Genomic DNA, 142,498 nt, shown 5'->3' on the forward strand with positions numbered 1-142,498 from the left:
GATGGCCCTTCTGAAAACTTATTAAAGTAAGCATTGAAATGGTTATGGAAAGTGAACTTGCCAGCTTGGGAAAAATGTCTCATTCCCATGGAGGTATTGGTAGCTTTCTATGCACAGCAAATGGCTACTATGCATCCTTGTCACAAAGGCTTATGAGGCAAAGATGCTCAAGTTAATATTGATATTTTTGGTATCCAATCCTATGTATAAATCATAGGGGCCACGTGTTGGGGTTTGAGGTCAGCTCCATTTCAGTAGCCAGGCCAGCTGCAGGTGCATGCTCTGGACCTTGGACTCTGCGTGTTGCAACCCAGATGCTCAGCAAAGGTGATGAGCTCGGGTCAGTGACGGGATGGGGGAGAGATCATGTGTGTGCTGCTCTTTTCCAGCATTTTCCGTGGGGAGCCCTGGACAGAGGACCTGGCCCCAAGCCCACTCTCCCCATCAGAGTGGAGAAACAGTAGCAGCTGCAATGGTTGCTAGGGGTGAGGAATCATCCACTTGGGAGATGAGATAGCCACCATGGGGAAGTGGGTAACAGGAAGGAGGTCGTGAAATTGACCGTGCTTATCCGCTGCCCATGTTTGCATTACTCAGCCACTGTGCAATGGGAAAAATATTAGGCTTCTCCTGACAGCCCCGACAAACACGATCTGTATGACCAGATCAATCTCAAAAGCAACTGCTCTCATTTATTAAAGGAGGATTTACCAAATCGCGTGCGTCGTCTGGAGTTCTCTAGCCTGTGCTTCGCTTTCAAGCAGGCATACACAGCAAGGGGTTTGAACTTTTTGGGTTTAATGTAAAAGCACATATGTTGTTTGGGGTTTTATTTTGTTTGCTCGTTTTTATTTTTTGCAAAAAGATGTTACACACACAAAAAAACAACCACATAGGCACTAAAACGGCAACATCAACACACACCCTCCCAAAGGATGGCACATATTTCTAAATGCAACAGTCACCTTTGTGTTATCTGCAAAAACACGAAAAAAAAAAAAGATGAAGAGAGCTGTTTCATCCGCAGATTGCACGGTCCTGCTGTTTATTGCTCTCCAAATGAGTGCTTCTGAGGCACGGCCTCAAAGTGAGTCCTCTGAAATCAGGAAGGGGCATCTCTGTCCCCGTTGGAGCTGAAGCGATTTGCCAGCAAGGAGCCCTTTCGTGCCGTGCCCCCCATGCTCCGCCACAGTCACAGGGTTCCTCCCTCCTAGCATCCCCCCCATCCCTTCCCATCCCACCCAGAGACCTACATGGGCATGCAATCCCTTTACCTATGTCACACACAATCAAAAATAAATAGAGTTTTAAAAATCAAATAAACAAAAGGGAGTCCTCAAGGCAGAACAGCTCCTGCTTTGGGAAAAGACCGCCCCTGTGACATCCAGAGGACTTGGATCCTGGCTTAGCCTGTTCACCCCTGCTTCCTGGCTCCCAGCCCCAGCACTCCACTCCAAGCACTCTTGTCAAGGGTACCATGACCTTCTAATTGCTAAGTCCAAAGGGCATTTTGCAGTCCTCTTCTGGCCTGACCGCTCTCCAGCAGACGACCTAATTGCCCACTCTCTGCTCCTTGAAATCCTCTCCCCCATGGCCTCTGTGACCCCCTCCCTTCCTGGTCAGTCCCAGCTTTGCCGTCGCCCTTCTGAAGACATTTGTTGAAGATTGTCTTCTTCGTCCTCAGCAGCCGTGAGTGGCTGCAATGTGCGGCTAAAGCAGGTGCAGAAATGCTGCATGAATTATTACTGTTGTTGTAATATTTATTTCTTTATTTGAAAGGCAGAGAGAAAGAGAGATCTTTCGTTGGCTCACTCACTCCTCAAATGGCCTCAACGGCCAGTGCCAGCCAAAGCCAGGAACCCAGAACTTCACCTGGGTCTACCACAAGGGTGGCAGGAGACCAGGCACTTGAGCCATCTTTTGTGGCTCTACCAAGTGCCTTAGTTGGAAGCTGGATGAGAGGTAGAGCAGCTGCGACTTGAACTGGCACTCTGATATGGAATGATGTTGTCACAGGTGATGGCTTAACTTGCTATGCTGCAATGCCGGCCCTTTCATGTATTTTCCTTCCTTCTTTTAATAAGTGAAAGAATCTTTTTTAAAAGTTTTTTTTTTAAGATTTTTTTTTTATTGAAAAGTCAGATTTAGAGACAGAAAGGAAAGGAGAGAAGGAGAGACAGCCGTAACAGCCAGAGCTGAGCCAATCCAAAGCCAGGAGCCAAGCAGTTTTTTCTGAGTCTCCCATGCGGGTGCAGGGTCCCAAGGCTTTGGACTGTCCTCGACTGCTTTCCCAGTCACAAGCAGGGAGCTGGATGGAAGTGGGGCTGCCAGGATGTGAAACAGCACCCATACAGGATCCCAGCGTGTGCAAGGCGAGGACTTTAGCCACTTGACTACCACACAGGGCCCTCAAGTTTTTTCTAATCAACTGGTCATGGCCACCATGGGGGAAGGGCTTGTTGGTTCCATTTTACAGATAAAGAAGCTAAATCTTTGCCGGAGTCCAGCTTCGGCCCGGGGTTCGGAACTCGTGAAGTGTGCATGGAGTCGGTGCAAAGAGAGAAAGAAAGAGATGGACCACTAGGATTCCATGATGATTGTGGACTATGCAATAAAGCCGTCCGCTTTATTTATACAGAATCAGTTAAACTCTGGCTACGACTTTCTACGTCATGGTCAAGTGGGTGTTACTAAGGCCAATTCTGCTGTTTGTTTCACCTAAGGCAGGATGTTATCCATGCTGGCGCCGATCAATCAGTAACACATTCCTACTACAATCCTCATTCTACAACTAGTCTTGAATCAGCTAAGGGAGGAAATGTAACACAGGAGGCAGGACCCAAAGATCAAAGAAAGAGGGAAAGAATGGGTTTCCCCAATACCTGGAGACTAGCACCCTTGATTAGCACAAGGTCAATAGGGGAAGAGGATTCTAAACAAAAGTAGCTGCTATGCCTTTGATTAGCATGGGATCAAATGGGGCAGCCGTAGCAGCAATAGTGAGAAACCTTTTGGCTAAAAGCTATATCAGCAACATTAGCTTCCAAGCTCGCATTGATACTATACGTTAACTGTTAACTCTGTAGAGGCAGACAATGCCTAAATAAATTACAGAAATCTCAGTGGGATAGTCAGGTGTCCATGCAAAGGGAGGCGGAGCTGCATTCAGGTGATCTAGAGACATTCCCGCTGGAGCCCTGCTGCACAGCAGGAGGTTCCCAGCGGCTCTGCCTGCAATGGAACAACACTCCTCACACCTTCCTGTCCTCCACACCCATCACATGGACCCCAGCAAATCTCTGAGTGATTAAAGGCTCCTCACCCAGGGTCACATAGCTAATGAATAGCAGACCTGGAATACCCACCTAGGTCTGTGGGAATTCAGAGTCCAGTTCTTGGCTGTGAGACTGCGATTTCTCTTTCCCAGAGGGGCCCTCCCTGACCCAGAAGTATTCTCCAGCGATCTTGGGTTGGCCCTTTTTTCTTCTCTCTGTTCCTGTCGTTGCATAGAGTTTGCCTCAGTGAACTTCTGGACAATGTCTTTAGCCAAAGCCTGTCCTGACTTCCACCTGTCTAAGACTTCCATGGACCACAGTCACCTTGCAGAGCAAGCACTGGGGATCTCTTCAACTCTAATTCATTTGTAGTGGTTGGTCCAAGCCAGAGATGGCTTAAGGAATGGGCATGTTACCCCACTCTGCCAATAAGACTGAGTGAAGGGCAAGCTTTCTGAAGACATCTAGGAAAAGTTTTTCTCCATCCTAAAAAAATGTGTAAAAATGGTCCCCCCTCCTTTTTCTCCTGTAATTGTTGTGGCTGGTGATTCTGAAGCAATAACAATGATCTACTCCTAAGACAGGACTAATTTCAGGTTGACACCAACAAGAAAAGGAGAGAATATGAATTCTTTACAATATGAGTTCTGGAACACAGAGAGATAGAAAAAGACACGAAGTTCTCCCATTTGCTAGTTAACTCCCAGATGCCCTCAATAGCCAGGGCTGGCAGCAGGCTCAGGCAGGAGCAGAGAGCCAATTACTTGAGCCGTCACTCCTGCCTCTGTCTCCTAGGGTGCATGATAGCAGGAGGCTGGAAGGAGGAGCAGACCTGGGACTTGAACCCAGGAACCAGAATATGGAATGCTGCCACCTTAACCGCTAGACCAAACGCACATCCCGGAACTTGGGTTTTTAAAGACCAAATAATTGAGCCTGATGTGGTACTGGAGCTTCCAACTGTGAAAATCAATACATTTCCCAGTTGTTTCTGTAAGTTTCATGTTTCATGTTCCTTTTTATCACATGTAGCCATAAGCATTTTAAGTGGCACATCAAATTTAACACATGTACTACAGTGCAACTCGGTATCTCCTTCAGTCTCTCTTGTGAATCTGTTAATGCCACCATGACCCAATCAGTCACCTGTCCAGGAACCTGGCTTTTATCCTCTGCTCTTTCCTCTACCTCACCGCTAAAGTCCAATCTTGAACCTAGTGCAGGGGATTCTACTGTTGAAACCCCTCTTTCTAGTCCTCTCTTTTTTTAGTGTGACCCAAGCCACTGCCATTTATATGCCTTTCAAAGAGATTTTAAAAATCCACTGGGAATCTTGACATCTCTGCAGCTAGCCTGCTGGTGTCTGAGGGGACAAATGGTTTGTAGGTTAGCCAGTTCCCCTTCCAGTCACTGTGTGTGACCGGCCCTCCCCCAGGGATGACCTCTTGACTTGCCTCCCTGGCCCACCTGTTCCCCTCAAGGTTGGTTTCCTTTCGTACCACACAGCAAGTAGGGATCTCAGGAGCACCAAGCAGTATTTTCTGAAGTCAGCTCTCTCCTGCTAATGGGGTCCCTTCCTGTGCAGGACAGCTATGCACCTGTGCTTAGGGCACCTGCTCAGCACAGGTTTTCACAGAGACACCCCGGATTCCTCTTCACAGCTCCATGTGAGTCGAGGAGTCCACTTGGCAAAGCCTTGCAAGGCAGTCAACAGCTCCATCTACATGCATGTGCCCTGACACCAACCCTGCTCCCACACTGGGTCTTGCCAGCTTTTCAGGGCCAAGCTTATGGGCCAACTCCTGCCACTCACTGGCCCACAGTCCTCTGTCTCCCAAGTTGCCGCTGTCATCTGAAGCCAGCCTGTCCCTCCCATTTCCTTCCTCAGAACCCAATCCTCACCCAACCTCCTGCATTTCCCTGGCAAAACATGATAGGTGAGGACACTGAGATACAAGAAGCAGAATGCAAAAGGGTTTTCTTATAAATCTCATCCCCTGAAATGGCACACATGCCCAGCAGTTTTCCCAGAAAAGGATATGATACTGGAAGGTCTGAGAACAAGTACCGAACTCCCCTCACCTGGTCACCACTCCATTCTCATTGTAGACTCAGGTGCCTGTGACCTTGGCCTGCCAGGCCCTTTATCCCAACATGGTCAGTCCTTGATATCTGGCATACACAGGTTCCTCATGTCTTTCTGTCAAAAGTAAAAGTGAAATGAAGGCCAGAATGGACTTTGGTGTCAGGAGATCAGAATGGGCCTTCCTGCTCGCATGACCTTGGGTAGTACATGTCACCTACTGCCTAGGAACAAGGAGGGCAGAGCGTGACAAGGAAATGAGGGGAGGAGTGCTCTCCGAAGCCCTCCCTCTGATCACACGCTGGCTCAGTTTTGCCATCTCTTCTCCCTTGTCTGTCAAGAGGCCTGAACTTGTACACGGGAACCATCCTGCACAAGCAGGTGTTGGCCCTCCTTCCTCGCGGGATCCCCTTTCCTTCAGCTGTCCTAGGGATTTGGTTTGTGATGAAGCACAGAGAATCTGCCACCCCTTGGCTTGTCGGACAAGGGCCTGAGCCTGAGGTCCGCTCATGTGTACAAGACAGGAATGATGATGACTAACTTCCTAGCTCCTTTAGAATGTGCAGTCCTGGCCCAGGCTGCCTAAGTTCAAATCCCAGCTTGGGAAAGCAGCAGTGGGATAGCCCAAGTCCTTGAGCCTCGTTGACCTGGGAGACACAGATGGAGTTCCAGGTTCCCAGCTTTGGCCTGGCTCAGCCCTGGCCATTGTGGCCATTTGAGGAGATGTAAGCTTTGTCTCTCCTATTCTTGTTCTTTTTTTTTTAACCCTCTCTCTCTCTCTCTGTATGTGTGTGTTGTGTGTCTCGGTGTCTCAAACAAACAAAAAACCCCACAAAAAACAAACAAACCAAAAAGCAAAAAATAAGACAGAGAGGTCACACTCCAGAAGATCACATTCTGAAGTAGCCAAGCTGAAGATTTATTTGTTTATTTCTGAAAGAGTAACAGAAAGAGAGGCCTTGACTCCACTGGTTTATTCCCAAGTGGTGGCAACAGCCAACACTGGGCCAGGATGAAACTGGGAGACAGAAAATTCATCCAGATCCCTCACATCTTCTGCTGCCTTCCCAGGCCATTTGCAGGAAAGTGAATCAGGCACAAACCAGTTCCCATACGGAATGCCAGCATCACAGGTGGAGGCTTTACTTGCTATGCTTTTTCTGCCCTTGCCTTGTGGTTAAACCCTCCCACCACCTCAGGTCCTGCCAGCCACCGATCTATTCTCTATCCTCACGGTTTTGCCTTTTCCAGAAAGTCACAGATGTGGAATCAAACAGTAACCTTCTGAAACTGGTTGATTAGGGTAATGCCCTTGCAATTCATGTAAATTGCAGGGGTCAGTTGTTAATCATTCCAATTGCTGAGTAGCATCCTGTTGTATTCACCAGCTCAAAGGCATTTGTAATGTTCCCCCATTTGGGTAATTATGAATAAAGTTTAGATGTGTGTGTGTGTGTGTATATATATATATATATATATAAACATAGTTTTTAAAAATAAAATATTTATCTACTGGAAAGGCAGAGTTAGGGCCAGGACCTTGGTATGGTACACTAAGCTTCTGCCTGTGGTACAGGCATCCCATATGAATGCCGGTTCAAGATTCAGCAGTTACTGCACTTCCAATCCAGCTTCTTGCTTATGGCCTGGGAAAGCAACAGAGGACGGTCCAAGTCCTTGGGCTCCTGCACCCACATGGGAGATCCAGAGGAAGCTCGTGGCTCCTGGCTTCAGATTAGCTCAGTTCTGGCCATTGTGGACATTTGGGGAATAAATCAGGAGAAGATGGGCCCGGCGGCGTGGCCTAGCGGCTAAAGTCCTCGCCTTGAACGCCCCGGGATCCCATATGGGCGCCGGTTCTAATCCCGGCAGCTCCACTTCCCATCCAGCTCCCTGCTTGTGGCCTGGGAAGGCAGTTGAGGACAGCCCAGTGCTTTGGGACCCTGCACCCACGTGGGAGACCTGGAAGAGGTTCCTGGTTCCCGGCATCGGATCGGCGCGCATCGGCCCGTTGCAGCTCACTTGGGGAGTGAATCATCGGACGGAAGATCTTCCTATCTGTCTCTCCTCCTCTCTGTATATCTGACTTTGTAATAAAAATAAATCTTTAAAAAAAAAATAAAATAAATCAGGAGAAGGAAGATTCTCTCTCTGTCTCTCCCTCTCTTTCTTGCTCTGTAACTCTGCATTTCAAATAAATAAATTAATTAAATAAATCTTGCAGAGAACCAGAAAGAGGGAGAATCAGGGGGAGAAATCTGCCATCTATTGGTTTACTCCCTGCATGGCTGCAATGGCCAGGCCTGGGTCAGTTTGAAGCCCAGAGTTAGGAGCTCCTGCTCTCTCCCACAGATGGCAGATACCCCAACACTTGGACCATCTTCCACTGACTTCCAGGTGCATTGGGAGCAGACTGGAAGCAGAGTAGCTCTGAGACTCAAATCAGCACTCCCACAAGGGATGCGGCTCAACCCTCTGTGTTGCGATGCCTGTCCCCGAGTGCAGGTTCACAAGTGAACATGTGTCTGCATTTCTCTCGGTAAATCCCTAGGAGTGGGATTGCTGGCTCACATGCTAAGTGTATGTTTAACTTGCTAAGAACCTGCCAAGGTGTATTTCCGGAGGAATTGCGCCGTATTGCACTCCCACTGGCAACGCAGGAGGATCGCTCCACACCCTCCCTCGCGTTTGGGACTGCCAGGTGTTTCTTCTATTGAAGTCTTTCTTAAGCACAGTGATGGTTCATTGTGGTTTTAATTTGGATTTCCCTAATGAATCATGATGTTAAGCATCTTTTCATGTGCCCATTGGACATTCATGTATCTTCTATTGAGTGAAATGTCCATTTACATCTTTTATTCAGGTTTTCATTAGGATGCCTGTCCTTTGATCTGTAGTCAGACATATTAGCCATTGTGCAAAACGCCCTGCCTAGGATGCTTGTCTTGTATGGCAGCTTTTCAAATGTTGCAGAAACAACATTTTTTTATATAAAAAGATAATTCTAACTACTGAAATCCATGTTCAGTTTTAGTTTTTACTTATTTAGTGTTTTTACTTATTAGTTTATACTTCTTTAAGGCGTGATAACCTAGCGATTAAAGTCCTCCCCTGGCACACGTTGGGATTCCATATGGGTGTCACCAGTTCTAATCCCGGCAGCCCCGCTTCCCATCCAGCTCCCTGCTTGTGGCCTGGGAAAGCACTCGAGGATGGCCTAAAGCTTCAGGACCCTGCAAGTGAGAGACCTGGAGGAAATTCCTGGCTCCTGGCTTTAGACTGGCACAGCTTTGGCTGTTATAGCCGCTTGGGGAGTGAATCAACAGATGGAAGATCTTCCTCTCTATCTCTCCTCCTCTCTGTGTATCTGACTTTCCAATAAAAATAAATAAATAAAATACAGAGGAAGGGTCCAGTGTTGTGGCATGGTGGCTAGAATCCCGTATGGGTACCAGTTCATGTCTCAGCTGCTGCACCTTCAGATGCAGCTCCTTGATGATGGCCTGGGAAAAGCAGTGAAATATGATTCCTGTGTTGGGGTCTTGCCTCCCACGAGGGAGCCTCAGATTGAGTTTCAGGCTCCTGGCTCCCAGGCTGCTGGCTTGCCTCTTGCCTAGGCCTGGCCATTGTAGTCAACTGGGTAGTGAAACAGCAAATGAAAGCTATCTTTCTCTTCTTTCTATCATTCTATCAAATAACTAAATAAATTTTTAAAGAAAAAAAAAGGTAGAGTGAAAGATTTTCCATCTGTTGGTCCTGTCCAAAAATGCCTGTAACAGGTGGGGCTGGACCATTCCAAGCCAGGAACTGGGTCTACAGTAAGAGTAGGGCTGTTACTTGAACCCTGGTATGCTGCTACGGGATCCAAGTTCCCCAAGAAGTGTCTTAACTACTACTCCCAGAAACAAGTTCATTATAAAGAAGTACTTTTGCAGGGTCAGGTGCTTGGCCTGGCTCCACTCCTGGCTCCAGGTTCCTGCCAGGGAGACCCTGGGAGGAGAGAGGGATGCCCCAAGTAGACGGGTGGCTGATACCCACCTGAGAGACCTGGATTGAGGTCTGGGCTCTTGGCTTTGCCCTGGTCCAGTGCTGGCTGCTGGGGACATTTGTGGGAACAAATGAATAGATAAGAACCCTCTTTCTCTCTTTCAAAATAAACTAGAAGAAAAATTAACAATTAGTATTTATGCAATTTTCCCCCCAGTCTGACAATTGTCTTTTATATCTTTGCAAGAGTGTCTTTTAAAGAAGAAGCTTATAGTTTGGAAGAAGTCCAAACAATTAAGTTGTTCTTGGAAGAATCATGTGCTTTTGTATCATATCTAAGTAATCTTTTTTTGGAAATTTTAGGTTTATGATCTAGTTTGAGTTAATTTTTAAAAATGACTTGACGTGAAAGCCAAGACAATATTGACTTGTGATAATTCTTCTGTGGAAGAGGCAAATCAATACAGCCTCACATTTCTGATAAGCACGTGCCCAGGTGACATTCTAACTGGTTGCAAAACCTGGTTAAGGGTCAACGCAGGCAGCCAGGAAAGCTCCATTTTTCACTGAATCGGGATTGCTCTTTTAGAAGTTAATCATATTTTAAAAGACTAAATGCATTTGTATTTTATTTGAAAGAGGGATTTGGGTCTAGAGTGGTGGCTCAACAGCTAATCCTCCCCCTGCAAGCAATGGGATCCCATATGGGTACTAGTTCGTATCCTGGCTGATCCACTTCCGATCCAGCTCCCTGCTTGTGGCCTGGGAAAGCAGTGGAGAACGGTGCAAAGCCTTGGGACCTTGCACCTGTGTGGGAGTAACGCGGAAGAGGATCCTGGCTTCGGATCGTTTCAACTCTGGCTGTTCACCTGGGGAGTGAATCATCAGATGCAACATCTTCTGTCTGTCCTCTCTGCAAATCCGTCTTTCCAATAAAAACAAATCAATCTTTAAAAAAAAAAAGTTACCTCTTCCACCTGCCGATCAGCTCCTGAAATGCCCAAAACAGCTAGGGTGGGCCAGTTGCAAGCCAGGAGCTAAACACTCAATCCAGGTCTCCTGTTGTGCAATGGTGCGGGGTTGGGGGGCGGGAGGGATGACCCACGCTACCTGAGTGCCTCCCAGGGCACACATTAGCAGCAAGCTGTTTTGGAAGCAGAGGCACTAGAACTCAGAAAGGGCAAACTGTGAAGGGAGAGGCAGGCATTGCCAAGTGGCATCTGGCTCTGGGTATGAGGCGGCTCATCTTCAGCATCACTCCAGATGTCTCCAGTGATACCAACACGAGCTCGGAGTCTAAGTGGCATGCACTAGGTCCTTCCTGAGTCCTAAGAGGCAGCTGGGAGTTAGCTGCTCCAAGAAAGCATTTTTCTCTCTCACTGAAGGAAGAAACATTCCTTGCAAAGAAGAGCAAGAATTCTTAGCAACTTGGAAAGGAATCTTAACTTTCCCAGCACAGTCCCCTGGGGAGCCTGCCTTCTCCTTCCAGTTGCCCTCCATCACACCAACTCGAGACGCCTCACTGAGGTGCCCTGAACATTTCAGGACTGTAACTGCCAAAGAGAGAGGGTTGTGAAACCAACATATGTGGCTGAATGAAAACATACTAAGGGACAAATGGCATTTCCCATTGTGATCATTTCACTAGAGAGAGAACACTTAAATTACCCAATCTTCTAACACAAGAAAAAAATTGGAAGGAGAATTTCAGGGGCAAAGAAAGTGCTCTCGTCCCAACCCCCAAACTCCTCCCCCTGCACCCCAAGAACTGTTAGTGATTTACTTGGACTTGACCCACTGGTTTTATTTTCTGGTTTCCTGGCAGACTGGGGAAAGCCTCATCCTAGCAAGGACTTGGAACCTGAGAAGGTGTATCATGGGTAGGGCGAGGTGACCCCAGAAGTCTTGGGAGAAAGGTTTGTCTCCTCTCATTTAGTTCACCAGGCTTCTATGGAGCTATTCCTGAGGCTCAAAGTTCTAGGCTTAGTGAGAGTTTCAGATTTCCTAGCTGGGAGGAGCACCTGTACATGGTTCAAGTCAGGAGGAAGTGGAGTTGATAACGTTCCAAACTTTGGCTTTGGCACGCACCAGCCAGTGGCTTTTGCTTCTTTACTGAGCAAAAGGAGAGCCCTCTGGGGCCAACTCCCAGGTCACTTTAAATGTCTGTTGCAATGGCAGGAGTACGCCTGTCCCCTCGCACCTCATTCCTTAAGACAGAGCAGGTAGATCAGTATTTCTGGTAAACCTGTTGGCGGTGGCTTCAGGATAAGTCTGCATACCTTGCTCGGTGGGATCTCCCGGCTTCAGCCTTCCCAGCCTCACTGCTCCTCTCTCTGGGGACTCCAGCTGTCTGCCTTCTATTTCCCCCAGAGCCCACAATGCTCTCGCCTTATTTTCTCTCGGGTAGCCCTCACTTTCTCAGGGATGTCCCTCCTCCACCAGCTGCACCAACCCTCTCCCTGCTTTAACACTCCCACTACACCTTGTTTCTGGTATTGCACCTTTTATAGCAATTGTCCCACGGTAGTTAATGACTTGCCTAGTGTCTGGTTTCTCACTTAGAATGAGAACTCCAAAAGATTAGGAATGAAGCCTCTTTACAAAAAAAAAGAGAGAGAGAGAGAGAGAGAGAGAGATTAACAGCCCCCCCCACACACACAACAGCCTAGCGACTGAAGTCCTCATGTTGAACACACTGGAATCCCATATGGGTTCTAATCCCGGCATCCCCACTTCCCATCCAGCTCCCTGCCTGTGGCGTGAGAAAGCTGTATACATGAGTATACTAGGCTGTGTTTCAGGCACTTGCCATATAACGGAAGGAAGGTACAACAGAAATAGATCCTTGCTTTACGGAACTCGTGGGCTACGGGGCCTGGCGACTACACTGTGAGAAGCGCTCAGGTGAGTCTGCAAGGACAGGAGACGTGGGACACTGTGTATGCAGTAGGCTTAGACTGGGTGACCAGGGAACACTGCCCTCAAGAAGGGCTTCCTGAGAGAAGGCCAGCAATGAGGCCGCCAGGTGAAAGCCCTCTAGGCGGAAGGGAGAGTGAGGACAAAGGCGCTGAGGCCTGAAGATGCCCCCACCGTTCCTGGGGACAAAAAGCAGCAAGTGTGAGGGCAGGGGAAGCACTGTGGGGTACGGGGATCACAAGGCCACTCTTCATCTGGCCTATGTAAGTGTGGAACGCCAGGCACTTTGGCCGGAGGACTAGCAGCCAGCCTCTGGCCAAAAAACCATGACTTTCAAATAGTATTTCCTTCCTTTGGATGAAACACGAAGCGTTAAGTTCAAGCCAGGAAACGGAGGGATAGCAAGGGGCTGCCAGCTGTCACTTGTTCGCTCATCCCACATGGGTCTGGGACTGACACCTCCTGGGGACCATCTGGTGCCCCAGTCAGCTGGGGCTGAAACTTACCACTGCAGGCTCTCAGAATCCTGTCACTCCCTTCCAGGGCTGGCTGTTCCACAAGCTGCCCCAGTGGATTCCTGCAAGTACCAGGACTTTGAGATGTTAACCTCCACATGAGGCTATTGCATGAACCGAATAAGAGCTGCCAGGGCCACACACACACACTCACAAATTCACACACGGATGAGCTGCCATGGTTACACACACACACACACACACACACACACACACAACCTGGTGAGCTGTGGTTCTGAAAAGTTCCTAGAAATTACTTCTGTATTGCGGAACTTCTTTTTTTTCTTAAAATAATTTTTAAAGTGACTTCTTTCTTTCTTTTTTTGGAACAGGTAACACCAAGAGACAAAAAGACCGAGTCCAGTCAGTCCACTTCCTAAGGATAAATGTGATGATGTGTTCCTAGTGGGACTGTACACGCTTGACGGACTAAGAACTGATGTAGGTGACAGCGCGGATGAGATGAGGATTATAGATACGATGGTCAGCAAAAGGTGCCGCGCGCACACCAGAGGGCACACCCTCCGACCCCTGGATAAGCCACACTAAACCTTAAAGACAGAAGCTGGAACAGCGGGGAGGGAGGGTTGCATAGCTCATTGAACTACAGGGTGCACCCGAGGGTGTGTTTCACTGTGTATTTCAAGCCAGTCTCCTTGCCGCCACCCATGGCTCCCTTCTCAGAGGTCACTCCTCCAGCCGGGGTTTCTTGATGCCCCTTCTTCTCACAGCACCTTCACAGCCCGGCGAGCGCAGCAGCCCCCAGACGTCAAGGCCGCCGGCACTGGGCCAAGGCTCGTGGGCCTCTCTTCCCTCCTTCCCTCCCCAGGGAGGCGGTGCAGCCGCGTGGCCCTTGGAGGTTGCTGACCCTGGCTAAACAGTGTTGCTCCTCCCGCGGGGCCCTCCAGGGTGTGCCGGCCTGGAGAGGACTTGATGTACTGATGCAGCTTATCGTGGAGGGACGCATTCCCCGCCCTCCTCCTCCTCTCGCTTGGGATCTGTGGAGAGATCCCAGGGCTTTCTGCTCCCTGAGGGGGGCTCTCAGATCCGGCGGCGTGTGGTCTCTTGCAAGGGGCAGTCCCCGAGGACAACTTTGTTTCTTATCTTTCCCCCCCACACCCTCTTTGCATCCCCCACAGTCTGGCACCGAGCTATAGGCTTGTCCCATCCCCCATATGAGGCTCCTCCGTGCCTGGGCCGCTCTTCCTATCAAGTAAGGGGGGGGGTCCTCGCCCCCTGCTCTGCCAGGCCTCCCCTAGGGCCTAGAGGAGGCAGAGAGGCCACGTCCATGTGGCAAGCGTTGCTGGAAGAAAGCGCGGGAGGTGAAGGGTGCTACCTGTTCCTCTTTCAAAATCTTCCAGTGCCTGGGCACTGCTCAGGCCTGGACAGGCTAGCTCCCAAGCCCCGTCCCTCGCATCGGTCTTCCCCAAGTGCCAGGTACTCCTTCGGCATGCTTTCCCTGCACCCAGTCTGAATGTCCACGCCACCGTGGGCGGAGGGTTTATGAGCCTCCTATTGGAGACGGACAAGGTTAGACTGCTGGTATGTGGTCGTCGGGGATCCGAAAGAGCAACTTCCCCCGGGGGAGACGCCCTAGTTAGGCTCCAGGGGGTCCGAGGAGGAGCTCGGGAGGTCGCGGCCTGGCCTGGGGGGGGCATCGAGTTCCACCATCCCCGGTGGTCTGCAAAGCGCCCTCCCGCCACGGGGACCCCGGAGAGGGCGGCGGGCCAGTAGCGTCTCTGCTCCGGCGGGGTGCACTTCAGGAAAGACAGCTGCTCCTCAGAGCTCGCGTGGCGGAGGAGCGGCAGGGCGCCGGGGGGCCCAGGGAAGCCCCGTGCGGTCTCCCGGGGTGGGGGGTCGCTGCGAGGCGACCCACCTCCCTCCGCACCCCACACCACCGGTGAGCGCAAAAAAAACCCCAAAAAACCCAAAAACCTGACTGGAACTACTTTCCCCCCCCTCCCCGGAGCGGCCGCGCGGCAGCCTCACACCGTTGGCGGCGTCCGGGCGCGGCCACGTGCGCACACGCACACACACACACACACACACACACACACACCCCGGCGGGCTCGCACGAGGCCAGCGGCAGGCACGCGCGCGCGCGCACACACACACACACGCGCGCACTCCCGGGCACGCACACCGCCGGCCCCGCCCACGCCCGGCACGCCCCGCCCTCCCCCGCGCCCCGCCCCCGCCCTCGCCGCCCCGACTGCCGCCCTGCCATTGGCCGCGGGCCGCGTGACGCGCGGCGCCCGGCCCCGCCCCTCGTCAGTCACTCGGCGGAGGCGGCGCTGGCGGGGACTAGTCTCGTCCGGAGACTGGCGGCGGCGCGGCGGCGGCGGCGGCAACGGCGGCGGCGGCCGGAGGAGCTTGAGCCTCAGCGGCTTGAGGCGGGCGGGCGGGCGGGCGCGGGGGAGCCGCGGGGGCCGTTCCGCGACGACTCCCCGGACGGCGTTTCTCCTCCGAGCGACGCGGCTTCTCGTCTGTGGGGGGGGCGGGGGTCCAGTCCATCCATGACCATGGGCGACAAGAAGAGCCCGACCAGGTACCTGCTCGCGGCCGGAGGGGCGGAAGAAGGAGCGGGCGGGCGGGCGGGGGCCGGCGACGACTAGGCCCTCGGCGGAGCCACCGGGTGGGGAGGCGGGGGGGGGAGGCGCTGCTAAGATGGAGATCCGGGGGCGGGGAGGCGGCGGCGAGCGGCGGGCGGCGGGAGGCGGTGTCGCTCCCGCCCGGGGCCGGCGGCCGTGCGCGCCGCAGCCATGGCGGCTCCTCCTCAGCCGCCGCCGCCGCCGCCGCTGCCGCCGCCGCTGCTGCCGCTCCTCCCAGACAAAGGGAGATTTAACCAGGTGGGGAGGGAGGGAGGGCGCGGGCAGGGGAGGGGAGCGGGAAGCAGCCGGCCCAGTCCCCGCCGCCGGCCTCGGGGGCTCTGCCCCTGCGCGCCCCCCTCCAGATCCGGCCCGCGGGGCCTCCCCCCACGGCCCCAGCCCCACGCCCGCTCGCTCGGGTCCACAAGTCCGCCCCGCTTCCTGCGCCCGCCGCGGCCCTCTCCTCCCTCTCTCCCCCGGGCGCCGCCGCCGCCGGCACCGCCGGCACCACCGGCCCCGCGGCCGCCGCCTGGGCGAGCCTGCCGATCCAGCCCGGCCCTGCCCGCCGAGGGGTCTCCGCGGCCGGCGGGGGCGCCCGGGACCCCGCCTGGATCCCCGCCTGGGTGGGTGGTCGCCCGGGCCAAGTTTGCAGCGGCGGATTCCTGCGACATGCCGGCGGCTCACAGCGCCTTCTGTGTTGTTTTCTCTCTCTCGTCTCCCTCTTTGCTCCTGTTCTCTCGGTCCCTTCCCCCCCACCTCCCCTGCCCCGGTTCCCGACTCCTCCGAAGGCCCAAAAGGCAAGCGAAACCTGCCGCGGACGAAGGCTTTTGGGATTGTAGCGTCTGCACCTTCCGAAACAGCGCGGAAGCCTTCAAATGCAGCATCTGCGACGTGAGGAAAGGCACCTCCACCAGGTACCCAGGGGCCGGGTCCGCCTCGGTGGAGGGGCTTGTCCCGAGCCGTCACTTTGTGCCCTCTTGCCAACTTGTTGCTCGCGGTCTTGGTTGGCTGCATTTGGGGGTGGCTGCTGGTGTGTGTGGTGGTGGTGGGGGTGTGTGCACGGCCTCGTGTTCCCTGAATGATTTATGGAGGGGAGGGGTTTTTTCCCCCTTAGCTTTTCGTCTGACTTGCTGTGCACAGCCAGTCTGTTTGACACTTGTGTCGGTTGGCTAGTCAGTGTTGGCTCGGAAAGCGAAGAAGCGGCGCTCGCCGTGGATCGTAGCACACGGACCTCTTTGCCATGTGCAGGATGGTTTTAATTTGCTTGTCTTGAGTTATTTTTCTCCCCGAGAAATGTAGGGGTGGTAGTTAGAGGGAGGCTGATTGTTGCCTTTCGGGGTTCTTGCATTTGAAAATAATTGTGGGGGTTTGATAAGGAATGTGCATTTTGGGGGGAGGGGGGGTCGCTGAGCTGTCCCGGTATTGTTGCTTTGGGGGCTTTTTGTTTGGGGTGAGCTTGAGCGGAGTGGACGGGCTGGCGATTTGCAGAGTGGCGAAGAGTGGTGCCTGTCGGAGTTTGTGTAAAAGAATGTTGGAAAAATTCATTTCAGTGAAGGTGGTAGGCTGCATGTGTTATCAGAACGAGTTCAGCAGCTTGAGATTGAACATTCAGATAGGTTTGGAGAGGATGTCAACACTGGCTGGTCATCTTTTTAACTTGTATCTGGGTTTCGTTTTTGGTGGTGGTGGTGTTTGAAGTTGAAGTGCTGTGGTTCTCACTTAGTGGACTGACAGCGCATGTGGGTGTGCTTGCGTGTGAGTGAGAGTCCAGTGCTTGGGCAGCCCGGGTTCTTCAGGAGTTGAGCCTGCTGGCCAGAGTCTCCTGCCACCATCGGGTCATGGAGTGGGTGGCATTCCAGTAAAGCTGTGCCCGGTGGCTCCAGCTGAAGCCGGTTCTTGTGACTAAGTGAATGTGTCCTGTTAAGGTTTCATTGCTTCATTTGTATCTGGTGTTTAAATAGGATCTTGGGCAACCTGCAGGAGTGGAACTCTGGGATTAATTGGCCTAATTACTGGTAGAAGAGTTCTGTGAATTCCACTAATTCTCAATAATGGGACCTCTGATTAAAAACACCCAAGAACTACACATATTTCCCCCACAAGTAGCTTTTAAAGTAAACGCCTGTCAAATGTTTGGTGTCTGTGGTCTTCATAGGTTTTGTTTTGCTCTCTTCAAGATTGGGAATTCCGTCGAGTGGCGTGAAAGTTTTAGAGATGTGTTTGTTATTTAAAGCAATAGTGATTGTGGAGTATCTATGAGTAATGTTTTTTTTACATGTAGAATCCCTCAGAGGCCAAACCTCTTTATTGTGGTTTTGCTTTGAGTGTTACTGTAGATGGTGTTCAAGTAAATGACTAGGAAACTCGTAAGAACTTGAGAACCTGACTGGTGAAGAGAAAGTTTAAATTCCAAGAGTTTATATCTGGTTTAATGCTGGGAATAATTATTTTGTGATGAAACGCATTTCAGTTTCTGCATGTATTTTAAAAAAATAACCCTGACTCATCACCTTTCTGGAAACCTGGGGAAGGCTTTGACTTAAGACAATATGTGTGTTTTCAGTTCTTTGAGAGCCACAGATGATGACTGTAAATAAATCATTACATTTTTAGTGGAAATACCTCCGGACGGTTCAAAAACAGGATGGCTAGCCAGACCTTACTGTCTTTAAGGGCTGAAGTGAAACTTTTGATGTCTTTTTGAACAAGGTTTCCAGGTCTGAGGAGTGGTCTTAGACTGCACCTCCTAGAGCACATCCATTGCGTATCGGTTGCTGCTAGTATTACTTTTTCTCTTCAAAGTCCTGATATGAACTTGACATTTTCTGTCTTGTAGTCATACTTGATATTGCTGTCAGTAGAAAACTTGATGTTAGGTTTGGGATACTGAGAAATAGACAAGAGTTTGTGACTTTAGAATAACTTGTGGAGTGGCACAGAAATTGGGTTTTATTGCTTTGGGCTGGTGGCTTGTATTTTTAATATCCTTAGCTAGTTGGGTTAGCTGGTGGCTGTTTAGGAACTTGTGGCCATTTTGGTCATTTCTGTCATCGTCATCTACCAGACAACCAAGGAAGCCTGCTTTGAATTAGTGGTATTCCAGTAGAATACCAAACTCTTAACTGCCCATTGAGGACAGAAGGGGTAGGACCTCAAGTTTGATGAGGAAAATACTGCTATTCAAACAGCATTTCTGAGGATGTGAAGAATACTGCTAAGGACACGGGGCATGGGGGCATGTCACAAGGCTGGTAGGACGCGTACCCAGATGGTCATGATTGACGTTCGAAACATGCTGCCAGAGCTGCAAATAGGTACTGTGGTTGTCTGGAGCGGTTTAGCGTGGCCCATTAGGAGGCCCTCACCCTCCTTGATTCTTCTGGTGTAGGACAGCTTCCACAAAATCTCTTGCCTGTTTTTTTACTACTGTTGCCATGTTCATCAGATATATAATGAATCGTAGAATTTGTTTAGAGAGAAAGCATGCAGGCACTGGCTCCCGTTTCCTAGTTCACTTCCCAGATGCCCACAGTGACTCGGGTGGGGCTGGCCCAAAGCCAAGAACTGGAACCTCCATCTGGGTCTCACGTGGGTGGCAGGGACTCAAATCCTGGAGCATCCTCTGCTGCCTCCTAGGGTGCTCGTGATTCGGCACGGGCACAACTCCCAACTCGGTGGCTTAACCCTTGGGCCGAACACCTGCCCCGTAGCAGATGTGTTAACTCTGCAGGTGGAATTGTGAGGATGGTTGTTGGTGATAGGTTTTTTTTTTAATGACTTACAGCAGACTAGTCTTATGTTAAAAGGAAGAAGTGCATATGAATAAATAGGGCACTTCTAGGCTAGGTGGGCAGTAGAGATCTGTAGTTTGAATCTTATTATCAGCTCGATTTTGAATCTCCGGCTCATTGATACACTTTTCCAACTCTCTAGTTTTCTGACCCTTGCTGGAGGAGTTCTGGGCAGATGTGGCTTCCCCGTCATGCTGATGTATTACTCTAAGTTTTCCCAGGTGGGAGCAGTGAGTCGAGGTTGGAGTGTGTGTGTAAGGTGGCAGGTGGGTGGCCCAGAAACACTGCCTTTCTTCAGTGTGTTGGCTGAAGCAGCAGTTCACATCCCGCTTTCTGAGCCCCGACAGAGGACTCCTTTGAGGAGGAGGAGAAGCAGCTGTGCTGATGCACCTGCCACCTGCTGCTCTGCTCAGTGAAGTTACTAGAGTTGGGCAGAGTAACTTCTGGACTCAGTGATGTACTAAATATAATACACGCTGTGGTTTTGTGTTTACAGTGTTTTCTTTGGTGAAGTAAAAGTCACCAAGACGTTGGTGTGTGTTCTTGTTAATTAGTTTCTTTGATGGTAGCGCTGCTGTTACCTTCAGCTACTGCTCACATACGCTTTAAAAACTTTCATCGTTTGAACACTGTTCCGCTAGAAACTTAACTACTTAACTGTTTTTAGAACTTTTTCAGAGGAAATTACTTCGGTGTACAATAACATTGTGTGGCAAGAACTAGCTGTGTGTGTGTGTGTGTGTGTGTGTGAGAGAGAGAGAGAGAGAGAGAGTGAGAGAGAGAGAGAGAGAGAGAGATTGATTGATGTATTTGAAAGTCTTGAGTTAGAAAGAGGGTGATGTCTCGTGTATCTCCCATGTGCTAGTTCATCCCCAGGTGGCTGTCATGTCCAGGGCTGACGGAATCAGCACCTATATGTGATGCGAGCCGTGGCTTTACTTGCTGTGCTACAATGTCAGTCACATACCTGGCTTTTAAAAAGTTGATACTCAGAACATTGAATTGGAAGGGTTGAAGAAGCAGCAGTTTTCAAAAACTCCCAGAAGACTTTGTGTTTACATTTCAATTTTTTTTTTCTCCTTCCTCAAATTCAAAATCCCTTGAATACTTTTGAATCACTTTGGGTGTTTTATGGAAAAACACAACATGGTTATGATCTTTGCGGAAGCTACGGAGACCCTAGTCTTGGGATACTTTTCAAATGCAAAGCTTGTGGAAAGAAGCCGAGGGAGCCGCCCTGGGGTTGAGCCAGGCCTGTTCGCTCGTTCTTCCTGGTGTTCCTCAACAGCACTGCTGCTCCCTGGGTCCCACTGGTTTCATTGTAGTGTTGCTCTTTCATAAACATTTTCTATAAAATGCATTGAAAAATTGCTTCTGTCTTCCGGCTTACCAAACCTTATCAAACCTGCCAACCTCAAAGCTAGTATACAAAAACTGATGCTGTTTTAACAGTCACTCTTACACAGAAGGAGAGTAATCATTTGTTTCATATTTGCTATTGCATTGGACTTACTGATTTATTGGTACTGACTTGATCTTCTGTATACTGGGTGACCTTAAAGTAAATTACCTGGGTAGTTGTGGTCATTTGACAAGTTTTTATTGAGCACACTGTCATCTAGGCTGTTGGTGTATAGGAGTGTGAAGATGGGTCCCTGCTCATGCAGCTTAGCATACAATGGAGAGACAAGAGAAACCAAGCAAATAGAAAAATAGTGCTTTCATCTGGTGCCAAGTGCTCTGAAGAGACAAGAGCAGGATGAGGCATACAGAGTGTTGGAGCTGGGCGGAGTGACGGGTTGGTAGTACCGAGGTGTGTGTCTGCTTGCTTTTGCAACCAGAGGATAGTTCTTTCCGAAGGTCTCCCTGGGTCATATATAAGGCTCAGTTGGGTTGGGCACTTAGAGTACAGCTTCTGAGCTCCTCACAGTTGGCATGTCATAGACTAAACCCAAGCAAGGTAAAGTACTAGCATATTCTGAGTCATCGGGATTTATATGTACAAATGTATACATTCCCAACCCCCTACACTTTTCCTTCCCCCAACTGTGTAGGGAAAAAAGTGAAGTGCTGTGTACTCCATGTGCTGAAGAAACTACAGAACTTAGGAGAGCTTTGTCAGGTAGCTGTAATTCACCAGAACAATCGCCAGAGCTGATGGAGTTTGTTAGTGTGAGCGGCAGCGTGTCTCCTCCACAACTTCTGCAGTTACTTGGGCTGGCGCTTCTTCCTTTGCCCCATCACCTGTGCTTTCCCCCCCTTTGTGGCCTCTTTATATGCTCCTTAAGTAGTACTCACACTTAACTGTTTGTTTAAGCTTTCTGAACCAAGCACACCTAAGTTTAAAGGTTTGATGAACTTAAACAAAGTAAACACATTTTCATAACGGGCACATGGGTTCTTAAAGAGAACTTACCAAAGCCCCTGTGTATCTTCCCTGCTCGAATGTTTGAGATTAGTTTGTTCCTGAAATTTTTTTAAGATTTATTTTTATTGGAAAGGCAGATTTACAGAGAGGAGAGACAGAGAAAGATCTTCTGTCTGTCGGTTCACTCCCCAAGTGACCGCAGTGGCTGGAGCTGAGCCAGTCCAAGGCCAGGAGCCAGGAGCTGCTTCTGGGTCGGTGTGGGATCCCGGCATGTGCAACGCGAGGGTGTAGCCGCTGAGCTGTTGCACCGGGCCCTGCTGTTGCATTTTGTGAGTGGAGTCGCGTGGTTTGTGCATTTCAGGGTCTGGCTTCTTTGGTTGTGTTTGCAAGAGTCAGCCTTGTGCGATTTGTGCTTTGCATGTGGCTCCTTCCCCCAGGCTGGACATCTCCCTTGGCCCTGCGCTCAGCAGGGGACTCCTTCCTCTGTGAATGCAGTGAAACTTGGTGGAAGTCGTACTGGTAGTCAGTTTTTGCCACTCACCAGTAGGATTGTTCATCAGTCACTTGTGTTTTCAAGACATTGGTTAAACACATGGAAAATTCTTGCTTTCAAGGAACTTACTTGTTATAGTTTTAGTTGTAAACCTAACCAGTATAATAAAACACATTCACAGGGGTGTGACTGTCATGGAAAGGATGGCGCCAGTGAGACGGTGAGAGTTTAGAGACAGGCTGGACCTTCCCCATGGAAGACCTCACTTGGGCTTGTTTGGTTTTTGTTTGGTTTTTTAAGGTGTGTTTTTTTGGAAAGACACATTTACAGAGAGGAGCCAGCTAGAGACAGAGGTCTTTCATTCGCTGGTTCACTCCCTGAAGGATTGCAACAGCCAGAACTGAGCTGATTCGAAGCTACAAGCTTCTTTTAAGTCTCCCACATAGATGCAGGGTCCCAAGGCCCTGTACCATCCTCTGCTGCTCTCCCAGCCATGAGCAGGGAGCTGGATGGGAAGTGGGGCAGTGGGGACACGAACCGGAACCCACATGAGGTGCTGGTGCTTGCGGGTGGAGGATTAGCCGGTTTAACTTAGGCTTTTGTGATTCTTGTATATAGGATGTGTTTGTTCCAGACTGATTACGGGATGGTAGTTCTTCGTTCCTTTTTTGACCTCTTTTTCAACTTCACTCTGTTCAGATGATGCTATCCACATCTCTTCACTTGTCACGCAGATGATTGATGGCTTCCTAACCACCTGTCCCCGCTTCCGTGCATGCGCATGTGGAACGTACCAGCCCAGCTGCTTCCTAGGTTTCTCTGTCTCCAGGTGGAAAACCTAAACACAGGCTGACTCCTGCAGGTTGAACAGCAGTGCATCTGGCTGAGTGCTTCTGGAATGCCCAGCAGATGCTTGCTGTTCGTACTTCTTTGTCTTCTGTTTCTTACTCATGCCTTTAGGGTAAAACCAAGGGCATTGGAAAGGAGGCTTGTGATCCTAACCTTTTTTGTGTCTTATCTTTGCTGTAGGCTTTTGCAAGCAGCCTGTAACCACCGTATCCTGCGTGTGTGTTCTATGTTAGTGTGTGACACAGTGTTGGACTTCTATGCCATCACATAACCTTCCCCGGCCCCCTTTTTCTTTTCTGTTCTGAAATGCTTTTCCTTGGTTTTTGTGTGCTTGCAGACCCTTCATTGTCTTCTGGTCATGCAAAGCTTTATGTATTTATATTGAAAGTCAGGTTTTTACAGAGAGGAGAGACAGAGATCTCTGCTGATTCACTCCCCAAGTGGCCACCATGGCTGGAGCCGAGCTTCTCCCTGGCTTCCCACATGGATGCAAAGCTGGCGGCCTTGGGTGTTCCTCTGCTGCTTTCTCAGGCCGCAACTGGGTGGGAAGTGGAGCAGCCAAGGCACACACCACCATATGGGATGCCGGCACTTGTAGGTGAAGGATTGGTCTTACTGTGCCACCATGCCAGCACTATAAACTCTACTTTTGTTTGATTTCCATCTTGCTTCTGTTATGTGGTTACTGCTTCGGAGGGCAGGGCCCTTATCTTCATAGCTGTATTTTCTTGGGTCTGTCACACTGCTTGGCACTTGGTAGGGGTTCATTCAGTGTGTATAGAATAAATACAGACTGGGAGAAGTGGTTCTGTTTAAAAGTTGCAATAAATGTGCTTTCATGTTCTGTGTTTTTTGCCTTCTGTGTTCAGTGTTAACTGAATCGGGGAAAGTTGTCTGAAGCACTCTTTTCAAAATAGGATTTTTTTTCTCTTTAAATATTTGTTTATGAGGGCTGTGTTGTGGATTTGCGGGTTAAGTCATGGCCTACATTGCCAGCATCCCATATAGGTGCTGGTTCGATTCCAGGTACTGTACTTGCTGTCCAGGTCCCTGCTAGTCATGTACCTGGGAAAGCACTGGAGGATGACCCAAGTGCTTGGGCCCCTCTACCCCAGGGGGGAGACCCGGAAGAAGCTTCTAGCTTGTTGCATCAGCCTGGCCCAGCCCCTCTTGTTGCTGACGTTTTGAGACTGAGCTGGGGATGGAAGATCTCTGTGACTTTTATTCATTTGAAAGAGTTTCAGGGACAGAAAAACAGATCTTCCATCTGCTACTTCAGTCCCCGGATAGCATTCAATGGTCAGCGCTGGGGTGTGGAAGCCGGGAGTTACACCTGGATCCAACATGTGAGTAGCAGGGGCACAAGTATGTGGGCCGTCTATTATAATACCTGCTATTAGTAAGGAGCTGGATTGGAAGTGGAGCGGTGGGGCACTGATACCTGTAAGGCTTGCCAGCGTGGCAAACGGTGGGTTTAACGGGTACACCACAAAGCATTCTCCTGGTTTTGTATTCTAAGTAAGTACTATGTGGAACTCAGGAACAGTTTTGCAGTCTGTAGGCAATGGATGTAAAGTACTTTCTAGAGTGGTTTGAGCCTCAGTTTTGACCTTCTTGCCCAAGTGATGTTAACCATGATAGTTCTCTATTCCTGTTTGGCTGTCCATTTGGTGATTCAGTAGCCAGACATCTCAGTCTGGAAATAAAACAGGGACTCAGTGGTACACACCAGTTTGGGGGAGTCAAAAGTAAGGAGACGGAGGAAGTGGGTTGGAACTGTATGGCACATTGCGAGCGTGGTTGGCCACGCTGGAGCTGGCTGTTGTTCTTCTGTGTCAGTATACCATAACTTGGTAGTTACACCTTGTGTTTGTCATGTACCCTACTATTCCTCCACTGTGCAGTTTTTACAAGGCTTGTTTTCAGCCTGCTCCAGACCTGGCTATTGTGGTCATTTAGGGTGTGAACTAGTGGATGGAGGATCATTTACTCTCTCTCTCTGCTTTCCCTTCCATCTTGCAAATTAATAAGTGAAAACGAAAGGATGAGTAGTTGTAATCGACAAGGCAAATAGATGAACATTTTCTATTTAAGTAGATTAGCTGTTACTTTCTCCTCTCCTCCCTCTGCCAATATAAGAAGCATCTGTTAAAATTATCCTGTGGTTACGAAAAGAAACTTAGTGGAAGGGATATGTAAAAAAAAGGCATCTTTATTTAAAACTCTCAAAATATTTCTCTACAACTTTGGAGCAATAGCAATATAATTTGAGCTGAAACTTCGGGAGGGAAAAAATAGAGTGGTGGATTGAATCTTACTCCGCGTGGCGGTGAGTTGGAAGGGTTAGGCCCGGTGTGGGCTTTCTTAGAGCGGGGCAGATTGCCTGTGTGTGTTGGGAGGTTGACTAGCTGTGCTCTTCAACTTTGTTCTCTCTCTCTCTCTCTCTCTTTCTCTCTTTTTTACAGTAGTAAATATTTACTATCAGAATAATATGAAAATAGTAACGGTTGTGAGAGTAGGAATACAGCTGAGCTATTTTAAGCTTTAAAAAAAGTTTTCTGGTCTATGGAGCCTATAATGATACCATTTGAACTCAAAATCAAAGGAAGAAATGCAAGAATCAAACTCTTGGTGCTTGCCCCATCCCTGGCTTGTTCTTGGTTTCTCATAAGTTGGACTACTGTGATTGGTCAAATCTATCTTGCCTTCAGAATATGTTACTTGAAAGAGGAGATTGGAGGGGGCTGTGTTTTGGCATAGCCGAGTCAATGGCTGCCTGTGATACCATCATCACAGATGGGGTACCAATTCGAGACTTGAGTGTTCCGCTTCTGATTCACCTGCCTGATAATTGCGCCTGGGAACATAGCAGAAGCCCCTGCCCACCCAATGTAGGAAACATGGAAGAAGCTCCTGGTTCCTGGCTTTGGCCTGGCTCAGCCCTGGCTTTTGTGGCTATCTGAAGAGTGAATCCATGGATAGAAGATTTCCCTCCTCTCTGCCCCAGGGGTGGTAACTGTCTCTACCTTTCAGATAAATAAATGCTTTTTAAAAAGAGTCTCTGGCTTGGTGGCTAAAATCCTTGCATGTGTCAGGATCCCATATGGGCACTGGTTCATATCCCAGCTGCTCCACTTCCCTTCCACCTCCCTGCTTGTGGCCTGGGAAAGTAATAAAGGAAGGCCCAAAGCCGTGGAATAACCCGGAAGAAGCTGTGGGCTCTTCATCAGCTGAACTCTGGCTATTGCAATCACTTAGGGAGTAAACCAGCAGATGGAAGATCTTTGTGTCTCTCCTCTCCGAAAATTTCCCTTTAATTTGCCTTTCCAATACAAAGAAATCTTTAGGAATATGCTGTCTTAGTTTAATATGCCATTGTTGTTATGGGGATACTACACAGTATGTGTTCTGGTCTGACTCTGAACTGCAGTGCAGACATTTGCACAGTGGTTAAGTTGCCACTTGAGGCACTTGCGTCCTGTACTAGAGTGCCTGTTTGAGGTCCTGGCTCCTCCGCCGCTGCTCTTCAACCCCTCACCCCCCTTTAAGGCTTATTTATTTTTCCTTGTTGGGAAGCAGATCAGACTTACGGAGGTGAGGAGACAGATCTTCCATCTGCTGGTTCACTTCAGAGTGACCGCAACAGCTGGTGCTGAGCCAATCTGAAACCAGGTGCCAGAGGCTTCTCCTGGGTCTCCCATGTGGGTGCGGGGTGCCAGGATTTTGTGCTGTCTTCGACTGCTTTCCCAGTCCAAGCTGGGCACTGGATGGGAAGTGGAGCTGCCGGGATTAGAACCAGCGCCCATGTGGGATCCCGGCATGTTCAAGGTGAGGACTTTAGCCACCAAAGCCATCGTGCCAGGCCTGGCTCTGCCACTTGTAATCGACCTTCCTGCAAGCGGTCATCCTGAGAGCGGCAGATGATGGCTGTAATGCTAGCAAACTGGCCCTCCGTGTGCGAGACCCAGACAGGCTTCTTAGGTCCCAAGTTCAGCCTGCCCACAGCAGCTGCTGTGGACATTTGGAAAGTGGGCTAGTCGATGGAAAGATCTGTCGCTCTTTGTCTCTCTGCCTTTCAAATGAAAGAAAATTAATTTGATCTATTTGAAGTTTCTGAAGGCAGGAACTGTATTTCATTTTTATGATAGCACCCCATAATCTTGTACATTAGTTTATAATGTTTATTTTATGGTAAAGAATGGCCAAAACTAAGCCATTCTGAAGCCAAGAGCCAGGATCATCTTCGAGGCCTTCCATGTGGCGTCAGGGACCCACGCACTTGGGCCATCCTGTTTTTCCAGGCCTAAAGCAGTGAACTCTCAGAACTGGAGCAGCCAGGACATGAACTAGCAGCCGTTTGGGTTGCCGATAATGTAAGGGGAGGATTAACTTGCTATGCCACTTCGCCAACCCTGAGGTACTGAATTAGATTTAAAGTTTTTATTCTGTATTTGTTTAGAATGATGGCTCTCCATGTGTAATGCGTGTCAGCCATCTAGAAGGCTTGTTTAAAAACATTGCTGGGTCTCATTGCTAGGGTGACTGCGTGGTACTGGCGGCGTGTGGGCTGAGAGCCTTTACTATCCTGAGAAATTTCCAAGTAATAGCAGTGCTGCTGGTTCTGTACAGCACACCTCGATGACCTTAGAGTTACGTACCAGAAGCCAGCCAGGTTTCTTAATACAATGAAGATTTGGATGTTAAAGAAAAATTGTCGGTGTTTTCAAGTAAACTTAAAAAGGAGTAAGCAAGCAGTGTTAAAGATGTCTTTAATCTGTATTTGACATTGGAGGTGATTCTTTTCTTTAAAGATTTATTTAATTATTTGAAAGAGTTAATAGAAGTAAAGCTTCCACCCACTGGTTCATTTCCCAAATGGCCACTGTGACTGGAACTAGGCCAGGACCAAGCCAGGGGTTTCTTCTAGGTTTCCCACACAGGTACATGGGATGCAAGCACTTGGGCTGTCTTTCGTTGTTTTCCCAGGTTATTAGCAGGGAACTGGATTAAGGGGCAGCTGGGGCCGGCATCATGGCTAAACAGGTTAATGTACATCTTCAAGCTTTGGCATCCCATTTGGGCACTGGTTCGTATTGCTGCTCTGTTTTTGATCCAGCTCTGCTGTGGCCTGGGAAAGCAGCAGAGTATAGCCCAAGTGCTTGGGACCCTTTACCCATGTGGGAGACCCAGAGGAAGCACCTGGATCCTGACTTTGAGTTGGATCAGCTTGGCTCTGGCCATTGCGACCATCCAGGTGGTGAAACAGTGAATGGAAGATTTTTGTCTCTCTCCTGTAACTCTTTCTAAAGGAAGAGTAGCTGAGGCTCAAACTGACATCATGGGATGCTGGTATCCGGAAGAGCGGCTTTGCCTGCTATGCCACAATAATAGGCCACCCTGGAGATGGCTCCTTAATTATTACTTTGTGCATACTGCAAGAATTGTGCATAATTTATTCATTTGAAGGGTGGGGTGAGAGAGATTGATCTGCTATCTGCCAGCCCCTTATCTGGTGGTCACCTCACAAATGGCTGCAAGTCAGGGCTGAGCCAGGCTGAAGCTAGGAGCCAGGAACTCCATCTGGGACTCCCATTTAGATGGCAGGGGCCTTAGCAGGAAGCTGAATTGGAAGTAGAAGTTAGGACCTAAACTGCCCTTACTGGATGCCAGCGTCTGAGGCAGTGGCTGAACTTACTGTCCCACAACATTAGCCCCGGGAATGTTCGTAGATTGGAAGAGCGTAACACCTAAACTATGGTGCCTCTTGTATTTCAAAAGTGGCCATTATCTTGCATCATTAACAAACAGATTGAGCTTCAGCTTTAAGTATATTTAAGATTTCTATTGCTTCCATACGTGTTACATGAAAACCAGGGTGTTTTTTTCTTGTTTGTTTGTTTGTTTGTTTGAATTATTTATTATTGGAAAGTCAGATATACAGAGAGGAAGATTTTCTATCCAATGATTCACTTACCAAGTGCCTGCCACAGCCAGTGCTGAGCCATTCCAAAGCCAGGAGCCGGGAGCTTCTTCCAGGTCTCCCACGCGGGTGCAGGGTCCCAAGGCTTTGGGCTATCCTCGACTGCTTTCCCAGGCCACAAGCAGGGAGCTGGATGGGAAGTAGGGCTGCCAGAATTAGAACCAGTCCGGCGCCCATATGGGATCCCGGCACATTCAGGACTTTAGCCTCTAAGCTGCCACGCAGAGCCCAATTTCTTGGTTTGAATAGACTAGTTACAGTGTGGTGAAGCTGGGTAAGGACTGCCTGAGGCTTTGCTATTTTGTTTTTGCAACTTCCTGTGAGTACACGTTTATTTGAAAGAGTTACAGAGAGGAAAGAAGAGACAGTTGATCTTCATCTGCTTCTTCACACTCCAAATGGCCCCGTTGGGCTGGTAGGGCGTGCAGGACCCAAGGACCTGGACCAGCCTCTGCTGCTTTCTCAGGCGTATTAATAGGAGCTGATTTGAAGTAGAGCAGCCAGGGCCCAAACTGGTGCTCACGTGGGATGCCAGCACTACAGGTGGAGGCCTAAATAAGCCCATGGCACTGGCCCTAAAACATCGTGTTTCTGGATGTATTTTATTGGGCCTGGCGCGGTGACCTACCAGCTAAAGTCCTCGCCTTGAATGTGCTGGGATCCCCATATGAGCACTGGGCCTGTACTAATCCTGGCAGCTCCACTTCCCATCCAGCTGCCTGCTTGTGGCCTGGGAAAGCAGTTGAGGACAGCTCACAGCCTTGGGACCCTGCACCCGCGTGGGAGACCTGGAAGAAGTTCCTGGCTCCTGGCTTTGGATTGGCTCAGCACCAGCCTGTGGTCACTTGGGGAGTGAACCATCGAACAGAAGATCTTCCTCTGTCTCTCCTCTTCTCAGCATATCTCACTTGGCAATAAAAACAAATAAACAAATAAAATAAAGTAACAGCCATTTTTATCACCAGTAGAGTGGAGCAAAGGTGATTTTTAACTAAATGGACAGGTTACCTGGTACCAGGTGTTGTAACTGCATCCCTCTAGGCTCTTCTCCTGCTCCCACCCTGCCTTTTCAAGGGGTAACACAGCACTTCTTCCCAAGCCATTCAGTTTATTTATTTTTTTTAAACATATGTTTTTATTGCATTTCATTTTTTAAAAATTATTTACATTGCATTATGTGATACATTTTTTATGCACTGGAATTCCCCCTCCCCTCCCTACCCCCCCCCCCCCCCACGGTGGATTGCTCCACCTTGTTGCATTTCCATAGTTCAAATTCAGTTGACATTCTTTCATTGGAGGTATTTACCAAGCATAAAGTCCAGCATCTTATTGTCCTAGTAAGTTCAGTGGTTTCTTGGTGAGACCATCTCTCGTCTGAAGGTAGAGCCGACAGAGTATCATCCCAATCAAGTAAAAGCCCCAACATAGTATTTCCAACCATTTACAACATTGTGGCATTAATTGACATGGTATTGATTAACCAATATGTTAATAGGAAAATGCAGGTTCTCAACCACAACCTGTGACTTCTTCATAGACATTTCAATTTTGGTTTAATATTCAACCGTGTTCTATACACCTTAAAATGGCTTAGATTGCTATTCAGCTGTCTCATGCCTATTTTAATTTTAGTATTTAGCAGTTTATAGCATTGAAGCATGTTTTCGCTGAACCTGGCTGTTTTTCACGTGGTCTAACTCTATAATTCTAACAGGATATATGTCAACAGTTTAGGTGAGCATGTTTAGGGGGGTGTGCAGAGAAATCTTCCATACCCCGGTGAGGAGTGACTAATCTTTGTGTCCCACGCCATTCAGTTTAGAAGAGAACAATAAAACAGGGCAAGCTGAGTGGTTATTTGCACAGAATTATCTTGAGATTAGCCTAATCAGATCACCTGTAATTTAAAACTGACCATGAGTTTGTATGGATTAGGTGATTTATTTTGCTTGTTGTAATGTTTCTCTTAATTGAGTGTTCTTCATCTGTCTCTTGGATAAATGTAGCCGTAAAAAAAGGGCTGAGAATATGCACTAGTACCTCAAACTCAGAGTCTTTTGAAGTGCTGTTCCCTGCTTGGCTTACTCAGAAAATCACAGGATTCTTTGAAAGAGCATTCCGTGCACTCACTGGTGAGCCGTGGTGAGTGTGCGAGTGATCGACTCTGCCCAGGTGGCAGTGCCTGGGCGGAAGCAGGAGCGTGCAGATGTCATCAGGTGCTCGGTTCTGGGTTCTGATAGGGAGGTTCTGCTTCCGTAGCGTGCATCTCTAGCTGAATGTACTGCCGTTTCCTGAGTACCAGGGGACAAAATGAATGATGGGTAGATGCTGGCTCATCTTAGGTGGTACTTGTTAGATGCATCATTGAAGCACATCCAAAAGTTTAGGGAAAATGGAGTTTTAAAAATTTATTTTGTCTCCTTAGGAGGTCTGCAGAGAATTCATGGACAGTGGACACTGCACGAATTCCAAAATTGTTTGCACCAAAGTAACTTTTTGTTTTTAAAAAATTTGTTATTTTTTAAGTTGACAGGATGACAGTTTTGTGTGGCTGGTTCACTCCCTGAAGGGCTGCAGCAGCCAGGGCTGAGTCAGGCTGCAGGCAGGAGTAGGGGAGATCTAACTGGGGCTCCCAAGCCCTGGAGCCCTCCTCTGCTGCCTTCTCAGGTGTGTCAGCAGGGAGCTGGAGGGGACCCAAACTGTCATCCCAGTGTGGCATGCTGACCCCACTGTTAGCCTCATGTTCTGCAGAAGTTTTTGGAAATGTGCTTGAATTTGTAGAATTATAGTTTAGTGCTCAGGATAAGAGGTGTTGACCAAATGTAAGTAGGTGGAATCCTGCTGGTGCTGCCCCTTGGTTTTCTTTTTAGGTATTTTCTGTTTGGATTTTAAGTCTTGTTGAATATTAGCAGCGTGAAAGTCTGCATTGGGTTTTGTGGGGTTTGGTTTTGTTTTAGTTGAAGTATTTTTTAATGAGGGTTGTAGAACATAATGACCCTGATTGACTTGGGGATGAAATTTGGTGCAGTGCAGTCATGTCTAATAGAGTGCTGTTCTGTGAGGGGAAGCTTAATGCCTAGGGTCTTCAAAAGCTTTTGTAATGTGTGGTATCTGCTACTGCAATTATGTTTTGAGTAAAAGCTTTAAAATATGTAAGGGGCCAGTGTTGTAGCGCGTAAAGCGGCCATCAGCGGTGCCAGCATCCCGTGTGGGCACTGGTTCATGTTCTGGCTGCTCTGCTGATCACCTGGGAGAAGCAGTGGGAGACGGTCTGAGTGTTTGGGTCCCTGCCACCCACCCTTGGGGCAACGTGGGTGAAATTCGTGGCTTTGGATTTTAACTCAGCCCTAGCTTCTCCCGCCACTTGAAGGGCAAAACAGCAGATAGAAAGTCTATGTCTCTTTCTCTAAGTTAGGACTTTCAAATAAATAAAATTCTAAAAATTGTTTTAAGACATAACATGTACAGAGATATGTGCAAACTTGGGATTTTTTTAAAGATCTATTTATTTTATTGGAAAGGCAGATATACAGAGAGGAAGAGAGACAGAGAGAAGATCTTCCGTCCGATGATTCACTCCCCAAGTGACCACAACGGCCGGTCTGCGCCGATCCGAAGCCAGGAGCCAGGAACTTTTTTCCGGGTCTCGCACACAGGTGCAGGGTCCCAAGGCTTTTTTCTGGAGCTGCTGGGATTAGCACTGGCTCCCATATGGGAGGGATCTCATATGGGATCCCTGTGCGTTCAAGGCAAGGACCTTATCCATTATGCTATCACGCTGGGCCCAAGGTTGGGATTTAAACCCTGTATTTCAAGGGAATTTTGAAATTCCTTGAAGTTCATAGACTTAGTTGATTTCTGTGTGTCTTTTCCAGTTTTAAAATACCGTGATTTATGTCAGTTTTGGCAGTTTATAATAATTCTTATATATCATGATGCCAATTACTTATTTTAGAAATATATGGAAAATGCCCTTCCTCAGTGTTATACAAATAAATACAAAAAGCATTGCTCTCAAAAACTTTTTTTTTTTCTTTTTGGTGTTGCTTATTTGGGCAGTTTTAAAACGTAAGTTATAGTAACGTTTTTCTATCGGGGTCCTTCATTTATGGGCTAATATGGAAAATCCTTTTCAGTGGTTTTCCCATCATCAGAAATTAAGCTGAGTGTGGATTGGCAAACAGCTACATTCAACCAGTCTCCTGTTTAGGGTTTCTAACATCAGGGCTTCTCATAGGAGCACCTGTTACAGAATGTAAGTATGTTTTTAAAGTAGAGGTGCTCACAGCCCTGTGGTTCTTCTTAAACCTTGGTTCCATATTGCTTAATTACCTTATGTTTTAAAAGTACTTAGATATTGACTTAAAAGAGACTCACAGCGATATTCTAATGCATGACTCCATCCCTCAGATGCCTGTAACATCTAGCACTGGACCAGGCTGAGCCAGGACCCTACATTCAGGTTCCTACATAGGAAACAGGGATCTAGTTACTTGAGCTGGACCAAATGCATCCCCCCAAAAACATTTTTATTGCCGAAATAGTTGATACTGAATTATGCCTCAGTACAAACCCTGGTTCTGATGGAACAGGTGCACAGCAGGTGTTTGCCCTGTTGAGCATTGATTGAGCATCAGTTGACTGGGAGTGTGCTGCATGCTGTGTTATAACACAGACCCCAGGAAGTGAGATTGGTTAAGGAACAGGAAGCAGAGTGGGATGCAGCTTATCAGAGTTCCGGGCTCCTTGTGCCCTTATCCTGTTGATGCTGATACAGACCAGCGTTGAGTAGCATCCAACAGTGGCAGGCACTATGTTGCACCTATTTCGTCCATGTCTAGTTGAGTACTTAGGAGACAGATACATAGGCATATTCCCATTTTACAGATAACCCATATTTATATCAGCCACATTTTCTTAGGATTGCTTATTCTCTTTATTGGTTTTGTTTGTTTTTGGTAGAAATTTATTTTTGTTTGAAAGTTAAGTACACGGAAGGAGACACAGATCTTCCATCCACTCATTCACTCCTCAAATGGTTGCAAAAGTTGTAGCTAAGCCAGCCTGATTTGATCTGAAGCCAAGTGCCAGGAGCCTGCTTTGGTTCTCCCATGGGGTGCAGGGGTCCAAGGTCTTGGCCTGTCTTTTGCTGCTTTTCCAGATCACTAGAGGGAACTGCATCAGAAGTGGAGCTTTGGGGGCACAAAACTGGTGGCACCATGCTGAGCCGTGTGTGTGTGTGTTTTCCTCTCTGGAATGACATTATAACATTACTTTATACACTGCCACACAATCTTTGGATATAGACACATTACTTTAGACACCTCCCGCTCTTCTGTGTGTGTGGTATGTACCACTTGGACTGATAGCCAAGTGTTCTTACTTTGTTTCTCCAGTATTCCTGCTGCTACTACCTTAATTTGGGTTCTCATTTCATTTTTTATCAATATGAACTTGATTGCAAGCCTGTTGCTCATATCTGTTTCTGTACTGGTCTCCCGAGTCTAGTCGGTGTTTCCTGAAGACACCTCTGGACATTCAGGTCACCTCATAGCTGATCTGCTTAAAAGCCGTAGATGCTGCCTTTACTTACTGCTCAGGGTCTTACCTGTCTTAGCATGAGCCTCTCGTCCTGTTTAGTGTCCCCTGAACGTGTCCTCTAGGCCACTGTACGGTTTGCCACATGTACTGCTGGAACTGCCTGAAGACTGTCTTGTATTGCTACGTGGTACATGCCGGCTTCCAGTTCAAGACTTACTTCTGCCAAGTCTTTGGGAAAGCTTCCTTGATTCTTCACAGATCCCCGATGGCACTTTATCGTCTGTATCTCGTTTTGTTCTGGAATTTCTTGTTACGGTTGTTGCTCCATGTTTACAGTTGAGGTCCTCAGGTGCAGAGGCAGCAGACTCTAGCTGTGTCCTCAGTGTACTTTTTTTTTTTTTAATTGGAAAGTCAGATTTAAAGAGAGGAGGAGAGACAGAGAAAGATCTTCCACCACAATGGCCAGAGCTGACCAGATCTGAAGCCAGGAGCCAGGAGCTTCTTCCGAGTCTCCCGTGGGAGTGCAGGGTTTCAAGGCTTTGGGCCACAAGCAGGAAGCTGGAAGGGAAGTGGAGCAGCTGGGACACGAACTGGCGCCTGTATGGAATCCCAGCGTGTGCAGGGTGAGGACTTTGGCCAATAGACAACTGCGCAGGTCCCTCGGTGTACCTTTTTAGAGTGCACCCCATTGTCCTTATACCTTTTCTTTAAAAAATTGTTTTACATCCCCTTAAATGAAAAGCCACAAAACAAAATAAAAAATGTATAGTAGCTGTGTAATAGAGACTGTCATATCTAGTAACATGTCATTTAACTTCATGGCATTGTAAATTTCTATTTTTCTTTCTATTGTTGATTTTGTATTATGACTTTTCATTGAAGGGGATGTACAGTAGCTGTGAAATGGAGACTAACATCCAGATGTGAGGATACAATGTAGTATGCATTTCTGCTTCCAGACAAAGATGGACTTACAATGAAACTGTTCACTCTGTCTTGACGATAGGATTCTGCTCTCTGCCATTGTCCATGCCCGCAATGATGGACATATGACTGTGTATGAAGAACTATATGTCAGTAATGATATAGAGGAACTAGGTGGGGGGGAAGGAATTGGGAAGGGGATAAGGGAAATGCCAGGAGCCTATGGAATTGTATCATAAAATGATAATAAATGTAAAAAAAATTGTTTTAAAAATAAGAGTACCATGGTTCAAGTGCCGTGAAATACTGGCACATTAATTTTCTTCACTTTAGTTTTTAGTTTTATTCTTTGCATAGACTCTTTTAAGGTGGTTTCCCTGATTATCTTTCCTTCAGGTTCTTACCTGCTTTTCTTTTCTTTTCTTTTTTTTTTTTTTTTTAAGATTTATTTATTTTTATTGAAAAGGCAGATACACAGAGAGGAGGAGGGACAGAGAGGAAGATTTTCTGTCTGATGGTTCACTCCCCAAGTGGCCACAGTGGCTGAAATTGAGCCAATCCAAAGCCAGGAGCCAGAAGCTTCTTCCGGGCTGCCCACGCGGGTGCAGGATCCCAAGGCTTTGGGCCGTCCTCGACTGCTTTCTCAGGGCACAAGCAGGGAGCTGGATGGGAAGCTGGGCTGTCGGGATTAGAAGCAGCGCCCATATGGGAGGCGCCCAAGGCGAGGACTTTAGCTGCTAGGCTATTGCGCTGGGCTCCTTACCTGGTTTTCTGCTCACAGTTGATGTAACAGTTATTCGAAGCAGTGATTTTTTGGGTTTCTTATTTTAAGTGATGGCGTTCAGGTGCCCTCCTAAGGGATTTTCTTTTCCATGCTTTGCTTGCTGTTTGAAAGTTTTAGCAACGCTGATTGTATTGTACTGTATTGTAGTGATTCAGAATGAGTGCAGGAGGCAGAGGTAGACTGAAGGTCTCTGTTTTGTAGCTCAGTTGACTTACAATGTGTATACTTTTCTTAGGGTTTTCAAGAGCTAGTGACAAAAGAATTTAACTAATCAATGATTTAGATGCTGGAATTTATTTTTCAAGGGCAAGATCTTTCCCTTTCGGCTATTGCTATTTTATAAATGAAACCTCTGAATTGTTTATTAGTATTTTCACAGATTTGAACCTAATGAATTTCACGAGAGAAGACATATATATCTGTTGATGAGTTAAGACATAATTGTTGAGCACTAAGTTTCGTAATAGTGAGTGAAAGTAGAGACTTAATGCTGAACTTCAAGATGGGTTTCTCAACAGACGTACATAGAAACTTTTGTAATCTCATACCTAGTTTAGAAAATATTTCTACAAGACAACAAGAAGTATTCCGAACAAAATTGAGTAAATATCTTATGCAGTGAGGCCCAGTGGCTAAATTCTTGCCTTGTGAACGCCAGTATCCCATCTGAATGTTGGTTCGTGTCCCAGCTGTTGCACTTCCCTTCCAGCTCTGTTTATTTGCTTGCAAAGCAGTAGAGGACAGCCCAAAGCCTTGGGATCCTGAACCTGCAGGTAAGTCTCAAAACAAGTTCCTGGTGCCTGGTTTTGGATAGATGGGAACAAAGCCATTTGGAGAATTAACCAGCAGATGAAAGGTTTTTTTTTTTTTTTTTTTTTTTTTTTTTAAGATTTTATTGCAAAGTTAGATATACAGAGAGGAGGAGAGACAGAGAGGAAGATCTTCCATCTGATGGTTCACTCCCTAAGTGACCACAACAGCCAGAGCCTCGCCAATCCAAAGCCAGGAGTCAGGAACTTCCTCCAGGTCTCGTACGCGGGTGCAGGGTCCCACGGCTTTGGGCCATCCTCGACTGCTTTCCCAGGCCACAAGCAGGGAGCTGGAAGGGAACTGGAGCAACTGGGACACTAACTGCTGCCCATATGGGATCCTGATGCATGCAAGGTGGGGACTTTAGACACTAGGCTATCGAGTTGGGCCTTGTGCTTGATATTTCTGATGTCCCTACTTGCAGGATTTGTGGTTATATGTGGCTAGTTCATAGAAATGCAGATTAGCTTTATGTATCTTAATAATTTTGCTGAACTAACTTATTCTGCTAGCTTCTACAAAGTAGATTCCATAGACTGACGTGGTGGGGTTGCAGCCTAATCATCATGATACCCCATCTCTTTTGGTCACTGGTATAGGTTCCAGCTGCTCCACTTCCCATCCAAGTCCTAGCTTGTGACTTGGGAAAACAGCAGAGGCTGGCCCAAAACCTTGAGATCCTTTATTTGTGTGGGGAACCTGGAAAAAACTCCTGGCTCCTGACTTCGGATCAGCTTAGCTCTGATCATTGTGGCCATTTGGAGAGTGAACCAGTGGATTAAAGACGTTTCTCTTTCTCTTTCTCTTTCTAAAATCTGCCTTTCAGATAAAAATAAATATGTTAAAAAAAAAAACAGAAAAATCAGATCAGATCCCATAGAATTTCCTTTGTAGACTTCCATGTTTGTGAATTAAAACAAATTTTCTTCTCCAGTTTAGATACCTTTTAATTTGCTTGTTGCTGTGTTTGGGATATTGGTGTGACTGTTCCTTTAAGGAGCATAAAGTTTTGGTCTCTGAAGTATTATTTAATGGCAGATGGGTTGACAGAGGTGTTTTAGGCTTAGTGGAGATCTTAAAGTCTTGCCCTCAGAAGGTAGTTCTCCTGAGAGAGATGCTTCGGCAAGCTGAGTGGGACCTCGCTCTTCTCTTTTCTCGTCTATTGTTTCTCAGGCTTTGTCCTTGCCACTCTCCAGCTTCACTAAAAGCCAAACCATTGAGGCATGCCTGATCCTGGCTTGTGAGCGTGTTTAAGACTGTGAGCCAAAATAAACTTTCTTTCTTTACAAGTAGCTTGTCTTGGGTGTTACTTGTAATGAGAAGGTAATACACCTATTGAACTGGCAAAACCTCCCTTCAGTGTTTTGCGAATGGACATCTTTATATTATTTCAGATTTTGGAGGCATAAGGTATTTGCTCATCTGCTGTCAAATTTGATGATGTGAATTGCAGATTTTGGAGGGCGGGTTAAGGTCCTAAGTTTTTTGTTTCACTCTGATAGAAATCAGGTTTTGTCAAGTGCTCCATACATAGCATTTAAAAAAAAAAGAAACTTTAATTTCATTGTCTGTGAACCTTCACTATTTTATTTTTCATCCACTTGAAAGAAGAGTGGCAAATTGAGGGAGGGACAGAGGAGGGGCTGGGGAAGGGAGAGCGAGGGACATGGGCATCCTCTGGTCCCCCTCTTTGGGTTCACTCCGTCTGGTCCACTCTTTGCTGTTCACAGCTGCAGCGGCAAGGACGGAGTCAGGTGTGTGACTCACCCTGCGTTTGTCTTGAGTATCAGCAGCCTAAGGACTAGCCATCATCTGCTGCCTGCCAGGAAACTGGATCTCAGAGTAGCTGGTGCTCCATAGGGAGCATGGCAGTGGCCTCTGCTGTGCTGCCACACCTGCCTCTATAGCAGTTTTTGGTTTTGGAATTTTAAATCGGTTTTGGATTTCTGGGATTAGTCCACTTTCTGGCTACAATCCTTATTGTAGTATTTTGTGTTTACATCTGTGTTCATGTAGGACTTTGATCTGTAATTTTCTTGCTTTGTGAAATGAGTTTTCTAGAATAAATTGTGAACTGGAACCCCTACAATTTTCTGGAAGAGTTTGTTGAATTGTTCTTATTTCTTCCTTATATGTTATAATTTACCGTTGAAGTCATTTGAACCCATAGTTACCTTTAGTTTCTTTAAAATATGAAAGAATTAGGGCTGGTGAGTGGTGTAGCTGGCTGTGGTGCAGGCATCCTTTGTGGGTGCTGGTTTGAATCCCTGCTGTTCCACTTGTCATCCATCTCTGCTAAGTGGCCCGGGAAGCCTGTGGAGGATGGCCAGTGTGCTTGGGCTCCTGCTGTTGGAGAAAGCTCCTGTTTCCAGCCAGCCCAGCTGGGGCTGGTGCGACCGCTTGTACCCCATCACATACAAGATCTCTCTCTTTGTCTTTCAAGTAAAATAAGTGTATTTATTTTTAAAGAATATTTATTTGAAAGGCATAGTGACAGAAAACTTCATTTGTTGGGTGTGTGTATGTGTGTGTATTTACTCCCCAAATGCCTACAACAGCCAGGACTGGTTTTGCCACAGCCTGGTACCAAGAATTCCTCCCAGGTCTCGCACATGATTGGCAGGGACCCAAGTACATGGACCATCATTGGCTGCTTTTCCAGTGCATTAACAGGAAGTTGGCCAGGAGTCTGACCAGCACTCTCATGGGAAAGCAGCAACATAACCTGTTATGCCGGGATACCTACTGTAGCTCCACCTCAGCTGTTGCCCTAACGTGTGTCTCTTCAAATGCCATGTAGGCACCAGTTGTCCCACTTCGCATCCAGCCCCTTGCTTATGGCCTGGGAAAGCAGCGGAGGTTGGCCCAAAGCCTTGGGACCTTCTGGGGTGCATTAGCAAGGAGCTGAATCTGAAGTTCAGTAGTGAGGGGTACGGGATGTGAACTACTCAGCAGTGACTTGGCTGCTACACCATGTTGTTTCTTCTCTGTCATTCTTACATTTGTGCTGATATTAAGTATCATTTATAAAATAACTTAATACTTTAAAAAAAAAGTTTAGTTTCTTCACTACAGTGAGATGACAAATGCGTGCAGCAGCCAGGCTGAGACTGGGGGCTCAGACCTGGCTGCTTGTAAGCTTTATTGCTGGATTTCAATAGGCTTAACTGTGATGGGTGTTGGTAAATTATTCTTCGTATTTCTTATGGATGAGGTTTTGTTGAGCTGTTTCTTATTTTTTATCTAAAGTTTATAGCATATTGGAAAATACATGACACAAAAATTGTATAAAATGCTAGGTAATTCTCATAGTAAGAAGCATATCATCATATCTGGCAAAGAAAAGCTAGATCGCTTTACATTTTCCTTGGTTACTATTTCTTCCTACTTAGAAAATGTTCTTTAAAAGCATGCCTTGGGCCCGGTGCAATGGCATGGTGGTTGAAGTCCTCACCTTGGACGTGCTGGGATCCCATATGGGCGCCGGTTCTAATCCTGGCGGCTCCACTTCCTATCCAGCTCCATGCTTGTGGCATGGGAAAGCAGTTGAAGATGGCCCAAAGCCTTGGGACCCTGCACCCACGTGGGAGACTTGGAGGAGCTTCTGGCTCCTGGCTTCGGATTGGCTTGGCTCCAGCCGTTGCGGTCACTTGGGGAGTGACTCATTGGACGGAAGATCTTGCTCTCTGTCTCTCCTTCTCTCTGTATATCCACCTTTCCAATAAAAATAGATAAATCTTTTTTTTAAAAAAAAGCATGCCTTATCCAAGCATTTGGCCTAGTTAAGAGGCAAGTAGGATAGCCTACATTCCATATCTACGTTGTTGAATTTGATATCCAGCTCTGCTTCCTGGTCATTGCACATGCCCTGGGACGCAGGGGTGATGGCTCAGTGGTTGCATTCCTGCCAGTCAGTGGAAGATCTCAAAGCTTTTGGCTTTGGCCACAATTGAGGCTCGTTAAAGGAATTTGAGGGAGTGTATCAGGAGATGGGATTTTTCTGTCAGCCTATTTGGATATCTGTGTCTCTCAAGTAAATAGGAATAGCACAAACTGGGACTGCCGGATTCCCAACTCCCACATCCCATATTCTAGTGCCTGGATCCAAGTTCTACCTCCACTTTTTTGTTTGTTTAGAGATTTATTTTTTATTAGAAAGACATATTTACAGAGAAGAGGAGAGACAGAGAAAGAAAAATCTTCCATCTGTTAATTGACTTCCCAAATGGCCACCACAGCCGGAGCAGAGCTGATTCAGTCCAAAGACAGGAACCTAGGAGCTTCTAAGCATCTTATGTGAATACAGGGTCCAATGACTTGAGCCATCTTCTGCTGCTTTCCCAGGCCTTGAGCAGGGAGTTGGATGGGAAGTGAAACAGCCAAGACACAAATCGGCATTCATTATTCAGTATGCTGGCACTGGCAGACAGAGGATTAAGAAGTTGAACCATCACACCAGCCCTTCTACACTTTTTGAAGTTTTTTTATTGGAAAGTTTGATATACAGAGAGGAGGAAAGACAGAGAGTAAGAGCTTCTGTCTGTTTATTCACTGCCCAAATGGCCACAATGGCTGGAGCTGAGCCGATCCAGAGCTCTGAGCCTCTTCCAGGTCTCCCACACAGGTGCAGGGTCCCAAGGCTTTGGGCTGTCCTCGACTGCTTTGGGAAGCGGGGCTGCTGGGATTAGAACCAGCATCCATATGGGATCCTGGCGCTTTCAAAGCGAGGAGTTGAGCTGCTAGGCTACTGTTCTGGGCCCTGTACCTCCATTTCTGATCTGGCTTCTCACTAATATGCCTGGGAGGCAGCCGATAATGGCCAAATTATTTGGGTTTCTGCCCTTCAATTTATTTGCCCTTCAAATAAATTTTAAAAATTAAAATAATTACAAAAAAACTTTAAAATGACATTTTAGATAATTTTATCCACCATTCCGTATAAGGAAGCTAGAATCCATTGAGATGAAGTGTCTGGCCCAAGCTCATGGAGTAGATGATGGTACCTGCACTGGATCCCTGTTCTACCTGTGATCTCATCATTAGAAAAGCTCTGAGGGCCATTGCTGTGGGCTTCAGAAAGTAGGATGCTGCTGTATTTTATCCTTTGGGAATCTTTTACCTATACCTTTAAAAAGCAGTATGCCTCCCGTATGCTGTCTCCTGCTATCGGTGTTTACGTTTTTCACAACCAAGGTAGACATGCACATTTCGTAATGAAGTATAAACTGTTTCTTATCAGTTTCCAGATCTTGGGTTTTTTCCAGCAAACTCTTCTTTGAAATATTTCCCATTGCAGGTCATAAGCAGTGATAACTATCTCATATTTCTAGCTCCTATTTGTTATTTTTAAGAGTCTATGATTGCCTTTGCTTGCTCACAGTTGGTGTGACAGGTAAACTTGTATTTTGTATGAGGCCTCAGGATGTAAACTTGGTTTTCCCTTCTGTTTGTTATTCTGCCTGCCTTATTTCCCCCATGGTAAGCATATGTGAATGTGGGTTGGTTACTTTTAAGTTAAAGTTAACCATCTGTGTCACATCCATAATACTTCTGTCCCCTTTGTAAGATTTCTTTTTAGAATGCTTTTATATGGCTTAGTTGCTCATGACTCTCTTTAGATGATTGTGGAGCACCTGGACCATTTGGCAAGGGTGGAATGTTATATATGTCTTTATATTTCTGAACTTGTATCTAATTGATTATATTCCCACACATTAGAACCACATTGTTTAGTAACACAGACTTTCACTCTTCATGTCTTGATGAGTTTAGGTTTGATGAAGGTCTTTATGTACTCTGAAGACCTTTAAAAGCACCCTGTTATTTCCATGATGTTGGGTTTTTCCAGAAAATCTTGGCATTTTTGTCAGGTTTATTGGAGCATTTATTTAGAAGAGTCTTTATAGGTATGAGTCTATGAATTCTGATGAATGTTAGCCTTGTAACAATAATGAAGAGGAAAGAATATTCCCTAAGATCCTAGAAAATGCCGTTTTATATTCAGCAGCAGTGTTTGAGTTGTAATTGCTGTGTATTTCACTTCAGTCTTTGCTATTGCTGGATTTTAAAGGAGTGGTCCGCAGTAGTCGGTAGTCAGCACGGTAGGTGTGTGGTAACTGAGTAGTTTTGTTTCCCCAATGACCAATGAATGATAGGCATTTTTCATTTGCCTGTGTAAATTATTTTTGTAGTTCTTTGTATAGTGAATTCAGTTGTTGTCCCCCTGTACCTGATGTGGCTCACTGTGTATCTTTTTGTCTTAAATTTTTTGTAGTTGTTCAAGAAATACTGGTTAAGCCAGTATCAAGTTGTTTTTTCTTATGTTTTTTAGAAGTTTCAACATTTGTTAGTTTACCCTTAGATCTCTGACCTATGTTGAACTAATATTTTTATGTGGAGAGATGTGTAACTGGTCTTGATTTTTATGTATATATTTTCTCTGTCATTTTTTGAAATAACTGATCTATCAGGTATGTTTTCATCCGCAAAAAATTCAGTAGTCATACGAGAAATCCAAAAATTTGTGAAAAGTACATATTGTGAAAAAACTGAGGATTTCTGTTTCGCGCACCAAGATACACTTTCTGGCGTACTGTTGCGTATATGTCTGGACTCTGGTTTGTCACACTGAGTATATGTCTGAGTTCCATCAATGCCACTGTCTTAAATACGTTAATAGTCAAAGTAAGTCCTTAGTGGAGTGGTCTCCTTGTTCCCTCCCTAACTCACCCAGCACTTGGGGCATTGTCACTGTCGCTGCCACAGCCAGTGCTGATGTGCACCAGTCCCAGCACCAGTCCTGGCTGATGGTTGGCAGTCACACCTGGTCTGTCTTCTGGCACATTTCACTTAGCATGTCTTCAGGCCTATTGCCTTCTTAACCAGCAGTGCATTTGTTGCTGTGGTTGTGTAGTATTCTCTAGCCTGGTAAACCTCGGTCTGTGTTTCCAGTTGATTGACTTGAGGATTGTTCTCATTTCGTTGCTGTTAGGAAAGATGCTGCTGTAGACAGTTGTGTAGAACTCTCGTTTTGGTATGTTTCAGTTTCTCAGAAGTAGAGACCTAGGAGCAGGTGGCTGTGTTACAATTCTGTGGTTACTTCTTCAAGAAGCTGCCATAATGATTTCTAAAGCGGTTGTACGTTACAACCAGTGTAAGAGGATTTTGATTTCTCCGTGTCCTTATCAACAGTTGGGTTTATCTTTTATTATTATGCCCTTGTGAGTTGGTGTACTGTGAAACTTCATTGCGGTTTTAATTCACAATTCTCAAATGACTGGAGATGTTTGCATCTTTCCCTTGTGTTTGTTAGTCATTTGTAGCTCTTTGGTCAAGTATCTCTTCAGATGTTAACCAGGAGGAAGCCTTGTCTTTCTGTTGAGTTGTGAAGTGCTCTTTGGATATTCTGGGTCTGTGTCCCTTACGTCTGTGTCATGTACTTACTGCTGTCTGTTGAAGAGCAGACATTCTTAGTTTTGTGTTTTAAATGGCTATCTCCAAAATTCTCATGATGAAATTTAATCGTCAGTGTGTTGCTACAAGGAAGTGGGATCCTTTGCAAAGTTACTAAGATGTGAGAGCTGCATTGATGAGTAGAAAGTCCTAGTGAGGGGCCCTGTGCAGTGGCCTAGCGGCTAAAGTCCTCGCTTTGAACACCCGGGATCCCATATGGGCGCCGGTTCTAATCCTGGCAGCTCCACTTCCCATCCAGCTCCCTGCTTGTGGCCTGGGAAAGCAGTTGAGGACGGCCAATGCATTGGGACACTGCACCCGCGTGGGAGACCTGGAGGAGGTTCCAGGTTCCCGGCTTCGGATCGGCGCGCATCAGCCGTTGCGGCTCACTTGGGGAGTGAATCATCGGATGGAAGATCTTCCTCTCTGTCTCTCCTCCTCTCTGTATATCTGACTTTGTAATAAAATGAATAAATCTTTTAAAAAAAAAGTCCTAGTGAGTATTTTTGTCCCTTTTCCCATGTGAGGACACACAAAAGGAACAAACCTTCATTAGACAGCCGTCTCCTGGTGTCTTGATTCTGGACTTCCCAGCTTCCAGAACTGTGAGCAATAGTTTGAAATAAAGTTAAATTAAATTTATATAAATAATAATTATGACTTAGTCCAAGATATTTTGTTCTGTAGCCTGGAAGAATCAAAAACTCAATTCATAATTTCTTTCCTCGCTTAGAGAAATACCTAGAAAAAAATTTTTGAGATTAATTTGTTTGTTGAAAAGCCAAGAGACCAGAATTGTAGCAATGGCAGCACTAGCTGCCTGCTGAGGCATAGCTGTGGAGGGCCTCAACGAGTTGATTTGGGATGTCAGGAGCCAGCATCAGAAGTGGTGGCTTAACCCATTGTGCTCAGGCTCCCTCAAGTGACTTGGCAGGCAGTTTTATCAGTGGAACAATGATGGATATGTAATCTTTTTTAATCTCATTTTTTAGTCTCATTTTAAAGCCATGTTGAGTTGCTGTCATCATTCTTGATTTTTGGTTTTCTTCTCAATGAAAAAAACAATGTATAGTGTTTAAGTTTGTGCTCCAGACTCTTGTGTGATAAGTTGGGTTTTCATTCTGTTACTTCCTAATAAGAAAACAGTAAATAAATGCTCTGTTTGGGGCTGCTTAAGGCCTTTGATTTATTTATGTCTATTTATTTGGTAGCGAGACAGAGCCAGACACGCATACATCCCATCGGCTGGCTGACTCCCCAGATGCCCACAGAGACTGGGGTAAGGTCATGCCATGTCAGAGTCAGGAACTAGTGTTCTACTTCAGTAACAGTTACTTACTTAATCACAGGGTCTGCATTAAGAAAAGGAGTCATGGGGCCCGGCGGCGTGGCCTAGCGGCTAAAGTCCTCGCCTTGAAAGCCCCGGGATCCCATGTGGGCGCCGGTTCTAATCCCGGCAGCTCCACTTCCCATCCAGCTCCCTGCTTGTGGCCTGGGAAAGCAGTTGAGGACGGCCCAATGCATTGGGACACTGCACCCGCGTGGGAGACCCGGAAGAGGTTCCAGGTTCCTGGCTTCGGATCGGCGCGCATCGGCCCGTTGCGGCTCACTTGGGGAGTGAATCATCGGACGGAAGATCTTCCTCTCTGTCTCTCCTCTGTATATATCTGGCTGTAATAAAATGAATAAATCTTTAAAAAAAAAAAAAAAAAAAAAAGAAAAGGAGTCATGACCCAGAATCGGAATTGGTCCCAGGTGCTTCAGTGTTGGATGTGTCTTCTTAGGCCTGCTGCTAGGACATTTTCTTTTCTTTTCTTTTTTTCTTAATATTTATTTATTTTATTACAAAGTCAGATATACAGAGAGGAGGAGAGACAGATAGGAAGATCTTCCGTCCAATGATTCACTCCCCAAGTGAGCCGCAACGGCTGGTGCGCGCTGATCCGATGCCGGGAACCTGGAATCTCTTTCGGGTCTCCCACGCGGGTGCAGGGTCCCAAAGCTTTGGGCCGTCCTCTAGTGCTTTCCCAGGCCACAAGCAGGGAGCTGGATGGGAAGTGGAGCTGCCGGGATTAGAACCGGCGCCCATATGGGATCCCGGGGCTTTCAAGGTGAGGACTTTAGCTGCTAGGCCACGCCGCCGGGCCCTAGGACATTTTCTTTAAGCTTAACAGAGAAGATGTACATAGTCTGACATATCACCATGAATGCCATCTGATTATTAGAAGGGCAGGCTGGTGGGAAAGCAGTGTTGGTACCTGAGGTCTATTGTCAATTCTCACTGTACACTGTTTAGTGCAGAGACACTAACAGGAAAACTCATTTGTTTTGCAGTTGTTTAGTGCAGACTTTGTTGTTACAGTTCAAACTCTTGTAATTGCCATCTGGAGATTAAGTACAATAGTATAGATTTGGTTTGAGAGTTGCCAGTTTATATTTATACGCACATACTTATATTTAAGTATCAATTCTTAGTTTGCCTTGAGCTCACCAGTTATAAGTTATCTAAGTACAAGATAGATCTTTAGTACAGATTTTTGAATCAAAAGAAGAGAAAATCTGGGCCCGGCGCAGTGACCTAGTGGCTAAAGTCCTCGCCTTGCATGCTCCGAGTTCCTATATGGGCTCCAGTTCTAATCCTGGCAGCCCCACTTCCCATCCAGCTCCATGCTTGTGGCCTGGGAAAGCAGTCGAGGACGGCCCAAAGCCTTGGGACCCTGCACCCGTGTGGGAGACCCGGAAGAGCTCTAGGCTCCATATGGGCTTAGCTCCAGCCATTGTGGCCACTTGAGGAGTGAATAATTGGATGGAAGATCTTCTTCTCTGGCTTTCCTCTTCTCTGTGTATCTGACTTTCTAATTAAAAAAATTGTTAACGGAATGACTGTAAACGAATCGTTAATGGTAACGTTGACATTGGATTTGGATTCCCTGCCCCCTTGATTATCTTCATGTGCAAAAGGCAGCACAGTGGTAACTCTTGACTGAAAGCCTTTCAGTTAGTTTTCAAGGTGGGTGGAAGTTGAAGAGCTCCTCTGTTCTGTTGTTTTGTATAGAACTCTGCTGGCTTTAGGGGAATGTGTATGCATGGGCCTGCCGTATGCCTTGTGGACTCTGATAATGAAGCTCTGGCCACAGTGAGCTGAGTTCACCTGAGCTAGGCTAAGATAGAATGAATGATGGAGTTACTGTAGTGAGCTTGTACTGCTATTACAAAATCGGTATGAGTGGGCGTGTTGACTTTGTGAAATTTTGGAGTCTGGGAAGTCCAAGATGAGGAATGCCAGCCAACTGTTGACTGCTGAAGCCTGTGTTGTGCCTCCAGCCCAATGGTTCTCCTACAGACAGTGCGAGGGCTAAGGGTCTGGCTGGCTTCCTTCAACCCTATCCTGAGGCACTGCTCGCATCTGTAAGACAAGGCCCTCGTGGACCGATGGCTGTGTTAAAGCCCTGCCTTTTAATACTTGCTGCGTTGGGGATTACAGTTCAATGTGAATTTTGGAGGAGTCAGAAATATTTAAAGCCATTGTAACTTCCTGTTTCATAGGCATGTTTTCCCCTGCAAAAAACTGTAGATATTTTTTGCTAAGTAGAACGGTTCACCTAACATTAGTTGTAACATGGAGATATGGTTAAAAAGTTCTATTGGCAGTGTATGGGGAGGTTACCTGAATGAGAGGATTTTGTGACAGAATACATGTGTATTTGGTAGAGTAACATTTTAACTGCTTGTGCAAGATATTTCGTCAGCGTTAACTGCTTTTCTATTGTTTTGCATTACACACAACTGTGTGAAGGTTCATCTTATGGATAGAACAACTGCTTTTTTGTGTTTTATTATGAATACCTGCTTCTTATAGACATTTAGCAACACAAATTTTTGAAACTTTTATTTGAAAGGCAAAGTTAGGGAGAGATCTTCGTTTGCTGGTTCACTTTCCAGGTGGCCACAGTGGCTGGAATTGAGCCAGTCTGGAGCCAAGAGCCTCTCCTCCTGGTCTCCCATGTGGGTACAGGGGCCCAAGAACTTGAACCCCTGTGCTGCTTTCCCAAGTCAAGAGCAAGGAGTTGAATTACAAGTGGAGCAGCCAGGACATAACCAGCCTTTCTTGTGGGCAGATTAGCTTGCTACGCCACCACACTGGCCCGGCGAGGGTAGGGGGGTTGCTCTTTCAGATTTAAGAATACTGTGTTATGGCAGTGTTCGACCATTCTGTTTATCCCTAGAATGCAAGGATTGTCCTCTTATTTGCTCTTTCCTATTTGTAATGACGGGCGTCTCCGGTAAGGTTTTGTTTTACTCGCAGCAGAGATGTGTCTGGCTAACACGCAGTGGAACACCTTGGCCTGAGGAGAGTTAGAAATACAATCTTGACCTCATTAACATTGGTCAGACCAACTGAGGACACAGCGACATTAAGACATTGTGAATGGGCCCAGCGTTGTAGTATGGCAGGGTTAAGCTACTGACTGCAATGCCAGCATCCCATGTGAGTGCGGATTCAAATCCTGGCTGTTTCACTTTCCATCCAGGACCCTGCTAATCCACCTGGGAGAGCAACAGAACATGGCTGAAGTAATTGGGCCCTTGCCACCCATGTGGAAAACCTGAACGAGTTTCCTGGCTCCTGGGTTTGTTCTGGCCCAGCCCCAGCTCCAGCTGTTTTATTATTTGGGGAGTGAATCGACTGATGGAAGTACTCTGTCTCTTCTTTAAGTGTGGCTTTCAAACAGTATATAGATCGGCTAAAGAAATCTAAATGCTGTCAGAGCATATAGTGTTGCAGATAGAGATATGCAGTTAGTTTTAGAAAACGAGCCAGCATATTTTAAGTCGAGAGCCACCAGCTAATATAGTAAAAGATTGCTGCCATCTGCTTACCTCTCATTCCATTGTCTCATTTGAGCAATTATTTCTGAGAGTTTCTCAAATCTGTGAGCAGGTGTGTTGAAAGTGAGACAGCAGCAGAGTAGATATGTGAATTGTGGTGATGCGCAAAAACATTGAGTTTGAATTGCTGAGGTCTCTATCACTTGTCATGTTGGTCAGAGAAGCTTTGTTAGTCTGTCGTCTTGTGATGGCCAGTAAAGATCTGCTGAGTCAGTGAAAGAGAGGCTTCGAGGTGTAATCAGTAAGAATTGGCACTAAAGGTCGAACAGGAAGAAAACATACTCTAGGCAAAGGGGCCCTTTGGATAAGGTCTAGAGGTGGCAAGGGTACTTGAACGGGTTGTGAGTTTAAATACTTCAGGTGTGCACTAAGTGCGTGCGGTGCAAACCCTTAGTTTTGAGGAAGGGAAAGGTATAATCAAGGAGAGTGGAGAAATGAACTTTGACACTCTTTAACTAAGCTCAAGTGAGCTGTACTTTGGTCATCAGCAGGAGGTGGGATAATAACCATCTATTGAGTGTCCGTGATAAGCCACACTTGGTAGAAGGCAGTTTAAAGATAATCTTTATCTTTATAGTAGCCATGAAGCCTTTTTTTTCTGGCTGTTACATGTTCTTTACATTTTTTAGTATATTTTCAAGTTTATTGTTAATATTGTTTATGTAGTTGAGAGGGATGCATGCTCATGTGGGCCTCAGGTTATAGTGGGGATGGCCAAGATACGGAGAAAGGTTGGTGGGACAAATGCTTGATTTTTTTTTTTTCCTCTCATTTAATGACACCTTAGAGACTCGGATGTGGGGAACAGTGCTCTAAGGGTGTTACTTGAGTGGTTTTGATAGTTCTGAGATGCTGTCAGTTTGTTGCACCAGGGTTGAGGAAATCTCCACGAAGTCTACTGGCTGGCCTAGTCCGTTTTAGTGCACCAGACCCAGAACATGCTGCAAAGTTTGGCCAGGAGAGTAAGCCAACCTGTTCTGCTTTCCACCCTCTAAGGAGACCCTCAATGTCGTCTTCTGGCCTAGATGAGCTGGCTGTCATGTCCCCCATGTGCATCTGGGCATATTGTCCACTGCACAGGCATCAGCAACTGAGGAGGTGGCCCAGTCCTATTATGTTAACTCCAAGGTCGTATTGCATATTTTGTGATCTTTTTTTTCCTCTATGGCCAGTGTTTGAGTCCCACAGCCCATTTGAAGAGCCCTCCAAGAAACCTCACCTGGAGTGACCTCACCTCAGACTTGACTCTTGCAAGAGCCAACCAGTGCAGGGTCTCATTTAGTCTGTCTGCATCAGCCAGTGCACATACTGGTGAATGCCTGGTCAGTTCTGTCCCTAGCCCAGAGTCCTCCACAGGCACACCAGTGGTTCCCATGGCCTAGTTGGGGCAGTGCCCTAATATCCCCCACCAGACTCGTCCCTAGCCCGTTTTTGCATGTGCTGTGGCCCAGCATTGTCTGTCTTGCATCCCATCCAGTTTTTGTACATACTCATGGATGCTGCAGTTTAGCGCAGACCATCATGCCTACAGGTATACTGATGGTTACTGCCGCCTTGACCAGCCAGGCCCACCCCCAGCCCTGGCTCTCATGCTCACCAGCAGGAGGTGCAGCCCAGCAAGAGTGTGCCCACAGTTCCCTTACCAGGCCCGCTCCCAGCACTGGGTGTTGCACGTACTAGTAGGTGCTGCAGTCCAGTCTGAGATGGTCGGGCACAGCCTGTCCTGTCCTCATTCCCAGTTCTTGCCGGTGGGCACAGCAACCCAACCCAACCTGATTTGTACTCCATCCTTACCCTCAATTTTGCCAGTGTGTTGTGGGCTGACCCAGCTTGGCCTGATCTGCCCTGCCCTCAGCCCCAGCTCTCATGCTCTCTAGTGGGAACTATCCTAGCAGGGAAGTTTCCCAGGTTACCGTTCCAGGCACACTTCCAGCCCCAGATCTCTGTATGCCAGCAGGTGCTGCAGCCTGGCCTCTTCCCAGCCTTAGCTCCTGTGAGTATCAGGTGGATTCCTGTCAGTAAAGTTCCATTGTCCAGCCTGGTGTGGCCCATCACCACCCCCAGCTCTCATACAAACCAGCTACGGTCCCACAGAGGGGAATCCACAAGTCCTCCATAGAATCTGCCCCCAGAGCTGGTTCTGTTTGGTGCTGCAGCCCAGCCTGATACAACCTAGTACTTGTTCCTAGTACTTGTGCAGGCGGGTACTACCACCTAGCCCTGCCCAGTTTTTGCATGTACCAGTGGGCAGCGGACAGTGCTACTTAGCCCAGCCCAGGTCTCCCATGTGGGCCTTGGCCTGACCCAGACATGCCCCCTGTTTTCCCCGTGTAAGCCACCACCTGCAAGTGCAGTGGCCCAGTCCATGGAGGACCCCAGAAATCATCCCTCCCCTGTTAAACATGCCTTCATCCACTCCCGCTCCAACATGTCCCCAGACCCTCTTAGACCCTCTTCTCAGGCAGTCTGCAGTCAGCTCCCTGCCTCCCTCTCCCTCTCCCCCACCAATGGGGACCAGGTGGTGTGTTCCGACCTGGCGTCTCCACCTTTCCCCTTCTTAAACAAGAATGGGCAGCTATGCAGGCACAGCAGTGTAGTTAACACAGATTTGGCATTACCAGGCCTGCAATGCCCTCCAGTTATTGGCTGCTTTTTTCCTAGCAGTGTAGCACTTGCCAAGGTACAAGGCAACCTAGGCAGTTACCTACAGCTGGGGGAGATACTTCTTATTACCCCTATTTAAGAAGTGGGGAAATGGCAATAACCCACCCAGACAATACATAGAAAGAACAACGATGTGGCCAAAAAAAAAAAAAGTGCAAGAAAAGGAGAATGAAAATGGAGTTGTAGTTGTGATATGATTGATTGGAGCTCCAAGGCTTCCTGTAGATTTGGAGATGAGAGGCAAACCCGGTTTTGCTTTCTTTGGAAAACAGTTACCTGTTTTTATTCTGATCATTTACTGAAGTTTATTTAAACCTTGGTGAAGGATCACACTTGCATAAATACATTTCACCTATTTTAAAAAGATCTTTTAATGGATGAGTTGTAATACGTTGTAAAAGCACTGAATTTTGGGCCCGGCGGCGTGGCCTAGCGGCTAAAGTCCTCGCCTTGAACGCCTAGGATCCCATATGGGCACCGGTTCTAATCCCGGCAGCTCCACTTCCCATCCAGCTCCCTGCTTGTGGCCTGGGAAAGCAGTCGAGGATGGCCCAAGGCTTTGGGACCCTGCACCCGCGTGGGAGACACGGAAGAGGTTCCTGGTTCCCGGCATCGGATCGGCGTGCACTGGCCCATTGCAGCTCACTTGGGGAGTGAAACATCGGATGGAAGATCTTCCTCTCTGTATATCCGGCTTTCCAATAATAATAAAATCTTTTAAAAAAAAAAAGCACTGAATTTTTAGAAGGAAAACAGTTTTAAAACTAGGGACTATCCAGTAATTAAATCATTTCCAACTTCAAAGTGTTAACTATCTTTTTTTGAAGATTTATTTTGTATTATTTTTTATTGGGAGGGCAGATTTAGAGAGAGAAGGTGAGACAGAAAACATATTCTATCCACTGATTCTCTTTCCAAATGGCTATTATGGCTGGAGCTGAGCCAATCTGAGGCCAGGATCCAGGAATTTCATCCTGGTCTCTCAAGCGGATGTAAGATCCCAATCTTTGGGCCATCCTCTGCTGCTTTCCCAGGCCATAGCAGGGAGCTGGATGGGAAGTAGAACAGCCAGCTGGGACTCAGCCATATGGGATTCTGATGCTTGCAGAGGGAGGTTTAGCCAATTGAACCATTGCTTCACGTCCAAGTAAACCATCTTAACCACCCAAAAAGAAATGAAAGTTAATTTTTAGCATTCAAAAAGTATTGAAATGTAGGTTCTACCTGGTTTTGCATTTCAAAGTCATCTGTTATTGAACACGCAATATTTTTTCTCTGTTCTCGTGTTTTATCTTCCGTGAAACTGGAGTAATTAATTTCTCTATTCCTACGTACAAATCTTCTAACTGTATTTTTATTGAACTTTCTTACAGTCTCGTTATCTTTCTTACCTCATTATCCTATAGATTCCTCTGTGCCAATAGGAGGTTATTATTATTTGTGCACATCTGGTATTTGTTTTTACTTAATGTGATCCAAATATGTCATCATCTTTTTTAGGTTTAGATGATAAACTCCAAAGGAAGTTTATTGTTAACCACCTGTTAGCCTGCCTTTTTTTTTCAGTAGTTTAGTATTTTAAGCAATATCAGTTGGATGAACTATACAACTAGAGAAAATGGTTTTGGAAGTATTAAATTGCCGGGTTTATAGAAATAACAAATCAAAGGGAACTGCAGTGCATGATAAATGATCTTGTGTTATTTCTGTCAGCCCTAAGATTCATAAATTAATATTTTAATGTCCTATTGCCTTAACGATGATCATAGCGCAGAACATGCTTCAAACAATAAAGTTATTATGAAATGACATTTTAAAGCCATCCATCTTTTTAAATGTAAATGTTTAGGAAGGAAATAAACATATAAATGAAATGTGCTTTAAATGGTATCTTCAGAAGGTGGAGTGAAAGGTGCTGGTGCAGATTCTAAGCAACATTCCGGGCCTGTTTGAAACTTTGAAATTGGCGGCTGTAGGCATTTGCTAAGCAGGCGTTGTTTTTCTTTTCATTCATTCATTCATTCATTCATTCAAAACTGTGTGACACATGTGTCAGACTGACAAATCCAGATGTGTCGCACAGTGTGAGCACAGTGCCAGGTGTTCATTAACAGTAGATTAAAACAGTAAGAAACCACATAGTTGATTCTTGCATCAAGTTGTATGCTCTGTGCAAGTGTGGGCGTGATGAGATTGTGGGCATCAGTATGTAGGATGTAAAATGAAGGGCATGTGGGCATTGAGGAGTGTATCACTGCCAGATTAATGACAGTTACACTTGGCCTGGATTCATCTTGGAATGGGAAGTTCTTAGAGCCAATTTAGTTTTTTCTTATTGTGGTACTTTTGAGACAAGTTTCAGTAAACAAGCAATTCTTATATAAAATTGCTTAATAGTTTAAATGTCCTTATGCAGTAAAGGATGCACAACAACTTGAACGTGAATATATGGGTGCACAGATAATCCAGAGTAGCCAAGGAAATCAGGTTTTAAGGTACATTTAGTTTTTAATTATAAACATTGCTTGTTTAGTATTAGGAAAACAATACTGCCTGGCAGGGTTAGTTATTTATTTGTTCATTCGTTTATTTATAAGGCAGAGTAGGAGGGAGGCAGAGATGTTCTGTCTGCCATGCCACTCCCCAAATGGCCACAGGGATCTGGGTCAGAGTGGGGCAAAACACTTTGCTGCAACTTCAAGAACTGAGTACGTCTCCTCTTGGTCTGTCACTTTTTCAGAAGCCTGTTGCCTGCCCCACTACAAGCATGATCCCAGAGTGGGTCTCCTGTCCCTGTTCTTTTGTGATGGTATGATGGTGGTAGGGACACGTTTTGCTCTTGGATATTTTGTTATTTTGTCACTGTACTTTTGATGGAAGTTAGCCAGAAGAGTGGAAAGAATGAGGTTTCCTAGGATTTAGGTGCTCAGATGTGTTCAGCTGCAAAAATTGGGTAAAACCTAGTCCAGTAGAAGGAACCAGATGGGAACAGTTAGTGTGAAGGAAGGGCTGTGGAAACTCAGGGGAGAGATCCCATACGTGGTGATTCTTTATTGGCAGTTCAGACCTGGAGAGCTGTTTGGAAGGAGGGAAAGATGGAGAGTAATCCTCACTCCCTGGTGCCCACAGCAGCTCCCATATGGGATACTGTCCTGCATTGCCTGCTTAACCTGTTATGCCACAGCCCTGGTCTCCCTGCAGGAGCTATTTAAGATATCATTGCTTGGGTGGGTCCCATCACACACCCATTAAACTTCATATCTCTGTTGGTAGCACTTGCCATGTGATCTAGTGCAGTCAGGTTTACCAACTACTGGTCTAAAGAGTGAGTGGGGTTGGGATCACTGATAGAATCTGGTGAAATTCCTTGCCAGATTACTTATTTCTTTAGTTGTGTGTATCTTGTTTCATTTTTCAGCACATTGCTATTGAAGCATTTATAGTATGACAATTTATGACAGTCGTGAAACAACAATGTTGGAGCAGATATTTAGCCTGACACTTAAGAAACCTGCATCTCTTCCTAGAGGATCTGGGTTCAAGGCCTGGCTCCATTCTCTCTCTCTCTCTTTCTCTCTCTCTCTCAAGATTTATTTATTTTTATTATCTTTTTATTATCCTATTATTTTTATTATCTTCCCAAGAGAAGAAAAAATAATCTCCTGTATGCTGGTTCATTTCTGAAGTGGCCAAAATGTCCAGACCTGAGCTGATCAGGAGCCTCTTCTGGGTCTCCCACACGGGTGCAGGGTCCCAAGGCTTTGGGCCGTCCTCGACTGCTTTCCCAGGCCACAAGCAGGGAGCTGGATGGGAAGCAGGGCTGCCGGGATTACAACCAGCACCCGTATGGGATCCTGGTGCGTTCAAGGCGAGGACTTTAACCACAACGATATTGCGCCGGGCCGATCCTCCCTTGGGAAGTGGACAGCTAGGACTCGAACCACCAACCATATGGGATCCCTGCTCTTGCAAGACGAGAATTTGGCCCCCGAGCCATTGTGCTGGACCCCTGGCTCGCTCCTTCCTTCCTTCCTTCCTTCCTTCCTTCCTTCCTTCCTTCCTTCCTTCCTTCCTTCCTTTCCTTCCTATATCTATCTATCTATCTATCTATCTATCTATCTATCTATCTATCTATCTTTATTTCCCTGTCCCCTCTCCATATTCCCTTCCCCCACCAAATTCCCTTATATTACTATAGCATAGCTCCTCATAAACAGTCACATCTTCATCATTGCGGGCATGGACAATGGCAGAGAGTCCAGCCTCCCATTGTCAAGATACAGCTAATAGTTCTTTCCTACCACGGGATCATCCTTCATTTCCTGCCTCTAAACACCTAAGAACACCCATCCCCCAACTGTGGATGACTCACCCCAAACATGGGCACTTGAATATATGGAATGTCCTTGCCTGCAGCTGCAACTTTATGTATGTGATTAGTATTTTTTTTTATTTGAAAGGCAGATTTATAGAGAGGAGATAAAGATCTTCAGTTCTGTGGTTCACTCCCCAAATGGTCACAAAAGCTGGAGCTGAACTGGAAGTGGAGCAGACTGGACTAGAACCAGCTCGTATGAGATGCCGGCACTGTAGGAGGGGGATTAACCAGCCGTGCCAACATGTGTGCCCTCCCCCACCATGTTTGTGATTATTATTTGGCTTTCTTGAAAGGCCAAGCTCTTTGCTTATGTAGCATTAAAATTATGCTTAAGATACTGTGTTGAGTGAATGAATAACTTAAAATGTAAATTAACTGGATAGATTCCCCGTGTATCTATAGAACCAAGTAGAAGAGCAAATATACAATAATAATGCAGTGATTTTTGGGGGTTAGCAGCAACCCCAAAAGACTTTGAATCAGGAGAGAGACTAGGGGTTGACAGGTTTAGGGGGAAAGGAGCAAGTAGTCACACATTACTTGCCCAAGGGTGTAGGGTTCATGCTGGGGAAAGGCACTATGAAATCATAGCTAATACTGCTGAGGCAGGATGGACTGGCCTCCATAAGGTGGTTAGGGTATCTTTTGTTTGCTTGTTCCTTTTCTCTCTTGCTCTTATAGATGAGGTTTAATCCAAGCCTTTGAAAGTTCCAAAACAGCAAACTAATTATTATTTGAAGCTTATTATACAGTAAAAGATAACATTTCTAACCATTTAGGAATGTATTTTTACATATCTAAGTACATCACATTTAGGTTAAGCTACGTGAATTTTGTAAGGCAGACAGTGTAATAGCTTTAAAAATGAGACCACCGTACCCAGGCGTTGGGAGACGCAAAATAGCAGTAAAGCTTTGACCAGTCACGGAGTGTTTGCATTTTATTTTTGTCATCTGTAAAACAATTAGCTAAATATATTCAAAGTGCAAAGAGGCAACAGAACATAATTGCTGTTTTTTGTTGTCACCGCTTAAAAGAAAACATCTTAAATATGAAAAAAGATAATCATGTTATCATTTCTTGTTTTTCATCCGTTGTACCTGGTTTTTAATGTACTGGGAAGAAAATGCACGAGGATTTATCAGCATGCTTTGCTAATGACCCCTCTCGCAGGAAGCCTAAACCTGTTTAGTGGTTAAGCTCACCGGAAAGCATTGTCAGAGCCAGAATATCCATTGCAGTGTCTTGAAGCCTTTTTTGTAATCCTGGGAAGCACCTGCTGTGAATATTGGAAAAACACTGGAAAGGTTGCCTTACAGTTAAGGTCAGTGGTATAGGACTTACGGTTGCCTTACAGTTAAAGTCAGTGGTATGGGACTCTCGGGTTGTCATTTTAGTACTTCCATCTTTACTGACCTGAGCTCTCTAGCTTATTTCTTTTGCCATACTCCATATTCTGTAGTTTCTACTGTCTAGGCCTTCAAAAAATGTCTCTAACATTGCCTTCTATTCAGCTCTTCCCCTAAAGTTGGTGCAAATTCCTATTTATGGAAGGTAAGAGATTACTTAGTCCATTTGTACTTGATTCTTAAGAAAAGTAGAGCTGCCAGGGTTTTATTATATAGAAAGAAAAGACAGAAGGGTCTTCATCCACTGGTTCACTCCCTAAAAGGCTGCACTGGCTGGGGCTGAGCTGCTCCAAAGCCAGGAGCTTCTTCTAGGTCTCCCCAAGACTTTGGGCCATCCTCTACTGCTTTCTCAGACCACAAGTAGGAAGCTGGATGGGAAGTGGAATGAGTAGTCAGGACATGAACCGGCACCCATATGGGATACTGGAGCCTGCAAGAGGAAGATTAGCCAATTCAGTGATTGCGTTAGGCCCTGCTTATTTTTAAAAATTTGTTTCACTTATTTGAACAGACAGTTACAGAGAGGTGGGGATAGCCAGAGGGAAAGAGATCTTCATCTGTTGGGATACTCCCCAAAAGAGCCAGGTCAAAGCCAGGAGCTTCTTCAGGTCTCCAGTGTGACTGCAGCGTCTCAAGGCTTTGGGACCTCGGCTGCTTTCCCAGGTGTATTAGCAGGGAGCTGGATCGGAACTAGCAGCCAACTGAGATGCTGGCAATGACTTAAGTCGTTAATGCCACAAAGCCAGCCCCTACACTTAGTTTTAAGATTCATTTATTTTTATTGGAAAGTCAGATATACAGAGGAGAGACAGAGAGCAAGGTCTTCCGTCCAATGATTCACTCTCCAGGCAGCTGCAACGGCCAGAGTTGCACCAATCTGAAGCCAGGAGCTTCTTCCGGGTCTCCCACGCTTCTTAGGTATTTAGAATATATATATATATACACACACACACACATATATATATATATTAAAGATTTATTTATTGTTATTACAAAGTCAGATATACAGAGAGGAAGATCTTCCGTCTGATGATTCACTCCCCAAGTGAGTGCAACAGCCAATGCTATGCCAATCAGGAACCAGGAACCTCCTCCAGGTCTCCCACGCGGGTGCAGGGTCCCGAAGCCTTGGGCCATCCTCAACTGCTTTCCCAAGCCACAAGCAGGGAGCTGGATGGGAAGTGGAGCTGCCGGGATTAGAACCGGCGCCTACATGGGATCCCGGGGCGTTCAAGGTGAGGACTTTAGCCGCTATGCCACGCTGCTGGGCCCTTTAGAATATATTTTTAAAGAAGTTTTCCTCAGTGTGGACTTTATATTAACTAGATTCATAATTTTATGCAATGTAAGTCTAAAATATTGAGGACTTGAAGCTACATCCTTACCTTTTTCCACGTGCCAAACATAGCATAAGGAAGTCTTCCTTGAAGCTTCCCAGCCATCAAGCAGGAGACTGGACAGCCAGCTGGGTTCTCGGCTTTACATGTCCTGACACAGTGAGAGCCACCTCTCTGTGTGTGGCAAATGTGGCTTAATTCTGCTTTTTTCTCTTGCAAGCATTCAGAATCATTGATCGATCTGCTGGGCTGATTTGAAATGCTTTCAGTGGTGTTTTCATTTAAGAAAGGACATTTAATGGGAAGCTTTTATTTGAGGGGATCAGAATTCTACTTTGAAGACTAATGGGCCTGTAATTTTAGAGACAGACAAAACTGTCTTAAGGCAGATTTAGCAAGGAGTAGGCAATTCCCTTTGGAAAACATTTCTCTGGCTGCTTCTTGGAAGGAAAATTTCCTTGACATGAGAACCTAAGTAATCGTAGTGTTTTCCAGGCCTTAGTGTCTTCATGTTCTCACCTTTTTTTTTGGGGGGGGGGGGGAATAAGAGCACCCAACAAATTACGTTACTTTAGGGATTTTCATATTTTAAAGATTTACTCATTTTTGTTGGAAAGGCAGATCGGATTTACAGAGACAAGGAGAGACAGAAAGATCTCCCATCCGCTGGTTCACTCCCCAAACAGCCATAATGGCCAGAGCCGAGCCAGCCCGAAGCCAGGAGCTTCTTCCTGATCTCCTGTGCAGGTGCAGGGTTCCAAGGACTTGAACCATCCTCTCTTTTCCCAGATAATAAGTAGGGAGCTGGATGGGAACTGGAGTGACTGGGGCATGAACCAGTACCCGTATGGGATCCCGGTGCTTGCAGGACTAAGATTTGAACCATCTCGCCAGGGGCCATAGTAGTTTTAAGCATGTGTTAGTCATGAATTTTTCTCATTGAAAGGATAACATAAATCCTGAGTCCCAAAGAAAACAACCAAGCACAGTTCATGCGGCCAGTCAGATGGAAAGGGTTAGGTGCTGGAGGTCTCCTGACGTGCATTGTGATGAGAGCAGGTTTAATCAGCGTAAGTGTTGGTCCAAGTGAGTTGAACTGACCTTTATACCTGAGGGATTTTAAAGGCAGAGGTTATGATAGTGGCAGTAGTTGAAGGTCGGTGATGTGGTTGCTCACTGCTTGGATGACAAATGTGTCAGCCTTCCACTAACTTACTGGACTTTCTAGGAACAGTATTACCAATGCCTGGACTTAGTTCAGGCTGATGTAACAAAATGTTGTAGGCTGATTAGCCTAAAAACAAGTTTACCTCTCAGAATCCTGAAAGGTGGCAAGCTCAAGACCAAGGTGATCTTGATCATATATTTTTGTTTTCACTGTGTCCTTCTGCAGCAGCCAAGGAAAGGAAATCCTCCCTGGTCTCTTCAGGGATACCAGTCCCATTCACGAGGGCCCTGTCCCCCTCACCTGCTCACTCACCCACACCATCACTTCCAGGCTTAGACTTGTAACAGTGAGTTTGGAGGCACAGTCAGATCATTGCCATCTCCCTTGCCCTGCTATTCCTGACTGAAGCACGTTGCTTTGCTTCTGGCTTGGCAGGCTTGTGTATTCTGAGTTCTACTGAGTGTATGTTAAACATGGTTAACTTTAAAATGACAGGCTGGCTCCAATGAAAGGCAGCTATTCCACAGAAGTTTCATTGCTCTATGCACCTGCATAGTCGGTGCCTCTTTACCTAGAGAGTGTGAAGAGTCAGTCTGACCCTTTGTAGAAAACATTCCTGGCCTGAAGGAATGCAATGAATATTGACAAAATTTGACTGAATATCTGAAGAGTTAATTATGAGGTCAGCTGTGGGTTACTTGCACAATCATGCTAATTGCATAATGACATTTCTGTCAACAATGAGCCTTCATACACAACGGTAGTCCCCTAAGATTATAATGGAGCTGGAAAGTTCCTGTTCTCTGGGGAGGTTGTAATTGTCCCCCCATCATGGCCCAGTGTGTTGCTCTTGTGTTTGGGGATGCCGATGTAAACAAAGCTGTTGTATGGAACACTTGCACAATTTTGTATGGTATGTAAGACCTGATAATGAGCAGATATAAAGAAATGTATTATAGTGAAACTTCAGTGGGTTCTCTGTGTACCTGTAAAAAAACAGTGTGATTTTACTCGTGCAGCAGCATCCTCCAGCACGCTCTTTATCCTGTTTGTATATACAAGCATATATACCCGGAGAGAGAACACCTGCACAGCTAGGTTTGAAGTGAGCCATGTACCATATGGGCTGTGTAAGTGCACTTGATGCTGTTTGCACGATGACAGTTACCTAATGCCGTATTTCTCACAAAGTGTCACCATCATTAAGCAGTGCGTTGACTGTATTATAATTAAGATTCACTCTGGCTTCCTTCAATTAGCCTTTATTACTCCCACTAGAGTAGATCTGACCAGAATGTATGTATAACTGAAGCTTTCGGAGTAGTAGATATAACATAACCCAAAATGTGTAATTCCTTTTATAGACTTTAGTTTAAAAATTTTGTACAGGTAAGCAGTGCCACAAGACTTGGCTGTGAACCCTGCACCATGGCTAGTGGTTAAAGTCCTCGCCTTGCACGCGCCAGGATCCCGTATGGGCCTTAATTCTAATCCCAGCTGCCCCACTTCCCGTCCAGCCCCCTGCTTGTGATCTGGGAAAGCAGTTGAAGACGGCCCAAAGTTTTGGGGCCTTGCACCCATGTGGGAGACCCAGAAGAAGCTCCTGGCTTTGGATCAGCTCAGCTCTGGCGATTACGGCTACTTGATTGAATTATTAGACAGAAGATCTTCCCCTCTCTCTCTCTCTCTCCTCCTCCTCTCTGTTTATCCTCTGAGTCACTGCCCAAATGGCCATAACAGCCAGAACCGGGAGCCAGGAGCTTGTAGATACAGGAGCCCCGAACTTAGGCCATTTCTACTGCTTTCCCAAACCATTATTTTGGAGCTAGGTTAGAAAGTGGAGCAGCCAGGAGTCACACTGGCCCCATATTTTGTAGTTCTTAGAGCTGATAAGTTGAGGGCCCGGTACAGCAGCCTAGCAACTAGTCTTCACTTGCACACGCCAAGATCCCATATGGGTGCTGGTTGTAATCCTACCAAACCTGCTTCCCATCCAGCTCCCTGCTTGTGGCCTGGGAAAGCAATTGAGGACAGCCCAAAACTATGGAACCCTGCACCTGCGTGAGAGACCAGGAAAAAGTTCCTGGTTCCTGCCTTTGGATTGGCTCGGCTCCGGCTGTTGAGGCCGCTTGAGGAATGAATCAGTGGATGGAAGATCTTCCTCTCTGTATATCTGACTTTGCAATAAAAATAAATAAATCTTAAAAAAAAAAATGTGGCGTCAATGACAGGAAAAATGAAGTCTTCACTGTACTGTTTCATTCCCCAAAAGGCAGCGGGAGCCAGGAACTCCATCCTGTACAATTGAGAAAAAAAAAAAAAAAAAAAATAGGCCTCAAACTTAACATCTTTACTAGAAAAAAAGGAAAACAATGAACCACAATTTCTTTTAGGATAAGAGAAGATACCACTTCCGCCCATGCACCCACACCAAAGCACTTAGTACAGTTGGTGTGATGGCTGCACGGAGAAGGCCGACAGATAACCTTATGGCGGAGCTCCAGCGCTTACGTGCAGGGCAAGCAAGCGAACGCAGAGGAGGGTCCGTGGTAGGAAAAGTTAGGGCAGACCCTTCCGTTTGCTGTGTGCTGTGAACCTTCAAGGAGGTGTTGGGGTTTGTTTCTTCGAGAAACTGCTACTTGGAGCCCATCAATACTGTGTGGGAGTCGCTGTGTTTCTCTAGTCGTTTTATGACTGTGAGTTTAAGATATGTCTTCAGAAGTTGGCAGTTGCTGTTTATTCCTCTCAGTCCATGAGAAACCTTCTCCAAGTTTTTTTTTTTTTTTTTTAGTTGTTTGTTTTTCATTACAAGTGGATATTTTTTTCTTCTTGTGTGAAATTCTGGGCCCTTCTCTCCGGGTGTGTTGTCTGTGTGTATCATGCTGTATGGCCCCAGTGTTTACAGGCTGTGATTTCCCCCTTAGCTGTGCAACTGTGCACAGGGAAACTGGGGCTTCGGACAGAAGCTGGTTGGTCAGGAACTGTGTGCGCGTTGGGAGTTGAGCCGTTGTCGCCTCTGCCCCCTGAAGCTGGTGGGTTCCCCCGCGGTGACTGCAGATGCAGAGAAGCCGCCGCCAGCTCCCCTCTGGCAGCGCTTGGTCACCTCCTCGCCTGCTCCTGTTTTCCATAACTCCATGGAGTGATTTGGTTTTACATTTGGATGTATATACACACTGAAATGACACACCTGTAGCTTGTTCAAAGATAGTTACACATAGGAAATTTTATGTATATTCTTTGTAACTGCTAGTTTTAATGCAGTATTGCCTCATTTAGCAGGATAAAAGTCTCTTGGAAGGATACTTGAATTAGTGGACAAAAATGGAACCCTAGATTATTATTTGCTTCTGTCTGAAACAGTTATTTTCTACGGGCTGGGTGCTGGTGCAGGAACCATGGTGGCTGCTGGTGTGCTGGGCGAGGGCGCTGTGTGTGAGGCACCGTCCCTGCTGTCTACCATGGGAATGATGACGTGGCTGTCCAGTGTAGGCTGGGTCTGCGTACTTCTTCAGGCAGTCTAACCGTAATAATAGGGCCTGCATTGTGGCATAGTGGGTTAGGTTGCCATCCATGACATTGGCATCCCATATGCACACTGGCTCATATATCAGCTGCTTCACTTCCCAGCCCCACTCCCTGCAAAAGCAGTGGAAAGAAATTGCCTACATATTCCCTGCAGCAGCCTGGGAGACTCTCATTAATGAAGCTCCTGGCTTCAGCCTGGTCCAACGCTGGCTGTGGTGGCCATTGTGGGAGTGAACCAGCAGATGAAAGAGCCTTCTCTCTCTGTCTTTGCATCTCTGTAACTCTGCCTTTCGAATATAGGTAATGCTTTAAAGAAAGCCTTGTTTGCATTGTAAGTATATATACACAGGTGTGTTAGAAAAAGTTGTTCAGTTCACTAGACATGTTACGTTCAGATTAAGAAACCAGCAAGCAAGGATGGGGCTTGTGGCCTAGTGGTTAAAATGTCCATGTCCCATGGCAGTGCCTGGGCTCTGTCCCTGGCCCAAGCTTCCTGCCTAATGTAGATCTTGCAGGAACGGGGATGTGCCCAAGTCACTGGGCGTTGCCATCCGTGTTGTGGCTCTCCTGTTAGCCCCCAGTCTCGCCCAGCCATTGCACACAAGCGGGAAATCTTAATCTGCCTCTCAGAAAGGAAGAAGGGAAAGGGAAGGATGAGGGAGGAAGGGAAAAATGTTTAAAAATATAGCAAATAGATCATCTGTGTGGATATTGCTATGCTGTGGAAGCCTTAGTATTTGTTATCAAACTGAACTTGAGAGTTTCATCTTGTAATCTAAAGCGCTGCCAGCTGTCCACTGTGTCTACATCCAACTTGCTGATTTTACAAAACTTTTTATGTCTTCAGTGCATTCTTACTCATCTGTGTTGGTTAATTAATTCTTTAAGGTTTTTTGTTTTTTCCTTGAAAAAGATAGAAAAGGCCCAGCGTGGTAGTCTAGCAGCTAATGTCCTCGCCTTGAATGCGCTTGGATTCCATATGGGTTCCGGTTCTAATCCTGGCTGCTCCACTTCCCATCCAGCTCCCTGCTTATGGCCTGGGAAAGCAGTTGATGATGGCGCAAAGCCTTTGGACCCTGCACGCGTGTGGGAGATTTGGAAGAAGCTCCAGGTTTCAAATCAGCTTAGTTCTGGCCGTTGTGGCCACTTGGGGAGTGAACCATCGGACGGAAGATCTTCCTCGCTGTCTCTCCTCCTCTCTGTAAATCTGACTTTCCAATTAAAAAAAAAAAAATCTTAAAAAAAAAAAAAGAGAGAGGAAGAGAGGTCTTCTATCTGCTTGTTCATCCCTCCAACTGATTGCAATGGCCCAACCAGTTTAAAGTTGGGAGCCAGGAGCTTCTTCCAGGTCTCCCATGTGGGTGCAGGGCCCACAACCTTGGGCCATTCTCCACTGCTGTCTCGGGCCATGGGCAGGAAGTTGGAAGGGAAGTGAAGCAGCTGGGACTTCAAGCACCCAGGTGCTGTAGGCGGAGAGTTAGTTGGCTGCATCACCATGCTGGCCCCAGGTGGTTAATTTTTAAGATGGCTGATACAGATTTTTGTAAAGCTCTTTAGCTCAAGATGAGCTAATTTGATCAGTAACTTGTCTTCTCATTTCTTTGAGTCCCTGTACCTCAGTTACATTAGGCATTGTCTAAGACATGCAGCTCAGCAGTCTTCTGGATTATTTAAAATTGTCTTAATGACTATAACCTGTCCACAAATGGTAGAAAATAACAGTCTCTCTGTTGATCACCTTTTTAAAACCACATTGGCAGACTTCTTGATCTTAAATATTATACAGGTATGTTGTTTCTGTTTAGGCATCAATGGCACTTAACGTAAAAGAGCAACATAGCAAAATAAAAATGGCTGAACATCATTAGTCTTTAGAGAATTGCAAATTGGAGCCACATTCTAGATGTACTATACTTGAATGGCTTAAATTTATTTCTGATAGTTGGCAGGACCAAGTGTACTTGAGGATGTATAGCACTCAGAATGCTCAAAACATTTGCTGCAGAGGACATAAAGATGACTTTTCCCCAGAAGTTAAGCATCTCTTACTTTTTATGTGTTGTTTTGTAAGTACACGAGAGCTCCGGTCCCTGACTCACTGCTCAGGTGCCCACAGCTGCTGTGTCTGAGCCAGACCCAAGCTGACAGCTAAGAACCCGACCCAAGTCTCTGATACGAATGTTGGCAGTCCAGTTGCCTGAGCCATCACCACTACTTCCCGGTGTGAAGGATTTGACCCCAGGACTCCATAATGGGCTGTAGGAATCCCAACTGGCCACCTAACCACCAGGCCAAATTCACCCCACCGTGTCAGCACTCTGAAAATGCATTTGAAATAAATGGAATATACCATAGATGTTACACTCGGGAAAGGAAGACATGTTCACACACTCGTGTACATGTTCACCTTGGTTCAAATGATGGCCATAGAAACTAAGCAAGGTGCAAATCATTGTCTCAGGAGACTGGATTAACAGAGCACAACAACATCAGAATCTCAGAAATGTTCTGGTCCCTGCAAGTAACTACCTAAAGTACTTGCTGGCTGCATTCCATCTGTGAGAAACCTGAGAAAGACCAATTAATCCATGGTGACAGGAAGTAGATCCCTGGCTGCATAGAGCCGGAAGTGAGAGTTGTCTGGGAAGGGGGCGCAGAGGATCAATAATGGTAATTACAAAATCCAAAAATTTTGTCAAAAAATCCCTGGACTCAGTGACAGGGTTTCAGTCATAGCTAGGGATGCCTGCATCCCACATCAGAGTGCCTTGTTCTAATCCCAGTTCCTGTGTGACCCCTCTATCTTCCTGCTTAAGATGAATAGCACTCTAAAAACTTTTACATCTTATTCTATGTGAATTGTCACAGGTAGAAATTGTCCAGCAAACTTACAGCCTCTGCTACTCTTGGTCCACTTTTGGGTAGCACATGTAAGCAAGCCAGGAATAATCTTGCCTAGTGTTTAGGTTTTTTAGAGCTAAGGAAAGGGCCAAATTCAGGAGTAATTTGTCTAGACCTTTGGGACCCTGCACCCATGCGGGAGACACCCAAGAGGGTCCCAAGGCTTGTGGGCCGTCCCCAACTGCTTTTGCAGTCCCGCAAGCAGGGAGCTAGATTGGAACTAGAGCAGCCGAGACAGAAACCAGTGCCCATATGGGATCCCAGGCATGCAAGATGAGGAATTAGCCAGTAAGCCATTGCACCAAGCCCTCAAATCGTGTTTTTTATAAGCCAGAGATTTGGGTAAATCTGTAATTGGAGATCTTACTGCCAGTATGCAATCTTCTTGATGCCATAGAATTTACTTGTAAATTGATGTGATTTCTTACAAGTTTAGGTAAGCAGGTTTGTTAGTTGTCCCATGGTTTGGGGGCTCAGTCTTTACCATCTATAATCTATACTTTGGGGCCTGGCAGCGTGGCCTAGCAGCTAAAGTCCTCCCCGGGATCCCATATGGGCGCCGGTTCTAATCCCGGCAGCTCCACTTCCCATCCAGCTCCCTGCTTGTGGCCTGGGAAAGCAGTCGAGGACGGCCCAATGCTTTGGGACCCTGCACCCGCGTGGGAGACCCGGAAGAGGTTCCTGGTTCCCGGAATCGGATCGGCGTGCACCGGCCCGTTGCAGCTCACTTGGGGAGTGAAACATCGGATGGAAGATCTTCCTCTCTGTCTCTCCTCCTCTGTGTATATCCGGCTTTCCAATAATAATAAGATTTAAAAAAAAAAAAATCTGTACTTTGATAGAGAACCAGAAGAGATCAGAAGTATTCCTGAAAGAATTCTTCCTCAAAATTTTATTCAGTCTTACTAGTCTCATATTCAAAAGTCACAGGCAGTGTTGAACAAATGGTTAGCAATCTGTCCTTTTGCCCTCCTCCCTGTATTGTTGAGCATACATCTGTGCCAGTTGTTTGGGGTGCTGAGATACGGAAGGAGGTTGAGGGACTTACGTGTTGCCTAGCAAAGGGGCTGGAAGTGAAAAGATTGCTGAACGCAGAGGCTCTGAAGATGGGGATGACCTCAGTTCTCATTTGCTACCGCTTACATATTCTGACCGATTGTTCCCGGAATTTCTTCTGCCCCCCTAATTTTTTTTTTGTTTGTTTTTTTGAAAGGCAGTGCTGCAGAGAGTGAGGCTGGGCCAGGAGCTTCTTCTGGGTAACCCATGTGGGTGCAGGGGTCCAAGTACCTCGGCCACGTCGTTTGCTGTTTTTCCAGGTCATAGGCAGGGCACTGAATAGGAAGTGGAGCGGCTTGGACTGCAGATGGAGGCTTAGGTGACTATGCCACATGCTGATCCCTGTTCCCATAGGTTAAGCACTAGCATCCCTGGAATCCTGGCAGCTCTGCTTCTGATCTGACTTCCTGTGATGTGCCTGGGAAAACAGTGGAAGATGACCCAAGTGATGTGAGAGATCTAACTGGAATTCTAGGTTGCTGGCTTCAGCCTGACCCAGCCTGGATATGCGGCCGTCTGTAGAGTGAAACTGTAGATGAAAGACCTCTGCCTCTTGTCTGAGAATGGGGTCTCATGGCCTAGATACTACATACATGTATTTGTCATGGTTTGCCCCTAGCTGTTGTGGCCATTTAGAGAGTGAGCCAGCAGATCAAATACTTCTCACTCTGCCTTTCAAATAAATTACCAGTTTTATTTGTTTTTCTTTCTTGGTACTCTGCTTCCCTTTATTTCAACCTTTCACTGGCATTTATCTCCCAAAATAAGGGTCTTGGTGGGGCAGTGTGTTTTAGTGAATACAGAGTAAACTTGGACCAAGCTTCACTTGCACTGCATTTACTGTTGGTTTTGTTAATAACCTCATGAGGTAATGAAAGAGAATAACGTATGTAAAACACTCAGCACCGTGTCTTTTTAGAGGCAGATTCACTACTTGTTAATTTATTACTTTTTCCTTCTTTTGTGTTAGGAGCCGGTTTAAATCTGAGGAGTAGAGATTCGTATTTATTGAGAACCTAGTATGTCCAGGGTTTTCTGCTAGGCAGTGGCAGAAGAACAGGCAAGAACGACAGAGTTGAGTGCAGCGTGCTAGTACAGTGTTGTGCTCCATGCTGAAATAGCACCTGCTGCACGCCCCACATCCTGCAGACATAGACTCTGCAGCCCGCGTCGACCAAGCCGCTGTCGGGAAACAATTCTTTTGAAGTGAGTTTGGAGAACAGAGCATAGCACTGAAAGGTCAGCACTACCCCGGTCATCTTGTGGGGGAGAGACCAAGACGAGGCCCAAGATATGATGTAGAACAGTAAGTGATAATGTGGAAGCCTTAAAATCCACGGCCACAGAGTGTACATTGCCAGGAGATGTGGCTGTTTGAGCTGAGTAGAGAAAGGCGTTTCAGAAGCTCAGGAGTAGCAGATAGAAAACCAGCAGTAGCCAGAGGTGTCTTCTGGAAAGGAGCCGATAGAACCTTCTGTGGGGGAGGGGCCAGTGTGGAGCACCCCGGGTGGGGAGAAGTGGACGCGGAGAGGAGGTGAGGTAGTGAGGATTGCTGGGACAACAATGTGCAGAGTCCAGTGTGTCGGGCCAAGGTTCATTCTGTAAGCTGTGAGCTGTCGCAGAGGTTCTCCCATTTAATTCAAAAAATTTCTGTTTAAGCATTGGCTATGAGTTCCCAGCTATGTTTGCCACACTGTTCTCCAATACCATTGGCAAAGCAAAACCATTTTTATTTGTGTTGAAGGAATGCTCAAACTTGACAGGGTCTCTAACTGGTGGATATTGATAACCTAGAGTCTTCACTTTGATTCCTATCTAATTTTTCATTCATTTGAAGTAATGAAGACAAAAATCTCTTCCATACTCAAGGTTTCCTTGATGGAAATAAAGACCACAAATATTCTGAAATTACTCAAGCTGAGATGATTTTAGTTGTCAGAGTTGTAACTGTTTAGGGACCATCAAATAGTCTTAGGTGGTCTGGTGTGAGAAGAATGAGCGTGTATCCTTTTAGGCAGCATTCCTTGGGTCCCTTTGTAACTCGGGCTACAGCGATGAACAGAAAGAACCCAGAACACGCTGCCGATGTTTGGGGCAGTTAGCTTTTGACAACTCTCTGATATTGAGAGAGAGAGAGAGTTGCAGACATTCCTGTTCCCCTGCGTGTATTTTACAGTGTAGGGAGAGGCAGTAGACCAGTGATCGTCATTCAGGTGTGATTTTGTCCCCAGGACCCTGACAGTGTGGAGATCTCCTTGGCCGTCACAACTTGGGTGCAGCACCTGGTGCGCTGCTGAGACCCTCCAACACATAGCACAGCACTTGCCCCACGCCCACCAGGAATCACGAGGCCTAAAGAGGTGTGAGACTGAGATCCTTCTAGAAAATAACAAGTGTTAAGAAAGTTTTAATTATCTGTGATTTAGGAAATCCATTGCAACGTAATTTGGCCACAAAATAGAACTGTTATTTTCTGGTACCTGTATCTCTCTTCTACACCTTATAGATGGCCTTACTCTACTCAACCCTTAACTTAGTATTTGAGAAATATTTGTTGGGCCTTGAAGTTTGAAGTTCTTGAATTGTCTGATAAGCTTTTTTTCTTTGAAATGTATTTTTTTAAGTACTTCTTTTGTGATAGGAACTGTAATGTCAAAGTGGTTAAATGTACTTTTTTTTTTTTTAACAAGAGTGATTTATTTGAAAGTCAGAGATCTTTCATCCACTGGTTTGTTCACCAAATGATTTGTGATATCCCGGGCAGGGCAGCCCACAGTCGGAGCTGTGAGTGGCAGAGCCCCCAAGGACGTGGGTTGTCTGCTGCTGCTGCTGCTAGCTTTCCCAGGCACATCAGCAGGAAGTTGGATCGGATTATGGTTATGGTAATGGCATCATGCTTGTTCTTGTTCATTTGTGTCTGAAAATAAAATATGGATGTAGTATCATGCTAGTTCTTGTTCATTTGTGTCTGAAAATATGGTGAGCGCAGAGAATGTAGCTTCATGAACATGGTTTGTAAGATAGCTTAATACATCTTTAGGGGAGGGGAAAGGGGCCCGTGCCAACAAAGCAGCAATTTAGTTTGTAGAATGTCAGTAAAATTTGAGGCTGATTTCTGATCATTTAAAAACAGGCTAAACGTGTTATTTATGAGCTGAATAAATGGTGAGCTTGTGTGCCCCTCAAGAATAAACATATGCTTATCTGTCTTTATTAAATATGCAGTGCAAGTGTCTGATCTAAAAGAATTTAAAAGATCCTTTTCCCGCATTTTTTAATGTAATTAATGGGGAAGCTGACATTTGGAAGGATTGTAGAACCATCCAAAGTCAGAGTTAGTGGTCTAACAAATGTGAAGTGAGGGGAACCTGGACATCCTGCCTGTTCAAGTTCCTAGCTTCTGTAATGGGCCCAGACACTACCCTCAAGCCCAGGTCCCCAAATACAAAGCATGCTCCCCAGGGATCTCGGCCACAGAGATCTAACGCACCCCTTGGAAAGGGGGCTAGATCCAGCGCACATCTAAGACACACGGCTCCCTTTTCCTACTGTAGCAGCCAGTGGGAAGTTGGTTGAATGAATTTGAAAGCATAGACAAAACCATGAAGGTACAACTGAGATGGGAGATAGTGCACGAGTGTCCCATCTTGATCCCTTTACCCAAACCACACCTGAGGAGGAGTGGTTGCTGGCCCGGAGGAGAGGGCTGGGTGTTCACCTCGGCTGTCCTCCTCCAGTCACGGCAGGTGAGCAGAAGGTTGTGTGCCATGCCCGTGGTTGCAGGGCTCAGTGCTGCTGCAACATCTCAGCCCCTCTCTGCACCCAGCAGAAGAGCCTCTCAGAGTCTGGACATTGCAGAGGCAAACTTGCATGGAAGCCACGAGGTGCTGTGGGAGAGACTTGTAGACCTTCAAAGGTATACTTTTGGGGGAGGAGCTCGATTTGAGTCATGCCACGTGTATGGTACGGTTGCGTTACGGTGGCCTCCCCTTTGGACAAGCTGTGCAGGCAGATTGGCAGCCGTGTGGATGAGGCTCCTTAGTGTTGCTGTTGCTGTGGGACAGCCTGGTTACCTGTAGGATTCTCAGCCTGTGTGGAGGATATATAGTGCCAACCAGGAAGGCTGGCCCACCTCTTGCACTGGAACTTCTTTCCCTCTGCCTCCTTGCACCTAAGCTGTAACTGGGAAAATAGTGCTTTTAATATGTTAATTTAAACATTTTTTTATTGGAAAGGCAGATGTACAGAGGGACAGATCTTCCGTCCACTGGTACACTCCCCAAGTAGCCGCAACGACTGGAGCTGAGCTGATCTGCAGCCAGGAGCCTCTTTCTGTTCTCCCAGGCCACAAGCAGGGAGCTGGATGGGAAGTGGAGCAGCCGGGCCAGGACCTGAACTGGTGCCCATATGGGATCACAGTGCATGCAAGGCATTTAGAGGATTTAGGCCATTGCACCAGATCCGAATTGTTATTTTTATGGAGAATTATTTCATTGAATAGAATATCTGTGTGCGCTGTGACAGGAGCTGAGTGAACTTTACCTCATTGTGTCTTGATTTCAGCCCTGTTAAATTAGGCATGGCTCCATTCCATTTCAAATAATTTGCCTAAGCCTGGAGGAAGTCCAAAGGCCGCTCTTAACTCCAAAGTCCACATTCTTTCCTTCACACAGCGTTGTTTCCCATTACCTGTGAGGGTGGCAGAAGGAAGGATGTGTGGGGAGAGGAGTCTGGGTGGTTTAGTTTAATAGTGGGAGTCAAATTGGAAGGAAGAGTTTCGTTTTCTCTGCGGGTAGAGAGATTCTCCCGAGTCCTGGAAGCATACTGATGGCTAAGTCCCCTGGAATTGAGGCCAAGGTCCCTCAGCGGCTCTAATTAAAAGGTGAGCCAAAGGATTTGAGAAGCTGAAGACAAGTGTTTCTAAGGGAAAAGAACTATATAAAAAGAAATACTGTTTGGGAAACAAGGACATTCTTAATACCCTGAAATGTATGATCCTGGTGAATTTGTGACAGTTTGGGTTTTTAATTGTGTCCATAGTGTAGTGATTGATTTCAAGGAAGTGATAAGATCATATGGTTTCCTTACTGTGGTCAGAAACCAGGTGGGCTCAGTGAACAGAAAACAGGCTATACTAGTCATCAAAGCCAGGGGTCCTTAGTGGTCAACTGGACAGTGACGTTTTGATAGAGAAGTGTGGGATGATGGCCTAGTGGCTAAAATCCCCGCATGCACCGAGATCTCGCATGGGTGCCAGTTCGTATCCTGGCTGCTCCGCTGCCCATCTTAGTTCCCTGTTTGTGGCCTGGGAGGGCAGTGGAGGATGGCCGGAAGCCTTGGGACCCTGTGCCTGCATGAGAAACCCAGAAGAAGCTCCTGGCTTCGGATCGGCTCAACTCCAGCTGTTGCAGCCACTTGGGGAGTGAACCAGTGTGGTTGGAAGATCTTTCTCTCTGTTTCTTCTTCTTTCTGTAGATCTGCCTTTCCAGTAGAAATAAATAAATCTTTTTTTTAATAAATATAAATAAAATAGGAAAGTGTGATGCTTAATTTACCTTAGAGATGCAGGCATTATCCATTTTAAAAATGAGCTATACATCTAAAACATTGCAATTTGGGTGCTTAAATTTGGAATACTTTATTTTAAAAAAGATTTATTTATTCTTATTGAAAAGTCAGATACACAGGGGAGGAGAGACAGAGAGGAAGATCTTCCATCCAATGGTTCATTCCCCAAGTAGCTGCAACAGCTGGAGCTGAGCCAATCCGAAGCCAGGAGCTCTTCCGGGTCTCCCAAGCGGGTGCAGAGTCCCAAGGCTTTGGGCTGTCCTCATTTGCTGGACCCTGGAATACATTTTGCTAAACAAACTAGTCAAAGCAGATTTTTCTTTTAGCCACAGTGTGATTTAACAGGATACTGTTGTAAAGCAAGGAGCCACGCGGGTTATGAAGCAGTTTCACGCCTTGGGCCAACTGAGCCCCTGAGGTTGGATTCACTACCACTTGCTCAGCAAGTATTGCTGACTAATGACTATGATGGAGCACTTTGGGGTGTTCCCTCCTAGGACTGACACAATTTGGGGGAATTAGTGGCACAGTGCTCTGGTCATTAGAGTTGATAAATTCTCAAAAATACTTATCATTCTTAACAGGCAACAGATTACCAGGACAGGCCCTGTTTGGGGGAATGGAAAGGCAGCACACAGAGAGTCTAGCAGAGCAAGTGACTGTAAGGAAAAAGAAAAGATGTGTGTGGAGGAATCGCTTTTAAAAACCATATGGGGCCCGGTGCGATAGCGTAATGGTTAAGGTCCTCGCCTTCAACGCCCAGATCCCATGTGGGCGCCAGTTCTAATCCTGGCAGCTCCACTTCCCATCCAGCTCCCTGCTTGTGACCTGGGAAAGCAGTGGAGGACGGCCCAAAGCCTTGGGACTCTGCTCCCGCATGGGAGACCCAGAAAGAAGTTCCTGGCTCCTGGCTCCGGATCGGTGCAGCACCAGCCATTGCAGTCGCTCGGGGAGTGAATCAGCGGATGGAAGATCTTCCTCTCTGTCTCTCCTCCTCTGTGTACATCTGCCTTTTCAATAAAATAAATAAATCTTTTTAAAAAAATAAAATGAAAATAAAAACCACACGAACATGCCTGTCAGAGCAAAGAGATCTTGCTTTGTGTTTTTATCTTCATATACACTTTCCTTTTTCAAAAATTAAAGATGGCCCAAGATTAAGACTTGTTTTCTTGATTTAATAGCATGGGTTCATATGAAATAAAGCCAGCAGTTTAATTAGACATGGTTTCTTGATATCTGTTACTGTTACACACTTTCATCTATACACTATTGAAATAGCAACAATAACCTATAAAATACTTCCAAGAAGATATAAACAAAAATGTGGTGTCATTACTAAGGAGTGGTCTTTTGTGGGCATCAGAAGGTCTAAGTGGGTGTGGTTGGCCTTGTGTGGCTGATGTGTAGTTAAGGCTATTTATTGCTTTTTTAAAGGTTTATTAGGTGGGACACTTGGAATGATCTTGGAGACTGAGCTGTTCGGCTCCATATTGACAGGTTAAGTCTCTACAACTTATTGAAACTTCTGCCCATTAGCCAGAAAAATTTTACAGTTTGTCACATGATATTTAGATGATATCATTAAGCAATGAAAATTTGTGGAAAGTCTGTTTCTCATCGAATAGCAGTGCAAAATGTTAAGGTAAGGGTTCATTGCTTACACAGAATGTCCAGTGGCAGTGAAAAAAGGGAAAGAAGGGTTTTCCAGCTCCCCCAGCCCTGTTCTTGCCAGAACGAAGTATAGGGGGCTTAGATGCAGGCAGTGGGATTCAGCCTGTGAGTTGACCTGAGGCTTTTGTAGCCCTGGCATCCCATGCCTGAGTCACGTCTCATTGTGTCCCACCCCCAGTCTTACAGGTGGCAACAAGCCTGGGCTGTTTGAAGTAGGGCCTTCGCTAGAGGAGTCCAAGTGGAGCCAGGTTCAATTCCCAGCTCAGCCACTTGGCTGTGACCCCTGGACAGGTTTCCCAGACCTCATGCTCCTCAGTGTCTGGTGTGTGAAGTGAAGATGATGGCTGTTCTTCCACGGGCAGTCGGGAGAGCGCTGCTGTGAGGACAGGAAGAGGTGGGCGACAGGAGCCACCTGGGAGGCAGGCTAGGGTGACGCCTCATGGGGCGCTGTGCTCCTGTGGCCCTCCTGGTCTTTTGCTTCCCCTCCAAAAGGTGCATTTCCTCACTTCATCCCTTCCCCAAACCTAGAAGTACTGTTGCACTTGCTGAGAAACAAGTATGGAAAGATGTTAAACCGACTAGTAGATGCTCGCGTTTCTGGAGGGTTTTGTTGAGGAAGAGACAAGTCATGACCTCAGAGTTAGGCTGTCGCTGGAAAACAGTGTTTAGAACACGGTAGTACTTGTCAGACAATGCAGGTGATTGCAGCAGGTGCTCCATTTTCCTTGGTAGTTATCAAATCCCAAATAGCCTTAGGCCCTTTTCTCTTGTGAAATTGTATGTGGTTGTGTTAATGGGGCCAGGGGACAGGCACTAGTTTACCATTCTAGTCTAACCCTTCTTGGGGACAAGTGAGAAATTTTGCACTTACGCTCCTAGAACCGCAGTTGGAGTTGGAGTTGGAGTTGACCTTGTTGTTTGTGTAGGCTTTGTCCTGCAGGTAACTGCTGTGCTGCGGGCAGTGAAGGAATTGAGTGGAGTGGCTGGTAGCAGGAAGCACTGAGACACTCATCTTACCTCTGTACAGTGTACTGGTTGCAGACGGCAGCCTTGGCAAACCTTCTCTCGCTGTGTCCCCTCCACCCTTTTTGTTGTTTTTTTGTTTGTGAACCTGCCTTTAAGGGGAATCATCCATTCTGGGTAGTGTGGCACATTCGTGCCCTTAGAGTAATTTGCGAGGTAGTAGTAACTTGCTTTTCTCTCCGTTCATCCCAAGGTCTCCTTTGTACTCCGGTTTTGGTGCGTACTATAAATCTCCAAGTTTTAATCTCTTTGATTTCCCATCTCCAGATTCAGCCCATCACCCCCTACCCTGACTCTGGAGTAGTCAGCTGCATAACCTCCGACAACTGACCTGCTGTTTATTACACGTATTTGTTTGAAAGGCAGAGTTACAGAGAGAAGTAGAGATCTATCACTGGTTCACTTCTCAGATGGCTACAGTGGCCCTGGCTGAGCCGGACCAGAGCCAGGAGCCCAAACACGTGGGCCAACTTCCACCGATTCCCCAGGTGTATTAGCAGGGAGCTGGAACTGTAGGCTGTAGCTTGACCGGCCACGGCCCTGATCCCTAAAGTGACCTGTTCACCGGGAAGACAGTCTTGTTTCTAGCACACCTCTCTTGCCTCGGTACTGTTTGTTCCCTCGGGTTTTTTCTGGATGATGTTCTGTGTGCTTTGCAGCCTCTCCTTGCTTGCACCCAGCCCTCCCTCCATCAGTGTCCAGCATGATCCAAGAGACCACGTGGCTCTCAAGTCTTCCTCAGAGCCTCTTGCCCCTTAGGCAGTGGCAGAATACAGTCCTTAAGGAGGACTGTTTATGCTTTCATACTGTTTTCTGTCAACTTTCGGTCTGCTGGCCTGGACAGCTCCCGGGCGCCCCAAGCTCTTGTCATCTTCCACTTTCCTGAGCACTCTTTTGTCAGCTGGACTGAACGTGGAGCAGCTAGGACTTGAACATCATGTGAGATTCAGGCCCTGTAAGTCGCAGCTCGGCTTGCTGCACACAACTCCTGGCCTCCCAACAGGTACGTTTGAGTACCTCGCTTTGTGCTGTCTTGGAGCTCATAAGAATGAGCTCTTTGCCATCAAGGAAGCTGTGGCTGGTTGGCAGTTACAGGGCATCCTAGAGTTTCATAGGTATCCTGAAGTGAGGTACGTTGTGCAGGCTCCACACACGTGGCTTGTTCTTGAGGCTGTGGGTTCTCCGGGACCACAGGTGATGCGGCTTGCCTTTGGTTCACCCTCTGCTTAGGGTTCTGTTAATACCTTCTGTGTTCCTGAGGCAGGCTGCTTTGGGGTCACCTACACTTACTGGTCTAGTTGAAATGCCCCTTCAAGGTATGGCTTGTCGTAAAGGTGTAGTGGTTTATTCGTGTTATTAACTCTAGTTTTATTTCATTTGGAGCTGGGTATTGGTAAATGGATGGCAGCTTAACTCAAGGTCACATGGCCTCGTTAGCCCCTTGACTGAGGTGCTGCTCTCCCGAGCGCTCACAAGCTTTAAAATGACTTCCTGTCTGTTGTTGTAAGAAACTGAAAAGAAAAACTTAGCTTTCACATTGCAAGTATCTGACCTGTGAGGGGCAGAGGCCCACATGGAGGATTCCCCACTTCCCACGTGTTGGGGAGGCTGCTGCGGGCTCCGAGGTGGCTGGTTTCCTAGCCAGGGCCTCTTGCAGGAGGCTCTAAGAAACCTGCTGAGATTGCATCTGCATCAGAAATGCACCCCTGCGAGCCCTGCTGCCCCGATCCTGTGCCCTGGTAACCTTGCTTCGTCTCAGGAATCATGTCATGTACTTAGCGTGACATGGTTGTGTCAAAGGACAGCCTTATTTTGTTCTTCCTGGGTTGATGTTTGCAGATCCTCCACACACTCGCCACCGTGCCTGAGCTAGATCTGCTGTGTGCATTGTTTTCCCCCTGGTGGTCTCCATCCTGGGGTTCTGGCAGGCAGCTGTTTTGCCTAAGGACTGGTTTGGAGTTTGAAAGCTGATGTTTGCAGTAGCCCCCTCCATAGTTTTAAATTGTGTACTGCACTTAGTAGCACAATGAACTGTCAGACCCTCCTGTCCACCTTGACCAAGATGTTGGTCGCCCTTTGTCCTGGGTGTGTTGTGTCTCTCCTCAGCCATCTCAGCCGTGAGATCTGGGGCACAACAGCGTTCATACATGTCTTGGCCTGGAGGCACCTACTGGTGAGGGTGGGGAGGGGGCTGCAGCAAATATATAGAGACAACCCATAGGCATTCCTTTGTCCATTTCCCTCTGGGGTGTGTGAATGGTGAGGCATCATGAACAGAGTTGGGCACCACTTAGAATCTGTAAACAACAGTGCTCAGAGCCAGTGTCACTGGGAGCTTGGCACGATCTGATGGTTGATGCCACAATGAATGTGTCGTTTGTCGTGGGAGCTCTTCCTGGTGACTATCAGCCTTCACTCCTTGGGGAGCTGCTCTGAGCCCCTGGTACCTTTCACTGTTCTGGATGTGGTATCCATGCCAGTCACAGAGCTGCAGGAGAGCAGACCTAGTCGGAATAATTAAATTGAGGAGTGAGTGTCACACTTCTAATTTCATTCTCTTTCCAGGGGATTATCAGTGTTCATTTAATAAAGTGAGATTAACCCTCCACAACAGAATACTTGAAAGCTGTCTGTCAGTGTCATCTTGACAGCTCAGAAGGAGCCGTGTCCTCAGCAGCCTTGGGACCCACGCCGTGCTTACTGGGGGTCGTGTGTATGTTAGCACGTGTGTGTCAGCAGTATCTGAAGCCAGAGGAGCAAACCAGAAGTGACCAAAAAATAGTTATAAAGCAAATAATGATGTATCTGTTCTTGGCTGTTTTAGGAAACCTCGCATCAATTCTCAGCTGGTGGCACAGCAAGTGGCTCAGCAGTATGCCACCCCACCACCCCCTAAAAAGGAGAAGAAGGAGAAGGTGGAAAAGCCGGACAAAGAGAAAGCTGAGAAGGACAAGGAGATTAGTCCTAGTGTCACCAAGAAAAACACCAACAAGAAAACCAAGTGAGTTCCTGGGTGGCGAAGTGTACGGTGTGTGACTGGGCAGGTGGACCCAAAGGACCTTCTAAATGCTGCTCTTTTGTATCCTCTCCTCTCTTCCAGACCAAAGTCTGACATTCTGAAAGACCCTCCTAGTGAAGCTAACAGTATACAGTCTGCAAATGCTACGACAAAGACCAGTGAAACGAATCACACCTCAAGGTACTTCGAAACTGAGAGGCGACCTTGCACTTCTGACGTTACTTTCATCAGTCGCGAACGGCGTGGTGGTTTTGTGCTTGTGGCTCACTACACCAAGCAGTATGGGGGAGGGGCCAGGTGGCTGCTGACCTGGTTATTATTTTAAGCTGCCTTTGTGGTGTTGTGGTGCGGATCAGAGAAAGGCCAGCTGGCAGCAGTGCCGCCACGGTCCACGGGACTGCTGCTGCGGTCACTGCCCTCCGGCCGGTGCCCCAAGCCCACACTGCAGTCAGCTGGGCATGCTGCTTGACAGCCACAGTGTCAGCAACAGTATGCGTTCTTCTTCCCACTTCACTGTCTTAATTGGCTCTTCTTCTTTTTTTTTTTTTTTTTCAGGCCCCGGCTGAAAAATGTGGACAGGAGCACGGCACAGCAGTTGGCAGTGACTGTGGGCAATGTCACCGTCATTATCACAGACTTTAAGGAAAAGACTCGCTCCTCCTCAACATCCTCCTCCACAGTGACCTCCAGTGCAGGGTCCGAGCAGCAGAACCAGAGCAGCTCGGGCTCCGAGAGCACAGACAAGGGCTCCTCCCGCTCCTCCACGCCCAAGGGCGACATGTCGGCAGTGAACGACGAATCTTTCTGAAGTTGCACATGGGGTTGTGAAAACTCTGAATCAGGGTATGAAATTCCAGTGCTCCACCTGCCCATGCCGCGTGCACCTGGAGCATCTTCTGCGGACACCGACCTCTTAGTGATGCTGCCATGGGCATCTGGCCACCGCGGGATTTCACACCCTGGCGATTACTCTTGACACTTTTATGTATTCCATTGTTTTATATGATTTTCCTAACAATCATTTATAATTGGATGTGCTCCTGAATCTACTTTTTATATAAAAAAAAAAATCTGCTGTGCACAAATTTCCATGTACATTACAACCGGTTTTTGTTTTGTTGCGGGGGGGGGGGGGAGGGCTGGGAGGGGGTGGGAACTTTTATTTATTGTGTTCACAAACTCCATCCTTTCAGCATATCCTTTTAAGTTTAGTTCTTCAAGTTATACTATGTACTATCAGTTTTGATATAACTATATATATAAATATAAAATTATATCTAAAGGGTTATTTGAAACCGATCCACGGCAGCGCTGGTGCTTGATACACTGTGAAGTGAACACAGCATTGAACAGCCACACATCTGGGACAGGCTCTTCTATGAAAGTGCTGAGATCCAGTGAAAGTCAGTTGGACATGAAGTACGTTCCAACCCACGTGGGAACTGGACTCGCATCTGTCTAAAGAGTGTACTGGACGATATAAAAAATATATATTTTTTCAAACAATGTGATCTCAAATTTCAAGACTGCTCCAGATAGCCTGCATTTGCAATGGAATAACTGACAGATCACAAGTGGTTTAGTTGGGAGGGCTTCGATCACTCAGAAGTAACTAAACCAGCTCCAGAATGCCAAGTATTCGTGTACATTACGGTTACATGTTAACATTGCTGTTCTTACATTAGCACTCATACAAATATATGGTATTTTGTCCCTCGAATTCCATCCGTGTTCCAGATCTCTACTCATGTCTGAAGGTAAATCTAGAACTTGTCTCTTAGTTTTAGAATCGAACCAGTTTAAACCGTGTTTTTGGCCCATAGGAAGCAGTTCCTTGTCCCACTTCTGCACACGGCCTCGCAGTGGCAGTTCCCTGACCGCAGTGTGTTCGCCTCATGCCCCCTCACTCAGCAGACCCTCCCTCCCCAGTTGTGTTGTAAGAATCCTTGGCCTTTTCCTTCTCCAAGCCTACCGTGGTTTGTTTTACGGAGCAAAGGTTGCCCACCACACATCCCCGTGACGTGAGGCTTCTCGGAGTGCAGACTTTTCTCGACTCCCTGCAAATGGCTTGAGCTGCGGCCGCGGGAGGGCCGGGGAGAGCCCGCCTTCCGCCGTCAAGTGCTTCAGCTTTTTCACTTTTTTTTTTTACCGCTCCCTTTACTGTCTTGCAAAAAATTTCAAAGACCCATAGGATGATTCCACTTCCCCTCATTCAAATACAGAAATTCTTTTACTTGGCTTCTGTTTCGGTTTCGATTTGGATTCTTTTGGCTTGCATTCATGCCAGTGACGTGTGTGGGACTTGGGTGATTGCAAACAGCAGAACTAGCTGTCCCCTTCCTTTATTTGATCATCCTTGAAGGGCTCAAGGAGGGCATGTAATGTTCACCATGTTTTGTGGAGGGGTGGGGAAACCTAGTTTGCTTAACCATAAGTAATTTCTTGACTGTGGAGGCAACAAATTAAAAACAATTAACAGCTTGGATTGAGCAGCCAACAGGAAAGGTTCCTTTCACATTTACATTAAAACTATTGTGTAGTCGTTGATTCCATACTTGAAATCCTGCTCTGGACGGTCCGGGTTACGAAGCAGTGCCATTGGTTGCTGTGGTCCCGCTCTGAAATGCATGGACAATGTTCCCCCTCTTTTTAAAGTGATGCTTGTGTCTGGGACGCAAGCTATGCTTATCTTTTTAAATACATTTTTTAAAGTATTTATTAATGAACCAAAGGAAATTAGATGCTTTCCATAAGCATCAGAATATATGATACATAGTGATTTGACTATGAATTTTAAATCCATGTTTTGATATTAGTGGGATATTGCAAAGACATTCCTTCTAAAATTTTAATAGTCCTTTTATTAAGGGTCTCAGGGAGGGTAAATTAGTCAGCCATATTTATTTTCCAGAGGTATAAGGAATTGCTAAGTTTTTTAATTAACTTTTTAAAAGAAAAATTTTAAATGCCACCACCAAACTCATGTGGGTTGCACTGCTTTTTGAACCAATTAAGTGTTGGTATGCACTTTGTTCAGAAATACTGTGTACTTACTCAAAATTAGTTTCATGTAAAGTGATTGGACCCCTTAGATTAGTGGAAAAAGCTGATTAACCAGCTACTCATAGGCTGCTAATTAATTCATTGCCAATGTCTTGGTTCTTCAGTTTTGCCTCCATGATAAATTAAAGAATGGGGTGGGGTGAGGGGAGAGGGAGTGGTAGCTCGAGAACAAGTAGGAGCCACAGGCCGGGCCCAGTGTCACATGAGCAATCGCGTGGGCAGGGCCAGCCCCTCGGCCACCACCGTGCGCTCTGTTTCACAGTGAGGGGTAGGCACTCTGGGTTTTGGATTTCTGAAATGGATGACATCCCTCAGGCGTGCATTCTGGATAAGAAATGGAATTCCTGTAAACTTTTCTGCATTTGCAATTTGCCCTACAATTAGTAGGCAGTACACAAAAAAGTACTAGTGTAGAAGATGAAGCTATCTTAAAAGAGGACCAGAAATACTTGGTATTCAGTGGCACAGAAAGCAGGTTACAAAGCAAAAAGCACAGTGTTAACGCTTGCAATTTCCCGTTTGTTTTACTGCCACACCGTCTCTCACGTCTCCGTGTGCGTGTGCACACATGTAGCTTCCCTGACCTGCTCTGCTTGAGTCATGCAGCTTTAAACACGGCGAAGACACCTTGACAGCCACGACATGTGTGCATCAGAACCTTTCCGTTCCTATCTGATTATTTAAACAAAATTGGCGGAAGCTTCTGTGAGTTTAGTTCCACTAAGACGTTTCACCTGCCTTATCAAGACCATTCTCAGTCTACTTTTTTAAGCTACCGTATCTTAAATTATTGAAAGTTTATTAATTGCTGAATATATAACCTTTGCTTGTATGTAACCGGAAATGGTTTAAGAGCCAACATTTAGAGTATGACAATGGAGCTGAACAGTTTTTAACGCGCAAGCAGTTCTGTTCTTGTGTATGACTTGTAACCTTAATTTACTGTGTAAAGATGGTTACATTATTTCCTTAGCTTTGTTTGTTGGAGACAAATAGAGAATGCTTGTTAAGTATGTCAAAACATAATCTTATCTTGTGAATTTTTGTCAATGTATTATACGAGCTATATTTTTTTTTCCTTTGCCCAGAAAGACAGCTTGTCTAACGCTTCTGGAAGTTTCTGCTCTGCAGCGTCTTTAGAGCTGACGATCTGGTGGGTTTGGTTTTCCTTCTGCTAAAGTGTCAGTTGGTGGTTTTGTGAACTGGTCAGAAATTCACAGGTCTTAAAGGTTTGGGGGAGATTTATATCGGACACTGCTCTTTGTCTAGCAAATAAAAGATGTTAATATATTCCTGTTACTGGCATGTGCACGACCATGTTATTAGAAGCCACTTTATCATTTTCCTGCTTTAAATAGAAATGTCTATTTATGAATTCTGCTTGTAGTTTTTTCACAAATAAAATAGTAAAATTTACCTTGGAAATTTATTTTTTATGTGCAGATTTAAGCCCTTAGACAAGAAATAGTGGCTACATGTACCCAGCAGTTGTAATGTGGGATATTTCCATTGTCACTGGGAAACTCATTTTAGCATTTGAGGTGTTTTGTGAGAAAATGAAGTTGCTTTGGCCCACGTGCCTCAGGCGTGCATCAGAAGACACAGGTGAGCAAGAGAATCGCCAGAATGTGGAAGAAAACGAGCTGCTGGCTCTGTGCTCTGCCGACTGGGGTGTGGTGATGTAAAGAAGTGCAGATGGTAGCTAATGATGGCTTGTCCCAGGTCTTGAGGCAGTCTAGTCCCCCCAAGAAAGGTGGTTCCTCAAAAGACAACCCGCTTAGGACCCCCTGCGCATGAGTCACGCTGGATGCTCTAACAGGTGGTATTGCTGCAAAGCCGCTCCAGCAGAGCCCACCGCTGCGCCATGCGTGCTGTGTGTCAGTTCCTGGTGCTGTCAGCGAGTCATGGAACCACTCAGGAGGACCCTGCAAGCTCCATCTCCGAATGTTCTTTGCCTGGGCCTGCAACAAACCAGTGCTGTTGAGGGAGACGGGACTAGTGCAACGTTCTGATTGGTGAAGCCTGCCGACACTCCATTCTGGTGCCCTCGGTGCTCAGCCGGTGTCACGCCCCAAGTTCAGCTCCTCAGGAGGAGGAGGAGGCTCAAAGGAGAGGGCTTGGATAGTGTCTGATATTTCCCACAGGAATTCTTGTGTACTAACGGGGGTAGTGGTGCTCTCAGCCTTCTGTCAGCTGGCACTGCTACCATCCTGCAGGGGATGACGGGAGCTGCCTCTCTTGCTAGGTGTGGATAGGCAGTGAGTGCCCTGGCCCCTCAGCGGAAGAATGCAAAGTGTTGTACAAAGAGTAACTGTTCCTGAGCAGGAATGAGGACCAAGGCTTCTCTTTGCTCCTCAGCACAGTGCCAGCAGCGACAAAATGCCAGCTCTCCTCATGCACATTCCCATCCATGGCCAGGCTGTGGTGGCATGTCGTGGGGTTCTTTGTGTGTTGTGTTTTTTAAAAGATTTACTTATTTGAAAGAGCAACAGGTCTTACATCCACTGGTTCTCTCCTCAAGTGGCCCCAACAGCAAGGACGGGGCCAGGTGAAGCAAAGAATGCCAGTATTCCAGCCGTCTGCTGCTGCTTTTGCAGGCACACTAGCAGGGAGCTGGAGCGGAAGCAGAGCAGCCGGGACTAGGAACCAGTGCTCCAGTATAGCATGCGTTGGAGTCCAGTGGCGTGGAAATGTGAGCTCACAGGAAAGAAGACAGGATGGGGAGGCCCTTGGTGATGTTGCTGTGACCTCCCAGTGGTCCCAAACAGCCACGTGGAGCCCTGAAGTCATATCAGAGTCATCCTTCGCAGGAACAGTTTGGAGCAAAGTCCTGGTTGCTGGTCTGGATGGAGCTAATTGGATGGACTTTAGGGTTTCTGTCAGGAGTGCAATAGGACAGGGAAGCCTTTGGTTTTTCCTAGAAACACCAAATGAGAACGGCCGGAATCTGGGTAGACCGCTGGAGCGGAAGTTTAAGCAGCTGTTAGGTTTTGCCTAATGATTCACTTCTCTCCTGGAGATACCAGCAGGTGAGGCAGGAGCTCGCTATAGGGCCTGTAGTCACCGAAGCGTTATGCCCTGTGCTGTGTTTCAGAGCCGATGGGGACGAGTGTGAGGAAGGACCCAGGTCGAGCCTGCGCCACTCCCCAGCTGCGCCAGACATCACTGAAAAACCAAAGGACTGTTGAGCTGATTGCAGGCCCCAAATCCTCAACACACAGAAACACATGTTCTAGGAAAAGCCCACTCAACAACTGTCTTTCATCAACTCTTCCATTGTGGGAGCCTACAAGTGCAAAGACACAGCTGGCTGGGAGGCCTGGAGGAGTCTGGGAGGAGGAAACCAAAGTGATCTGGCACACAGCTCTTCCAAGAGCTCAGTTTGCCTTTGAGTGCAGAGCCAAGCCTGGATCCCTGTCACTTAGGACAACCTGAAACTCTAGACTTAGAGCCTACTGGCTGGCATGGCTGTCTCACCTTGGAGGCCAGACCAGGACCTGCCCGGGCTGTTGCACCAGTTCTATCAGCCTCAGGCTCTGAAGTAACAAGGCTGAACACCAACCGGATGTGAGTGCCAGAAACTGCAGGATGTACCTTGCAGAGAGCTAGGCAAGACTCACCCTCTGCCAACTGACAGGCATGATGTTGGCGCTCACTGTCCTCGTCTGTGAGGTGCAGGCCAGGGACCGGCGTCTTTGCTCCTTCTGGTAGTCCTGCGAGGCTAGCTGTGTTTTACCATGTTCTGAATAATGGAGTGAAATTCCATTTGGGATTTCTTCTGGTGCTTTGCCACGTATACCAGGAATGAATCTGTTTTGTTTTGGCGTGCTTTAGAAAAGTTTTTTAATTCAAGTATCTTCACTGGCAGGGCAAATCTACAGAGAGGAGAAGCAAAAGTCTTCCATCTGCTGGTTCTCTCCCCAGACGGCCGAAATGGCTGCAGTTGATCCAATCCAAAGTCAGGAACCCAGAGCCAGGAGCCTCCTCTGGGTCTCCCACATGGGTGCAGGGGCCTGAGGATTTGAGCCATCCTCTGATGCTTTCCCAGGCCATAAAAAAGGAACTGGATGGGAAGTGGAGCAGTCAGGATAAAAACCAGCTTCCCTATGGAATACTGACACTTGGTTGAGCCATTTTGCCACCCCTTTGTTTTTATGTGTTGGTTTTCCTGGCCCCGAGGAAGGAGCTGCTAAAGAGCACATGTCAACCACAAGATCTGGGGGTCCGTTTTGCACAGCTCGGAGATGCTTCTGAGCCTGCAACCCAGTGTGACCATGAGTATGGATTTTACTAATTAAAAGTTTGCTGTTTAGATGAAGTCTACCGTCCTGTTCTTAAAAGGGAACAACCTCAAAGCTGGCGAGGCTGTGAGCCATCCCCTGTGCAGCCATGCACCTGCTGTCTGCCACCCGAAAAGCACGATAAGCATTAGTTCCTGGGTTGCAGTTACGCACACGCCATCTGCACACATCTTTCTCACAGAGTAGCATCATTTTCATTCGTGCCTAAATCCACCAGTGCTAGCACCCAGCAATTGAAGCCACAGAACACCGGACCAGCCTGCCACACATGCCTTCCTGCTGTGGGAATTGTGGACGAGAATGAAAGTGTGGACGAGGCCTTCTGGTCTGTGTCATCATCCAGTCATCAGGGCAGCCCTGCCACGAGGAGGCCCCATGCTGCTTTGCATGCAAGGGACCTTGTCCACAGTACGTTAGCTAGTTGATTGAGGTGAATCCTGCTCTTGGCAATGACAAGCAGTGCCCATGCCTGCGGAGGTGACAGGGCACACACGAAGGCAGCCCCCCCAGGTAGGGTACGAAGAAGGAGCGCTGTGAGCGGGCCATGCAGCTTGCGGCAATCAGCAGCTGCCATGAGTCCCATGGCTGTGAAATTGGCAAGAAGAGAGACCACGCACTGGTAGGCTGCTGAGCCCAGGCATCACCTCCAGAACCCCAGGCCAGCCGGCCACTGCTCCCACACCCGGGGAAAGCCTCTGCCCCCACCCCGTCTCCCTCCCACCTCCAAGGACAGAGCCACCTGCAAATGGATGGTCTTGGGAATTTTTGGCCGCACCATGGTCTTTCCTTCTTTCCAGGTCTAGGGCACTTTCTCACTTTGGTCCAACTCCACTATTGAGTTTATACCACATGGACAGAAACCTTTGTATCAATATGTAAGTAGTGGGCCTGACATGGTAGCCTAGTGGTTAAAGTACTTGCCTTGCAACCACCGGGATCCCATAGGGGTGGCAGGTTGTGTCCTGGCCACCCGGCTTCCCATTCAGCTCCCTGTTTGTGGCCTGGGAAAGCTTGTGGCCACCTGGGGAGTGAATCAGTAGACAGAAGATCTTCCTCTCTGTCTCTCCTCCTCTCTATATATCTGGTTTTCTAATAAAAATGAGTAAGTCTAAACAAAAGTGTAAGTAATAAGATGGCCTGCAATTTTTCATTTAACCCTGCTGCTATCAAACACAGCAAGGGTGAGTACCTATAGAGGGAAGAAGAGTTTTAAACTTTAAATAATTGAAAAAGATCTTTAAGAAAGGGACCAGCATTATGGCATAGTGAATTAAGCCGCCACCAACAGCTCTTGCTCATGGCCGTACCAACAGGAGAGCGTGGTGCAGTCACAGGGAAATGAAGTTAAAGAGGCCAGAAGAAGTGGAAAATTGTAAGGTCAATAAAAACTGCTCCCTGCTCCTGCTCCTGCTCCAAGGAAGTTTCCCAGGATCACTGGAGAGAAGTAGTAACTAGATCCTGGGGGGCTGTTGCTGGCAGCCCTAGCAATCTGATTGTCCGTGTTTGCCGTCACCCAGGAATGCCATGTAGGGACGCATTACCCACCATTTCCCCATGCCAGGGGACAACAGACCAGTGGGTGGGGTGGTGCCGGAATATTGCCTGTCTGTCTTCATGTTCCAGAACTGAAACAAACTCACTCTCTCTCTCTCTTTCTCTTTTCACGATCAGTACACCGTGTGGTCTTATTCTAAATGTAAAAGAAGAAAAACAGGGCTGGTGCCATTGTTAAGACTTTGACTGTAATGTCAGCATCCCGTATGGACATTAGTTTGAGTCTTTGCTGCTCTGCTTCCCATCCAACTCCCTGCTTGTGGCTTGGGAAAGCAGTCGAGGACGGCCCAAGTCCTTGGGACCCTGCACCCGCGTGGGAGACCCAGAAGAAACTCCTGGCTCCTGGCTTCGAATCAGCTCAGCTGCGCCTGTTGTGGCCACTCGGGGAGTTAAAGAGTGGATGGAGATCTCTCTTGTTTCATCTTCTCTCTGTTCTCTCTCTGCAACTCTGCCTTTCAAATAAAAAGACATCTGGAAAGAGAAGAAAGAGGAAAGACAAAAGAGAGGGAAAGAGAAGAGACGGGAAGGGAGGGGAGGGGAGGGGAGGGGAGGGGAGGGGAGGGGAGGGGAGGGACTTCTCGGCAGTTTGGGGTGGTGTGAAGTAGTCTCTGGGCAATGCAGTGCCCTTAGACCATTTGAGAGGGAGCGATTTTCCTACGCAAGCCTGTGACTGCAGCCCCAAATGACAATTTCCTGGAAGCTCCTGGGACCTCCTGAAGACAAGCAAAGGAGTTTGGGAATTGGTTTGTAATTGACCTTTCTGAGTAACATGAGATTTTCCACTAAAGGTAGGGGGAAAAAAAAAAAAAAAAGGATTCTATGTTAATAATTAACAGGCCCCCTCTCCCTCCCTTCTCTCCTCTCCTCCATGATGAACCCCTGGACCCAGTTGTGGCTTGGATGGAAGAGGGCCATCTGGCTTCTGCAGCCTGGGACACGGGCAGCACAGCTGGGCTCTGGCTCCAGGTCCTGCCCTTCATTTCATCAGTGACCTCCCAGCCCCTCTCTAAACCATAATTGAATTCCCATTTGATCTGGCTGACCTCAGGCCTCCCGCCGAGCCAACTCCTGGCAGGCAGGGAACTCACAGGGCTGCAGGGCTGTGGCCACCTGCGCCCTCACCCTAGCAGGCCGACTTTAGCCTCCAGGCGTGTCTTCTGCGGCCCACTCCAGCGCTGACAAAAGCCTTTGAATGTGAATGCCTCAGCGAGGGCTGAGTCCTGTGAGCCGTGGGTGCAGGCAGTGTCGCCCGGGCCTGCAGGCTGGGATCTGTCCGGAGGTCAGGAGGGAGGTGTCACTTCCAGGCCTGCCTGCTGGGCTTCTTGATGGCTGCCTTCATCCTCATCTTCTGGCTGAACATGCCTCTGTCCACACTGAACTGGAGCCTCTTCTGATGACCTCACATTAACTCCGTCACCTGTGTGCAGATGATGTCTCCAAGCAAGGTCACATTTGGAGGTGCTAGAGCTTGGGGTGCAGGGGTGACTGCTGAGAACTGTGTTTCTGCCCGTACGGGTGCCATTTTCCACGGTCCCTTCCTTTCATTAATGTGTGTCGGGACACCCCTCCTCCCTTCTATCTCCGGCGGGCCTCTGTGCTTTTGGGTTGCAATTGCTCCCATGATTAGACAGCCATCTCACACGTCCACCCACGCACCTGTTCATCCATCCACTCACCCACCTGTCCATTCATCTCCCCAACTTCGCATCATCCACTCATCCACCCACATGTTCACCCACCACCCATCTATCCATCTAGCCACCCATCCACCCATCTATCCATCTCCAAATTCATTCATCCATCTGTTTATTCCATCAACCACTGAGAACACAAAATGAGTTAACACACAAAAGTACTTCAGAAAGTTCACAGAAAATGGAATTACAAGATAACTTTATTTTGGGAGGGAGCTGTTGAAATCCATGCATTTTTTTTTTTTTCATAATACACATTTTCTGTGAAAATTTTGAAAACCCCTGTATAAACTATTTTACAAAATTGCGCACCAACAAAACATTTAACTGAAAAACCTTGTATTTACAATTTTAGGTTGATCTCTGCCATGTAGTAGATACTCAATAGCATTGATTTTTTTTGTTTGCTGGTATTTTTCAAGCACTATGTAAATACCAGGAACAGAACAAGACTGTGAGCAAAGCTGTTGCCCCAAGGAGTGTATGGTGAGGTAGGGGAGACAGACTGCTCCCCTATCAACAGCCCAAGGGTGCAAATCAACTGTGGTATGCGCTCTGCTCATCTGTGGGCAGGAGCTGAGAAAGTAGCAAGCCACAGGCAGACTCTACGGGGATAGGGTGGGCAAGTTAGGACCCAGAAGTACCGAGCTTCCTTGGAATATTCTAGATGGTGCTACTGACGACCCTCCAAGGGAGTGTTGCATCCGGGTAAGGAGAAGGGTCAGAGGGACTCTGGGTACAATTCAGGAGGCTGTAGTAGCTGCCTCCCGAAGAAACAGGATCTTGGGCTGGGGGCAGGAGGGACTGGAAGAGGTACAGAAAGCTGCCAGGCTTCGGGGATGGCATGGCGTGTGTCGAGGAAGGGGTCAGGAGCACCCTGGTTTGCTGGCCTGGTTCAGTGGCACGGCCAGCTGATGAGAGAAGCGAGGGGGTGTGGGGCAAACTTCCCACAGCCACTTCCATTCACTAACGGATGTGACGTCGACCTCCCCAGTTCCACCTGAAATTTTAAAAGGAAGTTCCATCGCTCTTTAACCAGATCAAAGTGTCACCCTGCATCTCCTTGAGTTTTTACCACGAGGAAACAAAGAGATAGGGCCTGGGATGTCAATTGATGAGAATGGTGGAGGCAATAGCCAGCCACACCCTTCTGACCAGGAACTAGACTGCCAGTGGTTGGAGGAGTTCCACTCCATAGTCTCCCTCCCTGAAGACAGCGTGTAAAAAAAACACCACTTCACCATTTCCCCCCTTGGATTCCCTACCACTACGGCGGGAGACCTCTTCCACTTTCTAAAATAAGTCTTGCCTTCACACTGAAATTATATGCATGAAAATCCTTTCGTGTGAGGCTAGAAACCAGGTTGCTGTGTTCAATGCCCCACGCCACTTCCAGGCAGCCCCTGGGGGGGAAGGGAGGAGCCAGGGCCCAAATCCTCCGCTCCCCAGCCTCAGGCGGGAACTGAACTGTGACTGCACCTGGGCAAAGCACAGGCCCCGAGCCAGGCTCCTGTCTGGGGCACAAGTGATTCCCACAGATCTCCAGCTTCCAGGGAGCTGGGATGCTCACTTTGGAAATAGAGTTCAAGTCCCAGATCCGCCCCTGGTGAGCTGTGTGGTGTGGGGCTGTGGGTCTGTTTTTACAAAATATTTACTTACGTTTTTGAAGATTTATTTTTATTGCAAAGTCAGATACACAGAGAGGAGGAAAAACAGGAAGATCTTCCGTCCGATGATTCACTCCCCGAGTGACTGCAATGGCTGGTTGCACCGATCTGAAACCAGGAGCCAGGAACTTCCTCCAGGTATTCCACGTGGGTGCAGGTTCCCAAGGCTTTGGGCTCTCTTCGACTGTTTTCCCAGGCCACAAGCAGGGAGCTGGATGGGAAGTGGAGCTGCCAGGGTTAGAACTGGCGCCATATGGGATTTCGGCACGTTCAAGGCAAGAACTTTAGCTGCTAGGCCATTGCGCCGGGCCCTTACTTACAGTTTTGAAAGGCAATGTTACAAAGAGTAAGGCAGGGAAGGCGGGAGAGCGACAGAGAGACCTTGCGTGCACGTTTTCATTTCCCTGGGACCAAAATGGTTGGGGCTGACCCCAGGCCAAAGTCGGGAGCAGGAACTGTTACGGGGTGCGAGAGAGATCACACCAGACATGTCTAAGGTTTATCTTGGAGTCTTTATTAACCAAGCTTGGCGATAACACAGCACTCTAAAAATAGCAAATCACAAGTCCATACGGCAATCCAACCAATCATAATCCAACTAAACATAACCCCAAGAGGAACAAATGGTCATCATCCTTAAGTCCATCCATTAAGCTGAAGACCTATGTCCCAGCTTCCCCAGCAATATAAGCTATGCTAAGAGACATCCAACGAATAACCTGGACACACAAAGCTGCAGACAGTCACCTTTCCCTGGCTTCTCTGCCCACATTCCACCACTGTTAGGCCTCACCTCTCCTGGAACTCCTGATAGTACGCAAACCAGAAACAACATTGCTATAGGCATTGTTCCATCTAAGCAGTACACAGGGACCATGCTCAAGGGATTACCTGTCCTGGGTCAGGCAAGAGTCAAGGTGCCAGAGTAACGGAAGCACCTGACCAGAAAGAGTGAGCCCCTGCTTGCATGAGCCTTTAAAGGGGCTTGTGAGGGGAGTGGTTATACAAGAATGCAATACCATCCCCTCTCAGATGATAGGTGAGTCACAGGTGGGCAGGAGTGAATGGCTAGGTGGTGGTTGGGGCGGGGAGTAGCTGAGGATGGAACTCACATTCCATTGCTGTTAGGGCCCACCTTTGGGACAGAGGGTAGGGGGCACAGCCCACCGTCAATGGGTGCTGGCTATCACTGGCTGCACCCCATAACAGAACTCTGTCTGTCTCCTACATGGGTGCAGGTACCCAAGTACTTAGTTCACCCTTCATGACTTTCCCACACACATCAGCGGAGAGCTAGATCAGAAGTGGAACAGCTGGAACTCAAACTGGTATTCATATAAGAAGCTGGCACTGCCAGGGGTGGCCTAACTCACTGGGCCAAAACTGCAGCCCTTCATTAAAAATCTTCAAATTGCAGTTCCCTCAGCTGAGATGAAATGAATGGGGTAGAAGGGACAGGGTTCTTGTGCGAAAGAGATTGAAATCCAGAGCCAACGCAGTGGCTCAAAGAGCTGATCTTCCTGCAAGTGCCGGCATCCTGTGATGGCACTGGCTTGTGTCCCAGCTGCTCCACTTCCCAGCCAGCTCCCTGTTTGTGGCCTGGGAAAACAGTCGGGGATGGCCCAAAGCCTTAGGGACGGTGCACCCAATTGGGAGGCCAGGAAGAGGTTCCTGGCTCCTGGTTTTGTATCAGCGCAGCTCCAGCCGTTGTGGCCACTTTGCATGTGAACCAGTGGATGGAAGATTTTCTTTGTCTCTATTTCTCTCTTATATATCTACCTTTCCAAAAATAAATAAATCTCAACAAACAAAACAAAACAAAAAACAGAGACCTGTACATCTTTTTCACAAAATGCATTTTCCATGAACATTTTTTGCACCAAATTCAGCTTTCCAAGAGCCTGCTGAAGCTCCCCCCGAGCCTGAGCATCCTCACAAGAGCAAGGTGACCATCAGCTGAGATGGTGCATGGTGCACACGCAGCGTGTGCTCTGCCATGAGTGCTTCACAGAGGCTCTCCTCTCTGCTCTGACTCCCATGTCACACAGCCGGGGACAGGAGCCGGAGAGAGACAGGTCTGTCTTAGGGGCTGCTGGTGTCACGTACAAATCCCACCTCGAGGAATTTCCTGTGGAAATGCAGCCGTAGGGTTCAGTGTTTTCCCACTTCATAGAATTGTGACTTTTCAGGGTTCTCTTTTCTGAGTGGGTGGCAAATGCAGTCACTGTTCACACTTCTTTGTTTTATTTTAACAATCAAGAGAAATAAATTGGCAGTGTGATGTTAAGTAATGAAAACAAAAACCAGAACCAAAGTGGGAGGAGGGGGGAGATACCAAACAAAGCTTGTTTCTATTGGGCCTGCGTTTCTCACCTGCTGCGGTTTAGACATCTGGGGGTTTCTTTTCCGAGTGAGAAGATCTGCTTGTTGCCTTGCTGGGGGCCATCGCTAACTCCCAGTAACACAGAAACGGATCAACAAGAGCCTAGGATTCATCATGCTCCGGTGCTTGAGCCAGATCCCATACGTCTATACCTACATGCTAAGAAGTGAGGACTCCTGGGAGGGCACAGCTAAACGTCTGTGGGAAAATGGAATTTAAAAGGATGAGTTTATAGGGCTGGCACAGTGGCTCAAAGGCTAATCCTCAGTTTTGCAGTGCCAGCATCCCCAATAGGTGCTGGTTCTAGTCCCCGCTATTCCAGGTCTGATCCAGTTCCCTGTGCATAGTCTGGGAAAGCAGCAGAGAATGGCCTAAATCTTTGGACCCTTGCAGAACTTGAAGCAGGCCCTCCAAGGTGGGCTGTGGCATCCAAGCAATGGCTTCACCCGCTGTGCCAAGACATCAGGACCAGGTCAGGTGTGATTTTGACAGCAGTGTGTTTATGTTGGCAGCGACACCCCCTCCAGCCCTCCCATGCCAAAGTGCCAGCTCCAGGAGAATAGGCCTTCCGGGCTTGAGCCTTGAGCAGTGCCCAGTGCTAAGCCAGTGTTTCTTAAACGCTTTGCTGGCTGAGTGAGTCAGGGTGCGGTGGTGCAAATGAGTGACAGGTGCCATCAATGACTCTCCTTAGTGCTATTGGGTTCTTCTTGCAAAGTCCACTGTAGCAGAGGAGGCTAGGGCAAGTGCTAGGATAGGGAGAGCGGGTAAAAGCGCTGACTCTAGGTGCATGCCCGAGGGGGCGTGCGTGGATCCAGGCTGCTTAAGGTCATTGCTTCATCTGTTCTGTCCTTAGGACTGTCACTCCACACCACACCACCAGTGACAGAAAAGTGTCGGCTCACTCCGCAGACCTGAAGGCGCAGGCAGGTGTCCGTGGATCCACACTGCCCCTGAAGGCTCTGGGGCCGGGGGCAGAGGGACCCTTCCCAGCCTCACCAGCTCTGGCTGACTCCCACCTGCCACTTTTCTTTCATCTGCCCTTGTTTTCCCATGGCCTTTTCTGGTTGTTTCCTCTTCTGTCTCCTGGGAGAACACTTGACATTGGATTTCAGATTCACCCAGGTTATCCAAGCTCATCCCACCTTGAGATTCTGAATTTAACCCCCCAATCACAGAAACTGTGCTGTTTTCATTCCTTTTAAGAAGGATTTGTTCAATTATTTGAAAGGCCGAGTTAAAAGAGCCTGAAGACACAGAGAGAGAGAGAGAGAGAGAGAGAGAGAGAACGAAAGAGAGGGACAGAGAGAGCACAGAGAGGAGGAGTGGGGGAGAAATCTTCTAGCTACTGATTTACTCTCTCAGTGGCCACAACTGGGAAAGACTAAAACCAGGAGCCTGGAATTCCATCTGGCTCTCCCACATGGGTGGCGTGGCAGCACTTGGGCCATCTTCCTAGATGCATTAGCAAAGAGCTCTTTGGAAGCCGAGTGGCTAGGACTCAAACTAGTGCTTATGTGGGATGGTGGTGTCACAGCTGGTGGCTTGACCCGCACCACAGTATCAGCCACCACAAAGACCTTTTTCAAGTAAAGTCATATTCCTGGGTCCCAGGGGTTTGCAGCCGGATGGCTCTTTTTGGAGGTCAGCATCCCCCCCTCCTGGGACCATACCAGCAGCCATGTCCTCTTCAGGGGAAGCCTGTCCCAAAGCCTCTTGGGGACATTGGTGGGGCCTGGGTGGGAGCAGCAGGATCCCCGCTGGGGAGGCCCCTGGTTTCCTGAAGAACACAGAAAAGGACTGACCTGGGAGAACCTGGCCGGGGCTGGGGAGGTGGCGGCAGGAATCAGTGAGGGCAGGAGCCTGGCTGTCCCCCTCTCCCTCCTCCCAGGACTATGCCAGTGCTTTCTGAAGGACAGGGATGGGGGATGTGGGAAGAGGCGGGAGGGGAGAGGGAAAGACTGCATATAGGAGGGGCTGCAGAGAACGCAGCTGGGAGTCACTCATGCAGCCAGTCCACAGACCACCTGCTGGTGCCAGGCACTGGATCCAGCCCCAGACAGGCTGCGACAGTGTCCATGCCCACGTGCTGGTGGCCTAGGACAGGAAGGTTAGCAATGAATGCACAGTTCCAATTGTTCCCAATCAGAAGGACAGAAAAGAGGCTGAAAGCAACAGGAGAGGCTTGTTGGAGGAGGTGGCATTTGAGCTAAGACCCAAAGCTGGGGGAGCCGCATTCCTGACTGAGGGAAGTGCTTGTGCAGAGGCTCCAAGGTCAGAAATAGCTCCCGCGTGAAATCAACAGGAAGTTCTCCAGTGCTGCCTTGAACTCCATGGGGCTGAGAGCTAGAGAGCAGGCAGGCCCCACGTGGGCCCAGGGAGGGGAGGCAGGTCCCGCGTGGGCGCAGGGAGGGGAGGCAGGCCCCGCGTGGGCCCAGGCAGAGGAGGCAGGCCCCGCGTGGGCCCAGGCAGGGGAGGCAGGCCCCGCGTGGGCCCAGGCAGGGGAGGCAGGCCCCGCGTGGGCCCAGGGAGGGGAGGCAGGCCCCGCGTGGGCCCAGGCAGGGGAGGCAGGCCCCGCGTGGGCCCAGGTAGGAATTTGGATTTGATTTGAAATATTTTAACAGGTTGTGTCCTGACTTGAGCTCTGGTTTGGCTGCCGCTAAGAGATCCTTTTAGGGGATCAGGCAATGAAAAGGTTGCAGGGCCAGGACTGAAAATCTTTGTCTGGGAAGGCACAGATGGCAAATGGTTTTTGGCTTCCTTGTTGCAGGAAAGCAGCCAGGGGCACGATGTGAACCACCAGGCAAGGCTGTAAGCTAATAAAACTTTATAAAAACAGGTAGTCACTGCCATGGCCTCCAGGCAGGGCTTTGCTGATCCCAGCCATGAAAACTAAGTCCACGTGAGACCACCTACCCACCAAAAGGATGGACTCAGAAACATGAAGGGAGCAGAGAGACACCTGTCTGTACGGCCGGGACCAGCTAGCTGCTGGCGGCTTATTACTGGGAGTGTCAGTCCCCGAGGAATGGGTGGGGTGGGGCAAGTCAGTGGGGGTTGCTGGGAATTTGGAGGTGGGAGTTGAGGGTTAGGGGGAGGTTACACATGTCCCCCCACCCCCAAGGGAAAAAAAGCTTCTCTCAAAGTGAAGGTAACAGCCTTGGAAGCAGCCCAGCACGCTAGCTATCAAATCCTGTCCACAACCCAGGAGGCTTGCAGGTGGTCCCAGCCTATCTAAGGAAAAGCCCCCGCCCCCACCCCGGGTGATATTCCCACCCTGAGGGGCGTGGAGGCAGTAAAACTGGGAGGAATTTTACTTTATTCACATTCAGCAAATTCTCTGCCCAGGAGAAGAGGGAGGAGGGGAAGGAGAAGGCAAAGGAAGAAGCCAGTCCCCATTCCCTTAGAAACACCGATCTAGGGGCTGGTGCTGCGGCTTAGGGGTGCTGAAACCTGAAATGCCAGCATTCCGTTGGGCACTGATTCCTGTCCCGGCTGCTCCACATCTCATCCAGCTCCCTGCTAATGCATCGGGGAAAAGCTGTGGAAGATGGCTCAAGTGCTTAGGTCGCTGCATCCACGTGGGAGACCCAGAAGTTCCTGGCTCCTGGCTTCCGCGTGGCCCAGCCCCTGTTGTTGCTGACTTATGGGAAGTGAGCCAGCGGATGGGAGATCTCCCTATCTCCGTTTCATCTCTTTATTTTTGTAACCCTGTCTTTCAAATAAGTAATATATATCTTCAAACAACAACAAAAGAAGTCTAAATATAAACTGGGCACTCTTCTCTCAGATGCTGCCTGGAGAGGTGCCCATCAATTCCGCTGGATGCCCTACTCCATTAAACCTTGCTTCCTTGTTTGCTGTCTCATGTCGAAATTCTTGCATGGAGACAGGAAGCTATCCCACTCCTGTCCTCGACGTGAGCGCATCAGGGTATCTGCTTTGGTTATTTGCCCACTTAGCTCTCTGCATGTGGGCACTAGGCCCTGGCATCACAGCTGTACTTAGACTAAGCTGAGTTCCTATGAAAATACATCAGTGGTCATTTCTAACACTGTAGCAGGGAAGCCAAAACCAAAACAGAAATGGAGCGAGTCCTGTGGCCCTGAGTGAATGACTACACATCCTTGGCCTCAGCTGTCTCATCTGTAGAAAAGGCACATCTTCTTGTATTGAAACACACTGAACTTCTGGGCATTAATGGGCATAAAGTGGGCCGCCACGTTGGCTCAATTGAGTAATCCACCACCTCCAAGCAGCAGCGTCCCGTAGGGGTACTTGTTCGTGTCCTGGCTACATCACTTTCTTTCTTTCTTTTTTTTTTTTAAAGATTTTTTTTTTTTATTTCTATTGGAAAGTCAGATATACAGAAAGTCATATATATATATATATCTGTGTGCATATATATATATATATATATATATATACAGATATACAGAGAGACAGTGAAAAAGATCTTCCATCCGATGATTCACTCCCCAAATGAGTGTAACGGCCAGTGCTATGCCAATCTGAAGCCAGGAGCCAGGAACTTCTTTCCAAGTCTCCCACGCGGGTGCAGGGTCCCAAGGCTTTGGGCCATCCTCGACTGCTTTCCCAGGCCACAAGCAGGGAGCTGGATGGGAAGTGGGGCTGTTGGGATTAGAACCAGCACCCATATGGGATCCCAGCATGTTCAAGGCAAGGACTTTAGCTGCTAGGCCACTGCACAGAGCCCAGTACATTTTTTTACAGGTGCCCCTTGCTACCCTCCTGGGCAGCACTTGGAGGGGACACAGTCTTGGTTCTTAGCTTCCCTTCGCTGCTTTGTCTCCCAGCATGGAAGGAAGAAAGCTCTAGGAGAGGGTAAAGGGAGTTTTGTTTGCTTGCCTGTTCGTTTTTTTTTTTTTTAAAGGAGGGTCAGGTGTGGGGAGGAGCCTAAAACATCATGCTTATCTACATTTTCTGGTTCCTGTGTCCTAAGGGTGCATTTCAGGCTGTCCTGGATCCAGGCTTCTGAGAGCAGGTGGTTCAGGAAGATGCTATGGTGAGCAGGCTAGACAAAACCCCAGTCCGAATGCCCTTTGCAGTCGAGAGTGGAGGGGAAACCGATAAGCAACAAATGCACAAATCTCTCACATACTAGTTGGTACGGAATGAAGAGGTACACCAAAGCAGGATGAGAGGAAGAGGGTCCAGGGTGGGAATGAAGGCTCTGCTTGGGTCCCTGGAGGGGCGGAGAAACAAGCAAGCCATGTGGGCATGTTAGGGGAAAGTGGGCTAGGCTGAGGAAACAGCCAGTGCAAAGGCCCTGGGGCAGGAGGATCTTGGCAGACAAGTCCAGTGTCTTGAGCTGAGAGGAGAGCTAAGGAGAGCAGTGCAATCATGAGGCTCTTTGTTAGGGAAAGGCAACGTGATGCAGAAGCCAGAGTCTGGAGGGATGTGGAGCCTTGTGGCACTGGAAAGCTCTAGAAGTCAGAGAAGACAGAACATGGCTCAAAGGTGACCTTCCCTGAGGGACACCATCTGGCCTTGGCTTCGGGGTTCTAGCTGCAGGCCTTCACGTGAGGGCAATGCACTCCGAGGAGCACTGCTCTCTCTGGCATCAGGGCCTCTGCCCACACTCTGCCAGCAGGGTCACAGCAGAGATGGAACTCAGATCCAGAGTGTGAGCTCCGGGCTGTGTGAATTTGAGGGGTGGAGGCACACCCTCTTTACTGTCTTTTTTTTTTTAAGATTTATTTTTATTTGCAAGGCAGAGTTACAGAGAGGGAGAGAACCAGAGAGAGGGAGATCTTTCATCTGCTTGTTTACTAAATGGTCACAGTGTCTGGCGAGGGCCTGTGCAGAGCCAGGAGCTGGTTACTTCTTCCAGGTCTCCCACGTCGGTGCAGGGCCACAAGAACTTGAACCATCCTTTGCTGCTTTCCCAGAAAAGATTAGGGAGCTGGATGGGAAGTGGTGCAGTTGGAACTTGAGCCAGTGCTCATAAGGGATGCCGGCACTGTAGGCAAAAGTTATTACTCCACGGTGTGGGCCCTGGGCGGTGACCTTCTGTTCCTAGGCTGTGACTTGGTCAAGTGAGCTCACCTCCCCAGGAGCCCTCAGAGAACGAGCCTGAGGAGGCGGAGGCAGGGGAGGGATTTTTCTGAGCCCTACCCAGATTCTCAGCCCTGGCCCCATCGCTTCCTTTTGTTTCTGTCACAGGAGGGCCTGAGACTGTGAGTTTCCCTGGAAGAGGCTCCTGACCCTGCCACCAAGCCCTACTCGGGCCAGCTGGGCCCTTGGTTTTCCTTAGGGGAGCCCCAGAGAATGCCCTCTGGTTTTTGGTTTGTTTTTTTTTTTTTTTCCTTTTACTTCCCTGTCCCAGAGGACCAGTGGCTGGCCGCATTAGGAGCAGATGGTGCCTCCAGAGAATCTGTTGGATTGTTTGTGGGCACAGGTGGCATTTCAGGGTGGCTGGGGAGAACTCAGCTGGGCTCACGGATGGTGCAGTTCTGGGCTGTGCATCTGTCCCCGCTTCTGCTTGGGGCTGAGTGAGCTGGGCCTGGTCCTGAACCACCCCGTAGGAGATGGCGACTGTTACGAAGGCCACATTGCTTGGTTATTGCCCAGGAGCGAGTGCTGGGATGAGATCCCTGTCCGGCATCTGCAGCCAGTGGCACTCACTGGGTCCTGCTGGCTAACTTCCTGTCGCTGACAGGGAAACTGCCGTGGGTTGTCAGTTCCTGTCAGCACTAGGTGCCCTGTTTGCCTGGACCTTGGTGGGACAGCCCCGATAGGGGCTGGCTTTGGAAAAATTCCTTGCACCCTTGAGGGCCATGGGTCTCCAGTTAGGGCCTGGACTCTAAAGGAGCAGACGCGAGCAGGGTGGGGACTTTGAGGCACATGGCTGCTTCCCCGGGCTTCTCTGGGCCTGTCTTGCCCGGCAGTGCTTGGCCTGCCTCCAAGCCCCATAAACGTGGCGGTAAGTCGGCAGGCCCCACCCTGCCCCCACCAGGCTGGCCTCTCTCCCCCTGCCCCCCACCCCAGCCTTTATAACTGGAGTCCTGTTGGTGAATTATGGGCTCAATATTTTTCTAGGTTCCCCCTAGCTTCCCCTCCCTGCTATGCCCCCCAAACAAAGGAGCTATGAGACCGGAGCCAAAAATGCAGCTGGGCGATGTGTGCCAACGACCCAGTCCCTGTGAGGGTGAGGAGGTGAGCTTTCCATGGGGCCCAGCCCTGGGCAGGGCCTAGTCCTGTTCTCCGTCTGGCGGCTCCTGCCCTCCTCCTCCTCCCCCTCTTCTTCCTGCTCACTGCTGCTCCACAGAAGCTTCTCTGTCCCCCTCAGGCTGGGCTGGCTCCCACTAGGCCACTCGAATGGCTCTCCCACAGGGCAAGGCTGACCTGCAGGCAGTGGGCCAGCAAAGCCGGTCAGTCTGCCTGGTGTCTCACAGCCAGACACGGGAGACCCAGCCAGGGCCACACAGCAAGGCATAGTCACAGACACAGTCGCAGACAGTTGGCCAGCACCCCAGCAGGTCAGGCCTCACAGCCTGACTTGGGTGACACAGGTCAGAGCCACCCAGTCCCAGTTGCTCTCGTTAGATGTCAGCCAGCCAGTCAGAGGCTGCCTCACAGGCCGCTGAAGCCACTCATCACGCGGTGAGTGGCAGCCTGGATCAGCAGGCCTCCTGCTGCCTGCTCAGTCTCCATCTGTCAGCTGGTCAGTCAGTCTGTCAGGGCAGGGTCTGTCAGCTTGTAGGGTGTCACTCAGAGAGAGGGCCAGAACTAACCTAGTCTCACAGTCGACACTTTCAGGTCAGTCTGCCCATAGACCATCATCTCCCAGCCACGTTCGGTTCCACTGCCACAGCCATTCAGTCAACCCCAGCCAGTTCCTACTGCGAGTCACCCGGCTGTCTCCCAGGCAGATGGTCCGCCTCAGGCAGCCTCTTGTCAGTGTCTAAGGCGGAAGGTTGTTTACCCAGCCAATTCTATTGGTTGGGCAGAGTCAGTTTCTGTCAGTTGAAGAGTCAGTCACAGATGCGGCAGCCTTCATCTGTTGTCTGGCAAGGAGAGGTCAACTGGAGTGAAGAACTCAGGGGTCTCGGTGAGACATGAGGGCGTCCAGTCAGTCAGAAAAGGACAGGCAGTCCCTGGGCCAGCGCTAGTCAGTCACAATCATCGAGCAGTCAGTCAGTCAACACCCTCGCTTTGAGCTGTTACTGAGATCAAAGATGTCACCAGCCATCCTGTCAGTCAAAAAAAAACAGCCAGTCACTCAGTCAGCCGGTCGGTCAGCCACAGCCCTCAGACTGAAAATCAAGTCTCAGAGGAGATCTTAGTCACCAGGTCAGTCAGCCCACAGCAGCCAACCAGTCACATGTTTACTTGGTCCGTCGGTCACTTTGTTAGGAACTCAAAGCTCGCTAGTTCCAGTCAGCTTGAATTAGTCATGCAACTAGCCAATGTCATCAACCACCCAGTCAGCCAGTTGCTCACACAGTGAGTTGGTCAACCTGTCACTTAGCTGGCCAGGCTCAGTCCATCAGTTTGGTTGCAAGTGATCCAGCCAATCAAAATTCATCACGGCTCCCACAGCGTGTGGCCTGGACAGTTTCCATCACTGCTGGCCAGCCACAGGGAAAGCCCTTCAGCTGGCCAGTCAACTGAACTTGCCCACACCAAGACAGACTGATTTCCGACGGTATCTGGCGGATAGCCGACAGTCGGATATCCGAGTGGTCACTGGCAGAAACCCTGGATCAGAGAACACGCCTTTGCCCCTTCTGGCAATGTCCAGAACCGGTGGCCCACATTCAACCACCTGTTTCTGGTGCCTCAGAAGGATCTGGCCGTGGGTGAGAGGGTAGGGGGCAAGCAGCTGCTGTGTGAGCCCAGTGAAATCCACTGGAGAGGCCTAAGCAGACAGCCAGCGGGGTAGCAGGACAAGGGCACTGGGCTGGCTCTCTACTGGCAACTCAAGCTGCGCAGGGCTTCTCACAGCACAAGGAGGGGGATGGAGACAGGATGAGGCCCCCCAAATTGTCACCTCTTCCACCTCCTCCCAACACACCCCTCCCTGGTTCCTCCACTCTCCTTTTCCTGCTCTGCCAAAATGCATGCCAGCTCTCAGTCACCCCAGACTCTGTAGGGGTCCCATGGTGTCCCACTCTCCCACAATCACACCTACTCCCAGACACAACCGCCCCTGCCACCATTTACCACAGGCACCTGTGCACGCTGTGCACACACCTTATACCCCACATGCACGTACAGAGCTCCCCACGACCCACCCAGATGTACCCCATCACACTCCCTGCCTCACATACATGCATAAGCACTAACCCCCACGCACACGCCCACATCACACTGGGTACCTCACCCGCACATGCACTCCACATCCACACCATAAACCGTACACTCCACACGCTGCACGTATGCCTCCACCCCTCCCACCTCATAGCCACAGGCACGTGAGCATACCATGCCTCCCGGCCCTAGCACACACAGCACGCAGACACGCACGCACAGCCTTGCAGCTTGGCCAGCCACTTCATTCAGAACATCCTGTTCCTGGCAGCTGCCAGCAGCCGCTCAGACCCCGCTGACCCTGCCCTCCCCCTGGCTGTCCCTGGTGGCTCACGCTGGCCACCGTTCCCAGCCTGGGCTATTGGGGCTGCCAGTCCTCCTCCATCACAGCCCTCTGGAGGAGAGGGGAGATGGAGGTGGGATGGAGGGGGAGGTTGCTGAGAAAGAAGCAGCTCTGCCTTGCTCCTGGTCTTCCTCAGCGCCAGCATTGGCTGCAGAGAGGTAGCTAGGACTGCGAATCCCGGGCAAGGCACTGTTCAACTCTGAGGGACTCCAATGTGCGCACTTTGGCAGAGGGGAACTTCTGGACCTCTGTGAGCACCTGGGGTCTTTTGAGCCTCAGCCCCTCTTGTCTTTAAAATGCAGGTGAGGAGCAGGTGTTGTGGTATAGTACGTTAAACCACTATCTGCTGAGACAGCGTACTATACAAGCGCAGATTTAAGTCCTGGCTGCTCCACTTCCAATCCAATAAACACACCTGAAAAAGCAGCAGAAGATGGCCCAAATACCTGGGCTTCTATAAATGTGTGGGAGACAAAGATGGAGCTCCTGCTCCTGCTTTTGCCTTGGCCCAACCCCAACTGTTGCAGCCATTTGGGCGATGAAACAATGAATGGAAAAATCTCTCTGTAACTCCACCTTCCAAATACATTAAAAAAAAAAAAAAACCTTTAAAATAAGATAAAATGCAGATGACAACAGCTCCAGAGGCTGATGAGGACATGATGGAGAAGGCAGGGTTCCTGCGACTGTGTTTTTGTGGGTGATTTGCTCCAGCCAGCTCAGAGGGGGCTCTGGGTCTCCTGCCCGGCCCCTTTTCACTCCCTGCTCTCTGTCAGAGCCTGCCATGGCCCTCAGCCCTTCCAGCAAACATTGCCCTGAAAAGGGCGTGTTTGCTGCCCGCCTTCACAGAGGAAGAAACTCCCTTTCAGAATTGGAGTCATGGCAGGCAAGCCACAGGCTGTGAACAGCAGAGCCAGAGCCGGGGGACTCCTAAGGCTGTAGGCAGTCTGAAGCCGTGCACCTGTGTGGCCCCTGCCTGCCCTCACCTTATCCCCTGCATTGCCCTCCACTCTTAGCTCTCTGGTTCACTCCAAGTTTCCCCACTACCCCTGAACTTCCATGGCTGCTGGCTTGACAGTCCTAAACCTCCAGATAAGGAAGTGCATGGGCCCCAGCCTTCCTGGGAAATCAGCCCGGGGCTCCCCTTCTGGGAGTTACTGAAAACCCAGGCCTGGCAGGTCCAGCGGGGGGGAAGAGGGCGTGCTGTGTGCCAGCTCTCCAGCTGCACAGACTGAGTGAGGCCTGGGACTCAGTTCCTGTTCATCCCACGCACCAGCCTGGGGGCTCCCCGAGGCTGCTCTGCCCCCAGAGCGGCCTGGCTGGGGCTTGCCCTCCTGGGACCTGTGCCCATGCGCTGTCCAGGCTCTTCTCCGTCTCCTATTTCCCTTTTCTCTCCGTACTGTCCGCTCTCTGCTTCCTCCTGCCTCGGAACCATGGACCTGCCCTGCCCCTGCACCCTGTGCCATCCCCGCCCTCCCTGCTCTCCAGCTCCGCTGTGCTGCCCTTGCTCTTCAGCTCAGTGCCCCAGTCCATACCCCCTCACCAGTTGTGTCGCCATCCACGTCTCCCTTTGCCTTCAACTTCCTTTCTCTGTCCTCCTGCACAGCTGTAACCATGACATTGTGACACTGTGGCATTGAAACTGGGGCCCAAGGCTGCAGCCTTCTTAGGGGCTCCCTCTGGGTGGCCTGGTGGGGAGTTCTATTCAGGCCACCCCTGCCAGGGGGCCTCATCTGGGTTGCACAGCAGGCCTCTGGGGGAGAGAGAGAGCCTGTGCCAGCTTGGAAGGTCTGGCCCCTCTGGGGCCCCCCAAGACCAACTACAAACTGCCCTCCCGCCCTCTCACTCTGCAAAGCAAAACAAAATAGTGTCAGCCCTCCCTATGTTCCTCTAAGCCTCCATTTCTCAGTCCCCTACCTGGGAGGGGTCAGCACACAGGTGCACAGCTGGCCCCCTCCACGGTAGTCATCTGCCGTAGTCTCCTCTCTCTCCTTATGAACCCCTGTTGTGATTATGGAGGAGAGCGGCACCAGGCACACCGGGACAGCAGCTGGAGGTGCCCTGAGCCTTGGGGACACCCCAAGGACACTCTGGTGTGGCTGAGGGAACCTCTGGGGGACCACAGCCACTGCCTTTCCTGGACACTATGGCAGGAGAAAAGCATCCAGTCGCCCTGGGGTGTTGGTCTAGTGGTGCACCATGGGGCTCCTAGAGGGGGACCAGAGAGGACACAAGGGCTCTACCAGGATGTGGCAAGATGGTGGTGACAAGTTCCCGGGGCAAGGCTATCCTGGTGGTGACAAGGTTCCAGGGCAAGGCTATCCTGCAGGGCGGCAGGGGGAGGGAGGAGAGATTTCCATAGGTTCTCCCCATGGCTGCCCAGGAACCCTCCCCGCCAGTGACAGGCAGGACCCCTGGGAAGGGCTCAGGTGAACCTGGAGGTCACAGACCCCAGAAGCCTCACCCCGTGTAATCCCCCTCTGCCTGTCTGTCAGATCAGCCCGGTCCTGGGGGAGAGCCACTGTGTCAACACAGATGTGAGGCTCCACCTGGAGCTTTATGGAGGGGTCATAAAGCTCCCCAGGGCCAGGGTGGGGTGGACCACACTACCTTATTCAGGGAGGTCCTGGCAAGGGCTGCTTCCTCTTTTGTCTAAAAGAGGGTACTGAGCTGCTGCCTTTCTCTGTCTCCCCTCTCCTCCCCCGCTTTGCTTTTCCCTTTCCGCTGTGGGCAAGTGCCCTGTGTGTGTGTGTGTGTGTGTGTGTGTGGGCGTGCACGTGTGTGCTTGAACTTGCGATTACTTTCTCACCCCTTCCATAAACATGACTGCTTTGTATGCACGTGCCTGTGTGCTTAACATGCTTCTCTAAGTAAAAGGCAAGGACCTGGAACATAAAACTAGCACGCCCACCTCCCCTGCTGCCCTCTCACTCCAGGGCTGCTGCGGGGTTGCAGAGGCGGGAGGTCGTAATAGAAACCCTTAATCCCCAGCCCCAGGGGGCTGCCAGCTCAGCTCCGACCCCCCTGCCCTGACTTCTAGCTCCCAGGAGGAAGGCAGTTGTGGCAGTGTGCCCTGCTGTTACAGGCACCCTGCTGGCATAAGAAGGCTGGCAGCTGGCTCCCTCCTTGGCCTTGGGACCACATGCCTGGGCCAAGGACTGCTGTTAGCCTGGGCTGCCTCTGGGTTCTGCCCCAGCCACAGCCCTGGCCTTGCCACATGAGCTCTCAGCCTTCGTGTGAGTTCCCAGTCCTGGAGCAGTTCTCTTGACATCCTCCCTCAATCGCTCGCTCGTATCCCATCACCTCTTGGTAAGCCCCTGTGCGTCTTGCAGGTCAGAGATGCCCTTTTTTCCAGGAAGTCTTCCCAAAATGCCTCCTTGGCAAAAAAATAGGAGAGCATAACCGTTGAGAGTTCAGAAGCCCTTGGGTGTGAGTCCCACCCCCTGAGCTGTATTTTTCTCCCCTGAAGCTACCCTAACCCACAGGGTGGCCCAGATCCCAGGTGCGCATGATCTCATAGCTCTGATGCTCCTGAAGGCAGACAGGAAGGAGTCAGCAGAACTCATCTTAGCCTGGGGTACATGTCTGGGGGCCCTGGAGCCGGAGACTGTGTTAACTGTGTCTTAACGCTGTTTGTGTCTGTGTCCAAATGTCCTCTGTTCCTGAGCACAACAGTCACAGCGGGTGAAGAGCCTACCCTGAGGGCCCATTTCTGATCCAGTGATCTCCAAATGGGGGTCACCATAGCAGGTGCCGGGAGTCCAAGCTTCCCAGAGCCCTCTTGTGAGGACCCAGTTGCACGGCTGAGTGTATCTCTTGGCTTCTCCGGGCTCTGTGAAGTCCAGCATGCACAGGGGGACTGTGGAAGACAGAAAGCTTGCTTCTAGGTAACAGGGAAGTTGGCCCAAGACTTGGTTGCACTGAGCAGCTGAGGGATCTGGGGCAAGTTCCTTAACATCTCTGAATTTGATGCCCACTGTGGCCCACAAGCCACCGCGAAGCCTGGTGGTGGATGACAGTGGCCATGTGCTTTGCTTGTCTGTCATCTGTGTTTAGGCAGGGTGCAGTGGACAAAGCTTTCTCAGATCCACGCAAAGAAGCTGAGGACACACCTTCTGGGTAGCTTCTGGCTGTGTTCTGGGCACTCATTTCTGGGCTGTCGGTGGCAGAGCAGAAGGCTATTCTGATATCAGCTCTCCGTCGGGGCTGTTTCAGCTTCCTTTCAACATGGTGGCTGGGTCCCAGAGGGGCTGTCCCAGGAGTACCAGGCCAAGCTCGCCACATGTAGATCTTACTAATTACACACATAGCCCTGTGCTGTGGGCACGTGTCTCGTGCCACAGGAAGAGAAAATCAAGGCTTAAGGGGAGTGACTGGTGCAAGATCACCCCACTAGACAATGATGCAATGAGGCCCTAAATGCCCCAAGAGTCTTTTGGCCCACAGTATCCCCAGCCACAAATATGGGAAGTTCTGCTTGTCCCCACTTTCCTCTCCCACCGGATGGCTTCAGAACTTTAGACTCACTGTATTTTTGCCCTTCTGTATTCTTACTTCTGTGCCCCAGTCTTTTCTCATACTCTTTGCAGTCAAGTCATTCTGGGACACTTTCTATAAGAAAAAGCAGTCAGGGTTCAGTCCACTCTTTTCTAGACACTTCTGGAAGCTTCTAGAAAGATAGCTGGAATGTGCCTTCTGACAACTTCATTTGGGGGATGGGCATGATGTGTGTGTGTGTGTGTGTGTGTGTGTGTGTGTACAGGGGTAGGGGTCTGATACAGGGTTTCAAGCCCGAGTCCTAATCCCAGTCAACCCGAGGGGCCTGTTTATAACTAGAACGTCAAGCACTAACCCTTACCACCATCCTGTCTGGGAGACAAAGAGTCTGAGGCTCAGAGCCAAGTCCTTCTCATTTCAGCTCCTTACTTTAGGGCCGAGCCTGTGCATAGCCAGCTGGGTGGAATTAGGATCCCGATTGTGTGACTGGCAGAGGAGCCTGGCTCCCCGCCACCTTGCCCCCTGGGTCAGCACTGGTTAGCTGTTGGTTTGGGATGAGCAGGCATGAAGCTTGATGGTTTGGTCAAGGTTTAGTAGACTCACGATTCCCAGGAATCCAGCTTGGGAGCTTGACTTGGCCACGTACTGACAGTCATGTCACCTTGAAAAAAATGCTTCACCTCCCCGAGGATTCAACTCCCTGCCTGTAAAAGGGGGATAATCATAGCCATGCTCCTGGATTGCTGCAGGCATGAGACAAGAGGAGGTGTGTGCAGGTCTGGCAGATGGCACTGCCCTGGAGCAGGGCCTCCAGGATGCCCAAGATAGAGCTCTTGTTGAGCTTGGCACAGTGTTTGTTGGCTGAATGACAAGTCCCATTTTCCAGGGTTGGTAATTGAGACCCATGAGAATGAACTTTGCATTTGTTTTGAGCAGCAGAGGAAGGAAAAGGGAGAGAGAATAAGAGAAAGTGAAAGAGATCTCCCATCTGCTGGTTTACTCCTCCAGTGTTGGCAGCAGCTGTTGGTTTGGGCCCGGAGCTGGGAACTCCGTCCAGATACTCCACATGAGTAGCAGGAACACATCTGTCTGAGCCATCATTGTTGTTCTCAGGGTGTACCTTGGCTAGGACACAGAGCCAGTGATCCAACTCGGGCACTCTGAAACAGGATGTGGCATCCTACCTGGCGGTCCAGGTCAAACTCCTGCTCCAGGGAATAACTTCACAAGGAGGACCTTTGCTGTGGATGGGTGGGTGGGTGGGTGGATGGACAGATGGAGAATAAACGAGGGCCCAGTGCATTGGCCTAGTGGCCAAAGTCCTCGTCTTGAACGTGCCAAAATCCCATATGGGTGCCGGTTTTAATTCTAGCAGCTCCACTTCCCTCCAGCTTCTTGCTTGTGGCCTGGGAAAGCAGTGGAGGACGGCCCAAAGCCTGGGGACCCTGCACCCATGTGGGAGACTTGGAAGAAGTTCCTGGCTCCTGGCTTCGGATCGGCACAGTGCCAGCCATTGTGGTCACTTGGGGAGTGACTCATTGGACGGAAGATCTTCCTCTCTGTCTCTCCTCCTCTCTGTATATCTGGCTTTGCAATAAAAATAAATAAATCTTTAGAAAGAAAAAGAGAATGAATGGATGGATGGATGGATGGATAGAGGGTTGGATGGAGGATGGATAGACAGGTGGATGGATGAATGGATGGATAAATGGTTGGATGGATGGATGGATGAGTGTTTGTGGTGTTAAGCTGGATTTCCTCTGAAGCAGACATGAGAGGTTAAGACATGAAGATAAATAGTTTGTTTGGGAGGTGATTCTGGGGACTCTGGCATTGTAGGGGCAGAGGGGACAGAAAGAAAGCAGGGTTAAGTTTATGAGCAGTTGCAGCTCTCTCCCCTAGGGACTCTGGGAGTGGGTATGTAACCTCCAGCGCCTGCAAGTCCCGGCTGGAGGATGCCCTTGGAGGTGGTAACTGCCCAGCAAGTCCTTGTGGCCAGAGGGCACCCACAGCAAGAGGGCTGCAGGGTCATGCCTGGTAGTCTCTGAATGCCAAAGAGCAGAGAGAGCTGAGGCACCTAGCAGCCTCAGGTGGGTGCTATGGACACCCTGAGCCTGGATGGCGGCCTTCAAGATGAGAAGCAGACTGAAGCCTGTTTATTTGTGACTCCCTTCTCCCTCGCTCCCAGAAGGCCTTGCACTCTGGTTTCTTGCACTCTGGTCTTTCTCCAGCTGATACCTCCCAAAGCTGGGGCTTCTTCCCCGGGGTGGAAGATGGGGATTAGAAGAGTCAGGGCAGCTGGGAAATGGGAGGGCAGGTGTGGAAAGAAGCGGATTGCAAGAAAGACACTGAAGATCCTTTGGGCTAAGGCAGCAGGGAGGGTGTCTCTGTGTTGGGGTGCAGAGGTGGGCATGAGGCCACCAGCCTGTCGTTGACTCACATCATTTTTGCTTAACCCCAGAGTGGGCTCTGAGATCTTGGAGGAAGGGGCTGTGGGTGAAGCTGGTGTCACTCTGTGGATTGAGGGGAAGAGCTGCCTGCCCAGCCAGCCCAGGCTGCAACCTAGCATTTAGCTTCCAGAGCCTTGGCCTCCGCTCCTGGCTTTGCTTCCACATCTGTCAAATTGGAGTGGTTCCTTTTCTTCGCTTTTTAAATTACCAAAACTTATCTATTTTTATTGGAAAGGCAGATTTACAGAGAGGGAGAGACAGAGAGAAAGATCTCCAAGCCTCTGATTCACTTCCCAAATTGCCAGAGCTGAGCTGATCTGAAGCCAGGAGCCAGGAGCTTTTCCTGGGCCTCTCACATGGGTGCAGGGTCCCAAGACTTTGGACCATCCTCATCTGCTTTCCCAGGCCGTGAGCAGGGAGTTAGATGGGAAATGGAGCAGCTGGAACAAAAACCGGTGTTCATGGGGTACTGGAGCTTGGAGGTAGAACAGCTGTCAATTGAGCTGTTGTACTGGGCCTGGTTCTTTTTCTTTTAAAAAATTTCCCCCAATTTTATTTGAAAGGCAAAAAGTCAGAGGGAGAGAGAGAGAGGGAGAGAGAGAGAAAGAGAAAGAGATTGTCTATCCACTGGTTTACTCTTCCAAAGCTCGCAACGGCCAGGGCTGGGCCAGGCTGAGGCCAGGAGCCAGGAACTCCATCTGGGTCTCCCATGAGTATGAGAGAGATCCCAGTACTTGAGGACTTGCTTATGGCCTCCAAGGGTGCTCGTTTGCAGGAAGCTAGACTCAGGCGGGGGGCCAGACTGAAACAGGCCCTCCTAAACAGGATGGAAGCATTCCAAGCAGCATCCTAAGCACTGTGTCAAATGCCTGCCCCAGCATGGGAACAGGGGTTGTTAGCTACCATCTAGGGCTAGGTATCATGCCATTGAACATGGGCACGTTCAATAAGCAAGTGAGTGGAGGCAATATTGGTCTTCCTACATCAGCCTGAAAACTTTGGTGTCCTGCTCTATGTTCTTGGATGTCTGAGCCTTTGGGGACTGTGTGTGCTGTGGCCCAAGGCATGGGGTCCACTCAAGCATCTTGGTACTTGGGGCACAGAGACTATAGGCTGTGAATGTCACGGGAGAGGTCTGAACAAAAGAGGCTGTGCGTGACTGATGCCACATCCCAGGTTGTAGGTGCCTGTGACATAGTCCCTTGGGGAACCTAGGGAAAATGCAGGCATGAAGGCAGATAACACACTGTCTGAACTGGTGGGGACAGAGCCACCAAATACTGTTCTCTTGCATCTGCTGTGGATGACTCACCTTGACTGAGTGGCAGCCAGGTGCCTGGCACCATGCTGAGTGATTGCCACACAAGTTATACTTCAAGCAGGTGTGGCATAATGGGGGTAAACAATCACTTGCAATGCCAGCATCTCTATGAGGGTCAGTTTGAATCTCGGCTGCTCTGCTTCAGACAGAGCTGCCCACTGGGATAGCCGGGCAGGATAGCCCGTGTGCTTGAGGCCCTTGACCCCACGTGAGAAATCCGGATGGAGTTCCTTGGGTCCTGGCTTCCTCCAAGCCCAGCCCTGAATGCTACAACCATTTGGAAAACGAAGCAATGGATGGAAGATCTAATTTTGCTTCTGTAATCTGCCTTTCAAAAAGGAAAAAAGGAGGCATTGTATTTCATACTTGTGGCAATGGAATCAGAACCATTGCTGTAGGTGAGGTTCAGAAAGGCAAGCCTGATTCCCGGTAGGACATAGCTAACAGGTGGCAGAGCTGGGATTGGATACCAGGTCTGGGGACCTCCAGAGCCTAAACTTGAAGGGTAAGTAAAAGAAAGGCCTCTTTGCTTCTGCACAGGGGAATAGTGGGGCGTGCAGATCTGGGGCCTGCAAGAGGCTGGGGAGGGTTCCAGCCTACAAACAGCACCAGCATTCACTGGCGTCTGCCGGGTGGACATGCAGCACTCCTTGTTAGAAATGATGGATGGGGCAGGCGCTGCTGCACAGTGGTTAATTCCACCTCCTACACACACCGGCCTGGCATGTAGGTGCTGGGTTTGAGTCTCAGCTTTTTCTACTTCCGATCGAGCTCGTTGCTAATGCACCTGGGAAAGCATTGGCAGATGAGCCAAGCATCTACACCCCAGCACTCACCGGGAAGGAGCTCTTGGTTCCTGGCTTTAGACTGTTCCAGTTCTGCTTGTTACAGATGTTTGGGGAATGACGCAGTAGATGGAAGGTCCCTCCCTCTCCCTCCCTTTCTCTTTTGCCCTCTCTCTATAAACTTTGATTTTTATTTATTTATTTATTTAAAAATTTTTAAAGTATTATTTTTAGTTTTATTGCAAAGTCAGATATACAGAGAAGAGGAGAGACAGAGGAAGATCTGTCGGTTGATTCACTCTCCAAGTGACCGCAATGTCTGGCACTGTGCTGATCCGAAGCTAGGATCCAGGAACTTCTTCCAAGTCTCTCACGTGAGTGCAGGGTCCCCAGGCTTTGGGCCATCCTCGACTGTTTTCCCAGGCCACAGGCAGGGAGCTGGATGGGAAGTGGAGATGCCGGAACTATAACTGGGATTTCGGCGCGTTCAAGACAAGGACTTTAGCCACTAGGCCAATGCCAGGCCCTATTTATTACAATTTTTATTGGGAAGTCAGTACACAGAGAGAAGGAGAGACAGAGAGGAAGATCTGTTGATTCACTCCCCAAGTGACCACTTCAGCCAGAGCTGCGCCGATCCGAGGCCAGGAGCCAGTAGCCTCTTCTGGGTCTCCCACGTGGATGCAGGGTCCCAAGCCATTGGGCCATCAATGACTGCTTTCCCAGACCACAAGCAGAGAGCTGGATGGGAGCAGGGCTGCTGGGATTAGAACCGGCGCCCATATGGGATCCCAGTATATAAGGTGAGGACTGTAGCCGCTAGGCTACCACCCTGGGCCCAAACTCTGATTTTCAAATAAATAAATAAATAAATAAATAAATAAATAAATATTTTAAACATTTTTTTTAAGTTAAAAAATGATGGAGAGGGGCTGACTTGGCCCAGCAGGTAAGGCTGCCACCTGTAGTGTTGGCGTCCCATGTGGGCTGCTCCACTTCTGGTCCAGCTCCTTGCTAATGTGCCTGGAAAACAAGGAGGGTCCAAGTGCTTGGGTCCCTGCACTTATGTGGGAGACCCAGAGAAAGCCCCTGACTCTTGACTTCTGCTTGCCTCAGCTCTGGTCATTGTGGCCATCTGGAGAGTAAACCGTGGATGCAAGATCTCCCTCTGAAAATCTGTTTTTCAAAGAAAATGTGTGTGTGTGTGTGTGTGTGTGTGTGTGTGTGTGCATCAGAACCTGAAGCTGCTCACGGGATCCTTGCAAGTGCCATTCTTGTGTGGTTGCTCAGTTCAGGCCCCAACATCAGCCCTATCGCCTAGTTTTAACAGCTCACCGGGCAGGCTTATCCTGGGCCCAGAGTCCTGACTAATGACCTCAAACAGCAAAATGAACCCCTGGGAGCCTCAGTTTTGTCATCTGCGAAATGGGACGCTGTTAGTTCTTGTTCTGGGGCAGTGTGATGAGGTGGGTGCAGATAGGCACAGAGCACAGCACCTGATCTGTAGCATAGACCAACGACATGAGAGATTAGAGTTCCTAGTTGCCCCCAGCCTGCCTCTCCTGGGCCTGGACCCCAGGAGAGGCAGGTCCCAGCCACCGTGTGTTCAACCAGGGCTTGGATCTCGGCTGCTGCAGACTCTCTGTTCCTGCAGTCCCTGCCAGCCTCCCCGCAACCTCCCAGCCTCAACCAGGCTTCTAATGAGTTTAGTATTTTCATCAAATCATTCTTCCTACAACACAGGGCTAGGTGAGGCTAAAAATAGCTCCCTGAGTCATGTGATGGCTCCAAATGCGGAGGCTCCCAGCAAAGGTACAAGTGCGACTCACTGTTTCCTAGGAAATGAAAGTCATTGTGATGCCTGACGCCAGGTCGCCGCCACCGCCAACGCAGCCGGGCAGCCTGCAGAGGCACACTGTTTCCTATGCTATCCCATATTGTGTGTGACAGCAGGAGGGTGGAGGGCAGCAGAGGCACAGCCTGGAACCCTCTTGTCTGGGCCAGAGGTTGTCCTTAGCCTTCAGGAGCAAGACGTCCCTAAATGAGAGCTACCCTCCAGCTGGACACACCACGCCGCCCCCTTCTTATCCCACCCAGGGCCAGCAGGCAGCCCCTTGCTTTCCTGACAAGAGACAAGGGTTCTTTAGGCTGGTGTGGTGGCTCTGTGAGCTAAGCCACCTGCAAAGCTGACACCCCAACGAAGAGCACTGGTTCGAGTCTTGGCTGCTCAGCTGCTGGTCTTCTTTCCTGAAACCACCCCTGGGAAAGCAGCAGAGGATGGCCCAAATACTTTGGTGGGATGGAATTCCAGGCTGCTGGCTTTGGCCTGGCCTAGCCCCAGCCGTTGTGGCCATTTGGAGCGTGAACCAGGGAATGGAAGATCTCTCTCTTTTTCTTTGTCATGCTTTTCTGCTCACCTGGGCCTTTTCCCCATGCCTTGCAACTAGAGGGAATCCATGACCTGGCGAAGAGCTTGAATCTGTGGACAAACACTCGCTCGTGGAAGCTCGTCCATATTGCTTCCCACCATCCACCCATTAGTTTAGGATGGCCCCCAATACCCAGGTCAGTCTCAAGGCTCTGGGGCACCACATACCCCAGAAAGGTTAATACTCACTGAATGCTGGGCCCAGCCCTGGGTTCTCATGCAGCAGGTCTGAGGCTGGGCTCAAGAATTTGTATTTCATCTGGCTCAGAATGGCTGTCCGAGGCGTGATGGCTGATCCATCTCCAGCCCCGTTCCCCCCTGCCTTTTTCTTCCCTGCCACTCCCCAGGCTATCCTCAAGGGTTCCTCACCTTTGGGTCTTGCCACCTGGAGTGCTCTCCCTCCTCACATGGCTCATGGCCACTCCTGCTTTAACTTTTCGTGGTGACATCTACTGACTGCTCACTGACCGTTGATGCCTCTCATAACGTGCAGGCCCCACCAGTACCCCCATTTTGTAGGTGGCAAAACCGGAACTCTGGTAGAAAGTCACGATGCCAAGTCAAGGAGCAGGACTGGGATTTAAGACCGTTGAGTGTCAAGGTGGTGGCAGGGGTGGCTCAGCTGTGGGAAGACTCTTGCACACGGGGCTCCTGTATGCTCTGTGCATGTCCTTATCCACACACCGACTGCCTGGCAGCACCGATGCCTGTCTCGTTGACTTTGCCCTGATCGTCACCCTATCCTAAGGGTCTACAACAGGGGCTAGCACCAGTATGTGCCAGCCAGTTGACTGACACTGGTCAAGTGTCTGCTGGTTGGATACATGCGCCACGATTGCCCAATCATCACTAAGTGAATAGTCTCACTGTTGAATGAGTGAATGAGATAGAAAGCTCTCAGTACTAATTGGTTAGTGGAGTGAGTGAGCTAACTATGGCCACTAACTAATACATTACTTTGTATAAGTTAGTCTATACACATGGCTAGCAGATGCATAGGAGTGTTGCCTGGCTGGGTTAGCTGGTAGGTGATAGAAGGTCTTGATGGGTAGATGGATACTTGGCTCAGTGGGTTGACTGATACACAGACCGGATGAAACCCAGGTGTATAAATAGGTTAGTATACAGGAGGGTGGATAGGCTGGTGTGCAGGCATATGGATAGGTTAGTATACCGGTAGGCGATAAGCTAATATATAGGTGGATGAATAGGTTCGTATACAGGTAGGTGGGTAGGCTGATATACAGGTGCATGAGTAAGCTCATATACAGGTGGGCAGACAGGTTGGCATAGAAACGGCTGGATAGGTGATTAAATGGAGGGATGAGTGGTTGGCTGGCTGACTTGAAGGTAGGCAGGTGTATAAATGGGTAGACAGGTGAATGTTGATGATGGGTAAGTGGGCTGGCAGCCTGCTGGGCTGGACTCGCTGTGACTGCAGCCCTGCTGGCTTGGAACGCTGTCTCTGTGGTCCCACTCCTGCGGGATAGCTGACACAAGGTGAATTCACCACAGATGCCCTGGGGCACATGGAGTCTGCCCCAGCAGGGCAGCCCGAGAGTCCGCTGGGTCACCAACTCAGACCTTGGGCACCCGGAGGAGCAGGCAGCATCAGGAGCGCCCTGCAGAGCTGCTGTAAGTGTCAGGATGTCACCCCGCTGCGAGGGGCTGGGGACAGGGAGCGAGGAGGCGCTGACGCTTGTCGCGTTTCTGAGCCCTTGTCTTAATGACTAATTATTTTCCCTCCTCTGACAGGGCTCCTCCGGAGGGGAGCGCAGAGCCCTGGCTAGAAGCCAGAGCTGAGCTCAGTGCTTGCATTCCCTAATAAGCCAGAAGCGGATTAACCCCGACCTGCCAGGTGCTGTGCAAAACCTCGAGGCCCAGCGCCCAGCTCCAGCCAGGTGCTGCGCAGCCAGGAGTCCCTTCCGGGGAGAATCCAGAATGAGTAAGCCAAAACCCAGCTGGATGTCTGAGAAGGCAGGGGAAAGGCAGGTGGTTGACTTGAAAGTGGCTTGATTTCAGTCTGCAGGAAGTGATGAACTCCGACGCTTATTTCTTTATTAAGTGCTTACTGTCTACAGGACCTTCTAGAGACGCTGTATCTGAATTGCAGTATCCCCTGGAAGTAGGGCCTTCTTGTCTGCTTCCCCATTCCACAACTGTGAAACTGAGGGACGCATGTCATTACTGTGGTTTGAAAACATGCCTCTGGGGCTGAAGCGGTGGCACACAGGCTAATCCAGTGACTGCAGTGGGTACCAGTTTGTGCCCTGGCTGCTCCACTTCTGATCCAGCTCCATGCTTATAGCCTGGGAAAGCAGCAGAGGATGGCCCAAAGCCTTGGAGATCTGGAAGAGGCTCCTGGCTCCCAGCTTTGAATCAGTTCAGCTCTGTTGGTTGCAGCCATTTGAGGAATAAATCTACAGATAGCTGGCTTCTCTCTGTCTCTCCTCTCTGTAAAATCTGCCTTTCAAATAAAAAGAAATAGTAAATCTTTAGGGAAAAATAAAAAACAAATTCTGGGATGCTCTCTTCAAGAGGCGACTTCCAATTCCCTTCCCCTGAGACTATGAGTTGATTCCAAGGAACTGGAATGAGGTAGTGAAGATATGTTGGCCCTAATGGGCTTTGGGCACAACGGCATGATCCCCAGCCCTGAGTCATTTTTTTAAAGGATTTATTTTTTTTTATTGCAAAGTCAGATATACAGAGAGAAGGAGAGACAGAGAGAAAGATCTTCCGTCTGATGATTCATTCCCCAAGTGACCCCAATGGCCAGTGCTGCGCCGATCCGAAGCCAGGAGCCAGGAACTTCCTCCAGGTCTCCCACACGCATGCAGGGTCCCAAGGCTTTGGGCCATTCTCGACTGCTTTCCCAGGCCATAGGCAGGGAGCTGGATGGGAAGTGGAGCTGCCGGGATTAGAACTGGCACCCATATGGGATTCCAGCGTGTTCAAGGCGAGGACTTTAGCCTCTAGGCTACTGCGTCGGGCCCAACCCTAAGTCTTGTAGCTGGAGAATGATGGGACCAGAATGGAAGTCAAGTAGGCTAAACTGGGAGCTGGGAGCCCGGCTAGCTCTGGGGGGGCTCCACAGCCTCTTCTGTGTATCCCACCCTCTGCAGGGACTGCTCTGTGTGAGACCCAGCCTTCCTGGCTTGCAGGAGAATAAAGTCAATAATTTAAGGAGAGCCTTTGTGTTCTGTACTCGGTCTGCAGCAGGTGCACCGACTGCTGGGTTCTGAGTGCCACCCCCCAGTCTCTTGGTTGGCAATTTAATCCCCAGCAGTGCTGAGACACAGCACCTGTGAAAGGCTCTGCCCACTTCAGGGAGGGATCCATGCCCGGGTCTGTTGTCAAGGGCTTCCAGCTCTCTCTTGCCCTCCCACCCATGCCCTCTCTTGCCCTTGTAGGTCACCAGATCGGAACCCCTGACTTGGACTTGTCAGCCTCCAGAAAGGTAAGCAATGAACCTGTCTTGCTCACCTGTGACCTGGTGCCAGGTGTTCTGCTGTCTGTAGCTCACAGGGTGGAGTGAGACCCCTGCCTTAGAGAACAACCCCTCATCCTTCCCGATGTGGTACAGGATAACCGTGGCCTTCTCAAATCCCTGCCTGTGTTCATGTGCTCCCGATGGCGGCCACACCACGTTCTGCCCACACCACTGCCCTGACTTGCAGTGCCCTCTTCAGCTCTGGTCTCCCCAGTCTCTTTGCCACACAACAGTCCCAGCAGCATCAGGTCCCCTGCCATCTCTTCACACACCCTTCAGTGACGGCCCTTTTCTCCGAGTGAGAAAAAAAAGTCAATGAACAAGCAAAAGCTAAGTCGTGGAGTTGGTTTTGAATCCGTGGGAAAGATGCTGGCTGTCCACGTCAGAGTTTCTGCAGTCAAGGCCCCTCTCCAGCTGCTGGCTTCTGCTCAGGGCACACTGGGAGGCAGCAGGTGGTGCCTTAGACGAGCAGGTTTCTGGATTGTGTTTCCAACTCTGGCCCTGACTCTGGCCCCGCATCTGGGATATGAACCAAAAGAGAGGTGCTCTTGCTCCCTGCCCCTCTACTTGTTAAACAAGTAAAACTTTTTCAAAAGGTCAGCACAGTCTGTAAGATCATATACAGCCAGCATCTCTTTCCTCCCTGGTCCATTTCCCAGTTCATTCCCACGGCTCCTGGTGACCAGCTCTGAGCATGCACAGCTCCTGGCTGTTTCTGAAGCCCACCAGCTGACCCTGTCTGGGGACTGTCCATCATCTGTCCCTTTGGTTTGGGTCATTCTCCCTGCCACTCTCTGCATCCACTCCTTATCTGTTCCCCGCCATTGCACAGACTTTAACTTCTTTTTCTTTCTTTTTTTTTTTTTTAAAGATTTATTCATTTTATTACAGCCAGATATATACAGAGGAGAGACAGAGAGGAAGATCTTCCGTCCGATGATTCACTCCCCAAGTGAGTCGCAACGGCCGATGCGCGCCGATCCGAAGCCGGGAACCTGGAACCTCTTCCGGGTCTCCCACGCGGGTGCAGTGTCCCAATGCATTGGGCCGTCCTCAACTGCTTTCCCAGGCCACAAGCAGGGAGCTGGATGGGAAGTGGAGCTGCCGGGATTAGAACCGGCGCCCATATGGGATCCTGGGGCTTTCAAGGCGAGGACTTTAGCCGCTAGGCCACGCCGCCGGGCCCCAGACTTTAACTTCTAATCGAGGGTTCTCCTCACTGCCTATTCTAAGTGACACCTGCTCTCCTAGTCTCCAGCCTTGCCACTTTGGGTCTTCCTCCCCTGTATCTATTGCTGTCAAACACAGTGATTGCCTTTTCCTGCTTCCCTGGGTTCCTGACATCTCCTTTCGCTGAATTAAGCGCTACCCACCCTTCAACCCCCGCTGAGGTCAGGGTTTTCTGTCTGTTGCTGATGGGGCTGGCACGTAGCAGGTGCTCAGGGAATTCCTGCTGAGCGAATGGATGGATGATGGCTGCTGTGACCAGGGAGGCAGATTAGGAAGTGGTTGTGCCCTGGCCAGGGAGGTAGGCAGACTGCAGGGCAGGCGGCCACACTGTGAGAAGGCAGCACGGCTGTGACCCAGATCTCCTGGGTCCTGCAGGGAGCATAGCAAACAAGCAGAGATGAAGATCAGGGGCCGAGTCGCCTAACAAAAACTTGAACGGCTTTTAGGTGTTCACACCAGGCTCCAATCCCTGATGGAAACCAGGCTGGGGACACAGTGAATAGTCCAACAGGATGAAGGCTGAGCACCCCCAATAGCAGTGAGAGTGGGGCAGGGGCAAGAACAGAGCTCCTCCTTTTCTCTCCTGCTTCAGAGTCCAGTGGGAGACATTACGGAGCAGTGCGGGGCCTGCAGCAAAAGTAAGTGCCCATGTCCCTGCTTGAGGAAGCCACTGTGGCCTCTCTCTGCTTCTGTGGCTTATTGCCAAGTGGTCTCTAGGGTAGAGGCCCACAGCAGCCTTGTTGGGTGGGAAGGGGCTCCGCCTGCACAAAGTTGGGCCCCATGTTTCCGCCTCCATGGTAAGCCTCACAAGCAAGGCCAAGGGAACATGACCCACTCCCAGACACCGCCCATGGACCCTCCCCGAAGTGTTTGTTTTCCATTTGCATCTCTCCCCTGGCTCCTCTGTCACGGTCGGCTCAGCGATGGTTGTGCTGAGCTTTGCTCCCTGCCTGCTGAGTGCTGAATTGAGTGTAGAAGGAGGCATTTTCATCCAACCAGAAACCACCATAGCCATGGACATCTGGGGTGGGTGTGGTGGGAGTATGGCCTAAGGATAGGGTGGCAGTGAGAACATCTGGGTCTTCATGCCTGGGCAAGACTGGACACTTGTGTATCATCAGCTTGCATTGGTCATACACCCACAGGGGAGATAGGAGCTGGGGAACCGTACATCAGCCCCCGGGGGCTGCGAGCCCCTTGGGAGGGAGGGAACCAGTCCCTCTGCTCCTCTGCCCTTAAGACATCCTTCTGTGCCTGGAAGCGGAGGCAATGCATTCCCTTTGAATTGCTGTTTCATATTCCATTGCACACGGGGTGTGGCTGCCAGATGGGGGAGGAGGTGGCCAAGGATTGATCAGCACTGGACAGAGGGCCCACAAGCTGTTCAGTTACTTACAGGGTGCCCGGCCTGGAGCTCTGCCCAACTGGCACAGCAGCATTCTCCTTGTAGCCAGGACATGCACATCCCTCTACAGGAGGGTGGAGCCTGTGTCTCATTCCATCTTCCAAGCAACCCTGCCAGGTAGGCATTAACCTCTTGCTGCAGATGGAGAGACTGAGACATGGAGGGAGTGCATGAACTTGCCCAGGCTAACACAGCTGGTAAGTGGCAGAGCTGATATGCAACCCCCATCCCACCTTACCTCCAAAGCCACCTTTTATTGGAAACACACAGAGAGAGAGAGGGCCATAAGAACCAGAGCTGGACCACCTTGAAGCCAGGAGCCTGGAAGCCCCTCTGGGTCTTTCACTGAGGTGGCAGGGGCCCAAACACTTGGACCATCTTCCGCTGCCTTCTCAGACGCATTAGCAGGGAGCTGGATTGCAAGTGGAACAGCTGGAACTAGAACCGGCACCTCTATAGGATGCTGGCATTGCAGGAAGCAACTTAACTCTATGTCCCAGTGCTGGCCCCGAAGTCACCTTTAACCATCACCTCTCTCTAGGAGGGACAAAGCAGCGACGGCTGCCTAGTCACCGCTAGGGCCCAGATTGTAGAAAGTTTTGGAGGTTGTGTACTGGTGGAGAAGGTCAGAGACCATACCTGCTACCTCATTCTGCTGACTCCTGGATGCATGGGGTCTCCACAGCTTCTCCATCCACATTCCTTAACTAGCAAAGTTTTTCACTGGCGCCTGCTGTGACACACAGCCCAGTACAGAGGTGTTGGCTTTGGGTTTTTTTTTTTTTTAACATTTATTTATTTTTATTTGAAAAGCATATCAGATTTATGGAGAGAAGCAGAGATAGGAAAAGGTCTCCCACCTGTTTACTCTCCAAACGGAGGAGCCTAGCTGATGTGAAGCCAGGAATCAGGAGCTCCCTCCAGGTCTCCCAGGCTGGTGCAAGATCCCAAGGCTTTGCGCTGTGTTCTACTGCTTTCCCAGATCACCAGCAGGGAGCTGGATGGGAAGAGAAGCAGCCAGGGACTTGAAGTGGCTTTGTCTGAGATAACCAGCTCACTACCACTGAGGTAAATCACTTAGTTTAGGTTGCAGACATGCCAATTGCCTCCCTCCCCCTTGAACTTGATCTTGCCTTGAGTTCCCTACTTGCTGTGTGGTCAAAGCTAGGACCAGGAGTCTCAGACATTTTAACCCTGCCCACAATCAGAGGCCCCAGGCTTGGTGGCCTCAGGCATAGTCCTTCTGTGGCTTCAGGGTGTGTGTGTGTGTGTGTGTGTGTGTGTGTGTGTGTGTGTGTGTGGTGGGGGGTGGGTTGGGGGAGTGGTATGAAGTTTGCTGACTGGGTTGTCCTGGCTCCAGCCTCCTGGGCTCGCGTGGGCGTGCAGGCAGGGCTGGCTGGGTGGGCCCTCTGCCTGGCAGCTTCCAGCCAACTTGCTCTCTGGAGGGAGCCAGCGCTGCCAGGCTGGGCCAAGACTAATATTTACATTCAAAGGCTGGGCTGTAGCTCAGGGCTGCTTCCTGGCACGGGAATCTCTGGAGCCCAGGAGCATGGATTTGTAGAATAGGGTAGGGAGGGCATGGCTGGGAGGTGGCTGGTGTGGGCTGAGCAGGAGTTCCAGGAGACAGCAAGTGGGGTATGAACCCCAAGGCCTCTGATAACAGAAATAATCCCAGTGATGATAATAGCAATTAGTGTTAAAGTATTTACTTACTCCACGCTGGAAGCTGGGGTCTGCCTTGCCTGTGCATTTGAACTTTAGCTCTCACCCAAGTGCTCTCGGCAGTTGTTTCCTAGTCTTTTCTTCTTCTTAAATATTTATTTATTTATTTTTATTTGAGAGGCAGGTTTGCAGAAGAGAGACAAAGACAGAAAGAGCTTTCATCCACTGGCTCACCTCTCCCCACCCCCCACAATGGCCTCAACAGCCAGAGCTGAGCCCATCTGAAGCCAAGAGCCAGGAGCTTCTTCCAGGTTGCCCACGTGACTGCAGGGTCCCAAGGCTTGGGCCGTCCTCTGCTGCTTTCTCAGGTCCTAAGCAGGGAGCTGGATGGGAAGTGGAGCAGCTGGGACACACACTGGTGCCCATTGCGAAGCCAGTTGCTGTAGGTGAAGAGTTAGCCTGTTGATCAATCGTGCCAGCCCCAGGTGTCACCTGGTCTTGCGAGATAGAGCAAAGGAAGCGGTTTACCCAGGGTCCACAAAGGAGGAAGTTGAAGGTTCTGGGTTTCCTGCTCAGCTCGAGTCCCTTGGAAATTCCAAAAGCTGGAGCATCTTGGGCTGGGCAGTTCCATGCCATCTGCAGTAGCCGGCAAATGTAGGCACTGGGAGAGTCCGGCTCTAACTAAGCTGTTGTCACAAGGCATTGCTAACTCAGTGGGGTCAGACTGCACTTCAAGAGAAAACCTGAGTGTGTTTGTTTTTGTAATGGATGTATGTGTGTGGGGGGGGGGGGAGGAGAAGGGGTGGGGAGTACGTATTTATACATCCACAGGTTTTCATTTGAAGTCTTACAGTTTTGAAATGCTGGCAATACATGCCTTTTCTACAAGACTGTGGGAGCCAGGTCCAACACGTGCTTGGGTGACGACCCTGCTCTTGCTATGGAGCCCGGCCTGCCCTGCTCTCCCCCTGCCTGTTGCACACTGACGGCAGCAGTAGTGGGATGGGGGAGGTGCCCTGTCTGGACTATCAGTCCCGAGTCACTTACGAGGTGGGCGCTGGAGCACAGTGTCACCCCAAGATCCAGCCAGCCAGATGCTGACTGGGACCCTCACCCCTCTAGGTGGGCATCTGGGGTGGCTGCGGTCCAGTCCCAGGCACCTGCCAGAGCTTCTCTCTGCAGCCATGGCTTCCTCGTGACCTAGAACTAGCACTCAAGCGAGAAAAAGCAGGAGGAGCCTGAGTCATGGGTTACAAGGCTGCCTGGAGGTCACCAACATCAGCCAGGTCAGCACCCCACCTGAGCTTGGTGGTGGAAGGTGGGACCCCTGGGGCAGTGGCAGGACAAGGTCATAGGCTCGGACAAGCCTGTGGAACGGACAGAAACTGTCCTCTAGCACAGCCTCTAGGACATGCCTCTCCTCCCCTGAGGTCTTTCAGAGCACTCACCCTGCAGGTGGTGAGGCCCAGGGGCTGCATGCAGGCTGAGTCTGCACATGACCGCTGCCCGTGAGGCCTTTGGCATCATCAGAGGCAAGCTGCCTGGTGGGGCAGGACAGGCATCCGATTGGTTCTGTAGAGTCCCCGCTGAGAGCCACAGAAGCTGGCTCCCAGGCACGGGAGGAGGTGACGGCGTGAACAAGCCTGTTGTGTGTCTGCTGCCAGCAGCCCTGGGTTATCCAACAATGAAAGTCACGGTTAAGTGTGCCCCGACCTCCCCACCCCCGCACAGCAGGCTCCTAAGGGAGAGTGAGAGGCCGTTATGCAAATCCCAGTCACCCTGGAGGCCTCGGCAGCCCTAGGCAGTACCCAGCCCTGTTCTGAGGCACTGGGCTCTGATTCAATCCGCAGCTTTGCGGCTGCCTGGGGATTTTTAAATGTGACCCCCACCTTGCCGCGGGGCTTAATGTGCAGCCAAGTCTGACCGCTTGAGCCAGAGAAGGGCCCTTGGCTGAGAAGGGCTTTCCAGAGGGTGCAGCGACAGGAGCCAGGGAGGGCTGGGAGATGCAACTGGCCGATGCGGAGGGCAGAGTGGAGCAGAAGGCAGCACTGCACTGCCCACAGCCTTGGTTGGTGTTGATGAGAAGTAAAAATCAGTGCGCCCAACACTGTGTTATGTGCTTCACCAAGACCATCGCTTGCTGCAGCCAGTGGGACAACTATTTTTGTAATAATTATTTTTAAAAGTTTATTTTCATCCATTCCAAAGCAAAAGAGAAATGGGCCTGGCACAATGGCTCAGTGGCTAAATGCTTACCTTGTAAGCGCTGGGATCCCATATGGGCACCATTCATGTCCCAACTGCTCTAATTCCCATCCAGCTCCCTGCTCGTGACCTGGGAAGGCAGTTGAGGACAACCCAAAGCCTTGGAACCCTGTGCCCACATGGGAGACCCAGAAGAAGCTCCAGGCTCCTGGCTTTGGATCAACTCAGCTCTGGCCATTGTGGTTGCTTGGGGAGTGAACCAGTGGATAGATTTTTTTTTTCTCTGTCTCTTCTCATTTTTCTTCTCTGTCTCTTGATCTATCTTTCCAACAAGCACAATAATTAATCAAAAAAAAAAAAAAAAAAAACCCAGAGAGTTCTTCCACCTGCTGGTTCATTCCCTGAATGCCTACCATTGTTAGGTCTGGGCCAGGCTGAAGCCAGGAACCTCATATCACCGCCCACGTGGGCAACAGGGACTCAGGCAGCTGAGCCCTCATCTATTGCCTCCCAGGAAGCATGACCAGGAAGTAAGCTGAGAAGCAGAGGAGCTTCCAGACTTGAGTCAGCGTTCTCATGGGATGTAGGTGTCTCAACCAGGGTCTTCTCCGAATGGCTGCAAGAGCTGAGGCTAGGCCAGAAACAGTCTAGATCTCCCACACAGGTGGTAGGAGCCCAGGTCCTTGAGCCATCTGTTGCTGCCTGCCCAAGTCTGCAGGAGCAGGAAGTGGAGCCAGCAGCCAAGCTAAGGATCCAATCCACACACGGTGACATGGGATGTGGCTGTTCCAGCTGGGTCTTAAGCATCAGGTCAGCACTTGTCCCTGAAGTAGATAGTTTAATTCCCACTCTCCAGATGGAAAAACCGAGGCTCAGAGAGGCTCTATGACTCGCCTGTAGCTAAACCTGAAACTGGGATTTCAACCCAGGACTCTCAAGTTCTGTGCAATGAAAACCTTCAGAATAGTCACTGCCTCTGAGGCTGCTGGGATGCATGGTGGGGAGCTGGCGGGGAGGGAGGAAGAGCTGGTTGTCGGCGCACACAGGCAAAGCTTATAGAACGGAGCCTTGTGGGCACAAAAGCCTGCCCCTAGGAGCCGGGAACTTCCTTGATGCCGGGGTGTTGGCAGGTGCCTGGAGCCCTGGGCCCAGCACAGAGCAGGTGCAGTTGAGACTGAGTGTCAGACGTTTGCTCAGTAGGGCTGCTGGCCCTAGGGCTGGCTAGGTGTGTCCTCTGGAGAGGCCAGGGCAGGGCATGGGACGGGACTGCTGTGCTGTGCCTGTGTCTGTCCGCAGGCAACAATGGGGCCTGCACCCAGGGATATTCTCCCAGGGGTGGATGAGTTCTTTGGGGAGTGTGGGTTGTTACCAAGTGAGCCTGGCAGCTCCCCTCCTTGGCTGTGTGACCCCTCTTTTTGCAGAGGACTGTTGGCCCCCTCACTGGAAGCTTGCAGGTGCCCACCCCCTGCTCTTGGATTTACAAGGACTGTGAGCACAAATAAGCCAATTACCTTATAAAGTAGCAGCCCCAGGTATTAAAAACATGTTTTATTTAGGGGCTGATCTGTGACTCAGCAGGCTCAGCTGCTTCCTGAGGCCTGGCATCCCACATGAGCACTGGTTCGAGTCCCAACTGCGCAGTTTCAATCCAGCTCCCTGGTAATGTGCCTGGGAAAACAGCATAAGATGGTCCAAAGGCTGGGACTCCTGCACCCATGTGGGAGACCCAGATGAAGTTTCTGGCTCCTGGTCTAGCTGTTGTCCTGGCTCAGGTCTAGCTGTTGCAGCCATTTGGGAAGTGAACCAGCAGATGGAAGATCTTTGTCTCTCTCTCTCTGTCTTTCTCTGTCTCTCTGTGTCACACTGTCTTTCAGATAAATAAAACAAACATTGAAAGTTATTGAACAATTTGCTCATGGACAGTATGTATGCAAGAACAATCAATCCTTCTCCATAGAACTTAAGGTAGCTATTCATACTTGGGTTTCCTGTGACTTGCAGTCTAACCCAATCTTAGGTTCAATAAGCCAAAAATACTGAAGAGTGAGTGAATTATGCCTAGGTGGGGTGACTGAAGGACACACTGACTTATGGAGAGGCTCAGGGACTTGGCCCTGGACTGTAAGCTCCTGAAAGCTAGATGGTGCCGATTTTTGCTCCTGTTTTTATCCTCAGCATTTGGACCAGTGCTGTGTACAGGAAATGTGTTTCCTCAATAGATAAATAAATGATCAACAATGTCTAGGGAAAAGGGAGCTGCCGACATCCTGCACACAGCTTCCTTGAGCTTACATTTTTGTACATGCCACTTTTTCTTTTTTCTTTTCTTTTTTTTTTTTTTTTTTTTTTTTTTGGCCAGAGGGAGAAGCATTCGGGAAGGGAGAGAAGGCCAAGTAAATGGAAAAGGGTCAAGTAGTAAAAAGTTAAACCTGTGCTCACTGAAACTCAGTTTGCTCATCTGTAAGATGGGGTAAGAACCAGCCAACTGGGAGTTTGCTGCTAGGCTGAAGGGTGGGAGTTGATGGCCAAGGGCAAGCGGTTCCTGGCACACAGTAGGTCCTATCACTGCTGTTGCTGCCACATGCCTCCCCTAGGTCTCACAGTAACGGAAGAGGCAGTCTGATTGCTAGGCCAGCTTGTGACTCTGAGAGGATAAATGCCATAACGCCTAGTTTCTGGTTGCAGATCTAGACGCTGAGAAGCAATGAAAAGTGCTTTTGAGGGTTGGCGTTGTGGTATAACTACTGCATCCCATATTGCAGTGCTGGTTTGGGTCCTGGCTGCTTCGCTTATGATCCAGCTCCCTGCTTAGGTGCCTCCCAGAACCCGCGTGAGTGGCGTCCAATTGCTCAGGCCCCTGCCAGCCATGTGCTACACCCAGATGGAGTTCCGGGTTCCGAGTTTCGGCCTCACTCAATCCTGGTCATCATGGGCATTTGGGGAGTGAGCCAAAGAGTGGAAGATCTCTTTTCCACCCCAGGTAGGTGAGGGTATTTCCAAATATTCATGCCAGCTGAGGACACTGTTACAATTTATTGGTTAGATAATACTAGTGTTTGAAACAACTTAAGCTCAGAGCCCATCCAGCTTCTGTGGAGACAGGCTTCCCTGTGGCTCTGTCACAAACTTGCACAATCACCACTGTCTCCTAGACAAGTGACTATCCAAAACTTTCCGGAACTGGGCCTGTCTGAAGGAAACAGCCAGGAGCTTCTTCCAGGTCTGCCATGTTGGGCTGACTTGTGCTGTTTTCCCAAGCTATTAGCAGGGAGCTGGATCGGAAGTGAAGCAGCTGGGACTTGAACCGGCATCCACATGGGATGCCAGCACCACAAGCAGTTTAGCCTAATATGCCACAGCACTGGCCCTGTGTCTGTTTCTTAACCAAACCTTGCACTGCTGAACTTTGATAGTTTGACTTTTGGGGCATGAGACAGGGGGATCCCTCATCCCTTTAGCATCTTCTCACCTGAGACATGAGTTTCCTCTAGTGACAACCCGCATTGACACGCTTCTGTCTTCTTTGAGTGAAACAAGCTAGCAAACATCGTCCCAAGTTGACGTAATTCCCTGGGAGCATGTGGTGTGCTGGGAGCTGGGCAGCATGACTGGATGTGTGTCTTGTTTCTCGGGTGTGGTCCCTGAGCTCTGCATGCTTTAGCCAGCCATGCATTTTGCATTCCTTGCCTGGGTGGTTGGCAGGAGGTGGAGGAGACTGTCTCAACAGAATGCAAGGGGCTGGGATGTAGCAGGGCAGATACAGGAATGAGCACAGTGGTTTTTGGTATGGAAGTTTACAGGCTTAGGCCTGGGAAGGTGAGATGGACCCCCAGCCATAAAGAACAGATGTGGAAGGTGTTGTATGGAGGGAATCCTCTGGCCTGAGCCTGAGTTCTCTGCAGCAGGGAGGGGGAACAGGTGGGAAGTAGAAGGGACACAGGGAAAGAGAGAAGTCCCAGGGCCACACGTGCACCAGCAACTCAGCACCTTGGAGGGGCCACAGGGTCCCCAGCCAAGGATGCCAGGGGAACCTGGTGAGCACCTCCACACCCTCCATGCTAAGTTTGCAGTTACTACACACCATCAGCACGAGGGTCCAACTGGCTGTGCATCCTGGGGACATACTTCTTTTTGGAGCAACCAGAGCCCTAGGACAGAGGGATGCTCCTTCCCCACCAGGGCCCCAAAACTATGTCTGCTTCCAGGTACCCCTTGTGAATGCTCCTGAACTGGTGTTTCGGGACATGGGCCAAAAGCAGATACCTGCTGGGTGGCAGCATGGGCAGGATGGAGCTTACCGGACCCTTCCAGGATGCACCTGCCCAAGGTGGGGCCCCGGTGGCCCGCCCAGCTCTTAGAGCTGTTTAATTATAGCCACGCAGGGCTCCTGTGGCAGGAGGGGTTGTGCGGTCCCAGCAGCCCTTGGGACCAGCTCTGACTCCACCTGTTGCAATCTGAGAAGCCCTCTCTTCCTTCCTCCCTTTCAGAAGCTGCTGGGACTCCACCTGTTTTCTCAGCTTGCCCGCTCTCCCCTGGGGCTCTCATCCTCCTCCCCTTAGGGGTGGAGTCCCCCAGCTGCCCCTGCCCTGCTCTGTCCCTTTTCCCTGCAAGTCCACAGGTCTCATGCACAAAAATAGTCCACGCTACCGGAAACAGATGGAGAGACCCAAACAATCAACAGCAAGACTTTCAAAGCTTCCAGAAGCTGAGTCTCTGGGTATCAGGGCTTCCTGTTGGGATGGAGCTGAGAGTGGCTGCAGCCTCAGTTATTTGAGCTCTCAGGACAAATAGGAGGGGCTGGCCTGTCCTGAGAATTGTCTGCCCCCAGACATATCACTAGGGATGTGATGACCCCCACTACAGCCACCAATGTCAAGTTCAGAGAGCAGGGTTGGCCACATGATTTACAGGCCCAGTTGCATGACATCAAGTGAGGGGTCCTCTTGTACATGGGGGTGATTGTGGAGAGCCACACCATGACATGGCCCTGGTGACATCTCCTTGCCCAGGGACACCCAGCCAGGGAGAGGCAAAGAGCTACTGATAGCAGCCCTACACAACAACTCCTACCGGTATTGTCCCTGGAATTTACCCTCAGGGTGAACCTCCTATACACTGTTGTTGTTATGTAGCTTTTCTGGTAAAGGGCAAAGCATGGATTTCAAGACCCGACTTGACACCAACGCCTGGCGTAGCTCCAAGAAGCCCTCTGGCTCTTGTTAAAGTAGAAGCTAAAGGGATGTTGGGGTCTTGCCCTGCACCACCTTCTCATTCAATTAGCCTGACAAGGAGGCGGATTGAGACCTTGTTTCTTGTCAGTGCAGCTGGGAAGGGCCCAGGGGCAGGAAGTTCTTCACCCCAAGGTATGTGGACTTGAAGGTCAGGCGTCTCAGCTTCCCCAGTGACAGGCACATCCAATGGGCTTTCCAGAACACCTGTGTACAGTGAGGACACACCCTCCAGTGACAGCCTGTGTGTGTTTCATCCTGTTGTTGCAAGGACTCTTCATCCCAGAAGTGACTGCCCGCTAGAGGACATTTGGCAGTGCTGGGAGATGCACTCCCAGGCAGTGGGAGGCTGCTCCCGGCTCTGCGGGGGGGGTGTGTGTGTGTGGGGAGGGGGTTGGAGTATGGTTTGAGGGTACTACTAAGCATCCCACAGTACACAGAGCAGCCCCACAGTGGAGACTCCTCCTCATCCAACCCAAGAAGGGGGTGCTGTGGTGGGTAATTGGTGACTCGACAAACAATCCATGTAATTCATCTTGATCTTTCCAAGGAAAGTAATAGATGGCTAAGGCTGGGAACCCAGTTTGTCCAAAACCTACCTCAGGAAGTAAACTGGAGGTGTTGCTTGACTGCTTTTGTGGCTTCTCTAGAACTAACCGGGTTCCAAATCAGGAGTCCATTGAGTCTCACATAACCCTGAGCACCACCCTGAGAAGTCTGACCCGCTACAACTCATTCTGCTGATCAAGCAGGTGAGGCGCAGGTAGGAGAAGTTTCAAGGTTTAGACCTGACTTCCTGCAGGTGGGGTGAACCAAAGATGTCACCGAAGGCAGCTAGGGGTGCAGGGGTCGTGATGGTGTTCTTCTACCTTTGTCTCCTGCGACTGCTTGCTCAGGCTCAGAAGTTCCCCTCCTCACACCTGCGCATGGTGGGTCTGATTCTCTCACAATGAGTCCCACCACCCTGCAGCTGATCTGGAACCTGTGGGAGCCGCCTCTCTCCAGGGAGCCCAGGCTCAGAGCCAGGGGTGACATCAGGTTCCACTGGCCCCGGTGATGGACCCATTCCAGCTCCGAGGGAATTGCTACCCTACCACCACCAGCCCCTCCCTCTCCAGGGGACCAACCTGGGGATGAAGCCCACTGGAGTTGCTGGGTAAAACACAAGGCGGCCCAATTAGCAGTTGAATTGCAGATAAACAATGAGTAACTATTTTAATGTAGCTTTATTCTGAGTAGTTAGTGGGAGGTGGGTCAGTATCAAGTGTTTAGTGTGGCTCTAAAATTCAAATGTGATCCACACCCATAGTCTTATTTGCTAAATTGGGCCACTCACTGGAGGAAATTAAAGTGGAGGTGACTCTTCATGACATCACATGGGCCTGAACTCCACAGTATCTATTTTTTTTTAAGATTTATTTATTTTTCATTACAAAGTCAGATATACAGAGAGGAGGAGAGACAGAGAGGGAGATCTTCCGTCCAATGATTCACTCCCCAAGTGACTGCAAGGGCCAGTACTGCACTGATCCGAAGCCAGGAACTAGGAACCTCTTCCAGGTCTCCCACACAGGTGCAGGGTCCCAAATCTTTGGGCTTTCCTCAACTGCTTTCCCAGGCCACAAGCAGGGAGCTGAATGGGAAGTGGAGCTGCCAGGATTAGAACCGGCGCCCATATGGGATCCTGGCGCATTCAAGGCGAGGACTTTAGCTGCTAAGCCACAGTGCTGGGCCCACTCCACAGTATCTAAAATGAAACTGTGGATTTGTAACTGTCACATTGATTCAGAATTTTCTGGACTTTCTCAACACCTTGGCTTTAGATAGTTTGGAGGCAAAGTCGCCTGTGAGTGCCCTCCAGCACTTGTCTTTCATGGTGTTTGGTAGCTGGTGGTGGTGGGGTAAAGGCTTGGGCATCACGGCGCCATGCCAAGGTCCTTTCTAAGATCCCCGTTCCTATGTTCTCCTTGGAGTACCTCCTGTTTAGGGGGCAATGTGCTGGAACTCTAAGTGACTCTTGTTAATTCAGATGCTCCTGAGAGAGTCAGCATCATCCCTTTTCCCAGACAGAACAGTCAGAGGCTTATAAAGGTCACTTAACTTTCACTCTGAGTCTTTGCCATGACAAAGACTGCAAGTTTCTTTCTTTTTCATTCTTTCTTCTTAAATATATATTTATTTTTATTGGAAAGGCAGTTTTACAGACAGAGAGACAGAGAGAAGAGAGAGAGAGAGATCTTCCATCCACTGGTTCACTCCATAAATGGCTGCAATGGCTGCAGCTGAGTTGATCTGAAACCAGGAGTCAGAAGCTTCTTCAGGGTCTCCCAAGTGGGTACAGGGATCTAAGCACTGGGGCCATCCTCCACTGTGTTCCCAGGCCACAAACAAGGAGTTAGATAGGAATTGGAGTAGCTGGGACATAAAATAGTGGCCATATGAGATGCTGATGTTGCAAGATCAAGGATTAGCCTGTTGAGCCATCATTCTGACTGCATGCATCTTTCTTTATAGATTGGCCACCCTGCGGTTCCCACACCTGCCCCCTCACCCCACCACAGGCCTCCAAAGGAAGAAGCCCCAAGTTGTGAACTGCCCTTCCTCTCAGTCCCTGGAGACCTCTTGCAGGACCCGTCTCAGGCTTGAAACAAACCTGAAACTAGCCTGGGAACACCTGTGAGCCCAACGTAGCCATCCTCCCGGCCAACCTTCCATTTCCACAGCTCACAGAAATTGTCACCCTGACAGTCCTGACACGATCAGGCCAGGTCCACAGGCCTCTGGAGGCAGCCTGTGGTTGGGAGCATCTGCTGCCAATGACCCAAGGGGAGGATCCTCACTTCCAGCTGTTGGTAACGGGAACCGCTGGCCCCACTGATTTATGGCTCCTCCGTCAGGTGAGAGCTGAGTGCTTTGCAGAGCAGAGAGCAGATGTGGGTGACTGCCTGGTCCAGGCCAAGTGTCCAGCAAAGAACTTGCTTATGTGAGCTCCTGACTCTGAAGGACCCTGAGTGATTCAGGAATTACTTTGTTATACCTCAGAGAGGGAGACATGATGACTAACCAGTTTTATGGCTGAGAAACTGAGGTCCCCAAAGGTGACATCATTTACTGCAGCTAGAAACACAAGTTCAGCCAGGGTTTAAGTCCAGGGACCAGGCTCCATTTCTTACCCATGAAGTCCCTGATGACTGCAGGAGCCAGGCTCCACACTTTATCCATGGTGAGTGTCTTCAACAGGTGCAGCAACATGGCCTGTGGGCTCTCAGTTGGGTGCCCCTAGGGGCTTCCCTGGACAGAATGAAGCCTCGGGTTCCTGAACTGCCATGGCTCTGAGCTGCTCTCCGCTGCTCTCCTTCTGGCTTACTCCACTCTGCCCTGCTTATAGCTTATGATAGGCACGGTAACCTAATGCTAAAGTCCTCGCCTTGTATGTGCAGGAATCCCATATGGGCACCGGTTCACGTCCCAGATGCTCTGCTTCCTGTCCTGCTTGTGGCCTGAGAAAGCAGTCGAGGACAGCCCAAAGCCTTGGGACCCTGCACCATGTGGGAAACCTGGAAGAAACTCCAGACTCCTGGCTTTAGATCAGCTTAGTTCCAGCCATTGCAGCTACTTGGGGAATGAACCAGTGGATGGAAGATCTTTCTGTCTCTCCTTCTCTCTGTAAATCTGACTTTCCAATAAAAATAAAGAAATCTTTAAAAAAGAAAAACAGTCTCATGGACATAATCACGATGAACCTATTTAAAGTGTGCAGGTCGATGGTTTTAGCATCTTTGCTGAGTTGTACCATGGTTGGCACCATCAAATTTGAGAACATTTTCATGAAATGAGAGACCCAGGAGTGGTCATTCCTAGCATGTCCTCTCCCCTAGGTCTCCTGGGCAAACACGACTCACTTTCTTCTTCTTATTATTATTATTAAATAATTATTTACTTGAAAAAGAGAGAGACAGAGAGAAAGAGAGAGATCTTGATTCACTCCTCAAATGGCCACAGATACAAACCAGGAGCCTGGAACTGCATCCAGGTCTTTTGTGTGGGTTGCAGAGTCCTGAGTTCTTGGGTCATCTGCTACTACTTTTTCAGGCACACTAGTGGGGACTTGGACTGGAAGCTGAGTAGCCAGTTAGGTATGGAATGCCCCATGCCGTGGGTAGCTGAATTCACCTGTGCCTCAAAGCCAGTCTCCACTGATCCCCTTTTTGTCTGCGGATTCGCCCATTCTGGGCAATCCACACACGTGGACATGTATGTTATGTAATGCTTTCACCAGGCCTAATGCTTCCCGGTTCACCCACCTTGTGCTCCAAATCACAGCGTCAGTTCTTCCCCAATCACATTCTTGCCCGTGTGTCAGTTGATGGTCACACCTTCCTGGTGACATTGCTGTGAACAGTGGGGTTGTGGGTGGACCCTTCTGGTTCCTGGGACACCAAGTGCACTCCCCACACAAACTCTGCCCAGGCCTTCCCCTCCACCTCAGCCTCTCCTGCTGACCTGCCCGTGGCTCCACCCTTCGAATCACAGCTCTGCTCTCCCAGTCTCTGCTTGAACCTCAGCGGGACCTCATGCCCTCCCCACAGTGACTCCAGATGGCAACCAGTGCCACTCCCACCATTGCGCTGAGTACCCAGCAATATCTCCTCTGGGCCTAGCTCCCATGCTAGGCCTAGAGGAGTGAAGTGAAGTGAAGTGAGGGGCCTAAATGCATAATGCTGCAGGAAGCCAGCACTTGGTCACTGTTAAGGGTGGGAACATGGGCTGCACCACCCGGGCCACCCCCTCCCCCCTCTGCTCCAGTTCTCTTTATTGATCTTGTAACTGATGGAGATTTTTTTTCAAGGTTTATCTATTTATTTGAAAAGCAGGGCTACAGAGACAGAGAGAAATCGTCCATCTGCCAGTTAAATCCCTACAGCCACAACATTCAGGGCTGGGCCAAGCCAAAACCAGGAGTCTGGGACTCCATCCAGGCTTCCCACATGGATGGCTGGGACCCAGGCACTTGGGTCACCCTCCACTGCTGTCCCAGGTGCGTTAGCAAGGAGCTGGATTGGAGTGGAGCAGCAGGACAGGAACTGGCACGCAGGTGGACAACGGCATTGTGGGGGTGGCTTAATCTGTGGTGCCATTGTGCCAGCCCCTGCAGATTATTTTTACGTATTTACCACTGGGTTTCCTGCTATTTGCTTGCTCCTTGGGGCAGCTCTGTGGCACCAGTGCCTACCGTGCCAAAGGTGCCCAATCAGTAGATGAAACTGGAGATGTGCAACCTGCTCTGAGAGAGAGGAGAGGGAGCTCCCATAGGCTGGCTCACTTGCCAGATGCCCAGAGTGGCTAGGACTAGGTCAGGAACTCAACCCTAATCTCCCACCTGCTGCTTTTTAGGGTATCTAGCAGACCTAGGCACTCTGTCGAAACAAAACAAACAAAACAACACGGGGGTATCCTGAGCAGTTGCTCCTCTACTAGGCTCAATGTTCTCCCTGTAATGCTCTCAGTGGTAACCAGCAGCAAGTCCTAGCCTGGAGTTACCAGAGCCTAGCAGGATCTCCTCTTAGTCCCATTCTCCAGAATGAGAGTGGTGGAGAAGAATAAACCCAATATTCCAATAGGGCATCCTTGTGAGAAGCCAGAGGAGCACCTCTGGTAAAGCGTGAGCAACTTTGAGTGGAAACAGCTGGGCTGTTGTGGGCTGCATGGGAGCTGGTGACCGTGAACAATCCGTTGTGTTTTCCGAGCATTAGTTTTCCCAACTGTCAAATGGAAATAACATCAGTATCCTCTGTGCTGGATGGGTATGAGAAAAAAGTAGACATAATGTAGGTGACATGTTTAATGCATGAATGAAGCCACCAGAAGAGCAGAGGGAGTGAGGAGGATGGACAGCTAAACAAGTCTGGAAAGGCAAATGGGAAGAATCAGGGGAGGCTTCCTTGGGGAGGTGACCTGTCACTGGTACTGATGGGAGGTAGCCTGGGGGAGCATGGCATTGTCTTTCCAAGTCACGTTTTGGTTCCAGCATGCTTCAGACAGTCCCAGCTTTGCCTGGCTCCGGGTTGGTGGATCTGCCCAGAGAGGAGGCATGTTTAGGCTCAGTCCTGGTGTTCGGATCCTCTGACTTGCTAACCGTCTACCAGTGTGCCCTGGGCCACTGCACTAACCTGCTCTGAGCCCCTCTGTCCTCATGAGTAAGTGGGAGAGGACTGGGGGACACTGCATGCTGTGAGGTCAGCCAAAGTCAGTCCACAGCTAAATCCCTCCTCTGCCTGGTTCTTCCCTCTGCTCCAGGCTGCTTCCCCGGAGCAGCAGCAGAGCAGCCAATGATTTTGAATTTGGGGGCTGCTGCTTAAGAAGCCAGAGCAAGCACAGAGCCGCAGACTGTTGTGTGGTCCTGGGGGCGGGGATGAGAGAGGTGAATCGCCCTGCTGAGCCCGCGGCTGGCAGGGGGTCCGAGGTGAAAGAGGTCAAGCCCTGGCTGCTTACATCTCTCCAGGAATCCCTGGGGAACACCCCCAGCCCCTCTCCAGCCCTCATCCCCCTGCTGGACTTAATTGGACTGCTGTAGGCACTTAACCTTCTTCCCATCTGCCCATTTCTTTCCCTAGAGGGAAAGAATTAGCTCTAATCCTTTGCCTGTCAGGGGAAAGTGTCAGTGCAGGGCGGGGGAGCTGGCTGGAGCCTCCTGGTAACAGGTTTGAATCCTGCACCCAGCGCCCCCATAGTCCTTGGGAGTGTAGGATGGGGCAAGCCCAGTCAACCCTTATGTTCCCTTCCTCCACCTCCATCTTTGTCCCTGTACGCTGTGTACTGTCCCACGGCAAAAGATTGCGAGCCATGTAACTCATTCAGCCTTTTCTAATAGTCACATTAAAAATAACACAGGGGCCAGTGCAGTGATGTTGCAAGCTACTATTTTGCCTGCAACGCTGGCATCCCATATGGACATCAGCTCGTATCTTGGCTGCTCCACTTCCAGTTCAGCTCCCTGTTTATGGCCTGGGAAAGCGGCAGCAGACACCTCAAGTCCTTGGGTCCCTGCACCAATGTGGAGGCCCTTGGAGGAGACTCCTGGCTCCTGGCTTCAGATCGGCTCAGCTCTGGCCAGTGTGAGCATTTGGGGAGTGAACGAGTACATGGAAGATCTTTCTCTCTCTCTCTGTAAATCTGGCTTTCCAATGAAAATAGAATAAATCTTTAAAACATAAAGGATACACTTATTTTGGTGTAAGAGGTTTTTAAATTCCCATGCCTTTTTTCTTTTCCTTGCACACGTTTGCATGGACCTCCAATGATCCGTTGCACACCGAAGCACAGCTTTCCAACACACAGCTGGAAGGCACACTTTCCAGCAAGATAGTTTTCCTTTCTCTTGGCATACGAACTCTTCCCAATTTGATGTGTATTTTACACATTTACAGCATGTCCCAATTCAGATGCTAAATTTTTAGGATCTGCATTTAGATTTCATCAGATTCATCCTTGAAAAATAGTAGCTTCGTCTACCCACAGAAAAAAGCTTTCCAAGAACTAAATTTGAGAATCAATTTTAAGCGGAAATGGAAATTCATGACAATTAAATAGCATGAGTGCGTCAGCTTAGCCTCACAGCAAGGCCTCAGCAACCACATGTGGCCAGTGGCAGCTGCAGAGGAGGGAGGGACTCCCGCATTCCTCCAGGTGCTCTTGAACTGGCCTCCCCAGGAGGGTGTGTGGTGGTGAGAGCTCTGTCCCCGATTTGCTGTGTGGCATTGGGTGAGTCACTTTGCCTCTCTGACCTTCCCAACTAGCAGAGCCTTTCGTTCAGTGAAAGCAGATGCTATAATTCCTGTTGCCTTGCTCTGGGGTCAGGCATGTGCAGTAAAGAGCAGGCTTCTTGGGCCCAGCATTGTGGTTTAGCATATGCAGCTGCCACCTGCAAGCACCAGAATCCCATGTGGGCACCAGTTAGAGTCCCAGTTGCTCCACTTCCAATCCAAATGCAACTTTCTTTTAATGGGTATGGGAAAGCAGCAGAGGATGGCCCAAACACTTGGACCTCTGCACTCATGTGGGAGGCCTGGAGGAGGTTACTGTCTCCTGGTGTTGGCCTGGTCTAATGCCATCTGTTACAGCCACCTGGGCAGTGAACTAGTAGAAGGAGACCTCTCTATCTCTCTCTCTCAACCATACCTTTCAAATTAATTTTAGAAAGAAAAAAAAATTAAAAGGGGGTGGGCAGCATCATGACATATCAGGTTAAGTTTCTACCTGCAGTGCCTATATACCATGTGAGTGCTGGTTCGAGTCCCGGCTGCTTCACTTCTGATACAGCCTGGTAAAGCAGCAGAAGATGTACCTGAGCCTCTGTACCCACGAGGGAGACCTGGAAGAAACTCCAGGCTCCTGGCTTTGGATTGATTCAGCTTTGGCCAATGTGGTCATTTGGAGAGTGAACTGGCAGATGGAAGATCTTGTCCCTTCTCCCACTCTGCCCCGTCTTGCCTCACTGTAAATCTAACTTTGAAATAAATCAAAACCACCACCACCACCACCAACAACAACAAACCTTCACTCTGGCATAGAAAATGTTCAACAAGAAGGGTGAGATGTTTCCCACACCTAGGAAGCCCCCCATCTGGACCAGGCCCTGTGGAAAGCCTTTGACATGAACCAGCGTTGTCTTTTTACCACTTTAATATCTTCCTCGAGTAGGAAGGGGAAACCGAGCCCCACCGAGAAGGTACTGAACTAGGAAGGGGCAGTGGTGGGATTTGAACCCGGGCTTGTATGATGGTAGTGTGTGTGCTTTGGTCACCTCCTTGTGGTCTCTAGTGAAAGCATACAGTAAGGAAGAAACGGGCAAAGGGCCATGTGGGTATGGCTGCTAAGGGTCAAAGACACAGAGGCCCCGTTTCCTCCAGAGCATCAGCGGCCCCCTCACCCACTCTGGGTATTGTGCCAAGGCCCTCAGGTAAAGGAAGCCCCAGTGGGCATCAGGAGGCTGTGTCCCTGCAACCAGGAGAAAGCAGGTGTCTGAGCCGCCAGGAAGGTGCTAGGAAGGTGCATCGAACACACATGTGAGCCAGCAGCCAACACTGCCGCTCGCTGAGCCTGGCTTGCGCAGGCACCTCAGTCAGCAGGTACAGGCTCCTGCAGGGATGTGTTTGGTCTTGCTTCTCCCCTTACAGTCTTGTTTTTCCTAACCCTGCCCTCCCCTCTGTCCTGCCCTCCCTCCCACTCTAATCACCTCCCCACCCATCCCGTATTCATGGCGGCCCTACTGTGTGCTCTTCTAGAAAGACACCAGGGCGAGTGCTGGGAATGAGATGTGCCTTATGCGTAAGGAGCCACCTGTCCGTCCTCTGAGAGTGCACACACAGGGCCCGCACCCAATACCACGCCTTTCACATCAGGGCTTACACAGATTGCTTGCTGCTTGTTCCTTTTTTTGTGCATCTCTGCTCTCCTGTGAGTAGAACAGGGGACCAACACCTAATCATGGCAGGAGGTCAACCGAGGACAAGTGTGATGGGGCCAAGCAGCACCTGCAAGCACTGAGCAGTCAGTGAACACCTGCTGCGTTCCACAAGATGAAGCACAAGCCTGGAGCAAGACAGCAACCCTGATCTCAGGGATCTTGAATCCAGGGTAGGTGACCGTGTGGACACTGGACAAGGGCTCTTTGTGAAGAGGAATGGGGACGAGTGGCAAAGGTGCTTCACTTGGCTCCAGGACTCCAGGGTTTGACTCTTGTTCCGTTTGGCAGAGGCGGAGGTACACCCTGGTGAGATTTATTTAACCTGAGGCTAGAAAGAGCCCCGGCTCCCTTTCTCAGCTACAGAGCACGGCTGGGTGCAGGAGTGGGATCCAGGGGTCTAATGCAGCTGTCTTAAACATCCATCCAGCCCCTCCAGGCTCAGCTCCAGTGACACTCCCAACTGGGATGTGCTGTGGGGTTGAGGCTGCTCTCAGCAAGGGTGAGTGCGGGAATAGACTGGCCACATCTGCTCTGGGCAGCAGGTGCGTGGTAGTGGTGCAAGCGGCCCGGCCCGGTGTGGCTCCGATCTGCTAGCTTTGATCTCATCTCTGCTCAAAACAGAGCCAAGGATCCTCCTTTCCTGCAGAGCTTGCAGGAGCCGTTTGCATGTGCGTTCTCCTAGATCTCCTTTTGTTGTGGAGTACTTCAAAGGACCCTTCTGGCCCACTTCCCAGCAGACCAATGGCTTCAGGAAACAAATGGGCTGCTCCAGGGAGGAAGCCAGTTCCCATTCCTGGCGAATTAGAGTCAGTCCTGTTGATCAGTGCAGGAGGCGGGACCCCCTCCACCCCCCGCCGTCAGGGGAGCACACGCTGCATCTGCTGAGGCCCCAGGGTGCGGCCCTCACTGCTGAAGTGCTCCCCAGACATTCAGGAGTGCTCCTGGTGCAGCATTCCCATTGTCATGGTAACAGGGGCTGCCAGCACTGCTGGTGGGGGAGGGGAAAGGGCTTCACATCTCAGGAAATGAACATTTGCCACTACCTTGAACATTTAGAAAAGCAATCCTCATTACATCTGTAAAACCACAATTCCTTGTAAAAAGTTGAAAAATGGTCCTGGCGCAGTAGCTCAGCAGCTAAAGTCCTCTCCTTGCATGTGCCAGGATCCCATATGGGCGTCGGTTCTAATTTTGGTGGCCCCACTCCCTGCTTGTGACCTGGGAAAGCAGTCAAGGAGAGCCCAAAGCTTTGGGACCCCGTACCCATGTGGGAGGTATGAAGCAAGGCAGGTGGGACAAAAGTTTCAAATTTGGGGAATGAAGAGGTAGGGCTGCTCCTCGTTGTCAAGCTACATCAGTCCCTGGAGATGGGGGGATGGATATTTGACGATGTCTTTGAGACCCCTCCCTCCCCCCGGTATGGGGAAGAATGCGCTGAGGGTTACTTGAGTGATTTTGATAGTTCTGAGACGTTGTCAGCTTCGTTGCACAAGGACTAAGAAAATCTTTCTAAGATCTATTGGCTGACCAAGTCCACCCTAGTGCATCCACAGACCCAGTCACTGGCTACAAAGCTGAGCCAGTTTTCCCACAGGCACTCAATGTCCTCTGCTGGTCCAGATGAGCTGTCATGTCCCCCAAGCACATTTGGGCATGCTGTCCACTGCACAGGCATCAGCAACTGAGGAAGTCCAGTCCCCATACATGCACTCCAAGGCTGGACCATATATATTGTGATTTTCCCTGTGGGCAGTGTGTGAGTGCAGGAGCTTAGTTGAGGAGTCCCCCAGGAAACTTTGCCTGGGCTGATCTCAGACTTGATTCTCGAGTGCCAGCCAGTGCAGGTTCAATCTGTACTAGTATATGCAGTTCACCCCCAGCTCCATCTCCACCGAATCAACTGCCTGTGTGGCCTAGCCATATTGCATACTGCATGGACAGAGGAATGGGCAAGGTCCACCCAAGAGAACAGACTCAAGGGAGCTGTGGAGGAGAGACAGTGGGACAGAGCCTTTCTCAGGGCTGTTTCCTGCAGTTCCCTACTCCAATCTCTGGGCTGCCAGCATCTCCTGGTTTTCCCCTAGGGTATCTGCCATGTGGCAATTACCTCATCTGGAACTCGCTAGGCTTTCTCCTAGTAAAGCCAGAGGCAACTCCCATTAGCTCTTCAGGGCTTGGGCACTTCCTCTTCATCCAATTAGGAAGAGGAGTCACTTGCAAAAAAACCAACCAACCAACCAACCAACCAACCAACCAACCAAAAAACCAGCTGCCAGGGCCTGGAGGGGGTGGGAGGGGTCCAGAGGGCTGACTTGTGGAACTTCTGTCGGATTCTTTCCAAATGGCCTTCCGTTCATCTCATGGGCTCTCCACTTCAATCTGATTTCAATTTCAATCTGGGGACCAGGATTGGGTTTCCGTGGACTTTTGTGGGCTCAGAGCAGGGATCTGACCGACTTAACTCCATGTCTCATCCACTAGGGATGATGGCCGGTGGCTGGAAGGTTTGTCTGGCTGACTTTGAACATTTAATCCTCGCAACGTGATTTCGAGGGACGTGGGAGGTTTCACTCAGTGAGGCCTGATTAGGGCCGGCAAGTCTGCTCATGATCCGAAAGGCAGCTGAAAAAATAAATATAATTAAAAAGATAACTCAGGCTAGCGTGCCCGGAGACTGTTTTACATGGGCGCATAATGAATGCTAAGCTCAATGTAGCGGTGCCAAAAAGCCAAATAAATTCCTGGAGTTGGTCTGCTTCCTGCCTGCAATGCATTTGCTTATTCCAAACAAGTAAATTTGTCAATACAATACAATTAGGATGGCTGAGCCAGACCCACCGGCAGATACTCGTAGAGGCCACGTGTGGCTTCCATGCACCCTGTTGCATGTAGCCAAGGGCTGAGCGTGTTCTGACCCAAATCAGTTATGGCTTGAGCCAGCCACGTGTTGCCTAACAGGACAAGCTTTCTCATCCCAGAGAGTTTAATCTCTGTACCCCTGTTCTCATAACCCTTGAATTCCACTGGCTTCCATCTCTCAAGTTTGCTTCCCCCCAACCTTTTTTTTTTTTGCCAGCAG

General features: G+C 49.1%; 1 protein-coding gene across 1 annotated transcript; it reads left to right on the forward strand.

The window, feature by feature from the left end:
* The first annotated feature begins 15,087 nt into the window (after positions 1-15,087).
* RYBP (RING1 and YY1 binding protein) lies at positions 15,088-80,058 on the forward strand. Its single transcript, XM_058678432.1, has 5 exons — positions 15,088-15,324; positions 16,153-16,278; positions 78,777-78,953; positions 79,053-79,151; positions 79,527-80,058. Exons 1-5 carry the CDS (start codon positions 15,293-15,295, stop codon positions 79,777-79,779), a joined length of 687 nt encoding a protein of 228 aa, XP_058534415.1. The 5' UTR covers positions 15,088-15,292; the 3' UTR covers positions 79,780-80,058.
* Positions 80,059-142,498: the final 62,440 nt, after the last annotated feature.

This window comes from Ochotona princeps, chromosome 21, assembly GCF_030435755.1.
Source record: "Ochotona princeps isolate mOchPri1 chromosome 21, mOchPri1.hap1, whole genome shotgun sequence".
Classification (NCBI taxonomy): domain Eukaryota; kingdom Metazoa; phylum Chordata; class Mammalia; order Lagomorpha; family Ochotonidae; genus Ochotona; species Ochotona princeps.

What these genes read in the sequence shown, in the direction of transcription:
- RYBP (XM_058678432.1), top strand. Translation starts at nt 15,293, where the DNA reads ATGACCATGGGCGACAAGAAGAGCCCGACCAG. An exon ending in AACACCAACAAGAAAACCAA is followed by an intron (nt 78,954 to 79,052) that starts GTGAGTTCCTGG and finishes CCTCTCTTCCAG; the next exon opens with ACCAAAGTCTGACATTCTGA. An exon ending in GAAACGAATCACACCTCAAG is followed by an intron (nt 79,152 to 79,526) that starts GTACTTCGAAAC and finishes TTTTTTTTTCAG; the next exon opens with GCCCCGGCTGAAAAATGTGG.